Source organism: Puntigrus tetrazona, chromosome 5, assembly GCF_018831695.1.
Source record: "Puntigrus tetrazona isolate hp1 chromosome 5, ASM1883169v1, whole genome shotgun sequence".
Taxonomy (NCBI): Eukaryota; Metazoa; Chordata; class Actinopteri; order Cypriniformes; family Cyprinidae; genus Puntigrus; species Puntigrus tetrazona.
Window position 1 is genome coordinate 13,809,250 of NC_056703.1, and position 104,394 is coordinate 13,913,643.

Here is a 104,394-nt window from a genome sequence, read left to right on the forward strand (position 1 = left end):
TGAAAACAATGTAAAAAATATTCTGGTTCTTTGTGCGTCATGATAAAAAAAAAGCGTCCCCTACAGTGTTCAAGACACTTAGCTACGGTATTGGTTTGAAGCCAGTTTGTCTCCTAGCCTGTCCAAGCTGACAAGAAGTGCCCAACATCTCAAGCAGCTGGGAGTACAGGCCTTTTCAGCAGAGCTGTTAAAGTGATTTTTGAATCATATGTAGGAAATTGCTCTAATAAACACACTAGAAATGAATTAGTGTTGCTTATTCAAAAGTTATGGCCCAGGGCATCTGACTGTTGTGTTTGTGTTGACTGACCGTGACAGCAGCGGAAAATCGCGCGCAGCGTCATCGGTGGCTTGACGACTTCGAAATGAGGGGAAAAGAAGGTGACGAGGAAAAGCACCGACATCAAAACCTCTGTGAGCCCCGCTCCTGTACTACTCTGGCCCTTCGCCAGCTCGACTGCCCGTGGATTGGCTCTCGCTTTGCCTCTCCTCCTCCTAAACTTTCCCAAACTGCGATACGCACACACGCCATCCACGCAGCGACTGAAAGTAAGGAGAACTGCTTTAAGGAATGAGGAGGTTTTCACCTTATTCCACTGCCAGGTTGCCTTTTAAAACATGTAAGAATTTTAAAGCGCCTTTTAAAAATGTCGCAAACGACCTCGACGCGGATGATCTGTATTTTTTACCGGCGGTAATTTTTCAAGTTTCTTGCTCGAAACGGGACAGGAAGGCATCGGGGAAACTTTCTGCGCGAGGGCTTCCATAGCCAGCGCTGCCTGGGGAAGAGAGCGCGTGCTTGCGTACTTTTTCCAAACGGGGCTCCAGCAAAACGTTTTCTGCGGTCCTGCGCCGAGGGACCGCCTGATCCGCTCAGGCTTTTCTGAGATATATTGTGGGTGGTAGCGTGAATGCCCTGTGTCGGCATTGAGGGATGCCAGCATGCCCTCGCTGATTCTCTCCCATCTGCTCCTCATCTGGCTCGCGCTCCAGCGGCTGGCTCTGTGCGGCGAGCGCGCGTCCACTCGCGAGCGCTTCAAAGTGGTTATCGCGCCACTCATCTGCAAACGGACGTGTCTGAAGGGCCAGTGTCAGGACACCTGCGAGCAGGGCAACAACACGACCCTCATCGGGGAAAACGGACAGTCGGCGGACACACTGACCGGGCCGGGCTTCAGAGTCGGTAAGTCAATACAGACAAGTTTAGAATGATTATGAGTCGGTTTGGTCTGTTGACAGGACTGCTCACGAACTCTCTTTTTAATGTTTTTGCCACACTTGGAAGAAGAAGGACCCAAAAATAAACATTTCACACTGAATGACTTGACTTAGCCCACTTATTTACTTATCCACATGTTGTTCCAAAACTGTTATGGCTTTAAATCTGAAGTAAAATATTAGTGACTAAAACCGTCGGATTGCATCGTGGTGACTGACTGGGCCTATCATTCTGCCTAACTTTTCTTTTTATGTTTCAGAAAGTCATGCATATGTGGACATGTGACTCAATTATGAACAGTTTTTTTAATATACAGACTTTATAGTTGAATATGTGGCACGTGAGTCCGTGAGTGGAAATGCAGTAATAACTGCCTCACTTTTTCTCCTTCTATTTCTCTCTCGCTCTTGGTAATGGTTTCTGCATATTGTCTGGTTGGCAGGGTAGCTCTCGCTCTGAGCTGTATCAGATTGGATGTGGTAAGGCATGGTGCCATAAAGTCTACGCAGCAAGATCTGTACTCCTTACACACATATTCGCTTCTCTTAAACACACATACTGTACATTCACATTCTCTTTGTCCACATAAACAAACACTCGCTAGTCGACAGACTACTAAAATAGTTTGTGTGTGTATGTTAGTAGGAGAAACCCCCCACTGCAAGGACTGGTGTACCAGTTTGTTATTTCAAGTAAAGAATGCCAGGAGCTGATATGGTTAGAGAGTATAAGTATGTGTGGGTAAGTTTAGCTCAACATATTTGTCTGGGATTTTCATCAGTATTGTGATGAAAGTGATGGTTATTTTAGTTTCACCTCTCAGCAGGTTCATTTGGTGTGTTGTCTTTTTTTCTCCTTGCTCTCTCTAATTTTGTCTGGAGGATGCTTGTGTGCTTTTGAATGTGTTGAGCCCAAAAATAAATAAATGTGGTAAAAATAAAGGAGGAAGCTGAGTCACTGCTGAGTGAAAGCTACATTTATGGAAGTCTGAAGACATTCACACACATCAAGCTCTAAGGCTCTGACCAAGAGCATCTGTGGTTGGTGGTGTGTGTAAGGATGTGGGACAGCTTTCTGAATAACAAACATCATATCTGACCCATATTCTTTGACTTGTTAGAATCTAGTTCTAAAACCAGCACGGCTTTATAATTAGACACAGGTAACCTAATGTTAATTGTTTTAGTTTAGAAGTTAAAATAAACTTAACTATAACTGAACTTAGCACAAATATATAATGGCATAAACAACAACAATAATTAGAGTAATATTTCTTAGTAAATTATCTATAATATATACATTTGTATTAAATTGTAATATCGGTTAATGTGTCTTTACCGAATATTCTCTCTCTCTCTCTCTTTCTCTTTTGACATATATATCAAAATCATTTCATAACAAATTTACAATATTTCCAAAAAACATTTTTATTGGAATCAAATCTGTGATTTAATTTGATAAAAGATAACTGAAAGTCATTTGTACTTATTAGGTAAATAATGAATGATACCCTCTAACCCTAAACCTAACTGTCACAGACATTTTTGGATGAATTTCTCAACACATTCTCAAACTCTTATTCTTTCACACAAGTCGTTTTGTTTGCCTGACAATCTGAGAATTTGTCTGTCTACAGGATTATGAGAACAAACAAGAAGCACCCACATGCTCTTTCAAAATGCTATCCAACAGACAAATACTACCCAGAGTTGGGTGAAATATGGACAACCCTAGCTATTGGGTTGTTTTGACTCAGCAAGTGTATGTTTTTTGTTGTTGTTCTCTTATTTATTTAATTTCATCAGACTTGGAGCTTTTTTCTGAAACACTTTTATTTATAGTTTTATTAAGTCAGTTAGGGAATAATACTCTTCTCACAAGGTCTTTAAGTTGCTAGCTTAGTCCAGAGTCCAGAGTTCATGGTGTTAAGTGGAACTAAGCACTGCAACTACAATCAAACTGTTTTAAAGCTGCATAATCATAACCATTAAAACAACCTTTATTTTAATGCCGGCAAAAATGGCATTAACATTTGTCATTAGGTTTTTTTTTACATTTTGCTTAAAGCCTGACTCAGCTGTCAAGATGATACATATTACTTTTTTCTCTGACTTAGTCTTTGTGGTTTCCGTCATGGAATGCACACACACTGTCTGGAGGATCAGACACCTAAAGACATACTCAAATGTCCACTCATCTTATTTGATATATAGAGTCTCAACCTTTTCTTTTCATGAAAGTAATAGTCACCCAAAAAGAATTTGCTGAAAATCTGCTCACCCTCCGATCATTCAAGATGTTTCTTCATCTTACCAGTGGATCCTCTGCAGTGAATGGGTGCCATCAATATGAGAGTTCAAACAGCTGAGGAAAACATCACAGTAATCAACAAGTAACCACATAACTCACACAAACACGCAGCTTTTCACTTTATAATATGTTAATTGATGGATTGGAAGTTGTGATGTAGCTGCTTATACTGTTATTCTGAAGGCACCCATTTCCTGCAGATGAACCACTGGTAGACAAATTATGAAATGGCAGATTTCTTCAAGTCTACATCTTTCTTCAAACAAACTCATCTACATTTCAATTGGCTTGAAGGGGAGTGAATTTTCAGCAACTTGTAATTTTTTAGGTAAACTATTTATTAAATATGTGCTTATTCACTATCACTATGTGAAGTGCTGAGAAAGCAGCCTCTTTTTCTCTTTTTGTGTTCCTCCGTCTGTCTGTCAATGCCAGGATCTGGGTTTTGTGGCGAGAGGTGTGTAAACCCCAAACCATCCTCCACTTCTGCAGAGTGCCACAGAGTGCCCAGAACGATGCCAGCATGCCACAGAAGCGCTACCCAATGCCTATTTCAGTCTTCATTCACACTCACATACACACTGCCTCTCTTTCACGTGCAGACGTCACATATTTTCTTGTATTTTGGTGACTTCTGCACATTTCTTTATTTAACTGGGTTCTGCTTACAGCACAGTCTGTGATCCCTCTTTATTTAACTACTGTGGAGTGCAGTGCTCAGTGTATGCTGTGATTAGAGTGCGCACAACAGTAAGAGCCAGATTTATTACATAACTAGATACATGAAGTCTTTGGGTCTAATCAGGCTTTATTCCTCCCCTGCTCTCATTTTGCTCCTATGCATGGAAAATCCATGCAGCAAGCCACAAAGGAGCAGTTTGAGAGTGGAAAATGTGTCAGAAATCCAGTTGAACATTCCAGAAGCATGCCAAACCTTGTGTGTTTGTGAGTGTGTGAGTCAGTGGTCATCTACCATTTGTTTGTATGAAGTGCAGTCGTTGTTAGTTTCTGTGTCATCAACCTCTGGTTTCTCAGTCCTTTCCCCCCTCACCGTCCTTTTTATCTAACCGTAGCTTTTTGTGGATCGTATTTCTCATTCTTTCTTGTAGAGATTCCCATGCATTTCTTATGCAGAAGATTGAAGAGCAGAGTGAGATGCAATTGGAATAATCGGTCTTGCCAGTCTAAGACTTTGAAACCCCAATTAGAGGTTGTGTTGGAAAGTGATAAGAGAACACTGTGTATAAGTGAGTGTCTGTGTTTGAGGGAGAGGTGGCAGCTGTGGGCTTTTTTAAAGGGCAATATTGAAACTCGGGCCCTTAAACAAGCATTCTGGTTTACTCTGAGTAAACTCGCTGCTTTTCACTGTGAGAATGAGGCCAGTTATTTAAAGCAGAGCAGAGGAATGTCTGTATATGTATGTGTATTTGTTATTGGCACCATACCCTGTAGTCTTTCAGAAGTGAAAACATCTTTTAATTCGAAAAAATTATTTTATTCGCTTCATTGACACTTTTAACATTATAGACTTCCCCTCCATGGTCCTTTTGTGACGTTTAGTATTTAAAGGCGTAGTCCAGCTAAATGTCTCCATGCAACAAAAGTCAATAATATCCCCGAAAAGTAGTTTTTGATAATTGACTTATATTATATAGACAAAACAGTTATGTCTTCTTTTGTTTCTCTTTTGGGGTGAACTATCTCCCTTAGTCCTGACAGGATGAAAACGTGGCTTTGAGAGGTAGACCACAGTCTTTACAAAGGTACATACTTTATAAAAGTACTAATCACATCATTTTTTTAGTTTTATGAAGTTTGAAAATTTCTTTAAAAAGATGTTTTGTCAGCTGAACAATTGACAAATGTTGTTAACAACACTGTAGTTCATTAAACAGACTGTGTGCTTCTATCCCTCACAGCCTTGCTTTCATTCCTGTCAATAATTAAACATGGCACTCTCCTGACTAAGGAAGGTCCAAGGCGTTTAAATATTACTGGATAATAATATCACAGACTAATTTCACAGACTAAGCACGAGACAGTGATGTCAACCGTTATGTTTGGACCGCCGTTTTTATTTAATCTGCCATTGCAGGGACCCCCTCTATTCGGGGGGGGCCTGGGACATAATTTCTGATTTTCTCTTTCATTAGTGCCCAGGCAAACAGAGACAGCAAAACATCAATATTTTCTCAGTCAGACTAAACCTCACAAGTTCAGTTAAACACGGAGAGATAAAGCGCTGCGTCGAGACTCTTTCAGTCTCTTTCAGTCTTTCAGTCAGAATCATTGTGTATTCACAGTAGCACAGTCAGTAGCACACAGTAGCAAAGGTTCAAATAGCTTCCAAATACATTTAAACTTAACAACTCTCTAAAAAGAAGTTTCCAATAAGTAATTTTATCTTGGTCTTAGTGTATTGTATAAAAGTTAGCGTTTGCGGTGTCTGGCCTATTTTCCCCTCCGCACATGAAATTTCCCGTAATATTCCATTCTAAATGTCCCCTTTCCTCTTCCTTTCTCTCCATAAATACACAAATACCTGTCAAGCGCTGATGATGACATCACAGTCACCGTCTCATGTCGGCATTCCATCCGTCCATGCTCACATCTGTTCGGCTTTCAAAACCTGGAACCTCTGCTGTTGCCAAGGTTACGACACGTTCTGGCGCCCATGCCACTATGAAGCTTACTAAGAAGCTTGCAGGACGCTGTTTCATGGCTTGAAAGTGTAAACACTGAGATGAAAGAAAAGGGTTGCCCGGCATTAGTTTGATGTTTTATGTGATGTGTTTGTTTTTTGTGAGATTTGCGGATGAAAGTTATTTAAAAAAAATATATATTTTTAGCTCAGGTCAGAAGTGACAAAGGTGGAAGTTCTTTAAAGTAAGTTTGCTGTTTTAGAGAGTTGATTCGTGCTTTTTGGAAGTCAAACGGCGTTTAATGCTACAGTTTATGTCTAGGAAAATGTTTGAAAGAAAATGCCTCTGTATTCACGAGAAAAAGGCATCCATACATGCTAGAATGTTAATATTTGTGTTTGTGTGGTATTTGTATGTGGGTATGTTTATGTATGTTGATATACAGTACAGCACATGCACATTCCCTTTCAGTAAACACTCTTCTTTTTTCTAGACTCTAGGTGAGTGTTTTTTAAAGTGTCTCTGATGTTTTTATGACTGTCAAGTTTAACACACTGCTGATAGTGATTATATATAGTTAGTATATTTTTGGGAAACTTGGGTTCAGCATTATAATGGGCGTGTGCTTGTTGTTTTTGTTATTTGCTGCCCACAGAAATAAACAGTCCCAGGCTTTTGTCAAGAAACTGAATTAGATTGACTATTGTTTTGCCCCACCTTCTGTTTTGACACTAATGGCCACTTTTATATTTTCCGTATGTTTGTGTTTAGAGCACTAAATTATAGTTGCTAACATACAATTTAATGGGAGGGGTTGTTGGTGTTTTTGTTAGTAACTGTGTTAGCAGATAAGTTAGTTGGTATTGATGTGGTAGTGGGTGAGTGAAGTGCTATGTTTTCCAGATGATAATTGAAGAAATGTGTTAAAGTGGGGCAGTGTAATGAATTTCACACAATATTTTAAGCAGTATCATGTGAACTTTCAGTCAATAAGATGTCAGATCTCTGGACTTTTGTTGTTGTTTTTTTTGTCTCGAGCCATGTGCTGTCTGTGCCCTGCCTTCCCTTGGTGTTTAATTGTTTAAGTTTTTTGTACTTTCGAGTCTCGAGTCTTTCCCGCGAAAACGTGACAGGATAATCCGACCATAAAAGTAAAGCGGCGTTTTTTCCCCTTTTTGTTTTTGGGTTTGTTTTTCATGGATTCCCCCTACAACGACCCAAATTTCCTCATCCTCCTGCTGGAGCAGGAGGATCGCTCTCTCGAGGGCTATACTAAGGACTTCCTCGCCCTCGCGAACTACTCGCGCTTCCCGGACGGCTTTTTGTGCTCGATTCACTTCCGCGGACTGAACACCACCACACGAGCAAAGCTGTCCGGGGACGGCCCTCGAGAGAGCGTCGCCGCGTACATCGAGTGGGTGCTGGTGTCCTGCAACTCGCCGATAACGGTTGCGCTGGAGGACAACGACACCAGCCCCACTCCAGATCCAGAACCCAGCCCATCATCTCCCCGCGTCGCAGAGGCCAGGCCTGTGCCCACGGAGGGCGCAATCGCTGAGTCTGGGACGACCACGGAACCATCGCTGAGGAGAGCGACAGAGCCGTGGAGCGCCACCGGACCCGAGCCGATTGCGACAGACCAGGTGCGTGGCGGGCATCAGAGCTTGTGCGCGGTGGAGACAGCCGACAACGAGAGCGCGGAGTGGAGCTCCGCCCACTGCAGATCGGCTGAGGATGAGCTGATCATCCAACTGGGGCTGCTGGATCTACAAGAGGAACTGGATGATGTGGACTTAGACTGGGCACCTCCCGTGTATCCTGAGTCGCTGGTCCCGCCCAGCCGTCCTGTTAGCCCGCTGGTCCCGCCCAGCCGTCCTGTTAGCCCGCTGGTCCCGCCCAGCCGTCCTGTTAGCCCGCTGGTCCCCCGCCCAGCCGTCCTGTTAGTACCCTAGAGACTGTTCCTGTGCGCTCCCGAGTCCCAGTGCCCCGCGCCCGAGCGCTCTCCCGAGTCCCAGTGCCCGCGCCCCGAGCGCTCTCCCGAGTCCCAGTGCCCGCGCCCCGAGCGCTCTCCCGAGTCCCAGTGCCCCAGCCACGAGCGCTCTCCCGAGTCCCAGTGCCCCAGCCACGAGCGCTCTCCCGAGTCCCAGTGCCCCAGCCACGAGCGCTCCCGAGTCCCAGTGCCCCAGCCACCAGCGCTCTCCCGAGTTCCAGTGCCCGCGCCACGAGCGCTTCCAGTTTTCCCACCCTCCCACCCTAGTCACACCATGACGATGGATCCCAGCAGCCCCTGCGCTCATCCTCAGCTCACCATCCAGAGCTCGCCACGGGTCTGCCGGTCCCCATCGCCGTCGAGGGTGGACGATCCCTCGCCTCACCGTCCCGCCTCCGAGTCCCGGACTCCTCCTCGCCTCGTAGACCCGTCGGCCCCTGGGCTTCTAGCTCCCTCCTCTCCACCGTGGTCCGTCAGTCCACCAGCTCCACCAGGCTCCATCGTCCCTCCGGCTCCGCCTTGGTCTGTCGTCGACCATCCGTCGCCTCGGGATTCTCTCCTCCGGCCGCCTCGTCCCTCCATCCCACCGGCTCTGTCAGGCTCCTCCTTCCCTCCGGCTCCACCTCAGTCCTCAGTCGCTCTGGCTCCGCGCCCTTCCTGTCCCCGTCTCCGTGTCGTCGCCGCCGGCGGGCGGCGCCTCGACCTCCAGCGCCTCGGCGTCACCTTGGCTCTTCGGCTCTCGCCCGGCCTCAGTCTTCTGCACCACCTGCTCCGCCGTCGGTCGGACCCATGGAGTCGATGGCCGCTCCTCCTCCATGGCTCCTCCTCCTTCGGGCGCCACCATGGACCATCATGGCTGGGCTCTGGATCTCCTCCTGCTCCGGACTCCTCCTGTGTCCTCCCTGGCTCCTCCCTCCTTCTGTGCCCCCCTGGACTCCTGTCTGCTTGCCCCCTCCCGGGGGCCGTCCTCCTCCGGAACCTCCTCCCAAGATCCGGTATCCCCAGTTCCGAGTTGTTTTTTTTGTTACTTTTAGGTGCGAGGACGCACCTTCCGGGAGGGGCATTCTGTCAGATCTCTGGACTTTTGTTGTTGTTTTTTTGTCTCGAGCCATGTGCTGTCTGTGCCCTGCCTTCCCTTGGTGTTTAATTGTTTAAGTTTTTTGTACTTTCGAGTCTCGAGTCTTTCCCGCGAAAACGTGACAGGATAATGGGGACGATCCCTCGCCTCACCGTCCCGCCTCCGAGTCCCGGACTCCTCCTCGCCTCGTAGACCCGTCGGCTCCCCCTGGGCTTCTAGCTCCCTCCTCTCCACCGTGGTCCGTCAGTCCACCAGCTCCACCAGGCTCCATCGTCCCTCCGGCTCCGCCTTGGTCTGTCGTCGACCATCCGTCGCCTCGGGATTCCTCTCCTCCGGCTTCGCCTCGTCCCTCCATCCCACCGGCTCTGTCAGGCTCCTCCTTCCCTCCGGCTCCACCTCAGTCCTCAGTCGCTCTGGCTCCGCAGCGTCCTTCCTGTCCCCCGTCTCCGTGTCAGTCGCGCGGGCGGCGCGGCGCCGCCGGACCTCCAGCGCCTCGACGTCACCTTGGCTCTTCGGCTCTCCGCTCCGGCCTCAGTCTTCTGCACCACCTGCTCCGCCGTCGGTCGGACCCATGGAGTCGATGGCCGCTCCTCCTCCATGGCTCCTCCTCCTTCGGCGCCACCATGGACCATCATGGCTGGGCTCTGGATCTCCTCCTGCTCCGGACTCCTCCTGTGTCCTCCCTGGCTCCTCCCTCCTTCTGTGCCCCCCTGGACTCCTGTCTGCTTGCCCCCTCCCGGGGGCCGTCCTCCTCCGGAACCTCCTCCCAAGATCCGGTATCCCCAGTTCCGAGTTGTTTTTTTGTTGTTACTTTAGGTGCGAGGACGCACCTTCCGGGAGGGGGGCATTCTGTCAGATCTCTGGACTTTTGTTGTTGTTTTTTTTGTCTCGAGCCATGTGCTGTCTGTGCCCTGCCTTCCCTTGGTGTTTAATTGTTTAAGTTTTTTGTACTTTCGAGTCTCGAGTCTTTCCCGCGAAAACGTGACAGGATACAAAGTTACTAAGTTTCAACGTTACTACGTCTCAATGTTCAATGTTACTCTATGTTTTGTTCCCGAGCTCTTTTTCGTGGTTTTTGTTCTGCCTACCTGCCTTTTGTATTTATTTTGCCAGTTTTTGAATTAAATCTGTTAAGTTTATTTCGAGTCTCGAGCGTTCTCTCCCGAGAAACCACGGAAACGTGACATAAGATTTTGGATTTGAGGATACAGTAGACTGAGCAATCATGACAGGAAAGACGTTTAGAATTTAGCATTTATAAATATTTCTATTTATTTCAGATAAATGCAGACTCACAGAGGTTTTTTTTTTAATAGTGCATGATATAGGTAGTGTTTTACTGATGTTTTGCCACTTACTGCTTGTGTGTTTATTCAGTCCAGTGCCAAAATAACCTGCTGGCCAATTTATCTGCTTGGTTGTTGAGTCACTGCAATTTTTTCCTGTATATTTTAAATGCTTATTTTTAAGCAATACATTTTTGTTCCACATCTGATCACTCCCCTTCCTTTTGTCATGTTTAAAGGGATCATGAGCTGAAAAATCTAAATTCCTTTAATCTTAAACTTGTTTTTTTTAGGTCATTCTGTAAGTTTCAGAACTTAACTTAACTTTCTTCTTAGTCTAAAAACAGCTTCTTTTAAATCCAAAGTATCCAAATAACAAGCTGTGGAATTCGCCACTTTATGAAGTAATAGTGTGTTTAAACACCACCTCCCCTAAAGAAGATCAACATCTTCTTCTACATCGCTGCCTCATTTTATTGTGAATTTGTTTACTAACAAGGCACAAAGTGATTTTCAGATTTTCAAATGAAGCGTTCCAATTAGAAAATAGTGTGTTATTTCAAAATTCTGATGTCTTCTGATGTAAAAATCTTGATAGCGTTTATCCATTTAAATGGGTCAGTCATTAACCACTCTTGCATATAGGTTTTGAAGCTTATCTGAACTGAATAACCCTGCAGCCGAAGCATGACTAGTGTTGACTGGTGCTAAAGTGATTCATCTGAGAGAGAAGGTGGTTGGGGATAAAAGCACTTGTGTTTTATTAATGAAAGAGCTACTCTCTTTCTTTTTTCTCTCGTACTGTCTCTCTGTATACGTGTATATGTAGGCCCTCGTATATAGAAAAAAGAGACTTAGTGTGTAATATGTCTGTTATAATAATTAATAAAAGCACGAGTGGATTTGGGTTAAGTCATGTGTCTTTCTGCCAGGGAGAGCCAATGCTCTGTGTGTATGTGTCTGAGCTTGCTGGCCTTTGCGCCAGGGTATCTGAGGAATGTGAACATTTCTTTGCTTCTATACACCACTGTACCAATGTTACTGTACCACAACACTCATGGGTGTCTTTCTTCCTCCCGCACACACACCTAAGGGTTTAGTTCTTGCTCTTCCGTGGGTGCAGTAAAGGAAAACAGCTTACATTTCTTTGTGTAATTATTTTAAATAGTTAAACATTTTTTTTTCCTTTTCCACTATCTGTAATTTACTCATTCCTCCCACTCACTCATTTTTTTTAATTTTCTCTCGTTCCTTCTAAACCAATTATACCTAGTTATTTCTTTTGTTTTGGAAAAATAGTTTATGGTAAGTGGTTTGCAGTATAACTGTTTAAAAGCTGTTTAAAAGTGTGTGCGCGCGTTTAGAGAGAAGTCAAAGCACATCACTTTTTTCATACCTCTGCTTGTGAAAGGTAATTGTTTTTTATGTTAAGCACATTTATTAAACACAAGATGAGATAAACAGACAGAATGCGGTTCTATACTGAAAACAGAGATACAGAGCTAACGACAACGTTGTGTTAACAGGTTTTGATGGAGAGTGCTAAAGTTTGCCTTCTTTGATTTTATTTATTTACGTACACTCACTGCCATTCCTTGTTTGGGTACAGAAAGTTGAAAGGAAAAAAAGAATGCACGTTAACTTGATCAAAAAAAGGAAAAAAGTTTTTTCAAATAATGCTAAAAAAGTGTTTATTAAAAACTAAATCAGCATATTAGAATTTAGCATAATTAGAATAGCATTTAGGGTCATGTGATACTGAAGACTGAAGAAATGGCTGCTGAGAATCAAAGAAGTGCTTTCAAAAATATTAAAAAAACCAAACCTTAACAACCCCAAATATTTGAATGGAGACTTTTACATATAGTTTGCAGTGTGCTCACCAGGTGTTGCTCCTCTGTCACAGAATCACATAGAGACTGCAGTTTTATTCCTCAGACGTTGCTCTTTAATATCATATGAGACTGGGTATGAATCATTTGCTTTAATTTAGAATCTGCCATGATTTCTTAATGAATCTTATGACTTGATGGCAGACTTTGATATCTTGGTAAAACTCAGCATAGTCTGAGCTATTATTAAGTTATTATTGAGATGGAGAGAACAAAAACCTGTTTACGATACCTAGATGGGTAATTTAAAGCAAAATTCTGAGTTTGCTCTCTAATCGCTCGGCAGCAAGTGATGACATATTAAAGACGTCTCATGTGTAATTTTGTCTTGGCACGAGATACTTTTGTAAATAAGCTTTTAGCTGGCATTTGACTGAAGCTAAGTTTGCTCGCTCTTATGTGATTTACATTGAGCAGTTTGACCTACCCCACAATATATTACATTACATCAACTAGAATAAGCTATTATGGTGGCCAGAACAAAAATAAAAATATTTTAAATATTTATCTGGTGAGCAAAGACATTTGAAGAACACAATCTGTATTATTTTCCTTGTGCGTCTCAGATTAAAGCCATTTAAGGACCTGATTTGAACCCTGCTATAGCAAAGCTGATTTATCCACTGCTGTGGCAGGTTTATGGATTCAGCTGCCTGCTTTTTATACTGAGGTGTGAGAAAGCTGATATGAAGCTTTCAGCTTCTTACTGTAAATACATAGTGATTTTCAGACAGCCAGTGGATTAGATGAGCGCAGCAGACACACCCCCAACTAACCCGCAGAAAATCATCACACGGTCTGTCCTATCATATATACCCCACCCATCAACACACACACACACACACACACACACACACACACATGCACACTTACGGGGTCTGTTAAATCCATTAACATGCTCTTTAGCTTAGACGAAGAGTAAGAAAGTATTTGACATTCCTCAGAAATAATAAGCACACAGTATGTTGTAAGATTTCTAGAGGTTTTGTCAGTGTTCTGAAAGTAAATATTTTATAAAGAAAACAATGCTAGCCGAAGCAGATTTAGACAACTGAACTAAAACTTTATGCATAAGAGGGCAAGAAATACTCCAAAAACCACAATCCCTGTGAACTAAATGCTGCTGGGAAAAGTCACATGTATGTGTGTGAGTTAGTGGTGTAGTGAAGTCTAAAGCTGTATTTTCGAAACCTCTGTCTGTCTGGACTACTGCAATTAACTCAGCAAGCACAGACACACTGAGGCATTCCCACACACACAGAAACAGCTTCACACACACACAAATCTACACACAGTTATGAATATATCTGCACATCATAGACAAAAACAAAAAGCTTCCACACAGAAAATCACTCACAGCCATATATACACACCCTACACCCCCACATAGACATTAAAGCTTCACGGTACACATGCACTCACTGACAGAATAGCACTTTACCTCCAGTATGTCTCTGCTATGATTACTGGGCATTTAGAAATGTAGGAAGAAAGCAATAAGGCAAGAAAGAAGTCTTTTTACTTTTTACTGTTCTACTCACGTGGTTGTTTGTTTTGGTTTTTGCTAGAAACTACTGTAGATTGTTTGTTTGTGTCTGTATTTGCTTGGTTTTGCTTCAAGTGTTTCCCTCTCTCTGTCGCTCGATCTCTCTCATAAGCACATTTAAATAAAGTCATCCTATTTTTACGTTAAGTAAGAATGCTGGTGGTGTGGGAGCTTGAATCAGTGTGAGCGTGTGTGGGTGGTAGTCACAAGCACGCAGACAGACTCCGGCCAGCTGTAATTGTTTCCGTGTGTTGTCCTCATCAAACTACAGGCGAGCCACAGTTTGCTACTGCCAGCCTGATCATATGCCTTTGTGCTCTTCAAAATGTCCTCTGGTTGTCCCATCTGGAATTTCTGTATTGTTTTACACATCTGCTGTCAAGATCTATGCAGCGCTGCGCTAACTTCATGGTCAATGGCTTAATCGCGGATCGTTTTTTTTCTTTCTAAAATGCTTTAAATGCTTTAAAAAAAAATAGTTTTTGCTGACAACATTTTCTTAAACATTAAGTCTAAAACTAGGAGCTTAATGTTATAATAAATATGTTTAAATAAAATGTATTGCTAATTATAAGCTTAAAGTCTACATTTGCATGTGTGATTTACGTGTGGTTCCTGTTCATCTGTGTTGGATTACCTTTCTTTGGATTATTAAATACTATAAACTGTTATTATTCATCTTCACGCCTTTCATTCCCGCACCGCACCTTGACACCTACCTTTCATTCAGGTGTCATTAAATATGCTCTTAAATAATTTATAGAGTAGCTCTTCACAGAGTAAAACACTAACAGAAAGACACTGTATTTTTCCCTCTGAAACCACCATGAGCTGGTATTAAATAATGATGCCAGTGTTCCAGAATAATCTGGTTAAGCCTGGCTTGATATTTCAGCCCACATAAGAGCGCTCTAACCAGACCACAGTCTGACATGACACAATATAAAGCGGGTATTCACATTCAGAGTCCACATTTAAACCAGGTCTTGTGCTTTTGTGACATTGAAAAATAAAGCGCAGTCTGCCTTCATAAATAATTACCATGTTTCATCCAAAATAATATCTAAATATTGTCAAACCCGATGTGTCGTGTATAATCAGTGCTCTGCCTGTGTTTGCAGTGGTGTGTCCTCTCACATGTATGAATGGAGGAGTATGCAGTACCCGCACACACTGTCTCTGTCCACCAGGCTTTACTGGACGCCTTTGCCAATACCCACTTCGGACGCAAGCATCTCGAGGCAATAAGCAGCCCGTCTATAGCATACAGGTGAGAGTCTCCTTCACACTGTTTTCCAAAGACTTAATGACATAAATATTTTTTATCTTGATGACAAACTGATGGTGCAAAACCAGTTGTGACAGAAAGAGTGTATTGAATGTGTCTTGTGTCTCTGATTTTTTCGATTAATAATTAACTGATAATAATTGAACCTCTCCAGGTGATGCCTGAGTCCCAGAGTCTGTCTGAGTCAGGTGGCACAGGTGGGCGGCAGCAGATGACACAGACACACTCTGTGATCACACTGCAAGGCACTGGACATCACTCCTCTGAAGGTAATTGGACATTTTCATTTTTAATTCAACTGAAATATGGTCTCATTCACATACATGTGTACACATGTAAAACTGATGTGACGTGAGAATCTTTCCATGCAGAAAACTAAAGTGACTAAAGCTCATTGTATAACATTTTGTGCATCTATAGCTCAGTCTGGGATGATGGCTTTAAAACATGATCATGATCATTTTACAGTGTTGTTAATGTATACTAAAAGATTATCTAAAAATCACTTTAAAAATAAATAAAAATAAAATGTAATTAAAATATTGATAAATACTATTACAATATATAAATAATACTAAAATGAGACTTCTTGTATATTCATGCTTAATTATTGTTTAAAAATAATACGCATTTCATTGTTTTTGGACTCCATCTTTCTAGTGCAGGTCAATGTTCGTGTTGTTCACACACCAGACACTGCAGTTGTCATTCATCCTCTCGACCAATCAGAGAACAAGCCTCACAGTACCAAGACTGTGACCCGCCTCCCTCCACAGACGCACAAGCCAAAGGGGAGGTGCTTCCAGGAAACCACACCCAAACAGGCTGTGAGTTACACAAGTAGATTTGCCTATGAATTTCTTTTTTAATATATATTTAACAACACTCTAATTATTTACTCTCTCTCTTTTTACAGTGTAGTAGTAACCCTCTCCCTGGTTTGACCAATCAGGAAGACTGCTGTGGCAGTGTGGGTAACTCCTGGGGCCAAAATAAATGTTACAAATGCCCATTACTACCTTGTAAGTTCAAATAATTTCTGTTATATAATTTAACTTTTCTTTGGGAGTTGCATTTTATTGTTTCTGTCCGAGATCAAAGTGTCTGTCCAGCCAAAAACAACCCCTTATCATTACTAATTCTTTAAAAATAACAGTTAATCTCACTCAACTCTGTTTTTCTTTATAAATTCACCCTGTCATAACTTGACAGGTGGGAATGTGTCATTGCAGTCTTGGAGTTAAGTTTCAGTATGAGCCAGAAGAAAAATGCTTTTTTCCACTCCCGTTTTCTCTCTGTAACTCATTTGATGTCTCAGAGCTCAGTCAGACGGTGATCCTGGCCTGGTGAACGCTTCTGTGTGTGAGTGAACGTGTGTTTGCGTTCGAGTGTGTGTGAATGTCTGCGAGTGTCTTCGTGCCTCAGCAACATCACCATATTTTCCAATGACACACCCTTTGCAGTAAAAGGAGACAAAAGTGAAGGCTGGAAAAAGGGATGAAAAAATGTTGGCTTTGGCAAAAGCCTTTCTGGAAAGCCACTCTGTCTCTGTTCTCGCATGTTCTTATACAGAAGAGAAAATATCAGCTTTAGAGAAATGCTCCCACTGCGGCCCTTTTCTTGCTTTCTCACACACACAGAAGTGAAGCACGTCACACACAGCACACCATGCTACCAGTTTCTCTTGGATTAAATCCCTTCACAGACACTTCTTTCATCAATTTTCTCAACATCTTCCACCACTTTCATTTGTATTTAGCTTTGTTTTACTTTCTCTTCATTGGTGTGATGTTTCATAATTTCATGTTCTGGCTTAGTCAAACAACCAATGCAGCTAGTACAGATGTTTTTTTTTTTTTTTTTTTTTGTAATTTCTCTCATTTAGATGCTGGAAAACACCAGACTATAGTAGAAGACTTTGGCTCCACGTGCCCTCAGGGATACAAGAGACTCAACAGCACTCACTGCCAAGGTAATGTGTGTGTACATGCTGGATTGTGTGTGTTGTATAGGTTTTACAAATTGTAGTTCTGTTGGTTGTCATAAAATGTACACATCCATGAGCATTAAATGAACACAAACAAGACATCTGCCAAAATATTTTCTATCATGCGGTTTAGGGGAAATACTGCATCCAGTCACAGACAGAAAAATTGTTTATCCTTCTGTTTGCTACATGGCCAGACCAGTGGTTTAATTTTGTCAAGATCATTGAGGATGAAACTCATGTGTAGTAGGGTGAATTTATGATAACTACCATTTGGGCTGTTTAAAAATCTAAATTATCATACTAGATAAAACTTTAAAGCTACTTAGTCATGTTATCTAGTTATCATAGTATTAATATAAAAATAATATAATGATTGTTACAACATGAATTCAGTCATGCATCTCTCGGCATAGATTGTAAAGTCATTGTAAAGACAATGAAAAAAACCCCAAAAAACAGCTATATGAATCAAATACATTTATTATAACATTCACACATAGTTTTAAATTTAGATATAATATTGTAATATTTTTCCTGCATGATTCAAGAAGGGGGTCTAAAATGTATTATTTCACTAACTTTGTTGATATAATGTCTGCTTAAAATTGTTTTTTTTTTACTTTTTGTTTTTGAAAAACAAGGAAAAACAGTAACAAGTACAGTCTGCTTATGTAATTTCTGCAATGGTGAAAAAATTGTGGCAAAATACATGGGGAAAAAAATGCTAAAAACCATGTTCAGTGTTTGACCTTGAGTTTCAGCTTTGGCAAAGAATGATCTTTTATTGCATCCCTAATGTATATAAAATGATCATAGCTTTGGTCTCACAGCTGCTGTAGGGCAAGGAGACTTGCTTCTGCTAAAACCTTGGATCATAAAATTAAAGCATGGCATTCATTGATTATGTCCTGGTTGAATAGGCAGTCAGTAATGAGTATGTAAAACTATTCACAAAATTCAGACTATTAAACTCCCAGTGGGGCCCTTTATGGTTGAGACGTTGTGACAGAATTTTCTAAAATCGTACAGAAATCTGCAGTTATCCCTGTAAAGTTAAAGCTGCATTAAAAAGGATTTTATCTTAGAAATGCAAGTAATAGTAGAGCAGTCTCAATATCCAGTCCAGATACGGAAGTCAGGGACTTTCTGCCAGTTAGGAGACAGTTTGGATTACTGTGGTATATAGACCTGCATAGTTTCAGATTTAGAATAATAGCAGAAGAGAACATAAAAATATCAGATAATTCAGCGATAAGCTCCATTTATGATCCCATTGAGGGAGACGCTTGGTTGGGACGAGGAAAGTGAATAAATTGTACACTAACAAAATGACTAACAACATCTGTCAGGTTTTAGTGCGAGCAGATGCTTCAGAACTATGATATACTGTAGGTGCCCTCTTAAATGAAAACATTTCTCAGATTTAGCAGAAATCAGAAGAAATGAAAGGCGAACAATGTGATCAAAACAAAATGAAGAATTTAAGCATATGATGATCTAAACAATGAACATACTGCATACTGTTGCATACAAGCCTTTGGTTGAATGTAACATATGAAAATATCCATTGAATATGAGAATTGATACTATTCAGCTTCAGTGTAATTCAGATAAACAGAGAGCTACACAGTTTAGCTGCCAGACTGGATGCATGAGAACACTGTATATAATGTTCTGATCCAAATGAAAATCAAATGAATTTGTGACATCAATGGCAACATTAAACCCTGGTTAATGTTTTGACCTTGAGCCTATCATCTTTTTGATGCAGAAACCTACATTTATATTTTCATTGCCACCAATGTACAATAGAATGCTAACTCTTGCTTCTCAGTGGGGAGAAGTTACAAAAATGGAAAATAAACATTTTCTGGCATCTCTATTTTCATTGTTAGTAATTCAGCTTCAGTAATTCTTAGGTGCTGGAAAACCCATAAGCACAATCTCTGAATGCAATAGAATTACTTACGAGCCCTGTATTTGTAAGAGGAAAATTTATTTCACAGCTCTGATCTGATGAAAGTGGCCAGTTAATAGTTACAAATGTGTAAAATGACAAATACATAAAGAAAACGACACACATAAATATGTCAGACATATTTACTTTTAGCAGTTTACAAGTTCGCTTTTGTAAATGCAGACGTGAGAGAGCGGAGCTGGGGGCATGTTACATGCTAATATTATCTTTCTGGCCACCTATTGCCTCTAATTCGCCTTGTTTTCTGTATTTTAATCTTAAATACTACACTAATTGTTACATAAATAGTAAGCATATTAGAAAATGTTATATTTTAAATGGTCATTCATCGATCATAATTATTACTCATACTATTTAGTATCTCTTTAAGTTGACTAAATAGAACTGAGCTAAAATGTAGTACAGTTTTTTATTAGTTAAAAGTTACATGTATGACAGTGCAGATTTGTTTGGAACTAATGAGAGCTGCATGAACCACGTGACTGCATGTCGGCGAGATCAAAACATGATCAAGAATGACACAATAAATGTAGTGTCTTCAAATCTTGCAAAAGCTAAGGATTTTTAATAAAAACAGTTTGCAGTGTTTTACAAATAACTGATACATATGCGTTAAAAAACATTTTTCTTTCTGCACGGCAAATCGCGATGGCTGGCAATGTTAATTGGTCAGACATCGGCCAATAAAATATCTGTATTCACACAAGTAAAGTGCAAAAGTAAATATATCATACACATCAATACTCTTTTTCTTTCGGTGAATGTCATTTTACATATTTTACACATGTAAATTTAACTTTCAAATACACATTTTTATAGGACAGTTTCTCACATTCAGATCAATAAGCTCTCAAGTTTTGCTACTGATTTACCTTCTTAGAAAATCTGTTACAAAACTGTATCATTGAAAAGAAGAAGAGACTTGAGAGCTTTCTATTTGACTTGAATTGTTTTATTTGGTTTAGCTTGATTTAACTGAATATGATTTCTTTGAAGGATAGTCTTTTAACCATCGTAGGCAATGTTAGACTGTCTTTAATTTGATCTAAAACATTCATTTTCATAGGAGTATGACAAGTACTAATACTTTTTTCTTGTACATTTTTTTGTTTTCTCTGCCTTAGACATAAATGAATGTATGATGCAGGGGCTGTGTCAGAATGGAGAATGTTTAAACACACAGGGAAGTTTCCGTTGCACCTGCAAACCTGGTTATGTACTGACAGAAAGGACACGCTGTGTAGGTAAGACATAAATATGCGCGCAAAACCTGCATATAACACTATGTACAGAATGGCCAACAAACCATCATAAAGATCTTTTTGCTTTCTTGGTATCAGCAGCAACGATTGACCAGGGGCTCTGTTATCGTATGGTTACGGAAGCAGGGAAATGTGAGCATGCTCTTCCAACACGCCTTTCCCAGGAGATGTGCTGCTGCACTGTGGGTAAAGCATGGGGCAGCAACTGTGAGAGATGCCCTCAGGATGGGACAGGTAAGTGTGCTTTTTGAGTGGGTGCGCACCATTCAGAATCGATTAGAGAATACTTTTTAGAGAATTCTGTTTATCATTTTTAATTCAATTCGAAGGTAGCAAACAGGAGGCAGAATTACAATTTAAATTTGAATTAAATTAAATTAAATTAACTTTAAAATTTGAATACAAGTCATTTTAAACTCAAAAAATGCAAAAGCCTTATTTGGAGGTTTTTGAAAAAATTACTTTTGTAAACCTCAGCTTCTGTTCAAAGTGGTCATATGATGCTATTTTAAAGATCGTTATTTGGTGTGAAAAGTATGCTGACATGTTTTAATGTTCAAAAAACACATTATTTTTCAAATACTGTACATTATTATTACTCCTCTATTTCCCGCCTCTCTTAAACACGTCGTTTTCTACAAAGACCCTCCTTCTGACATAGTCTGTTCTGATTGGCCAGCTGATACAGTGCATTGTGATTTGACGAACCCCACAAGCAGAAATGTAATGCCCCTTACCATAATCACGAGTTCAGCTTTCAAAATAAATGTAAAGGCAGTTAATATTCTTAGTAGTTTTACCATCAGCTCAAGCCCAAAAGAGGAACAGAATCATGTGACAGACAGCGCTCGTTTGTATTTGCAGTACACAAGCTGCGATGTACCCGAACACACACACTCTCTCTCTCTCTCTCTCTCTCTCTCTCCATTGTTCTCTCTCTCATACACACACAGTGGCGTAACTACAGACAGTGTAGTTATATGGTGGGGGTGCCTGCAGCGCGGGCCTGCCCTTGGTTACTTTTTTTATAAATATATGTAGAAATATTAATAGTACAATATAATTAATACCGATAGTGTTCATAGTAGACTAAATAGTTTAGCGGTAGAACTTTTACCAAGCATTCTAAGGGTTTGGGTTCTAATCCACTCTTGTATAGGATTTTTTCCCTCATTTAAACCAAAGCAGTGTTCTTAATTTTGATTGTATATCAAGAGCAAGGACATGTTTGTGTGCAGTTGTGCTTGTGTGCAGTTTTTATGCTTTTACGAGAACAAAGAGCCCATTGTTTGTGTGAAGACGCGCATTATGCATCAACAGAGAACTGATAACAGTGGCAACGAGCGCTTATTGTTACACATTCTAGCGTTTGACACTTTATGGATTGTGTCTTTGTACTAACGGCTCGTAACACCCCAAAGAGAAAGGAAAATTTTTAATTGCATGATATGACCCCTTTATACGTTATTTGAAGATTTACTTTTTGCAGTTTCATTTTACATTTAGGTACTGAGTAATATTAATGAACTGCTTACTATGTGATTAGAGTTAGGATTGGGGTTTGGCTTAGGGTTACTTGCATGTAATTATGCCTAATTTATTGTTATTATCGTAGTTACAAGTTACATTACAAGTACTTGTAATGTGTAACAAGGACACCTTAAAATAAAGTTTTACCCAACTTCTTTTTTGCCAACTAAATAAACATTTTATTTCATGAATTGAAATGGTCTTGGAATGGTTCTTGAATCCTGTAGTGAAAGTGTCTGTATCTTTAAAGAAGGTTTTGACTCTTTAACTAAATCATCTTTGGACTTTCTCTCTCTAATTCTTCTTTCTCTCACTTTGTCTTTAGCTTCCTTTAATAAGATCTGTCCAGCGGGAAAGGGGATGTCTTTCCTGACCTATCATGGCACTCTTTCCATTCAGCCCTGGCTGACCAGTATTGAACACTTTAATCCAGACACTGGTACAGACATTTGAATCAGTTGTGAGATAAAGATTCTTTAAGATTGATTGCTGTATTTTTTTATTGACTGATTATTTATTGTGTCTTTGTGTTTGTGTTTCAGAGGTCAAGCTTCCGGTAAGATTCTGGTTCTATGCCTAAACTACCAATCAAGCCTCCAAAAGTCATCTTTAACAGAAATCTCTAAGTCACAATGTTAATAAAAAGAATTATGGTAGATCAGATGTAAACAGTTCACTTTACTGATTTTGCTCTCATGCCAACAGGAAATCCCAATTCAGACGACCACGCCCATGCAGCTCTCACCAATCAGCACACATGGGCCTCGCCACCCAGGTACACTTAAGAAAATGTAGCGAATCAAAATGTGCTCCGTCACACCTCGCACGGTAGCTCAAATATCAAATATGTATCCATAGCATTAATTATCTGCATTCATTTTTTCATTTGCTTATAATATTTTCAATGTGTCTTTTTTTCTGTCCCTTTAGTCATTGTGGCCAGACCAACAACTCCTCCCATAGTCCATGTACCTCCAGAGAGCGATTCACATGAAGTGGCCCAGACGCAGGTCTCGCGTGAGTTCCGTGAAAGCTTATGAGTTAAAACTGCAGGATCGGTCCATGCAAAGTTCTATTAGGTAATGTCGTAAGAAAATTGATTTTTGTTTTTTACAATTATGGATTTTGGTGGGGGGTTTGGTATCACAGCAATGGATGACTGCAAGCTGAACAGGAATATATGTGGCCATGGGGAGTGTGTGAACACACAAAATGGTTTCATGTGCCACTGTTACCCTGGATATCGACCACATGCAGAGAGAAAGAGTTGTGTAGGTGAGTAATACACACACATAATGTACAAACAAGTTAAATCACAGATGAATGTACTATGCCTGAATTTGTAGTGCATAAAATACTACACACTACCATTCAAAAGTTTGGGGTTGGTAAGAATAGAAAATGTTTTTAGAAAATGTATTTTATGCTCAGTAAGGGTTACATTTATTTGATACAGTAAAAACAGTAATATTGAAAAATATTCTTAAAGTTGAAAAAATTTTTATTTCAATTTATTATTTCAATTAAACTTTTATTTATTATATAAAAATGTATTTAATTGCACAGCTGAATTTTCCACTGCCTTTACTTTAAGTGTCACATTATCCATATTATTCATCAACAATATAAACTAAATTGTGCTGTATAATATTTTTTTATTCTTTAATCAATATATTAGAAATTATGGTATAGTAATTGAACGGTAGTGTATATTGTTTGATAAAAGTATTATATAAAAAGCTATATTACACAATAAAGATAACATAAAAATATATACAATGTTCTCACTTTTTCTGTAGATGAAAATGAATGTGACTCAGATCCATGTGGTAGAGGCACCTGCATTAACAACGTGGGTTCCTACAGATGCAACTGTCACAGTGGCTTCAAACTTGTGATGCATCATGGGAAACGCAGATGTGTTGGTGAGTGAACAGCATTGTCTTTTTAAAGGCAGTGGACAGCTACTATATATATATATATATATATATATATATATATATATATATATATATATATATATATGTGTGTGTGTGTGTGTGTGTGTGTGTGTGTATATCAATACAGATGGCCAACACTTGCTTATTTGCTTGTTTTCAGATATAAACGAGTGCTCGAAGCCTGAAACTTGCGGAGTTGGAGGGCATTGCACAAATTTTCATGGCTCTTACAAGTGCGAGTGTCTACCGGGCTTCCGGAGCAAATCACGCAGACAACCTCTCTGTGAAGGTCTAGACACAAAACACTTCATTGATGTTAATTGTAGACACCTATAAACAATTCATGTTCATCCAATATGGTTTATTGAGTTTTATTTGATCGGAATTGCATTTAAATGTCAGTAAATGTTTGTGAGAATCTCATTGTCTATGCTGTTGCTGTCTTTTAAATGCAGACATTAATGAATGTTCGGACCCAAGTATCTGTCCTAACGAACAGTGTGAGAATACTGTTGGATCCTATGAGTGTATACCCTGCCAACCTGGATACCAAGCACAGGGAGGAGTGTGTTACGGTCTGAATACTTACACACATACAGAGACTCAAATGTGTAACCATTCAAACAGTTTAGCTCACATTTTTACAGGCATTTCATTACTAAACCAAAACAACTCTTTTTTCATTCTTTTTGTGCATGCTGTCATTGTTTATCCATCAGACATGCTGCTCTCTAGATATTGATCATGCAAAAACCACCTACAGTACTATTCAGTAATTACAAATCTCTTTGCAATAATATTGGAATATTTCATAATATTACTGTATTATTACTTTTTTTTGATACAATAAATGCAACCTTGTTCAGTATAAAATACTTCTTTAAAAGGCATAAAAAATCATTCAAACTGATTTTTTCACACCAGATGAGAAGCACAGTAGCACATTGTGATGTGATATGATGCAATGCTTTGCTCTTTCTCTGGTGTGTGTGTATCCTTAAAGTCCATTTGAAATCAAAATGTACTGTATTTATTTTGTTAGCTCACATTGCTATTTTTGTGGTGAACAATTCATCCGTGCAAGTCAATCCACACAAAAAAAAATGTTTGCCTTCGTAATCTTTAATCCAAATCTGGAAATGCTCCTCTCCTCTCTCCTAATCAACAAGCCTTCTCTGATGATTGTGCATGAGTGTAACATCCTTAAACACGCCCCTCTAACTGCCAGTGTTCATTTCTGATTGAAACACCTACTTTACTACTTCCAATCAATTCAAAGTAGAAAAAACAAGCTATGCCATCTGTTTTCCTCATTCAATATTCAGTTTCTCTCGCAAGTATGTCACAATACAGAAGTAAAATCAGTAGCAAATCTGTGGTTCGCGCAGACTTTAAGTCATCCACTATGTGAACTGTACCTGATTGTAAAAAAAAAATACAAAGAGTAAGAAAATATATTTCATTCGTTGTGATTATCTGCATCCATTAAATATTACATTAAAATTTAATATCTATGATACAAATAAACCCCGATAAAAATCTTTTTAAAAATTACTGATATTTTATAGAAGCATCGTGTTTGTTTGTCTTGTATATAAGCAGTAGACTATTTTAAAAAAGAACACTAAAAAGATGAAAAAAAAGAGAATCAATAAAAAAATTATAATTTATTACTACTGTGTGAATAATTATCATTGAAAAAGTAACTATAGTCTGATTCTGAGCATTTCAAAATGTTATTTAATTAAAACTTAACTTTTAATATGTGATTACATGTAATAAGTAATGTAATAAGTAAAGGTTATGAATATGGGGTGTTTTGGTAAATAGTTGACAAAATTGCGTAATCTTACAAGATATGTCTGTCTGTCTCTCTCTCTCTCTCTATTAGATATCAATGAGTGTCAGAAGCGTGGTGTTTGTCTAAACGGCCGTTGTGAGAACTTGGCAGGATCGTATCGATGTCTGTGTAATGAGGGCTTCCTGCCTGAGACTGACAGCAAAGGCTGCAGAGGTCAGTGGTGCACAGCCAGTAAAACTAAACAACATGTTATTTAATGGAAACTTAATCTTGCCATTCAGCATAGTTTTAAATTCAACTTCATTACCTTCTGCAAAAGTTCATTCTAAAGAGAATAAATACACTGCGCGAACAACAACTTTTCAACGTTTACATAAGCTGAATTGAGCGCATGTGTATGTGTTTTCAAAGTTGTGTCTGTTCGTCTCTCCACAGACATCAATGAGTGCCAGGATAACCGTTTGTGTGCTAACGGTCTCTGCGTTAACACTCAGGGATCATTCCACTGCCAGTGTTACCTTGGTTTCCAGCCTACACAAGAGGGAAGCCACTGCGAAGGTCAGCTAGTAATTACTAACCCAACCCAACACTTAATACTGCACATCATACTGCAGCATCTGTATATTACAGGACAGATTGTATAGAGACTACAAAGCACTACAGATTTTCTGCACTCTTCAATTTTAGTCTGCAGGTCTTGGATAGATGAAATTCTCACAGAAAACCATGTAGTGTATAATTCCATCCAGTTAAAGTAATATGAAGCATTTTTGATGTTTTGAGCCAACCGAACAGTACATATTGTTTTCATTTGTCATACATTTCTTAGGCACTTGTTTCTGCAGGAGATTATTCTGATTATTCTATGCTCTGTGACTTGAAAGTATGTGATCTGGTGGTGCGATCCTTGTTTAGTATATAATGCCCTGTTTTTATTTTACCATTTAAAAATTCGGTCATTGTATGATGCCAAGTATTTTAAAATCTCTTCAGATATATAAAAAAACTTGTGGTGTATTCAAGTGTTTAGCATGGCCTCAACACAGTACTGAGCACTCTGCATTCAGGACCAAAAATTTCCTTCTTTATAACAAACATTTACAATAGTTTAACATTTATGTCTCTAAAATATGCAATAAAGCCAAAAATTCCTGAATGTAAAAAGTCTGAATGAAGTGCCTTATGTGAAGAATGCATTTATTTAAACAAGTAAAACAGTATATTTTGGAAATATTATTACAATTTAAAGTAACTGTTTACAGTTTAAATATACTTTAAAATATGTTGGCACTAAGAGCCTTGTGGACAGCACGCCAGCATAAAAGGCTGTTGTGCTTTGGGCATCCCAGACTTTTTCAGATCCTGTTCTCCTCTCTCTCTCCTGGTTTACTATATATATATATAATATATAATTTATTCCTGTAATGTAAAAGGTGAGTTACTACTCCATTCTCTATTTTCACTTGCTAATATGCTGATTTGGAGCCATTTCTTCGTAGTATCAACTGAAACGCTAATAAAGATATTTTGACAAATTTTGAAGAACCAAATATTTTCTGGTGCCTATTGACTTCTCCATTGATTTTAGGGAAAGCAATACTTTGGAAGTCAATGGGTAAACATCAACATCAACAGGTTCAGAACAAAATGAGAGAGTAAAGGAGACCACAATTGAAAATTTTGGTGAACTATCCCTTTAACAATACACATGTCAGCTTTTAATGCGTCCTTCCTCAATAAACTGATTTATTTTATTTGGGAAAGAAAAACTTTTTAATGATAATGATCGTTTATCTTCTGTAACCCTTCTAATTCAGCCGAAACAATTCACTAATGCACACCGTATGTGAATAAGTACGAATATTTTTGATCTTTTTAGATATTAATGAGTGTGAGCGCCCTTCCAACTGTCAGCGAGGACGCTGTATCAATACGATGGGCTCTTACCTCTGCGAGTGCCAGAAAGGATACATGCTCGTCAGTGGACGCCGATGCCAGGGTATGGGATTTCACACTTTTTACATCACCCAATTCCTTATCTTGGTCTCGGTCCTCTCGTTCTCCATTTTACACTCTCTCTCTCTCTCTCTCTCTCAGATATAGATGAGTGCGCTGTGGAAAGGAGCCTGTGTCAGCCTCACGGCATATGTGAAAACAGACAGGGAGGATATGTGTGTGTGTGCAATGATGGTTTCAGACTGTCTGAAGACAAACACAGCTGTGAAGGTGAGAGATGATTTAGTGTGTTTGGTCAAGAGGTTTTGCTTTTTTTCTTTTTTTTTTTTTGCAAAGTTCAGGTTATATATTTCTTTTTCCAGAGGTTGAGATATTGCGGAACGATAAGAAGGAGTGCTACCTAAATCTAGATGACACCGTGTTCTGTGACAGCGTCCTGGCAACCAACGTTACTAAGCAGGAGTGCTGCTGCTCTATCGGTGTGGGATGGGGAGACCACTGCGAGATCTACCCCTGTCCCGTCTACCACTCGGGTTAATATACAGATAAATACATATAATTATCAAGGGATGAAACCTAAATCAGTCCACAAGTGTTTGATTGATCTTTTTTTTTTCCCCCTAGCGGAGTATCTGTCTCTGTGTCCAATTGGCAGAGGATTTTACCATGAGGAGGGAAAGGTGGAATATGGATTGGCTATGCACAGAGGTATATGTGCACGCATATGTGTGCTCACAAACATAAACACACTCCCTAATAATAGTGAATTAAATCCTCTGACCTTTATGCTATCTTTGTAGATATTGATGAGTGTGTATTGTTCTCTAACGAGATCTGTAAGGAGGGACGTTGTATGAACACACAGCCTGGCTTTGAATGCTACTGCCAGCAGGGATTTTACTATGACAGCAATCTACTGGAATGTATTGGTAAATTCACACACAAATACACACATTTTACTGTCTATGTACAAACATACATGGACATATATACTCTACAGCGTTAACTTTTTCACTGTTACATTGTAATGAACTTAAATCAGTCATTTGACAGTGAAAGCAGCCATGGACTTCAGCTTTGCCGTCACAGGAAAAAAAACTATATTTTAAAATATGTTCAAGTAGAGAAGAGATATTTGAAAGGAAATTGCAATATATCACAGTATTACTGTTTTATTGTGTAGATGCTGCTTTGTTGTGTTTAAGAGATTTAGAGATTTAGATAAATAAAGAGTTTGTTTGCAAAAACAGATCAAAGATCATTGTGCGTTAACTGTAAAGAAACTGCAGTGAGGCTATTTTGATTATTAACTGCTAAAATACAAAACGAATCACAATGAAAACCTGATACAGTAAAAACATGATTTTCGAAAATGTGAAAAATTTACATTTACAGTATTAGATATTTAAATAAACTATTCAAATAATTGTAGATTTATTGAATTGCGTAATTGTTTTTTTTTAAACCACCAAAAATAAAAATAAAACTTCAGAAAACCAATATTGATACTGATACTGAAGAGGAAAGATTTTTGTGCTGTTGTACTGCCCTCTTGTGGCAGAAAAAAGGCAGGAAGATTTTTTGTGTCAGCCACTAGGGAGCAGTAGAATAATGCAGGTACTGCACCCCTGTTTTGACACACCAACACATCCCTAAACCTTCATCTTTCGTATTTATCAAAGTCAAGCGCATTGTAAAACTCCTTGAGTGTTTTGTCTGTGTTTCCCGCTGTAGATGTGGATGAATGTCACGACGAGTCCCTGTGTACCAACGGACACTGTGTGAACACTCGAGGGTCCTTCTACTGCACCTGCAGTCCACCCTGGGTCCCTGACGCCTTCAACAAGAAGTGTGTCTTTCCCACAATTACAGGTACGTGCCTATAATCAAGGGTGTCACATTTGGTAGCAGTACAACGAATTAAAAAGCGTCTGCCCCGTGTGAGGCTCGAACTCACGACCTTCAGATTATGAGACTGACGCGCTGCCTACTGCGCCAACGAGGCTGTGACTTAGACCCGCACAGAAAGACAAGAAAAAACAAAACAGACTGTTGGCAAACAGTAATACAATAAAAAAAGGACAGAAAAAGTATACAAATTAAATAAATAATTTAGTATACTAAAACAAATAGCCTACAGTACAGAAAATGAATACAATAAACACATGTAAATAAAACGCTGCATAGCAATCACTATATTAATTAAATATAAACTGTAATATAAAGTTACAAATGTAGAGCGCTGAACGATTCACTTGTTTTCTTTTTATAGCACTGACATATATTTGTGTGTATTTGTTCATTTAAGCCAACCTCTGAAGCTCAAAGTAGCCCAGTTGTTTGTGTTTTGTTCTGCCTCAGAATACGCATCTGAGAAACAATGACTCTTAGCTTTTAGTATGTGGTAGAAGACTATATATTACATCAGTCATGTAACATTATGTTGACATGTCAACGGCTCACTGCTTTAAAGGAAGGTGTTTTCATAAACGTTACAAGCCCAAATTTGAGGAGAACTAAAATTCTGTGAGAGCAAGGGGGTGCCCTATGCAACTTAAATACTTTGCATATAGGGATAACTGTCACTGTCTGTCATCAGTCGAAACAATTTGCCTGCAATATATATTTGTATAGAATTTAAGTGACAGTAGGAGAATAGTTTTTTTATTAAACAGTTTAACATTTTCTTTACTGTTTTTTCTTTCCTCCTAAATGTAATATGTAAAATTTAACAAGGCTCGGTGAGCAAAAGAAGACCCCAAACCTTTGAACGGTAGCCACTAGACAACATGTTTTTATTTAGATTTAGGTTTGAAATAAAATGTAAATGTAATATAAATTATTGTGACTGTTTCATTCTTGTAAACTCAAGTGTCCTAACATAACATTGTTTGCTTCAGGTGTGGATGAATGTCAGGACACTGCTAACTGCAAAAATGGCCACTGTGTAAACACCCAAGATTCCTATTATTGTATCTGCACTCCTCCTTGGATTCTGGCAACTGACCGCAACAGCTGCGTCACACCTGAGGAGCAGGCAGGTGAGTATAGTTTTACAGGAACATCACAGTCCTAATTAAAAAATGGCACGAGTTCTTATAATGCAATGTACAGAAGATCTGTTTTATTGTGCCACAAATTGCATTGGGCTATTCATTTCCTAAGAAATTCGACTGCTCTTCCTGGTACAGTAAAGATGCAATAACTCCAGGCATTTATTGAAGTTCTCACCCGAGACTGTGTGCTTCTGATGTCTCTCTCCTTGTCTTCCTCCCTCCTGCTTTTTTCTCTCTATCTGTCCTTCTCTCTGTATATCTCTTTAGTAACGGGTGTGTCTGTGGTGCACCTTTCAGATGTGAATGAGTGTGAAGATCCCTCCTACTGTAGGAACGGGAGATGTGTCAACACTCCCGGCTCCTTCCACTGCATTTGCAAGCAGCCACACACCTTCAGTGCAGCCCTGAAGCAATGCGTCTATGATGGTGGGTATCACAAGTAATCTGCATGCAGACTTGTGATTTGGTGGAAACTGTTTGTTTTTTCTTTTTGAATGGCCTTCATGTGGTTTGGTGGTTCACTAGTAATTGCTCTGAACCTCGGTTTTCCACATGACTGCTGAGCATGTTCTGAGATGGCTTTGTTTGCCATTTCTTCTGTGAAACCTCTGTATTTTGTCTTTTTTTTCATGTCTCCCATTATCTGCTTATCTTTGTCTTTCTCAGACCGCACTGCAGCACATAAAGACATATGTTTCCAGGAGGTTGACGAGGATCTTATGTGCACTATGCCACGAAATGAGCTAACGGTGACATACTCTGAGTGCTGCTGTCATTACGGTCGAGGCTGGGGTCCTGAGTGCCGGACCTGCCCAAATAGAAATTCAGGTATCGCAAAAAAGGCTCTTTTTTTCCTTACAAAGGCTGCATATATTTGATCAAAAATACAGTCAAAATAGTAAAATTGTGAAATTTTCTTAATGTTTTTTTTTTTATTAATTACATTTAAAAAAAGAATTCCTGTGTCTTCAATGTCCCATGATCCTTGCTGCTTTAAAAGACATTTCTATTCTATTCTATTTCTATTTCATAGTAGCCTAATTGATGTGGGAAACATTTTGTTTTTCTTTAATATTTGTGATGAATAGAAAATTTAAAAAACACAAATACAAAATACAATTATTTGACATTTTAGATTTTTTTGGTCAAAATTATTTGGAATCTTTAAAATTTAAAATTTATTCGAATTTTTTGAAAGTCTTTACTGTTACGTTTGAACAATTGAATGCATCCTTGCTTGATAAAAGTATTAAATGTATCAAAAATAAAAACCTTTTATATAAACATAATAGAAAAACATTTGTCAGGTGTTGAATTTTCTTTTTGCCATTAGCAAAGCGGATATATAAAAGGATGAAATTGTGATGCAGTAAGATGAAATGAAACATCAAACATAACTTTCCTGTTTCGGCGTGCGCGCAGTGCTTTTTAACAGGTTGTGTGAGATGCATTTGGAGACCGAGTCTGACGGAGAGGGGGACTTCCTGGCAGCTTTCTCCAATTACAACCCAGGTGAGCTTACCAGTGTCATTCACCCTGAGCCAAACCGATCGACTCCGAACTGGCGAGTTATTCGTGACTCTTTCCGTCGCTCTCACGTGTTCAGAGGGAGACAGTTCGGAGGAAGACTCAGACGAGTGCAGCTGTGCTAACGGACGGTGCGTGCGCTCCTATCTGGGTACGATGTGCGAGTGCAATACTGGATTTGTACTGGACCACTCTCGAACACGCTGTATAGGTGAGTGCGAATGCAGATCCTCCAATACATAATCGCATAATCTGTAAGGTCATGTTCCTAAAGTCTGCATATTTCATCGTTTGTATATGCATGGACAGTTTATTACGAGGCTTCTTCTGTCTTTCTTCCTCTAGATATCGACGAGTGTGCGGGCCGAGGGACAGGGCAGAGCCCCTGCAAGAATGCACGCTGCATTAACACCCTCGGTTCATTCAAATGTCACTGCAAAGTCGGATTTGTAGCGGCACGCCGACCGAACGTGTGCATACGCGCCAGGGCTCAGTAACAGCGCTGTGGCTCATCCACACAGTTCACGCTTCTACAGCCCACACTCTCTCTCATGTACATAAAGAAATATCCATATGCCGCCACTAATACACATCATCAAATCTAGTATAACTGCAATTATGAACATTTACCCATAAACACACACGCTAAACATTTCACATTCTCATTTCCTGTTAATCATCTGCTTATGTTGGGAATTAATCATTAAAGGAATAGTTCACCCAAAAATGTTACATTTTATACAAACCCCAAGCCGTCCCAGGTGTATATAACTTTGTTCTTTTACCTCGCAGTACTTGCAGATATATTCGAAATAATGCTCACTAACCACGAGCATTACCAAGCTTGAAAGAGCCTGGATAAATAAAAAAAACAACAACTCCTGACTGTGTTCATCTGAAGGAAGAAAGTCATATACACCTAGGATGGCTTCGGGGTGAATTTTCATTTCTGGGCGAACTATTCCTGTAATTCTGAAATATTAAGGTGTTATGTTGCTTTTATTGTATGCTTTTATTTCATATCTGTTTGAAAATGTGTTTGTTGCTGGATGAGGGATTGTCATTGGATGAAATGTGTCTTCTAACTTAAGTGGGTTGATTTTTTTTGTAATTATGTTGCTGCTCGGCACGTTTTGGTTAACTTTATTATAACTCACTTTTTGTTAAATATTGTATTTTTTCTTTTTCTTTAACATTTAAATTTGTAAGACTCTCAAGTCATTTTTTTCTCATTCGTTTTTGCCCTTTTTCAGTTCGATATCAACGATCATTTGCTTTTTGTGATATTCCTTTGTTTGTATTGATGTCTGTTTGTTGTTCACCATCGATAGTGTTTTGTTCTGTTCATTTGTACATTGTTTTCTTTATCTGATTATGCAACCGTTGTCATCTTTCTTTGGTTGCACTGAGAACCTTTACGTTTTTATATGAAGTTAGTCATTGACGAAGATGCCAGTGATGATTTTGGTTTTCTCAACCATTTAAATTGTGCAAAAATGTTCTACTGAAACAGAATGAAAAAAAAAAAAAAAAATCAGTTTCTTAAATACTTTTTGCTTTCTTAATGAGACAGAACTGTGAGGTTATTTTTCACAGAATAAAATAGACCCAATAACTACACAAGTGCATATACCAAAGAAATGAAGATAAATTAATAAACAAGAAAAAAGAAGTCAAACTCAGTGCTCAGTGCTGCTGACTGTCCTTTTTATTTTATTAATTATAATTAGGCTGTAACAGGGTGTTTTGGTGTTGGATTTAGGGCCAATTGTAAGAAAATGGCAGCGGCTTTACAGTGAGGGAAATTTTGTCAGCTTTTTCATCTTTCTATAAATATTATCCCTAGTTGAACACAAAATATTGGGTTGATTTTCAATCATATGTAACACTCGATTCCAAAAAAAAAGGTCTATTTTTGCATTGAGTAATAACTGCTGCTTTGATTGAATTGCATCATTACACTCGTTTAACTACCAGCTGTAGTATCATCTGCTCTACACTTCTAAAAGAGATCGAACAAATCAAGTAACTACAACGGTAATAGAGCTACTATAACACCTCACATTATGTGTTAAGATGAATAAAATGATCGGCTCTTAGATTTGTTACCTAAAGGTGTGATTGGTTTACAGGCTGTCAATAACTTGTGTGCAGAGATAAAAAAAAAATAAATACTTAACCATTGCTGACATTCAAATATATTGAAGGAAGTTGTTTAAAAAAATAAAATACAAGCACCTTTGTTTTTGTGTCAGTTTACAATCTTCCTTACATTACACACAAAATTTCACAGAAACCGCCCAAGGTTCTTAAGAGCCATTTTTAACTTAATAAAACATAATAATGCCGACTAGATAAATCAGAGCAAATAAAAAGAATCACCAAATATGAAGTATGCAAGCAGACTGTCATTCATCGATGCATACTGCATGATAATCCGACAAAATACATAAATAACATAAACAATAATGTAAGTAAGTCTATCTAATTTGTATGTGTGAAACCCGCCAAAATTCTCCCAAAGCAGCGGACATTTTGTTCACCCGTCCAAACCAATATTTACCTGCACAATCAAATTCAAAACCGCCAGATCTGGCAACACTGTCCTTCAAGGCAAGGCAAGTTTATTTATATAGCACATTTCATACACAATGGTAATTCAAAGTGCTTTACAAAAGAGGAAATAAAATAATTACAAGATTTAAATAACAATAAAAGAAATTAAAATAAAATAAAAACACTGATTTAAGATAAATTGAATTTAAAGCAAAAAGAGATTGATTTAAAACAGTTTAAAAGACTTCAGAGAGTCAGTGAAAGTTGTTGGTGTTGTGTCTCCGCCTAGTGGCAAAACCACGAACAATCGCTTGTTGTTTCTGGCACTAGGGGTCAGTAGAAGAACACACATATAACATTGCGTTTCTTTTTGAACCAACACATCCCCTAAGAGGCATTTATAAAACGCTTACATCCCAAACGGTTTTTATATAAAAACCAGCATTTCCGGTTTCTGTCTGCAACGTTAGATCGGTTTTCCTCAGATCTGGGCCTCGAGATCCATTGTCCTGCAGAGCTCTAACCCTAATCAAACAAACCTGAGCGTGCTAATCGGTGTATCCGGGAGCATTAGAAAATAACAGGTAGGTGAGTTTTATCAGGGTTGGAGCTAAAGTCTTCAGTGCATTGGGTGAGATTTAAGGAACCCTGCGTTAAGTGAAAGTAATCAAGTGGGTCTATCTGCAAGACCTCACCCTATATATGTGATGCTGCCAACAACAGTGCATTTTTATTCACACATGAACGCTCATAAAATGAATGGATTCTTGCTCGCCATTTAAAAATCTTCTGCCCCGTGTGAGGCTCGAACTCACGACCTTCAGATTATGAGACTGACGCGCTGCCTACTGCGCCAACGAGGCCATGTAAAACTGCTGTGCATAGCCACGTGATCTATTCCTGTCCGTAAGGTTTTCCCAATCGTTTTCCAAATTTTGACTGCACTAGTAACGTGTGAGATTAGACTATTGTCACACGTTAGATCACACGCTGTTTACATTTCAAACTATATTTCACCCGTGCATCGTGAAAATTGCTGCAGTCAAGGACCATAATTAGTTCAAGATTTAACACAATCACGTGCACTGACTGATCCGTTACAAGGTATATACATTTAATATAAATGTCCTTAATACATGTACTTAATATAATAATATCTTTCTCAGCTAAGTCTGGTCAAATTTAACAGTTGAAACTACAAAATATGCGTTGTACAGATTGTATCTACAAACGGACAGTTCAACAAAAATATAAATCTTGACATTATTTTATTAACTTTTTGTGGAAAACAAACAAAAATGTTTTTTTCAAGACTGTAGTCAAACAGTTTTGATTACAACGGATTTCTGTTACATGGACAAAACAAAGTTGAAACTGGTTCCACAGAAGAAAGAAATTCATACAGATTCGGAATGCCATGAGGGTGAGTAAATGTTTTTTTTTTATGTTGACCAAAGTGCTTTCCAGAAAAAGTAAGTATAAAACAAATAGCCCAAAATTAAAATAGAGTGAGACCAAGACCATCTGAATATGCAGAGTATCTTACTCAGACACAATAAAATCCTTTATAAACACAACAAGAGCTAGAAGGCCACATACAACCAAGATGCTACCCATAGTGATGGCAGAATAAAAAGTTTTTTTGGACAGGGTCTTCTTGTCATGACCTGTAGCATTCCTAGTAGTAGGTTTTGTCTCACATTTACCTGCACATGGAGAATTAGACTTGTGACAGAGTTGTCAACTTTCGAACACTTCAAAAGTCTGTGTCTCTTGTGAAATGGTGTTTAAATCATTTACAGTGGGTTTAATTGTTGTTATTGTCACGCCTTTACCAGTTTGTTTTCCCACTGTTTTTGCTTGTTTTCCGGCAGCAGCTTCGATCATAGTTATGAGACTTAAACCAGTAGGGCTATTCATTGTTGGACCGTTTGATGCTTTTACAGCTTGAGAAGATATTATTGGTCTAACTGTGGTTCTTTCGCTTGTTTCAACTTTCAGTGGCCCCGTTCCCGCTGTTCTTGCTCTTTTTGTGATGGCGGTGTTCGGTGCTTGTTTTTCTTCAGATAAATCTGCTTTTGTTCCAGTCATAACCTCCTCTGTCCTAAATGTATTGCCTTTCGTGTGTAAAAATGCAGTTTTGGTTGTTGCTTTAATTTCGGGTGTGATTTTTGAAGTTTTGCGTTTATTGGGAATGAAATTTGTTGCTCTTACTGTCACTGGTATCGGAGTAACACTCCGGAATTGTGGAGTTGTGCTTATCCCTGATTTCTGTGTGGGCGCGATGCTTATTTCTGTTTTAATTGTATGTGTTTGTGCGATATCACCTTCACTCATTCTATCAGATCCAGGCGTCTTTTGAGCTGTATTTGTCAATGTTTCCTCGTTGGCACTTTCTTGTATTTGCGTACACGCCGTGGCTGTTGTTTCCGCCGTTTCCTGTATTTCGTCCTTTTTTGTTCCAGGTAAAGTGTGTATCTCAACTTTCTCAGACGAGACGATTGTTTCCCCAGCTGTAGATCTCCCTGCCCCAGCTGCACTCACTGCTGCTGTCTCAGCTGTTGTTTGCAGAGAGGGTTCAGCGATAGCAACGGATGAAGCTCTTGATATCGCAGATGATCCAGGCATCACATTCACCGATGCGCTTCCAGGAATGTTTGTGATTATTTGTGCCTCCGGCGTGCTCGACGCACCTTCGGCCGCATCTGATGCGCTTGCTAATGTTGTCGTCTCTGTTTGAGCTGCATCTGAGCTGACTGTGAATGAATTTATTGAAGATTTCATTCTAATGTCAGAGTGTTGAAAACTAGACATGAATAAAAACAAAAAATCCTATAATTATTAAGAATTCTCACTAGACTGTCACATGTTTTTTAAAGGACTATAAAAATTCAAACCTCATTATCCAAGTTGCCAGCATTCCAGTCACATTGATCACCACTAAACAAAGAAAGCAAAGAGGATATAAAATGGCACAGGTACTGATGGATCTGTATTTATGTATCTATATTTTGATATCTTTAAATGTTTTTTGTTTTTGATCGATTTGGCAGGAGATCGTTGTTCTCCTTCTCAGGTCTACAGAATGTACAGGTTAGAAAAATATGTGATGCGTTTGGTAATATTTGGAATTTCTCATTTTAATCAATCATTGCTATTCTGTAGCTGCTGGTTATTTCCCTGTGACTCTGTGATGTTTCATTATACAAAGTCTTTAGATAGGAAAGAAAAGGCATACAGTGACTCCCCAGCCCAAACCCAGGTGAAAGAAGCGCTATTGGTTCCCTGGTCATGACTTGGTATACATTGTAACGGCTTTGCTGTAATTATGAATTTATTGTGATCTGACGTGCAGCTACCGACCTGCAGACACGAGCAGCACGCAGATAGATCTGGCAGCCATCGTCTCTGTCTGTCTCTCTTTGTGGCCTGTGTGGAACAAGAAAACAACACACAATTTTAATTGATTTATTTAACAACAGTGGTTTCATCAGACTTACATGATATCTCATGCTTTTGATATGGGGGTTTATAAAGCAATTTGCGTCAATATAATTTCTACATAATATACATTTATTTTACACATAATTTACATTAATCATGGGTATTGTGCATTAATTTAATTATACTGAATATAACTAAATTTGATATGTCTTAACATGTTTACACATCACATCAAAAACATTACCTCATAATGAAAGTAAACAGTACAAATCATGTTTCCTTTATATATATAATAGTCTGTTGTTCCATTATAGATCATCTACCATATGTTAAATCCCCAGTATCACAAAGCATCCTTCAAACATTTTAATACTTCTCAAATCAAAACTGCAGACTGTATTTTAAAATCACACAGTTACAGTGCTATTCATATTCATCAAAATAATTAACAAACGTATTTACCGGTTGGACTTTGCCAGGAAGATCAATAGTACTGTGTCTGCAGAGGTCTCCTGTGACACTAAACGTTGAGACTCACGCGTCTCATTCGATTTGCATGTTAAATAGTAGTATCAAGGCACCTTGTCCTCCAGGAACGGGGAATATGCACACGTCTATCAAGTCCTTCGTATCCATATTTAGATGTAAAACTGTAGACAGTGGTCTTAATGTAAAGTAGCCCAGCAGACTAATTACAGAGACAGTACGTGTGGAACACCTGGGATTCGGTGCCTTGCTCAAGGACACAGTGATGACAAAGCAAGATTCTCATCTCTGTATTTTCAATTCATGATGAGGGTGGAGATATAAAAAACCACGGGGTGGTGTTACAGCCACTTGGTGAAAATTGTTCATTTGGACTCGGAGGCTGGGTTCAGTAAACAAGGTCATTATGTTCTACCGCTCGAAATCAGTTTAGTCGCTCGGGGGAGCCATCGCCAACCATTACAAAGAGCTACACTGGGATGTTATTGTTGGGGAAGATGATGATAGTGATAAAAATTATATATTTAAATATAATTAAGTTATTAGTTTCTTTTTTTATTTATCCTTGCATTCATCAGCCTCCGCATCCCACTTGTCATCTGTCTCTTTTTCTAATCCGTGAACATAGCATGTGTTTAGGTCTACTGTGAGTCATTTCCCAGCTCAGAAATACTTTCTCTTTGTCTCATTGTGCAGTATGACTCACGGTCCTTAATCGAGTATGTAGAAAGGAGCCTCAGTTTGACAATCTGTTTATCTGCTCGGATGAACTCTACCTGTATCTCTTCTGATTGATTGTAGGCATTTGCTGTCATTCAGTGGCACTGTGGTCATTAGTTTTGGAATTATTCTATATGCACTGTATATGATGATTTGCAAAGGCTGACATTGAGTAATGTTGTTTTTAAAGTATTTCACAATCTTTTTAGGCACTCTTTCACAGATTGGACAGTCTTAGCCCATCTTTACTTCTGAGAGACTGTCTCTATAAGACATCCCTTTTTTCCATCTTTTTCCTGGCTTAAAAATGGGCGTCGCCATTTGTAGATTCTATGGCTCTGGCTTCCGGTATCATCCAGCTTTTTTCAGCTGTACAAAATGGTTAGTTTTGCTGCCTGATATTGAAAATAGGTGTGTATTATCATGTTATTTTAATGTGTAGTCCTCATTATGAACACACTGGTTTGTAGTGCACCATACCATTCTACCATTTACTGCACATTGTTGTTCTCCTCGAAAGCTTCATCCATAGGCTTACTACCATGTTGAGGTGGATAGCTAATCATGTTACAGACCTGATGTCAATTAACTTAATTAGTTGCTAGATGTTCTCCCAGTTTATTCTTTTCAAAATGTCTTTTTTGCCCCCGTGCCAACTTTTTTGAGACCTGTAGCAGGCATCAAATTTGAAATGGGCACATTTAGTAGATAAAAGTGTTACATTTCACTGTTTAAACGTTTATGTTCTCTATATTCTATTGTGAATAAAATATTTTCTAATTTAATTTGAAAGTATTTTATTTTTTGATTTAATTCAGATTTAAAAAAAACATTCTGACATTTAATATAAATGTAAAATGTTTTCATTGGATGCACGCTCAACATTTTTGGCGCAAGTAGTAAACCACCCAGATTTGATTTTCCAAATGCCATCAAAATAAATAACATGCTTACTCAAAACTCAATGAAATGCACAATATGAATTATTCTCCAATTACAATTCTATTCAAATCATTTTCCTAGAGATGGACCACAGCATAGCAGTCTATCTACAGAATCTTGTCTGCCATTTATTTAAGGATCCTCACATGCATTACCTCACTGTGCCACTGATGCAGATGGATCTGCTTTGAATGGTTGTGTAGTGCCATACACAGTGCAGAATAACCCACGATCCCATATTTCTAGTTGCATAGCAACAAGAAACATCTCATGTTCTCTCATTCCAGTTGCAGAGAGAGAGAGAGAGAAAGGAAGAGAACGAGGTGGGGCAAATGATATTTTAACATACAGAAAGGCATAACTTGGTTATGTAAGCTGCACAGCCTGTTGTACGGTGTTACATATTTTCAAATGAATAATGTGTTATTTAATTATATTACATTCATATTAATTTGCCTGTGTGTACAGCTCATCCTCATGAGATAATGTTTGGCTTTGCAGGCTTCGGCCCTGTTAAGTCTTAAATTAGCATAATTAGAAAGGCGCTCATGAATAGGTCAGCAAGTCCCTTGGTACCAAACCCAGAGGTGGCTAAAATATAGGACACACGTTAATGCTCTTAGTGACTTAAACACACATGAAGATGTAGAGTAGAACGATTTGACATGCAGCTGTATAACCGGCATTTATACATGAAATAAAGTTTTTCAGGACAAATGATGTTTTGTGACAGGGAGATCCCAGTTGGTTTGATTCTGGAGCACGTGAATGTTTCACCCAGAACAGAACAAACCTCACGCCTCATCTTGCTAAATCTCAGTTGACCTGATTCGCACACAGCACAGCCTCAAAACTCAAATTGTTTCTCTTCCTTGCTCTCTCTATGTTGTTTAATTCTCTTTCTCTTTATCCCTCTGCTGTTTTCTCTCTCTCTCTCTCTCTCTCTCTCTCTCTCTCTCTCTCTCTCTCTCTCTCTCTCTCTCTCTCTCTTTCTAATGAGGTCAGAGATTGAGTTTGTATCAAAGTCACAGTTATTCAGTGAGTGAATCACGCAGCGTGTGTCTCCAGGCTCATAGTATTAATGATAATAGCGTCAATGTCACTCTACCTACATTGTACAGAAATTCAGAATGGGATGGTGCAATGAGCTTGAGAGAGGGAGGAAGGGAGGGAGGGACTGAATGTAAGTTTTTGCGCCCTGGTTTAAGATGGCTATTTTAGGTCAGTGATTGATTTAAATAGTTGTGAGCTAAAGTTTGAGGGCAGAACTTTTTTTGGGATATCTGGGTTATTCGTGTAACTCCATTTAAACTGTTAATGTGAGTGTGTATTCAGGGAATAATACCACCCTGTACACACAGTGTGAGAATGTGTCCTCTTTCTCATCACTTCCTCTTTTCATCTGTTCATCATTTTTTTATTCTTTGTGTAGTTTCATCCAATGTCAAGTGTCTGTGTTAAGTTAGTGTGCTGGTGAGTTATAGCATTATGCAATGTAACCTATTGTAGTGTTTCTATTGTTTTTATACTAAGCTAATGATATTATTTTCTAATTCACCATTTTTATGTGATCAGGAGAAAAGTTATTTAGTATATTTATAAAGCTGGTTTCCTTGTGGGATGCAATGGCTACTTTCTGTTCTTCATAATGTAGGTGATATCAGGTTTTATTATCCTTTGAGGGGACATTTGGTTCTCACAACGTAGGCAGAACTTGCCTCACACACACACACTTGCGCAGCCATCTGTAGCATCTTGTAAGGGCTATATCATTTGCCACTGTCCGCACAATGCATTCTGGGAAATAGCCGGAGATAAACATACCAAAGAAATAACCTATTTGTCATCTTCCTGCTGTTTCCATCGCATTTCCTGTTCTTCTATTTTCCTTTCTGTTCTCTTGCCAATTATGTCACACTTTTCTCGTTCCTTATTTATTTAGCCTATGATTTGGATTCCAAGCCATCAAAACAGATATTCCAGTAAGACACTTTATAATAGCGCGTCACCTTCACAAGAAACTACAGTGCACTGTGTACCTATGCAAAGATCAAAATTTGAATAAGCAAGTTGATGTAATGTAAGAATATTTTTACTTAGTCTATATGGAGTTGGATCAGTCTTCTGCAGCCTGCCGCTTTAATCATGTTGCTGTTTATGTTTGTTTGTTTATGGGTAATTCTGAGGAATTACTGTTTTTAGAACTGAGTGTAACCTGGTTTCTTTAGTGATGTAAGCCACATATTTTTTCTTGCCTCAAATGTCATCACCTAAATTACAGTGCAGTCTCTTTGGTTTCATCCTGATCCCTTTTTCCCTTCACTCTGCCTCTATATCTCCTACATCTACGTCCTATTTTTATGGCAACAATTTTTGCGGTCTAAACTGGAACAGCTAGGTGACCTTCAAAAACTTGTTTCTGGAGGATAGGTAGAACTTGGTGGTGTGAGAATGAGAAAGAGAGAAAGAACAGGAATAGTTTGCTTGTCCCAATGAGATGACTCGAGGAGGTTGTGAGAGGAATATAAATATCTTTTAGTAGGTCGGAGAGAGAGAGAGAGAGAGAGAGAGAGAGAGAGAGAGAGAGAGAGAGAGAGAGAGAGGGAGGATGAGATAAAGATACAGGGGATAAGAAAGGGAGAAAAAAGGAAAAAGAGGGTCATCATAGTGTGTATTTGCGTTTAATCATATGGTTCCTCTTGGGCACAGTTGTGACTTCAGCATGAGGGAACCTCATCAGTCAATGGTATCAAGAAACAAGAACTACACAGTCATCCATTTGATCTACACAGCATCAGTGCGGTGTGAGTGTGGTGCACAGCAACAGACTTGAAAGTCTCCATCTATCTTAGCACAGTCTCCCTGGTGGTCAGAGCCAACAGATTTGGAGATCCAAAACTGGACACATGCACTGAGCCTGAGGCAAAAATAATTGCTTTGCACACAAAACACACAAACAATCGCAGAATGAACTGTGCGCTCATAATTCGACATTGCAAATGGATTTATATCTATTTTTTTTTGATGATGATGATAAAATACAAATATATACTGTATATACACATAGTTCTTTAAAGAATTGTTAAATAATATAATGTACACAAATAAATTTCTTTTCCCCAAAACCTATCCAACCTTAACCTTTACACACCCACACTGCCACGTCTTTTATATAAGGACAGTAGGACACATTTACAGTGAAATCGTAGACAGAGAGAAACAGACATTACATTAAAAGATAAAACTGAAAAAGAGTGAGAGACAGAGTGAGAGACTGAATGTGCTGTGATGAGCAGAAAGCAGTTCTATGTAAGCAGAGCTTCAGCCAGTTTGTCCCAGCTCGAGAGGGCCCCAGTACCCACAGATACACAGTGCTGCCCACTCAGCTCTTTTCCTTTGTCTCCCACACAATTGTGTGCTCTTTCAAAAGAGGGGACCAGGTAGGGATGGGGACCATTGTAGGTGGGAGGGGTGGAGGTTTAGATAGAAAGAGAGAGAGTCAGACAGACATTAGTAAGAGACATCTATCACTGCATAAAAAGTCAATTCAACCCCTGAGTCAGGAAGAAACTTGATCTGTAATCTATGATCAGCAATCAGGTTTCATCTGATTAAACAAATATCAGTATCAGAAGAATACTTGTGCATAAACCTGAGATGCTTGTGTGTCTTGAAGAGCCCATTGTGTGCATCTAGAACTGTGTGTTGGTTCAGACCGAGCAAAATTGTTGTTCTCTTCAAACTATTTTTGCATCAGAGAACACAGATAACGAGCATCGGCTAAAAAGGTCTCTAGGATATGTAAATCTAAAAGTGAATGACATGTGAGAATTAGATAAGGGTATGAACATGGTCAGTTGGCATATATAAAGGATATGTTTGAATACCTATCTGCTGCTATGTAAATGTCAATGACTGTGTCCATTATATGCTCCATTAGCATTAGTATTTTGTGGGAAGGTTCTAGGCTGTTTAGTATTCTCCACTAGGACTGGTACAGAACTGCTTGAATGTGTTAACCCAATGTGCTTTTGGTGTTAGATGCTTCATCACCTGCAAGGTAATACATTCGTTTATGTCAAGGTATAACCACCCACCATCAGATCTGGCATGAGATGGATGTAGCAAATTTATGTCCCGATGTATTGTTTATGTTCTGGGTCTGTGATTATGACCAGTATGTGGGACGCATGCCCAGAGGCCCCAAGCAGTCTGGCCCCTCCACCCCAAATGAATCAAAGACCCCATCCCCCGAGTCACCTCTCTGGAAAAACACAAGGGTCCCTGTTTCTTTCATGTATCTTCAGGGGCCCCATTTTTAAGCCCCAGTCAAGAGCAAAGTTGCCTTGACGCTTTTATTATTTCATGATACGAATCAATCAGAGGCATCCCTTAAATAAATATTATAATAATATTATGCTTTTATCACTACTGCCAGCAAAAAGCTACAGAAGCCCCACTGTGCAGCACAAGAGGCCCTTTGCGATTGTGGACGGGCTGAATATGATCATGAACGGACAGAGGGGGACCTGCTCCATATCTTGCACTAGGAAACCACTGTTGTTAAAAGGATGGTTCACCCAAAAATGAAAATTCTGTCATTAATTACTCACCTTCAAGTCGTTCCAAACTTGTAAGACCTACGTTCATCCTCAGAAGACAAATTAAGAAATTTTTTATTAAATCTAAGATTCTCTGAACCTCCATAGACAAAAATGTCCCCAGACTTCAAAACATAGTAGGGACATTGGTTTCAACTGTAATTTTATAAAGCTGCAATAATATTATTTGTATGCAAAAAAACCCCACAAAAATTACTGTTGCAAATCATGTCTACCATAAACATTGCATGAATGTGAAGCTGTTGACGTACAACATGCATGTGCTGAGCCTTTTTTACTTGCAGAGAAAAGCAATGCGTATGTGTCGTGGTATTCTCCATAATGGCAGAATATGTGATTTGGAGAAGAACTGTTGAATAAAATTGTTTTCTTTGCACCCAAAAGCATTTTTCACAGCTTCATAAAGTGACAGTTGCACCACTGCTGTTACAAGGACTATTTTATCGATGTCCTTACCTTTCTGAGCTTGGGTACACTTCAGTTGCATTGCTGCCTATGCAGTGAGAGATGTCAGATTTCATCAAAAATATTCTAATTTGTGTTTTGAAGATTGTCTACACAGTAAATTTCTTTTTTTTTTCTTTTTTTTTTTTTAAATAACTCCTGTAAATGTCAGTGGTGGTGACCCTGCAAATGGGCTGTTTTCTTTGGATCCCGCCTTATTTGGCTGGATGCTGCTACAGGTAAACATAAAGTATAACTAAACAGATTAGACTAATAATATTACTATATTAACTATAGAAGCAACCCAAAATGCAGTCACACGTGGTTGGCTTATAGCAACTTTGCTTTTCTCATTATTTAATTTGCACCATGGTGGTAAATATCCATCCGCAGGCAAGACAAGCAAGTAGTCTACTCCGTTTCTTCTTATGTTCACCGGCGCAACTGTTGTTTTAAAGCCCCCACAAGATTTACGAACCCTGTCTTTACTAGAAAAAGGACAGCGAAATTAATTCGCACGTTGTTGTGCATCCGTGGGCGCGAAATGCGTTTAACATACTAATCAGATGTGGCCCTCTCGCGCTGCTGTGTGTAGGCGCGCGCTCTCTCGCGCTGTATGTATGAGCGCGATGATGCGACTGAGCCCCCGCAACCCCCCCGCGATCATTCATTCTTTCGTCTATCAGTCGGTCTAAAGAAAGACCAGAGCGACACGCCGGAGGTCGCGTGGACACAAGGCTGTATGACAATTAGGAAGGAATTCAAATATTCGACGAGAACTGAAATAACGGTTTGAAATCTGCGTGGCTACCTGAGCTCACCGTCACGCGAGGGATTCGCTTTATGTTTCATAACCGCCCGCGCCGCTCGGGCTGAGAAAGAAAAATCCCACACACAAGGATGCGGATTTAAGGGGGGAAAACTATCGAAAGCTATCTGGCTTTTTAAAACGGGAAGAAAACAGAAACACCTATGTGAGCTGGACGAAACCATTCAGCTTTGTCTTCGCTCGAGAGAAACGTTGAGATTCGTTGGATTTGAAAACAGCCACGCCATCGGTAAGTCTGCGTAGCTGTTAACGGCTGTTCGTTTAAATATCAAGCTTTAGCCCTGGCGAATTATTAATGGCCACCGCGCATTACGCGGTGGTCAAAATTGTAAGGTAATGTAACGTTCTGTTATCTCACACGGGTCGCGCGTGTGTGTGACTGACTGTGAATGACCATGCTGCTCGTCTTTTGTTTCGGCGTGTGTCTGTGCGTCCACCGCGCGCATTCACTCCTGCCCAGACTATCATGTGAGCTTTTCACCCAAACATTACGGTTCAACACACTAACGCGATGGATATTTTCGCGAGCGAAGGGTAGCTGGCGGTTCAAATGCAATGCAATGCAATGTGATTTAGCTCGCATCTTGGGTTCCTTGCATGCCATCTGCTGTGTTATTTTGATTTGTCATAGGCGGCGGAGGGGGGATGCATGGCCTCACTAGCTGTTGCGCTGTCTGAATCCAAGACTGGAAAAAGCATCACTACAATATTGCCAAATTGCCGTGAAAGGGGAGGACAGGTAGATAAGCAAACCCAGTGCATTAACCGTATTGCACAACAACGTATAATGCCAGTGTCGTGGACGGCTATCTTTGGCAGATTAGAGCGTTTAACGATTGAATTAAATCGGACATGGCAGTGTCTGCTATTGCATGCTGTATAAATGGAGTGATAGGGCGAGAACACGGGATTTGATGACATTAACGCAGCATGCGGCGGAGGATGGAGGGGGATTACGGCCGGATCTGCGGTCAGCGCTCGTGCTGCTGTTGACCGTCAGTGTCTTATTCAGTTGGACAGGCTGAACTCTCTCTAGTCTCGTCTGGATGGGGATTTCGAGGCGCTGCATAGCGTGCGTTCTGTATTGAGCCCTTAGTTTGAGTACATCTGATTTATTTTTAGTCTCTCTACTGGTCTTGATTCATTTTTCAGGTAACATGACAATATTCTTCTATTTGAACAGCAGGTGAATGTTGTTGAACTTTCTGTTTGTTCATTCCTTCACGGTCAGGTATGAGGTGTACTGTCTGCATGTGCTGTCTAAAGAGTTAATATAGGAAATGTTGGGATCTGATCCTTATGTAATCACTCTCAGTGGGCCTTTAGATAAAAGGGAAGAATTGTTTTTGCCTGTCTCTCAGTCAAGATATCGGTTTGGTCCCATTTCATAGGATAGTCAAGCATAAATTTTCAGATGGTCCTTAAGTTGCATTTCTCTCTCTCTTTCACATGCTGACCTTTTTCAGCATGATACATGAAAATGAATATAAACCTTTAAAGGAAAAATCACCCAAAAATAAGAATACTGTTTACTCAACCTCACGTTTTTCCAAACCTGCATGCCATATTATTTTTACGGTATTTCAAAAACGTTTGGTAACCAAATGTTTTGGTTAAAAATGAATTCCATTCCAGTATGGATAAAAACACTAAGACATTTCTCAGAGCATCTGCTTCTTTGATCTACACAAGAAAGTCATACAGATGTCTTAAAGGATGATAGAATTCATTCATTTTTGTTTCATTTTCTTGTCTCTTTAACATGAAAGAAGATTGCTGTGAAAATAAAACAAAGAATTAAAAGCACATTGAAACGGGAGTCTCAGGTTGAACAGAGTGTGCAAAAATTACAAACTAGCAAGTTTGCTTATATGCAGCTGCCAACAGGAAGTTCTTTTAAAAGAAAAGAACTAGGATGGGTTTTATTTGAGCCAAAAGTGAAGATATTGAATAGAATTTAGTTATGCATTCTGTTTGTATCTATACAGATCTCTTTTTTTACCTATTTGTTAGTCATATCTAGTCATATCAAATAATATAAAGTTACAATCATTAATAGTAATATCAATAATATTAGAAATATTTAAAGTAATTTTTTCACTTTTTATGCTCGCTTAGCCCTCAAACCTTTATTTTGGTGTGATCCATTGATGGATCAATAATTTTTAATTCCAAATCAGCAGAAACAACTCCAACATTTCTCAGTATTTTATCTTGTGTGTATATAAAACCAACCCACATATTTGGAGTTATGCAAATATTTATTTCCTGCCATGCCAGTACCTTTTGAACTCTTAGATTAATTTTAGCTGCTCTAGAAATTTCTGAGACTTGAACTCCATAGATGGGTCTGGATGGACAGATTGAACTAAAGATAATTGGAATGATGCTAGCTGACAGATGGACAGAAAGATCTGTTCAGATGTACTGATGAATCATTGGCTGGAAGTGGCTGTGTTTGCTGCTTGATGAATGGATGAAGAGATAAATTGATGGATGCATCAGTGTAGTGGTAGCAATGAGAGGAATGCGACGTTGGCCCCCCAGAGTGCTGACGGGCTAAATCCCCCCCGTACTCTCCTCTCTGTATGTTGTTGTGGGTGAGACCACTATTGTCCCAATGCACAGGGTGCTGTGTTTCCCTAAGCCAAGTCATCATTACTACTGCCGGTGCTTTTGTTTTCGCTAACTCCCCTACATTCCTGCCCACCGCCACACTAGGGCACAGGGAGCAGATGGGTATGATGATAATATGGTCTGTATCAGCATTTAGGGTTAGTGTGACTGGTCAGCTGGACGATCAGCCAACACTAAGCAAACCAGAATCAGTTCCAGAATCTCAGCTATATCGCCACCTTGAAATTCATGCCACTCAAAAGGTTCATGATATGTTTAATATATATATATTGATATGGTGTTGGGTATCTTTTGTCAGAGCTTTTATCCAATGTAAAATAAGTTGGACAGCTGTCCAAATGTCTCTTAGTTGCTTGGAAGGAATGTTTTTACCTGCCACAAAACCTGATGTCTGGGTCAAAAATATTTCAGTCAATGTAGTTTATCTGACAAGTATTTCAACTCCATTAGCAGTTTTTCAGAGCCAAAATCTGTCATTTTAAGTCCAGTGTAAATGCAGTAAATATGATGCTTTAGTCTCCCTAAGTTGTTGGATTAATGCCAACATTAAGAATAACAAGGGCGCTGACAAAAACGTCTTCCCTGCCATTGGTTGCACCTTTTACTCTTGTCTTCCTTCTTGCATCTGTCTACAAATAAGAGAGAGTTAATAGTGGGGCCACTGAATGCTTCATGGTTAAGCCTATGAATACTGTGCTACAGCTAAACAGCTTGGGGAAATGTAAGTATTTGGCTTCAATAATTTACATATTAAAAATGTGTAATAGCATAACTTCTCATAATTCGTCATCAGTTATTTTTTGATGACTAAATCATAACAATTCATCATGTAATGCACATTAATTCATTAATCTAAAAAAGCACACGGTATATAATGTAAATAATTTAAATGTCTTCATAGCTCCATTGTTAAGTTGTTAAGACCACCACAAATATTTTAATGAAACCATAACAATAATGTTCTATTGAAATTTTTGTCATGCATAAAACATTTAATTTTATCTTTTAATCAAATGAGAGTTGAACTGTTTTTGGCAAACAAAGGGGTTTACTATTACAATTAAAACAGAAGAAATAGTGTATTGTGTGATTATTCTTTTATACAAGCGTTATGATAATTATAATAGCAACAGTAGCTAAACTGAACTTTTATTTTATGCATATGATATGGCGATAATTTTACTCAAATGAAATGGTGAAATTCCCATAAAGTGACTCTCAGAGCAGATATGTCCTGGCAGATGGTGAAAACACTGATAGTGTCGTGTATCAGCGACAGTCAGAAATATTGATGATACCAGATGTCCTTGTCGATAGTAAATACGATATTAGGCTCCTTCTTCATTTAATTTATAAAACTATTATTATTATTGTTATTATTATTATTATTATTATTATTATTAGTCGGCCTATTATTGGGCAATTATTATCGAATTGCCCCGCTATTTCACCTCAGCACCGTGCACACACGCAAATGAGGCTATATTGAAAACAAATTCTAAAACTAAGCCTGCAACAAAATTGTAGGGTGATAAACCTTTATTCATTTCACTAATTATGCCAAGAGTGCTAAAAGAGAGTTAGTGAGTCTAAAACAGGGTGTGTTTAGTCACTATTTAGTGTGAAAATTTTCCACAATATTTAAATATTGGCAAAACCGTGTGTCTGCGCCAGTTTTTAACATGCAAAATTAATATTTTAATGGGTGCCCCCTAACATAATGGCATTGTAAACACTGAATACTGTTGTCTACATTTAGCAGATTAGAGATGGGTGATGGTATATTTTATATTTGACAACAGTGTAAACAAGCAGTTACAATTTGCTACAAAGTATATTTTGCTTTATTTTAAAGAAACATCTCAGGAGGTTCTTGTGAGATCATTAGTATGCGTTACACTTTCATTTGACATTTGAATGATTCCAAATATGTGGTAGAACACATAGTTATAAAAAAATGTACAGCATTGAGGTTATTGCTACATTTTCATGTGCAGTGTTTGCTGCCAAACATTTGAAGTTGCACAATCCTCTTTTTTTTTCTTTCTATTTTTAGAATTTAAAATAAAAAAAAGACAACTGGGTTCTTTCACTTAAATGGTCTGTGTACAGATATTTGTATTTTTTTCCTCATAAAGATGGTTTATTCCACAAAGTTAATAGTAGTTTTGACTCTTGCAGAGAATCAGTGGCTTAGAAAATGCTGTTTTGTTGCCTTCACAACATGAAATGCTTCTTTCACACTAACATTGTCCATGACATGCAGACAACTGTCAGTTTAAAGAAAACTGGGAAATATAAGATCCAGTAAATTGTAAACATAAATGACTGAAGCACCTCTACCAGTGATCTTCCCCTTCAGCGCTAAACTGGACTAAGCCAATGGTCAGTGTTAATTAAATGACTGGTCTCTTGTGTACAATTTGTTTTCAGTAAGCAGGAATAATTGAAAAGCAGACTGTCTGACTGATTATTTGCATGCTCATAAATACACTTGTGAAGTCATACAGTAAGCAGAACAGATGTAATTTATTCAATGAAAACTAGTCATTACATTGGCAGGTATTATTTTGATGTTAACGGATTAACAGTAGCATTTAAACATGTTGCATCTACCGTTGCAGATACTTCTGTGTCACTAGCAGAAAATGGCAAAAGCACATTACAGCACGTCTGTGTCCACAGTGTCCTCTCAGTAGAGATAGACAGGTCTTTTTTAGCCCAGTCCCCTGGACTATTTGAGAAGGCTATATTTAGAACTTCACCTCTCTTCTACCTGGTCGGGAGTTCATAGATCTGCATGTTCTCTCTGGAGAAAAACACTCAACACCCCTGAGATTCCGGAATCACATCTAGCAGAGTTGTGCATGTTTTTTTAATTATTATAATTATTTTATAATTTTTTTACTTATAAAGAAAAATAAGAAAAGAAAGTATTAAAAAAGAGATGCGCAAGTAAATTAATTACTTCTGCAGATTTAGAAAATATGCATATATTGTGCAGTGTTGGCTATTCTTTATGTAATACAGTCTCAATTATATAATATATCTTCCTTCATTGAGAATTCTTAATCCTTTATTAAAAAATTATATTTTGAAAGTGTTCTTTTCTTCTTTTGTGCTCTGCAGAAGAAAGGAAGTACTTATTTTATACTTGATATTACTATATTACAAGATATACTTTTATATAGATAATAATATATAAAAATATATGTAGATGTTAGGGCTGGGTGATAAAATGATAAAAATGTTTGCAATATAGTTTTTCTCTATAACAGGTGTTCAATAAATGTTTGATTTAATGTTTAATGCATCAAAAGTAGAACAGAAAAGCACTTGTACCATTTATCTGCTTGCCTCAAAGATCAAACAACAGATGCAGAAATCTGATTGTCTAGTAAACAGAACTGTAGGGCTGGCAAAATGGCTGAAAAAACTCGAAATAAATTTGAATATTGTACTTTTATATTTTTTTTACATTCAAATTCTATTTTATTTTAGCATCATTTCAGCTAGGGGGGAAAAGCTTCTCTCCTCAGGCCATGAGAGGGCAAATTGGGCAAATATGATCCACGTTTCAAATAAAGTTGTTTAAAAAATTAAACACAAAACAGCATCATGCATGCATGTACAGTTTAAGACAAAGGACCAAAAACCTATCACAAAGAGTTCATTTCTTGAGATCATTTAAAAACACCATGAAGTCTTGAGACATGTTTTTTTAAGTTGGACTTGCATTAATTTTACATTTATTTTCTAAACACGTGCATCTCCTGTGCGAAAATGCAACGGTGATAGATGTCCATCTAGAAAGTGTGATAATTATGCATTCTGTGTGCACAACTTGGGTTCGGTTTTGACATAAACATCTTCCCCGCAGTGATGTTCTCTTTTTCCATAATATTTTGAATGAACAATGTAGCAGGGTTGCATCTAGTGGGTTCAAATGGATAGGCTAAGAAAAACATTAAAATGACCCTTGCATCGTCACATTTCTGTCTAATCTGAAATTTAAATTCAACGTTTTTGCTATATTTTTATGACATATATGGAGCACAAACAAGACTTATGACAGATAAAATGTTACTAAATAAGTACATGATTGTAAAAGGCAATGAGAAGCTTATGTTTTTTTTAAGTGGCTGTATTTACCATGTTTACTATGGTAACGTTAATGGCTAGAGTCTTGTATCGTTATCATTAGGGATGCATATTTCGGCCACCAAAAATTATCTCAAGAAAATAAATACAAATAAACATCCATATTTCAAACATGATGAAGACTTTTTTTTCTAACTCACAATCCATTTAATAATCCATAATATTAAAAGTAAGAAAATTTAAGTTAAAGACTATGATTAATACTGAATAAACAGCCTATAAGTTAAGGCTATTAATTAATTATCAGTCCCAAACTAGTTTTTGTTATTAAGATGGTTTGAAACACCAGTCTTTTAAGCATACAAAATGACACAGTTAAAATAATAAGATTAAATAAAATGCTAATTTTGGTTTATGGAAACAACACTTACCATGGTGAATAGGATACAATAATAACATAAACTGTTAATGAAACAATAAAACTGCTCCTGAAGAGAATGAATATTATACCTTTATGCAAATCCTTCCCAGCTTACAAATCCAGTACCATTTATGTGATTTATTGGTATTGTACATTTGTTTCACAAGTTGCATGCTGATAGATTCTGTGCTTCTAGTAAAGTTAAGTGTACAGCGCTGCACTGTGTTTGTTCAGTGGACGCTACGAACATGGTAGCATCTGGCTGGACAGAATAGTTTGTTGATCTCAGGTGAGGAACATTTTATAACAATTTACAAAAATAACAGTGAAATATTGGCACTGACATTAAGCTTGTCAACATCTTATCTGACCGCAGATACAGAATCGAGACAGCTTTTTCTAAGGCAGTAAACTGCATCTAAAAGAAGTGCCAAGCGCTTTAATGCACCTCTTTTAAAATAAAAGTCTCACATCGGAAAAAAAACGTACAAATTATGTTTTTTGTTGTTCATTTCTTTGATTGTCTCCCACCAGTTCAGAAACGCTGCTTTAAATGGTTCCTGAATGTCTGTGGGCGTGCTGTATATAGCTGAGACTAGATGAAATTTGTTCAGTGACCACTATAGCCTTGACTAAAGCAAAAAAAAAAAAAGCATTCTGCAATAATCAAATTCTCATTATGGCTATCCCCATGGCTTTAAATAGACCTCATTTTATCATAAAGATATCTCTGTAAACCCTATTGGATCCTGGTAGCTTAGTGGGTACGAATCTAGGTTTTGAGGGTGCTGGTTTCAATTTAGGTAGGGGCAGACCTTATTATATATTCTTGGCTGTTCCAGGTTGTAGTAGTGCAAGTACATCACAGCATACCATTTGACAGAGGCTGAGTAACAGTCCATATAAGCTCTCAAGGCTCTCACAGTTCAAATCGTTATCTAATTTAAGTTGCTCTAAAAAGGATCACTAATGTTCAGAGGGGGCTGAAATGTTGCTGATAGTGTGTGAGATTTAGCACAGTGCTCTGATCAGATGTTGGCACAGACATCAGCAGGATGAAAGCTTCTCATCTGCTCTTGATTTACCTGCTCAGGCAGCAGGAGGAATTTGCCTGTGTCTAGTGTGTTGTGTGTTAATACTCTTGTTCTAACAGGGTCAGTGTGTGTTAGTGAGCGCGAGGCAGACTAATCTTATTACAGCACATCTAAGTGTGCATATACTTGTTGTTTTGTGTTATGCTGGCTCTCTCCTTACTAACTCTTGTGACTGCATGGTCAAAAAACGGAGAAAGAGGTGAGAGATGTCTTATTGAGGCAGATGGAATAATTTAATAGATGGAACAAAAAGTTGCTTTAGAATCTTACTCACCATACCTTTCTGTGTAATTATTTTGTTTTTATTTTGTTGCTCTGTCTGAATACACATGTATTAACATCTGTATGTTCATGCATCATGAATGCCATGTAAAATATATTACAATTTTAAAACCTTTCTTTGGATATTTTTGCATTCTTTTTGCTCTCTAGTATGAACAGCTTCTTGTTTTTTTTTTGTGCTGCCTCTTTTCACTAGGTGTGGCTTTGGCATGCAGCTGTAGGACTGGGCTGTCAGTAGAAATCAACTAAATCATTGAAGAAGTCTGGCATATGATGGGAGCAGTTTTTTCTTAGCAAGATTGTGACAGTTACAACATTTTGACTAAAATAAGGTCATAATTGAAAAAAATAGTTAACATATGTATGGATAAATGCGCATACTAACAGTGCTAATCTTAGCATTCCAAATAATTTACATCTGTTATAAAATATGCACACATGTTACTCAAAAACGAAATAAAAATAAATGGAATTTGTGTTTTAGGATTTCTGCTTCATGCCATTGTGATTTTTAGTTTTAATACAATTTCAGTGCAATATTATAATTGCTATCCTAAATTTGACAGACAAACAGTAATAATGACCTTGAGAGTTTCCCTGGAACATTCCATATTTATTTGCTGTTGATCTGGAAAGAAAAATGTATTATCCACAACATAAGACAATGTTTGTCAGTTTTGGTTTCACACTGAAATGCTATGTTTTATGTGGTGGTGTTGTGTGGATTGTGTAATTGGGGTGTTAACTGATCAGTTTTATTGATCAACTCACATCACACATTAGACTACTGACAAACTAAAACCAGAATTACATAACGGTCTGCAGAACATGTTTCTACGAAACTAAAAATGTTTCTTTTGCCTTATGATGGAAATGACTTCCTGAATAGTGTGTATGCATGTGATGGTGGTGTGCTGGAGTGTGGGTGGGTGGAGGAAGGAATTGAAGGGGTGCATGTGAGTAGGAGTGAAACAAATGATGTTTTTTTTTTCTCCTCTCACATACATTCAGTCAGTGTAAAGATGATGTACTCTAGCTGTACTCTAATCAATTACGAGAGATAGAGGACTGAAACAGGAATAAACTAGAGGCCATTTGTGTGGCAGTAGGGTGCCAATATGAAAGACTATCAAGAGGAGAACAACAAAAAACAACACACACACACACACACACACACACACACACACACACACACAATGCCCAGGAGGCATGTGGTCTCTTATTCGATCTCTTTTATTAAAAGGGTGCAGCTGAAAACAGATCAGCCAGCTGAGACCCAGTGAAAGGAAAGTTAGAGTAATGAGGGTAAGGCTATGAAGAAATGATTTTCCAAGGAAAAATAAAGGCCGTAGCATGAGGTGATGTTGGTGCTCTTAGGTCCAGCTGTGATTTTAAAAGAAAAATGAATAATAAAGTTTAATTAGAATATTGTAATAACACATCATTGCAAGCTGTTATGAAATCACACAATTAAATTATCTCATCTGCACAGAGCTCTGGACTAAAATGGCCACAGTTGCAACAAAAAAAATCTTGTAGCCATTGGCAACAGACAAGAAAACTTCATCAGATTTCATCTGGTGAGTGGGCGTTAGTTAATTATATCTTTAGAGAAGAGCAAGAGTTTCCTGCACCTCTATTCACAAGCTGTCTATTGCATTGCCCTCTCTGCACAACAATGAACATCTGATTCGCTATTGATTCATTGAGTCAGGAGTCATTCGATCTCAAACTCAGGAGTAGTCAATTCTAATTTGAATGTAATTTAAGTGAGCTGCATTTTTACGCTGGGTAAAAGCACAAATAAAAGGCAGAAATGGTAGAATGAGAACAAGTCCTGACAACATCCCTGATTATTTAACCACATTAAAAAACTGTGACAAATAGCTATATTTCTTTTGTTTTTAATTCAGCTTAAAACAATTATATAAAATACTCTGCATGGACTTGATAATGTTGGTATGGGCATTTGCATCTCTTTATTTTGCCCGTTATTTCCCTATATTGCTGCCAGTCATATTCTACAGGGCTCTTTTGGTAATATTTTCCAATATACAGTCCATGGCAAAAATGAGGACAGCACAGAAGAATAGGTGTTACATTTTCCTCTTCTCTTACCCATGATGCTAGTAAAATCCAGCTATAGCCACATCATTGGTCGTTATGAGTGTGAATGCTTTTCATAGTGGCAAATGCTCATCTGAAAAGATTGATGCTCAGACAAAGGCCTAAGTGTGTGTGTTGTGTGTAGTCTGGACCCTGCAGGCATACTCTGTGCAGGAGGAACAGTCACAGACACACACACATACACACAGGCCTACTTGCCCCTAAAACTTTATTGATTTCCTCTCCTTCTTTTGTCGTCTTGTCTGTAGTAGCAGGAATCTAATAACCAATTAGAATGACCATGCCTGAACATCTGTGTGTCTCTGAGAGTTTGTGTCAGCATTTTTTTTCTTAGTTTTTTATGTCTGGAAATGAAATGACCATTAAAATGAAATAGTTACCAGACACATAATTTAAAAGAATAAAATGCCAGAGTTGCAAGCTACTGGAGACAAACAGTTTTTAGAAATATAATTAGCTCTGTACACATTATCTGTCTAAATTTAGTTGTGGTCTATTGTCAGGATATCAATATCATATTGATGACTTTGCATGTAGTTCTCAGCTATTCTGATCTGAGATTTGCTACAATAAACTGCACTTCTTGCCAAAAAAGCAGCAAAGAAGTTTAAATGACTAAAAGTTACTAAAAGGGCAGAATCCTCTGTAGCCTAGACTGAAGGCATAAACGCATTTCTCTTCTGAGCTGTAATGTTGCTGAGTTAATTTCTTAATTTTTCAGTGATCCAATTAAAGAGGCCATTTTTGTCAGTTGTAGGATTTTGTGATTTAAACTTTATTTGATGATTGACAACAAATATTATTTTGTGCTTTCTCTTTTGTGCTTATTTGATTGGCATGCAGACACGCTATATGAAGTTATGTTTAGTGATGTTAATTGTCTATATACAGCATTAAGACCCAAATGATCGATAATTAAAGGTTGTTAGTAATGTTTCAGGAAATACATTTGTTTGCAGTGATTGGCCGAATGTGCCCATGTGCTCTCAAACTCACTTATAGTGTCATCAACATGTAAAAAGCATACAATGCTGGACTGGGGTGGTTTGTCGGCTGGTTAGTTAGTGTCTTTTTTCACTATTGCAGACCTGCTTATTCCCTCCTTTTCTTTACAGACATATACAGTGTCATGGGCTGGAGGTGTGTCTGATCCTCCCCCACCCAACCAGATTGGGATTATTGTGAGTGATTTTAACACTCCTCAGCATGCTTCAGGCAGCTTTTTGAAGATGAACACTAGAGCAGGTTAAAGAGATTTGGGAGGAGGACGCTGTTTTGTCTGGAGTGGCTGCACCTGAGTCCCTGTTCTCAGGGGAGTTTTTGTGTGTGTGTGTTTGGGTCTATGTTTGCACAGAATATGTTCATTAATCATAGTACAAACACATGGTTGACTGACCCACCCTTTCAGTCCTGGGACTGAGTACTTTAACCTTATACAAGGATCTTTTTTGGGTCTCGGCAGTATAAATTACCTTAATTTTTCATTGTATGGAAATGCAGCTTGGACATTCTGCCCAAAGCCTAATTATTTGCTTCATAGAAGGAGTAAAACTATACAGGTTTGAAATGGTATGAAAATGTTAATTTGTGACTTAAGTAGCAATTGCTTAAATTTCCAGTTACATGAGAATGAAGGCTTCAATGAATATGAGCTACAGCGAGACAACATTGAAAAGGATTTGTTGTACTATGTCTGAAAAAGGTTATGCATAAATTAGCTCAAATCAGAATACTGAAACATCTCAGTATATATATTTTTTTTGTTGTCAGTCAGGGTTCCATTCTTAAGTGGGACTAGCTGTAAATTCTCAACAACCTGAAACAGAACAATGTATGAAACCCAGTTTCATTGAAGCACATTGATATAAAGCACCCGTCACTAGTGTGACAAATCAAAGTGTTGATTTTTGTCAACATGTGTGATAGATATTTGTCAAAGGAGATGTGTGTATGTTGTGTCAGTTACAGAGGCGCTAGAGGAGTGTGTGGGTGTAATCCAGGATAACTGCTCCATGTCCAGTATCTATTTTCAGCACTTCCTTAATCTACACACTAATGGGATTGGAAACAGCCCTCCTTCTCCCTTTGTTTAGGATGAGATCTCTCCAAAATACGGGTTTATCTCTCTCTGTGTGCCTTGTGCACACAAACTAGCACTCACTCACTCACACACACACATTCATTCTGCTATATCACAGAAATACATTTGTTTCTATATATCGTTCTGTCCTTGCTTATTTATTACTCATTTTAACCTTTGAGTCTGGGGTTTTGTCGGCTTGTTATTTCCTTGTGTATATACCGTATTAAAAATATCTTGACTGTGGTTAAAACCGTTTAAATTGTCCCACATACAGTATGTATTCAGTATTCCTAAATCTATAGTGTGTAGTTTCTTTGCCATTAGCTGTACTTGCAGGTTTGTTGGACACTCCACCATCAACATACATAAATAAAAAAATCTCAATTAAACACTTTAAATCTCTGTCACTTATAAGGTCCTCAGTGAATCTGAATTTGACCATCATGGGCACCTGGGGTTCTTTTGTTTGTGTGTCCCTGAAAGACACTCTATCCTCTAGAGTCCAGTCCCCCACTCTCCCTTTATGACTGATGGAACTGTCTGTGAGATGATGTTCAGGGTGAGGCGAGTGGATTAAAGCTGGACCCTGCTGAGAAAGATCGGACGCATAGACACATGCTTGCTCATGCTGATATTAGATCTACACAAGCTGTTCTCTACCACATGAATAAAAACACATTCTCATATGCCTCCCTTGATTTAGGCCACCAGACCGATAACTATATAGTAGGGCTGTATCTCGCGGAATGAAATGTGTACCGTGAAAAGATTTTTTTTTATTCCGTGAAATGTAAATAAGTGGGCGTGGCCAACATACGCGCGCAGCAGCTGGAGGCTGAGACCGGTCAAACCGCTGAATGCAAGACTGAAGGATACGCTGGGAGGTTGTGAAACATGGAAAAGGAGAAACGAACAGAGAACTCGTCATTGTGCAACGTCTGTTGTGTGGACTTGTTCGGGTTTGCAAAATCTGATAACGAGCAGAAAAACGTGATTTCTAACTGTGTCATGCTAATGTACTGTAGCACAAGCAATCTGTTTTACCACCTTAAAAAAACACCCACCACAAAGCTAAAAGATGCAAGCAAGCGCCCGTAAGCCAAAAAGAAAAATTTACCTCAGGTTTAAACCACTTTGTCTTTTACCAAAGCCGTGCCGTATGGAAAAAGCTCAAAACGATGGAAAGAAATAACCCATGCAATTACGATGCTTATTTGCAAAGACATGTCCACCAGTTTACACTGTGGAAAAGAAGGGTTTTCGAGACCTAATCAAAACCCTTGATCCGCGCTATGTAATGCCGAGCCGCAAGCACTTTAGCAAAGTTGCGACATACAGAGAATGCCGACTGAGAATTGAACAGGAGCTCAGTAATGTTGAATACTTTTATTACTTTTAATGTTGAATACTTTTACAATTTTTTTACTTCATATTTTCAACAAGAAGTGATCACTTTCAATTTTTTTTCATAAAAGAATTGTAATTGTTTATATTTTGTATTTTTGAAGGAAAAAACTTTGATATTTCCTTAAAGTGTTTACATATTTATATTTTCATATTTAAGTTTTCTTTTCCTGTTATTTACTTGAGATATATTTTATATCTGAGATGTTACTTTAGAAAAATTTGTCCACATCATATTTTGTTTACTATATTTATAAGGTTAAAAATAAAATACAAAATAATCAAATAAGATCAAGTCCTTTTCTTTTCTTAAATATTCAAACTTATTTATTATATAAGGCCCTTTTGTACATTTTTTGGAATAACTACCCATTTAAAAAACTATATCGTGAAAGATATCGTTACCGTGAAATAAAATTTCTCATACCGTGAAATAAAATTTTGGTCATACCGCCCAGCCCTACTATATAGACCTCAATGTTCTCTGAGGCATGCACACAGTGGTTCCCTTTCAGAAACTATTATCTTGCCTTCCTTTCTGAAACCTTAAAAGGAACTGATTTAAAAATGTTTTTGATAGCAAAGACATCATACAAAAGCACATTTACGTGAACAGGATACTGTATCTTAGTTGTTAGGAATTGGTGTTAGCACAATGTAAGAGCCTGCATGTTTTTGTCTCTCTTATCCCGTCAAAATGATAGGGTTTAGAAATATTCTGGCTGGACTGGGTGTTTCATGGTTTTATATTGTGTGCAACTTTAGGTGGTGTCCAGTGTCCTTTTAGTGCAGCTATACGTTTCAGTCTGAAAGAGAGAAACGAGAAAGAAGAACGCTGTGTAAGGGATGCACATTTTACCTGATCTCTGTTTCTTTATTCTGGCCCTGGAGGTTTATAAAGCTGTGAAATATTTATGGGATAAACTTTGTCCTACAGGCAATTCTCTTTTTCTTCCAGAATCTGGTGGGATTAGCACCAAGGATTGCTCAGCCTGAAGAAAGGCATCAGGGATTTTATTTAATCTGTATTTTTGTTTAAATTTGAATTAATCTATATCTTATCTGCATGTTAACTGTTTCTTTATATTTTGTAACACTTGAAAAGACCTTAAAGGCAAAATGTGTAGATGGATATTCAGAACTAACCTTTTGCTGTGTCTGCCAAAGATGAGTCAATTAAGAAAATGTATAGACCACAAATGCTTGTAATAATACTTAACGCTTCTAAAATATCATATGTATTGCTACATAGATCAAATTTTGGTGAATTCAGTAGGTTTAGCTGTACATTTTACAATTTTAGCGTCACTTATATTAGGGAGGGCTAGAATGTCATTCATTATATGTCATATACCAATTTAAATAATAAATAATGTCATTTCCTCATAAGTTACTGAACAGCTGGTCGGAAAAGAAGCTCTTTCTTATTTCCATTTAGCACTTGGCACTTGTTAATTTTTGCCCATGTTCTGATGTTATTGTGGTAAATGTTCAGAATACTGAATGCGTGCAGATTACAGGACAGCTAATGGGCCTGATCTGTACCACACCTGGTTATACTAACCTCATCTGCTTACAGTCTGTTACTGACTAATTGTTTGATTGAATGTTTGGAGTTATGTAGGGCCCTATGAAATTCATTTTATTTTTTACCAAATCAATAATTTATTTTCTAAATTCTGTATTATCCAATAAAATTTTTTTGGATTCCGTTTTTTTTTTCAGTTAAATTTTTCTGGACTCCATTTTAATGATCAAATTACATTTAATGAAAAAGCATGTCTAATTAATTCAACTCATGAAACTTTTACAATTGAACATTCATTTATTAAACAAAAATGACATGTTTTGCGCTGTGTATTTAAGTTTTACTGGTTATCAGATGAATGTGGAAAAAATATTGATTTAATTTATCTTTTAGTTAATGAAAATTAAACTAATTTTGGCAAATAAAAGGGATTTACTATTAAAATAAAAACATGGAAGAAATATTTTGTGATAAAAAATTATAATTTTTCAACAGTAGCTTATATTTACAGATGCAGGTCCATATTTTGATTTAATTTAAGTGTCATAACCTATTTTTGATTAATTCATCTAAACTTTGACAATTCCATGACATTCAGCTTTAAACTGTAAATTCTGTTTTTATGGCTAAATTCCGTGATTCTGTCTGCGTTTTTTGCATTGTGGAAATCATAGGGCCCTACTTATAGCGGTATAAAAGTCAAAGGTGTAGCGGATATGATCAATGTCCTATCCTCCACCTTTCATTGGTAACAATGGTAATGGTAATTGGTAATTTTATGTCTAATAAAGCTTGTTTGTTGTCCTCTCACACTCTCTGATTTCCAGGGCAGCTGTTGAGCTTCCAGCTGTGACCATGAGCACCATCTCACCGACTGATTTTGATAGCGTTGAGATCCAGCAGCAGTACAACGACATCAACAACCGCTGGGACATCGCAGCTGAAACAGAGTGGGACAATGAAAACAGTTCTGCACGTCTGTTTGAGCGTTCACGCATTAAAGCTCTTGCAGGTCAGTTTCATCTTATTATAGTGTGTGCGATTATAGTCAAAGTTTGGTTTAATGCACCAATGGGCTTCCGGTTTGTGTTGAACTGCCTGTGTTTGTTGGCATTCTTGCTTTATCAGCTAGATTTCAACAGGTTGCATTGCATGATTGTGTCCAGTAGGGGGTGGCATAAGGCAACGTGTGAAAAATAAACAAAAAAACAAACACTCAAACCACCATAAGGCAAAAACCCTTCACATGCTCCTGCAATAATTTTGGAGAACTGTATGCATGATAACATAGTTATTATAATAAAGTGGCTTCAGGTATGCTTATTGAGTATGAAACCTGGTTTTGCATTGGTTTAAAGACATTTTTTTATAGACGTCAGTGCGTAACAGCAGTTGATGTGGGTGTTGTTGAAGTGTAGTCAGATACCATCTTCTGACAAGCAGTGACTTGATATCCACATTTTTCTACTGCTGTTATTCACCTTGTGACTCTCTCACACGCTCTCATCTCCAGGGCTTCCCTAATGTCAAATTTATGACCCGCTGGATCTCTTTTTGTTTTTCTTTCTGCTGCCATTGAATGCTTTAAAACCAGTCGCAGTCTTGTTTTTTTTACGTTTGTTAGGCATATCAAAATTTGAAGCACACAATGGAACATTTAAAACAGCAAATTTAAACGTCACTGTACTAGAGAAATCAAGCTTGACCAAATGTCAAAATACAACCAAATACAATAATAAAACTAAATTTAGGTTATTTTTTAACATCTGAGTATTATTGATTTTTTTACTATACATAATTTTCATAAGTCTATATAGTATTAGGTCAGATATAGAAATATACATATTTTATGCATTTAAAATGCACTATGATGAATGAAATTTTCCCAGAGTAATGATTTTTATATTGTAATAAAATATAGAAACTGCTATAAATGCATTTTTTGCATGAGTATTGAATAGATATTGAATGAAAGTGATTCAAGTTTATGTAAAAGATGGCTTGTTCCAAAGCCAAACGCCCACACAGATTTCTGAGGCAAAAGAGATGGCAAAAGGACACACATCCTTTACTCAAGTAAAAGTACAGATACTGGGGTTTAAAAATACTCCTAGTAGAAGCAGGAGTACTGACTACACGTTTTTACTCAAATTAAGATAAATGTGTTCTGACATGTACCCATTACTACTATCTGTTTTTTGCTAATTTTCTTTCTACCTGTCACATTTCCCATCAGCCATACTATTATGAACAGAACTGTTTCCATCTTGTTGCAAAACAACCACCTCATTGAATTTCGTTTGCTTTGTTCACTTTAAAGTATCACATTATGACCATGTGTTGTTGTTCTATTTTATAAAGAATTAAACACCATATAGACTTAAAACTATACTTTCTAAATTGCCTAAAAATCAAAATTGGTACAACAATAATTACGTCATGACAATAGAATTTAAAGAAAAATCTTAATACTGTGTATGTTATTGCATCATCATGAGTCATAGTTTTCTCGTACCAAAATTAACCTATGATTAGTGTAGCATAACCATGGTTAATTTGTTGTTACCATGGTTTAACAAGTAGTGTTTTTGGTTTGAATTTTTGTAAGGATTGTTGTTTTTTGCCCTAACTCCCTCTAAACATATTCTAAAAGAATGTTTTAAAACGCTTATCTGTTAAATTACTACTGTAACTTTATACAGTAGATAATGATGTCCTTTATCATACAGTTTTTTGGGTGATGATAGTAATTTAATTTAGTTTACAGTAGACTATTAATCATCATCCGGCTACTATTGCTAGCTGTTTAATTCTTAACTAAGTAAACAAAAAAAAACACAGTACATTTAAAGATGAAATTAACCTGCACTTGAAGTCCTGAACAATTGCCTCATTGCTCTACTCTATTCTTGAGTCTCTTGCTTTTATTACTCTGATAGAAACGTAAAGAAATCTTTTTGCGGAGATGTGGAGCCGAATCGCATTGCCAGACAAGACTAAACGATTCATGATTTATTATAGATTTGTTATCGAATGGTGATGAAAATGTCTGAAGTAGAGAGCCTTGTTTAAAAAAGTAAGAAGTAGAGATACTTGTGTAAAAATGTAAGGAGTAAAAGTAAAAATTTGTCAGAAAAATAAATAGTAAAGTATAGTAGAGATACCAGAAAAATCTACGTACAGTAACAAAGTATTTGTACTTTGTTACTTCCCAGCTCTGAGTGGGACTGAGAAGAGCCTGACCATATTATCAGGGCTCTGTATATTTGGGATAAAATGGTCCCCTGGAGTTAGTTAAATCTGACAAAACCTCCCTTCAGGGATATCCAAGGAAATACTCAAAAGTTAGAAGGTTTTATAAATAAAATAATTAATGGCTGGAAAAAGACATTAGTCACATTGAAGCTTAATGGAGTTAATAGCAGCACCTACTGGTCTATATAGAGTTTAATTCTCTCTGTTGTCTTTTATGCCTCAAACTCAGCATTTGAAAACCACCGTATCAATCACAATAAACTTAAGGCAAAAGGTTTATTCCTGGAAGTGCTAGCAGGGGAATGCAAACTGAGAATACAGAGTTAGAATATCTTTTGAAACTTGTGAAGGACAGAGGAGAGGAGGGTCTCAGAGGCCCAGTTCTCATGTCTCTCACACCCATACAGAGTTATCTTTAGCTGTTCTCAGACATTTCTGTCCTCCTCTTTATGTCTCATGCTTTTGTTTTTTTTCATTACGTAAACACATGTATAATAAAAACATATTAAAGTTAAATGCAAGTCTCACTATACAATAGCGCAGTGAACTGTTTTTTTGTTTTTCCATTTAGTATCTGTTTTTTCTGTCTTATCTTTCCATTTTGTGTGAGTTTAGAGTTTGCTGTGATAAAATGTTTTCTTTCAGTGACACGCTGGCTAACTGTTGGCCTAGTGCTTCTAGCCATGATTTGACCTGTGACATCTGCTCTTTGATGGTCACTGTTGGTGACATTTGCTAATCAACACAACCTGCCACTGGACTGGTCTTCATTACACCACTTCCTCTTGTAAAATCTGCACACATAAGAAATGCAAATGAAAAAGTGTGTGCGCTGCAGTTGTATTTGTGCAAGCTTAAAATGATCTAAGGATTTTCTTGATGTGTCTGCACTTACATAATAGATTCTGTTTTTTGATTCATTTGGAGGCATTACAAGATGAGTTTTCTGTCACTGCCGATGATGCCAGTTCATGGGTGTGAGGTGGTGCACACACATTTGCACAGGAAGAAAGACAGTGCTCGCTTGTTGAGTCTTTCTCAAGTACTTCCTTCCTGTCTTAACGTCTTATTTTATCTGTGCACGTGCTTAAGAAGGCGACAGAGGGACTTTTTGACATGATTCATTGAAGTAAAGGTCTAACAATTGCTTAACACCCACAAAAAACATTAAAACATAACGTTATCTGACATTTAAAATCCAAGCAGACCTAAAATAAGCTCAAACTCATGATTTCTGCTGTCTATCTGATCACCTCCAGGGACTGGTCTCACACGCCCATCGCTCCTTTGAAACCATCTATCTCTTCAACTCTACTCCACCCCCTGTCCACCTTCAGAAATGGTTCAGCCCTCACCTCCTCACCCTCCCTCTGTCTGTCATTCTCGCTTGCTCAGCCTGGGATTTGCTCCTCCCACACACACCTTATGCAAATGCCAAAGCTCAGAAACCGAGAGAGAGAAAGAGAGAAAGAGTAGGAGGCTTTGTTTACTTAGGAAGCTGAGCACAGCTAGTTCTGTGAGCTTACTCAAACAAGGTGTGTGTGTGTGTGCGCGTGCACACAGACACACTCAGTCTGATCTGAGTGGCTGAGAGAGAGCAAGAAGAATTTTGCACTGAGAGAAGATTGTGTTTGAAGAAGAAAAGGACGGAGGAAAGAAGTTTTATGTTTTTACTGTACCTTACTCTCACGTCGTCTGCATGTGGGTTCCTTTTTTGACAGATAAGGAAAGAAAGAAAGAGTGAGTAAATTGTAGGAAGAGTTTTTTTTTTTTTTTCAAACGGATGAAGCAGAATGGCGCGGTTTAGCATGCACTGATGAAACGCTCGGATACACACATTCACCTGGATAGTTTCTGTTTCTAAATTCAGGTTTTTTTTGGACCTTTCAAGAAAGTTAAACATCTGGCTGTTTGGTTTCATGGTCTGCTGTTTTTTTGGAGGTTTTTTTCAACCTTGCATTTTACATGCCACGCTCATGACTCCTGGCTTTATACTTGTGGAGTGATTAATTTGTTTTGGATGAAAGTTGAAAGTCAGGGTTGGAGGGACGGTTCACAGTGAAAGCAGAAGAAAGAGAGAGTGTTACAGTGAAAGAGAAGAGACATGGATTTTGATCCGCGCGAACATGAGCCATGTCTCTCGCCAGCTGCCTTTGTAAACCAGGTGCAATATTCCAACATCCTGGAGGGCCGTTTCAAACAGCTGCAAGGTAAGACTGTTTGTTCTTGGCGACCTCATTCTCTCTCTTTTTTTTTTCTTTCTCAGGTGTATCTGTAGGAGTAGCTCAGCCTCTCAGCTAACCTTTAAACTATGTCAAATTACTTGTCTTTTGTTTTTGAACCACTTTTGAAATCCCCTAAAACAGTCAACAACCTTGAATGTCACACATGTGTCCAGATCTAATTGGAAGTCGCATTTCCCCTGACAGACTGAACCCCATCATCATGGGCGTCACTTATTTTAAAAAAGTTGGTGGTGCACAGATGTGGTGGTTGTGAAATCACTAATTGATGGTGGGTTAAGTAGTGAATAATGTGTATATATAATGTATATGTTATAATGTAGATAAGAAAAGTATTGGCTTTGTAAAAAGCCTAGGACATTTTCAACCTCAAATCTGACCTTCTCAGAAGTTAATGAATTTAGTTGCAGAAATAATCAGTGTTCCTCTTCTTTTCTTCTCTCTCTCTCTCTCTCTCTCTCTCTCTCTCTCTCTCTCTCTCTCTCTGCACCAAAGATAGTGCAGATGAGAAAATAGGCCTACAATGATTTATTTTTATGCCTGTGCATGAGAGAGAGAGACACAGAGACCTGTGCTGGTCTCCTGGAGAGTGGCCTTATTTCAGGTACCGCAGGGCTTTTGCCCCAGATCCAAATTACACCGTGTTAAAATAGGAGTGAGAGAAGAGGACGAAAAGGAAGTTTAGAACGGAAAGGTGTAGAAGAGGGACGATAAGAGGGGAGAGGAGAGGATAAGAGGTGGGAAAGGAGTGGAGAGGAACAGACGGGGAGTGAAGAGGATAAGAAGGGGAGAGCAGAGGATAATAGGACTGGAAAGGAGAGGATAAAAACTCCTTTGTGTGTATTAATATAGAGTTAATTCTGAAGAACATTCAAGATGTTTGTTTTCCGTGGGTGTATCATTCAGTCAGTGTTTTCTTTTCCTCTTTGAAACCACACTTTTTAGACAAGGCGCCACATAGCATGTGTGAACTCTGCTAATCCCCCCCCCCCACACGACGCGAGATCTGATCTTCTGTGTTTGTGTGTGTGCTTGAGGTCATGGGGAGTGTTTCTCAGTTAACAGGGAGATAATGACTCGAGCATTGTACTTTTCAGGGCTATTATCCATTGTATAGGAAGAATGACATCTGCAAAACAGGCCTTGAATATGAGCACACACCTCTAGAGTGCCATCAAATAAATACCTAAAATTAACCGTGAATCCTCTAGTAGTCCAGTTATGTGTTTTGACACGATTTCAAATGTTTAGATGGGATTTCTGTTTAGTCTATTCTTTCAAAACAGTGGTTCACAACCTTTTTGACTCCATGGCCCTCCATTGTTCACGACAGTATTACCATGTGATTTTTCAAGTCTTTCATGAATTACTGGAGAGGGATTATGGATTTTTACCCAATTAAATATGTTAGAGGCTGTTCCTTTAGTATTCCTTTTTATATTCTTAAATGTCTATGGAGTTATAAGAGTTTACTTATGTACATTATTTCTTGTATACCTAAGATCATGGGAAGTTCTTGAAGTTCGTGAATTTTAGTAATAAATAATACAGATTTTTAGTTGTTCTTTAATTGTTTATTGTAATTAAATGCTTTTTTTTTCACAATTTTAAGTAAACTTTAAGCCCTGACTCTGGTTGGATGGCACTCATTTAGATAGACTAAGCAGAAGGATGTCAACATATAAAACACATGATGGTGTTCTCATTGGAAAAACTATGTAGAAGAGATTCAAAGTAAGAGAGAGAAAAGCATTTCATGTATGTGTTAATGATTACTGTAGTTTCATCATTGCTTCCCTTTGAAATCTGGCACATACCAGCATTTTTAAAGCACGTTCACAGACACACTCACACACATATACAGTGTCTCATTTATCTTTTCTGCTCAAGCGACCTGTGATCCTCCTCTTTTCTCATGTCCTCACACACTGGTAATTCCGGTCAGGTTACCCTTAGGCTGAGTTTTTTTGAACCATTTTAAAGAATTACAGGTGCGTCGTATCAGGGGGCTTGCTCAGACACGGTCTTCATGCTTGGTCAGGCTGGTTCTTCTTCTGATTTTGATGCAACACCAGTTTCTCTGTTGTGGTTGTAAATATCTTAATTCAAATGAATCCCTTCTGCAAGGTAATATTGTATGTGTGCATGCAGATGCTTGTTTGTGCTGCAGTGAATAGGACAGGATAAGTGTCACTTCTTACAAGGTTGTTGTTGCCATTCCTAAAGAACTTAAATGTGTCACTGTCATTGCAAAACAGTTCAGATAAATCAGTGTTTCAGTTCTCTAAAATAAATTTTTTTGTTTCCACATCTCTTTTTAAACTCAGCGTATAATTTAAAATGCCACAAAGTGTGTTTACATGCAAAATATAATGCAGATAAATCCAGCTTATGAAAGCTAGATGAACAAGAAACCCCCATTTATATAAGATTTTATAACTGTCAGTTTTCTCCAGTTTTGATTTCAAAATGCAAACAGATGTGTTCAAGGTTTTGACATGCAGTGTGAATTAGGGTAATGGCTAAATCTTCATATACTGTAAATTAATGCTGGATGTTACATATTTATATGCAATACATATTTTTTTTTTTTTTTTTTCGTTTTTAACATAATTGCAACTGTATATGGAAAAAAACTTAGATTCCATGATATATTTTCAGCAATAACTGCAAGTGAGAAAGTTGCACTTTTCTTAAATAATAGCCTAATCTTAAATATTTTCCAAAGTCTGCTTAATTGGCTGTGGTTGTGTGATACCAGTCAAAGCTCCAAGCAGCAGAAGCAGGCGGAAATGGTGACCTAGAGCAGGAGTGTGGTGACCTAGGAGTATGAAGCTGGAGAATATCAGCAAGGATAAAAAATTCATTTAGAAATCTCAGTGAAATTCTGCTGATAAGCAGTGTGTGTTTGTGAGAGTGCTTAGGTTTAAAAGGTTTTCTACCCCAGTGTCAGTCACCCTGAAGAGGTAAACATGTACTCCTCCCTCCTAGTCGTTACAGAGATGCACAGAAATTCTTCACACACAGACACAAACACAGATTTACTTGGATCCCAAGAATGTAAGGCCACCTTGCTGGATAAAAAGTCAGTATATTTAAACAATAGGGCCTGTTAATATGCATGTTAACAGCCATGAGATAGAGATAGAGATAAAGATTTACTTTTATCAGCATATGAGATAATAAAGATTTGAATACCATCAATTGTGATCTATATCTCTGTCTTCTATTACATATGAATGTAACTGTATTTTTTGTTTTTGTCCTCTTTTTTTTTCTCCACCCAGATATAGAGTGAAAGAAAAATGTCAATATTAACAATCGTATATTCTGTATATTTCTTCCATGGAACATTTAAAGATATTTTGTCCATGCAATGAAAGTCAGTGTGGTTTCTCTGTTTTATACTTAATTGACTTCATTGCAGGAACAAAAAAAGTTGAAATATTCCTAAAAATATATTCCATTCTGCATACAAAAGAAAGTCAAGTTGAGTAAACAATGACAGAATATTAGTTTTTGGGATAAAGTGTCTCGAATGCAGTCCACAGACTCTCACACTCTCCCTGTTATCGCTGTTGATGTTACTGACATCTTATTTTCCTCTCTGTACTTATTTACTGTTCTGCTCTTCGGATAGTGATTTGTTCTAAGAAAAAAAGCCTCCCTTCTTACTGTTCTGCTATCCAGATGTTCTTACTCTGATGTGTGTGCATATAAATGGCAGAGTATATGAATAAGTACATTAAAAATATATGGACTTCACATATGCAGTCAGGTTTTGTTTTCCTTTTAAACAAATAGTTCACCCAAAAATTAAAATTCTGTCACCATTTACATAGCCTCAAGTTTCTTTTTCTGCCGCTCACAAAGGTTTGAAATCACCATAGTGTTTTTTTTTCCCACAATGGAAGCCATTGGTGACCCAAAACAGCCTGATTACAAACTTTCCTCAAAATATTTTCCTTTGTGTTCGGCAGAACAAAGAAATTCATACAGATTTGGAACTACTCAAGAGTAAGTAAATGATGACAGAATTTTCATTTTTGGATGAACTATTTCTTTAAATTATCTCTTTAGACAATAGCGATTACAGAGTACTTGATAGTAAGACCAGTGAAAGCTTGTTTTATTGTGTTAAGAAACTTTAACAACTTAAGTTAAGCACACGTTCACAAAGCCTAATAAAAACAAGAGTTATTTACTTGGGTTTAGATTAGGCATTTTAATGTAGACTGGAGGAAGTGTGTGTAATGTGGTTTGGCAAGACACCTGATCTTAAATATGTGAAAAATGTCAAAGCATACAGTAAGTAATACAACATGTCTAAAAAAAAGGCTTTATACACAATCTTCTGCTTCTTTTAAACCCATGAGAATCTCTGCTGAATTCTTTCTGTGTAGTAGCACACACTCTGATGTAAGAAAGTTTGGCTCCAGTCAGTACAGCTGTACTTTAGTGAAGTGTTCTTGCCCACAGCACAAGCTAGTGGCTCTTCAGCATTTGTCAGAAATGCTACTGAGATGTTTTGGGCTAGTTCATGCATGTTCAGTTTTACGCAAGTCAACTTAATTTTCAAACCTCTCAGCTTTTGATACTCAGAAAAAACAAACGGTGTAATATGACTTCATGGTTCATTTACAGTATCAGAAAGCATTTGAAAACATCACACTATTAGTTCAACTCCAACTGAAAAAGTATAATTGCTGAACAGTCATGCCCCAAATGTATCTTCTCCAAACAACTAATCTACTAATCATTATTTACTCACCCTCATGTTGTTTCGTTTTTATAACGTAAAAAAGATAAGAATGCTGATAACCAAACTGTTTTGGCATCATTAATTTTCATTGTAGGGACTAAAAACACAAAGTCATTTCTCAACTGTATTCGTTCATCTCTTAGAGAAGTTTTCAAACAATTTTGGGAAACTTGAAGACAGCAAGTTTCTATTTAAGATGCCTTCATGTGTGGAAAATCCCTCTTAGTTATAGCCATTAGAGGTGCGTGTCTTCTTTCTTTCTCTGTCATTCTGTGTGTGTGTAATAAGTACTTTGTTCTCCTCTGTAACAACAGGTGTTTTTTTGTCTTGTAATTGGTGCCATGCACACAATCATTTTGTGCCAGTTTTATTAGAAACTGCTATTTTTTTTATATGCAGTTTAAAAAATGTTAGTCAAATAAAGAATAGATATTAGGTAGTGTTTTAAAAGTTAAATTAAATGTTTGTCAAAAAATGGCTAAGTTCTATTTCTAGGTGGTTTCATTTCAACTGACCTGCAGTGAGTTTCTGCACACATATGAACATGTGAAAAGCCGAAACTTGTTGTCTTAAGGATGTAGTCACTGCGGGAGGATGTTTCGCACATTTCTGCACTTGCAAATCGGGTGATTACAGGACACACCTCCATGATTTAGAATTAAATGAACAGTTCATCTGAAAATGACAGTTGTGTCATCATATACTTAACGTATGGTGTACCAAACCTGTATGACTTTTCACGGTGCCAAAATCTCTGTATTCAGTACCATACCATTGAAAACCCAGTTCTCTGTACCAGTTTTGCTACCAAAGCAAAACACAAAACCATATAATTGTTTTAAGTTTTTCTACAAGTAATAAAAATAATATTGTTAAATAAATATTCTGTGATTTATTTCTTAAAAAATAGTTTTTTAATTTTTTAAAACAGTAGTGGTAGTAGTAGCCTACTATTATTCTAAATAATAGTAATATATTTCGGGCACAATGTCTAAACCAAACTTTTATTTTGACAGGTTGCTGTGAATATGTTTACATTTCTGTTTTTATATAATATGACATAGGTTTTACTCAAGTGAAATGGTAAAATGCACTTAAAATGACATGCAGAGCAGTTCCAGAGATGTTGTTTATGTATTTATGTCCTCGTTGAGTTGGCAGATGCTGAAATCGCAGCGAGCTTCAATAGCTTCAGTTTACGTAGTAAACAAAACCGCGCTCCTCTGCCATCCATTTATTTATCCATTTATTTACTTGTGGAATGTACAGGATTCATATTTGAATCATGCTTAATATGTACAGATGCATTTCTTTTTTAAACTCGATTCCGTATGTATAAAAAAACTGGTACTGTGACGTTTTCATTTTTTTTGTAGCGACATGGTACCGGGGCTTTTGACAACACTACCATGAGGCATAATGTTTAGTAATGAAAAACAAAGCACCATAAATGTTGTCTGTATGGCATATATGCAGTATTTTAGATATTCTGATGTCATACAATATCTTAGAGAAACAGGACGATTGTTTCTAATCACTGAAAGTGTTAGCATTTGGAAATGTTAAAAGGCTGAAAAAATTGTGACTTGTGTCTTTCATTTTGAGTGACATTTCCCTTTAAAACTGGTTTGTGTCACATGCAAAAACTTTAAAATACACAAGCAGACATCACACATTGTAATTAAGTTTAAAAACAAGCTTACACTAAATATTTCTGTAGTTGCTTTATAGTTCAGGAATGGGCTGTCAGACTGTCACGGGACTCAATTACCCACATTCCTTCAGTGACAAAGGGTGGGGCGACCCTTTTCAGCTCTAGGCTATTACTATGACAACAACGAAGGTCGGTACTATGAGGTTTAGGGATCAGAGATGTAAATGTGGGCAGAAACGTGAGCAAAAAGGGCCGGAAGATGTAGGGGTTAACGATAATGACAGGAGAGAGATGAAAGAGTAGAATATATGGCTCCCCACAGCACGCCCAAACAGCAGCTAGACAGCAGCAATTACACCACTGCTACCAGATGTGTGTGTGTGTAATATGTTTTGGTTGTTAACATTCAGTATGTAAGTTATGAGTTTAAGCATCTGTTATTGCACAGTTTGGTGTGTTCTCTGAATTCCTCTAATTCTCATTGTTTGTAGTTTCTCTTCCTAATCTAATATGCTCACACTCTTGTGCTCTGGTTTTGGTCATTTTAATTAATCTCTTCTTTTCTCATTGGCACCAAATAATAGATATCGTCTGATGTTGCCTATATACAGTATGTCTTTGAAAGAAAGATATACTTGTATTTAGTAAGGATGCATTTTATCAAAAGTGATAGCAAAAGCTTTTACAAAACTGCAAAAAAAAAAAAAAAAAAAGGATCATGACATCTGAAAATTCTGATTTTCCATCAATGGAATGATGTTTGTTTTTTTTCTGTTCAAACAAATAGTTTGCCTGGGTGAGCTCATGAAACTTCTTATAAAAACTATTTTAAAGATGACAAAATTTATATATAAGCTCAAGCTGGAAAATCAGGTGTATAACAAACAGAAGTCAGCTACCATACACCTCATTATGCATACCTGCAAACTAGTCGCTTTTTTGCACTAGTCATTTATGTGAATCAAGTTTATTTTATTTATTTTATTTTTTAGGCAGAGAGAGAGAGAAATAGCAAGCTAGTAGTACATGAGCAATCTACCGATGATTTTTTTTTTTTTTTTTTTTTTTTTTTTTTTGTTTGACATTTGAAATTATGTGGTGTAATTTAATTTATGGCATCTCAGTTTATTAAACAGTTTGTGTAAATACATCTTGTGCCACTTCAAATGCAGCTTCTGTTTCCTCTGCAGTGAAAAGATAGTTTGTTGATAGTATGCAGACTCTAATGTGAACATTAAAATTTGCAAAAATAAATTACTCCACTGCCTAAAAGTAGTTTTTTTACTTGAAGCACGTGTTGTCTTTTTCCTTGAATTTGTTGTCAGAGTGCACCAGAACACTTCATTTACATGTCAAATTCTCAAAAGATTAGAAGATTAGTAAATGCTGCGAGTTGACCTTAGATGTCTGTGAAATATTACAGTGAAATGCTGCTTGCATCCAGCTGGTTGTGCACATACAATGTGAGATGACATCTCAGAATGAAAACAGGCAGATATTTTAGAGTTTATCTTTAGGACATCAGAGCTAATGCATTCCAGTTATTGTTTGCCCAGTGATCTTGCAAGATCTCTGGTATTGTTTTCTGGAAACATGACTATATTGCCCAGCAAACAGGGTGTAGAGATCTGCATATGTGTATGTATTTGCAGATAAACATGTTGTGTACACTGTTTAATACCTCTGTCAGTGTGCTGTCAACATTGCACTAGCCAAGGCGGAAAAACTCAGCTTTCAGACATACCTGAGCTGCTTATAGTATTGTGATGCACAACAGTTTGTGCTAACCTATTACTAGAACACAGACACGCTCAAAACAAATATCATTTACCACAAGATTTGTATCACAAGACAGAAGTATCACAAGTGTACAACAGCAGCAGTATATCAGGACATTACCATGTGATGATGATAGAGGAAGAGTGCAAGAGGAGAATTAGAGTAGTTACATGGTTTACATTTGACACCAATTCAGCATTCGAGGTTTTTCAATTTTGAGCTCCATGTCAACAGACATGTGGCTGCGCTGTCTCTCCCTATTGCCCTGTCTCACACTCCTGAACATCACCTCGGGAAAGCAACTCTGTCACAACACGACCAATCTACTGTGGAATTTGCTCACACTCACAGATTCCCATAAATACATGGAAAGTTCAGGTGCCCCCCAAGACAGAAAACTGTCTGTTAGGTTTCTTTGCAAATTCCCAGCATTTCAGTGTATTGCAGTTTGTGCTTTTAGGCAAGAGAGAGTTGCACCAGGAAACATTAGCAAGAAAAAATGACTTCAAGCAAGTCAGAAAACTAAATGAATCAGAGTTTGGATTGTTTTGGTGATGTAAACACTAAGTGAACGAGTATGAATTTGAAAAGGTGATCTGGTGCACGTCAGATATGATTTCTAGTATAAGCATGACTGTGCTAAATTGCAGAAGTAAAATGCTGCTGCTTATAAATTCATTTAATAAAACTCTTAACTGTATTGTCACTTATTTTCCTGACAAGCCTGACTGATACACTGCCTTTTTTCAGCTGTGTATGTGGTTATTAAACAATTGGCATTTGAAGAGTTTCTGCTTTGATGTAAATGTACTATGGTTTAAAATTTAAAAATAAAGAAAAATAAAGCTTGAACACAATCCAAAAGGTTTTGTGTATAATATTGTGTGTGTGTGTGTTATACATTATATAAATGTGTACTTACAGACCGAAGTTCCGGATTCTAAATATTGTGTGCATGCAGCAGAAATTCATTTCGTCCTTCTATCACCTTATATGCTTAATATGTTAAATGATTCACTTAATGTTTTCTCATCATTTTCCTCAACGTTTATTCAGGCAGTGTCTCAATCATGTTTGAGCAGCAGCAGTCATAAATTCTCTCTCTGTCTCTCTCTTGTGTACATAATTGATAACTAGCTAGACATTAACCTTCAAAAGACGCTCTTAATGTCCATAGACCTTTGTTTCCATTATTGAAGTGACCTTTGTGTTTCTATGGCAACTCTTTCTCTATACTGGAAATATTGCTCTGAAAGTTAATGAACATGAGATCATTGTGTTCATTAGTAATGGAATTTAAGTACAGACCCATGGGACATTTTTATGTTAGAAATGTTTGTCTGAGATTGACATCAGCACCAGTGACATCAATGGAGTAATGAGGTCAGAGCTGTTTGTCTGTACAAAAGTGATGTTTTAAGTATATGTATCTGTGCTGTGATCTGGTTAAAAGCCGTTTAATGTGGTTCAGATCAGAAACGGACACCTCAATTTGCTACATGTCGAGATGTGGTGGTGGTGGTGATGACTGTATACTGACGATTCACACAGATGTCATTCACATTACCTTGCATGCTTATACGCCTCCTTTACATCAAGGTTATTTTTAGCTCTCTTTGTGGGTGTAGGAAGCGCCATTTTCTAGACTGAGTTTGTTTATTCTGAAGGCTTGGTAAATGTATGCAAAGCTTGTGTGGAGTGAATCTGCTGATTGGTCGATGGGTTTCCTGTCTGCCAATAATCTCATTTGTGGTTCTTTTTTTCATTTACTGACTGAAAGCTCATAAAGATGCAGCTTTAGCTTTCTGTGTGTGTGTGTGTGTGTGTGTGTGTGTGTGTGTGTGTGTGTGTGTTTTCAGGTTAATCTGTAATTGATGGATTAGTCAGCAGTGAAGATCAGCTGTTGACATTTACAAGGAACATTTGCACTAAAAACACTTTAAAATAATATTTTGCTTGTTTTACATACAAATATATGAAAAAAATTATTGTATAACAGTATACTAGTATCGGTCCTAGTATATCAGGAATAAATTGTCCTTTCAGAATTAATTGCTACTTGTTTTACATTAACATCAATTTGTCCCTTGAAGTCTCAAAAAAATCTCAGTCTAGATTTACAGTTAACACAGGCTGAAGGAGAAGGTTGCAATGTATTGAGAACAGCCATGAACTGTCAGATCACTTCTCATTGCCTCCTCCTAATATAAATCAGAGATTGTACATTGTGTAACATAGGTCATATGTGTACACTATGAGGTCTATTAGTGTTGAAGGGAGGGGAACAGACAGATGCATGTATGTGAATCAATTTGAATACCAACTGTGTACTGATTATCTATGTACTATTCTTACCTACTGTCCATCTTAATGGTCAAATGACTGCTGTAACCTCCCATTCCTATTTGCATTGTAAAGCAGGTCAGAGTCCTCTGACTCCCTTCTGCTTCCTGTGTGTGTGTGTGTGTGTGTGTGTGTGTGTGTGTGTGTGTGTCATCCTCCTCCTCCTCGATGTGGAATGCTCAAGGTCTCCTCATTTCTAAACAGATCAAGGCTGAAGTACCAGAACACCACAACTTTGATAACACAGACACACACACACACACTGACCCCTCACCGCAGTTGGAGCCTGTATGGTTAACACACAAATTCCATTTGGTAGAAGCTAAATGTTTATTCTCTTAATCCACAATGCCCTTAGACACCTCATGTAGTGTGTGGGTGTGCGTTACTACTGATATTCCGAAATGGCATTCCAATATTTGATCACACACATCGTTGGCATTTGAATATATTTTCATATGTAATTAAAACATTATTCAATACTGTGCACTATATCCACAGCTGCACATGGTGTTTTTCTTATTACTCTTCATCAGCCAGCAATTCCCAACAAGGAATAACTCAAGAAAATGCTGAAATTTGAACTGCTTACTTTTGCAGATTAATATATGTTTTAACAAACTGGCCAGAGGGTGAAATTGTCTAGAAGTCTAATCAAATTCACCCCCACTCCAGCCCTGCTCACGCTAATTCAGGTCTCTGCAATCGAAACCAATAAAGCAGAGCATTTTCTAGAGTCATGTGCATATAAGAGTGTTTGTGTGCTTGACAAGGCTGTCCCTCCTCTTAGTGACGGTGACAGGCAGAACAGGTTTCCTCCGCTGGTGTGTGGAGCATTTCCCTAAACGAATTTGTAAGCGATTGAGATTATATCAGTGGAAGCAAAAGGACCAAGCCCTGTTCTCTATTCTAAATTCTTTTGACTGTAGGTCAAGATTGCTATAGGCTCATGTAATGCAACTAATATAATTCTATCCTGTAATCTGTCTGGATTTGCAAAATCTATCATATTATTTTTATCATTTTATACAACAAATAATGCCCCAAATATAGCCTAATAATACGCATTTATGCATAAATTCATGACAAAGCTGGTTATTCATAATGGGGGTAAGTGTGGTATGTATTTATTGTGTATATAAAGTGAACCACAATTCATATTGTGACTCTAAAATTGTATATATTATTATTTTTAACAAAATGCTGCATCACAAGATATACAGACACATAGCTATGAAAAGTACCAGATGTAACTAGTGTGTAATGTAGTCTGAGCTGACACTGAATAGTTTTCTTCATGATTGATGTGGATGAGGGAATGTCACTCAGCATGTCCATGTTGGCCTCCTATATGATCTTGTACTCATAGCTTGTTTATCCTCCGAACCTAGTGATTCTCACTAGTTGATTAAAGCTAGATTACACTCTCGGCTTCCTTCTAACCTATTTGTCAAATAATTTTCTTAGAGCTCTTTACATGCATTATTTGGCAGCTTTTCTTTTAATATCTGGTCCCGCTTTTCTATATCAAAGTATGTTGTATAGTATTATTTATAATTTAAAAGAAATATATGAGATTGTAGTTTTGACAAGAAATCTTTGTTGATTTAATTAATATTTATTTACAGAACAAATTTTTTAAAGTAATTTGTGACCTCCATGATCTTGTGAGTTTCACTCATTTGCATGTGACCACTGTCTGACCTTTATCAGTCCTCTACAGACACACAAACACACTTTTTAGACCATTTGTCCGTTTACTTTTTGTGCTTTGCAGTCGTAGATGTACAGGCGTTTCAGTTTGGTACTGTTTGATCCAATTCCCTGTGAAATAACAAGCTCAGCCCTAATGGAAGGCTGTGTGTGTGTGTGTGTGTGTGTGCATGTGCGTGAGAGAAGATCTGTGACCAGATGGCTCTGAGGCTGACCTTGTGTTGCCGCTCGCTGCTATTGTGTGTCATTTTGTGTGCTTGTTTTCACATTTACGATTAGCATGTTTGTTTAATGACCGAGGTGTTTTGTGCCCATGACATTTTTCTTATCAGCAATTAAATTACCATGCTTCATTTAAACTTGTTACAGGAATTATCTTCTCATATTAATGCATGTGACACAGCATTCAGCTCTCACTCAAGTCTTTGAATATAGGTTGTAGTGAGGGGCAGCATGTAGTAGTGTTTGTGATAACAGCTTGCTCTTCCTCAATAAAGGTCAGTCAGATGACAGCAGTGGGTTGAGCCTCTTACTGACCAGCCCCATATGCTTTCACATGAGTTCCTGCGATGCTAATACTGTGCTGTTCTTTACTCAGTAGACACTTATCTATCTGCAGTCATATCAAGCGTTCCTATTCTTTTCCTCCCTGTCATTGGGTCTTCATGGATTCATTGATCAATTTTAATGAGCAGATATGCTTTTGTTTTTTTTAAATAGTATGCTTATAACGTCACACTGTGCTTTTTGCCGGGGAGTCCTGCCCCTTCCTTCATGTAATTGGCTGGCTGCGAGTGAGGTCTGTGCTAAATAATGTGGGCAGCCATCAGTCAAACCGTCCGTGCACTGCAGTAATTGAGTTGCTTTAATAGAGTTTAGAGTTACAGTCAGCCCTCGGTTACTGCATGTCATTCATGACTGTTCATTTTATGCAGAGTTGTAAAATACAGGTCCTGACATGGTGTGTAGACCTAATGGTTTTTACATGTGCAATTTTAGATAATGTTTGAGATGCATTAACAGGCTATTGCGGTTTATGAATGTTGATATTTGTTCAAATTGGTGTTTGTGCTTAGGCTTCAGCGACCCCATAGGTGAATGTTACAGATTTGTGTTGTTTAACCTTTAAACATACTTTTACTTTTTGCTTCCAGATGAGAGAGAAGCAGTGCAGAAGAAGACCTTCACAAAATGGGTGAACTCTCACCTGGGCCGTGTGACCTGCAGGATCGGTGACCTCTACACTGATCTCCGTGATGGACGTATGCTTATCCGACTTCTGGAGGTCCTATCTGGGGAGCAGCTGGTTAGCAATCTATCCATTCATCGTTTTTTGTATCCATATATGTATCAGTTCATCTATGTGTACATCCATCTCTAATAAACCTTTTTTATATCGTCTTGTTCCTCTGGGCTTGTGTAAATCAAATGATGGGTTGCTGTGATAATCACTACACTTCATTTATAACATTCTCTTTCTTTTGTTTAGCCAAAACCCACCAAGGGTCGCATGCGCATCCACTGTCTGGAGAACGTTGACAAGGCTCTGCAGTTCCTGAAGGAACAAAAGGTTCATCTGGAGAATATGGGTTCTCATGACATTGTCGATGGAAACCACCGCCTCACACTTGGACTCATTTGGACCATAATCCTCCGGTTCCAGGTATGAGAGCGTGGCTTTGACTAGAGTTGTCATGTTATGCCAGTTTACTGATTTATTGGTGCAATGGTTGTAGTTGTGTCCTGCAGTCAACAGTGTTATTTATATATTTATATACAGTACAGACCAAAAGTTTGGACACACCTTCTCATTCAAAGAGTTTTCTTTATTTTCATGACTATGAAAATTGTAGATTCACACTGAAGGCATCAAAACTATGAATTAACACATGTGGAATTGTATACATAACAAAAAAGTGTGAAACATCTGAAAATATGTCTATATTCTAGGTTCTTCAAAGTAGCCACCTTTTGCTTTGATTACTGCTTTGCACGCTCTTGGCATTCTCTTGATGAGCTTCAAGAGGTAGTCACCTGAAATGGTCTTCCAACAGTCTTGAAGGAGTTCCCAGAGATGCATAGCACTTGTTGGCCCATTTGCCTTCACTCTGCGGTCCAGCTCACCCCAAACCATCTCGATTGGGTTCAGGTCTGGTGACTATGATTCAAATTTGATCAAAAGATCTCAAATTTGGACTCATCAGACCAAAGCACAGATTTCCACTGGTCTAATGTCCATTCCTTGTGTTCTTTAGCCCAAACAAGTCTCTTCTGCTTGTTGCCTGTCCTTAGCAGTGGTTTCCTAGCAGATATTCTTCCATGAAGGCCTGATTCACACAGTCTCCTCTTAACAGTTGTTCTAGAGATGTGTCTGCTGCTAGAACTCTGTGTGGCATTGACCTGGTCTCTAATCTGAGCTGCTGTTAACCTGCGATTTCTGAGGCTGGTGACTCAGATGAACTTATCCTCCGCAGCAGAGGTGACTCTTAGTCTTCCTTTCCTGGGGCGGTCCGCATGTGAGCCAGTTTCTTTGTAGCGCTTGATGGTTTTGTGACTGCACTTGGGGACACTTTCAAAGTTTTCCCAATTTTTCGGACTGACTGACCTTCATTTCTTAAAGTAATGATGGCCACTCATTTTTCTTTACTTAGCTGCTTTTTTCTTGCCATAATACAAATTCTAACAGTCTATTCAGTGGGACTATCAGCTGTGTATCCACCTGACTTCTGCACAACACAACTGATGGTCCCAACCCCATTTATAAGGCAAGAAATCCCACTTATTAAACCTGACAGGGCACACCTGTGAAGTGAAGACCATTTCAGGTGACTACCTCTTGAAGCTCATCAAGAGAATGCCAAGAGCGTGCAAAGCAGTAATCAAAGCAAAAGGTGGCTACTTTGAAGAACCTAGAATGTGACATATTTTCAGTTGTTTCACACTTTTTTGTTATGTATACAATTCCACATGTGTTAATTCATAGTTTTGATGCCTTCAGTGTGAATCTACAATTTTCATAGTCATGAAAATAAAGAAAATTATTTGAATGAGAAGGTGTGTCCAAACTTTTGGTCTGTGCTGTACATATAAAAACTCTTACTTTAGAGTTTGATTCATAGAAATGCAGTTTCAGCCCAAAATAATATTTTAGGCAGAGTGCGATTATGTGTCATTGTTGTGATCTTTTGTCTATTTATTAAACCAGTTTTGTTCTCTTTGTTTGTCCTTGGCTCTATCAGTCTGTCATCTATTCACAATGAAGTGTAATTAGCATATTTTTGTCTGCCGCCTCGTTGCCATTTTGATTGGCCATTTTTTTTTTTTTATCAGCTCAAAATTCCTACTGTTGAAACATGCTAATTATCAAAGCACAGTGATCCAGACTGCTCACTGTGTTTCATCACTGCTGCTGATTAGTTTGTAAAGATGTTGCTGATTTGTGATTTATTATATTGCTGCAATGACATAATTACAGAAGATTGAACATTTCTTTTTTCATTCTTTGCTGAAGTCCCAGCAGATTATAAATTATTATGGGGATATAGTCTGAAATGGATCAAGATGACTTTATAAACAGACTTAATGAAGCTTGGCAGTGTTATGTTCTGTGTTAGTTTACATATTTGTTGATGTTTTAGTCTGGTTTGAGCTATCTCTCAGCAAGAGTTCTGTTGGGCTCTAATATAGATCTATAGATTTTAGAGCTGCACACTTTTAGCATGAAGGTGCATAAAAGCTTAATTTGTATGTTTTAATCACTTATTGCACATATAAATTTGTATTTCCACAACTTAATTTACGCAGCTTACATTTTTAAAAGAAATGTAACATTTATTCATCAAGGATCAAAAATTGGTCAAAAGTGACAGTAAATGTATTATTATAAAATTATATTTAAAGAAAGCTTTCACAGTTTAAACTAAAATATTAACCAGCACATCTTTTTTCAATATTGTTCATAATAGATGTGTTTTTGAGCATCAAATCAATTTTGCATTACAGGAATAAATATATAAAATATTCTAAAAAAAAAGTAGAATTTAGAAATGAAAATATTTGACACAAAATTCTTATTATTGTTTACAGTGCATTTAAACAAATAAATGCAGCTTTGGTGAGCATTCTTTTAAAAATCTTGTGAACCCCCAAATTTTTGCTACTTTCAACTATTGTATAAAAGATATGTAGAAGATGTGATTCGCAGCAAACATTTCATTGTTTTGTATGGTTTATATGTTAAATCACTTAAAGGTTATGAATCATGTATAGTACACACACTGTTTAGTTATTTATAGGAGTGACAACTGTATTCTACAAATCAAATTGCTGCCAGAAATTCAGGTAGTGGTTACAGTGTTTGTTAAATTCTCAGTATTGCCTACAAAATTGGACTCAACAGTTTATACAACATAATCAAAGATAGCATCTATGTTGACAGGTGTCTAGTAAAAATAGTTGAAAACTGTCTAATCCTCCAAACTTAGAATCTAAACTACAAGGAAAAGATCTGCAGTTTATATAGTGACATGTTTTGCATATCAGATCCAAGACATCAGCGTTGAGACAGAGGACAACAAGGAGAAGAAATCAGCCAAAGATGCTCTGCTATTGTGGTGTCAGATGAAGACTGCAGGGTAAGAGTGGAAGAGAAATAAATTAACTAAATGAGCGAATGTATAATGCTTTATGCAATATGCTAGTTCTACTTCTGTACTAATGAATGCTACTCTCTTTTCAGGTACCCAAATGTCAATGTCCACAACTTCACCACCAGCTGGAGAGATGGTCTAGCGTTCAATGCCATAGTGCACAAACACAGGTATCGATCTGAGCTCACAAACACACACATACACACTGACTTACAAGTACAAGGCCTTTGTTCTCAAACACATGACAAGCTTTGGTATGACTACAATTTCCACATAGTACCATGTGCTCACGCACTCTGTGCCTCTTCATTCTTCAGCATGTTCCCACACATACAGTGAGGCCTGCAGGGGCTTCAACCACCAGCGGCATTCTGGAATTTTAACTTTGTTCTCCAAAAGTGAATATAAATGCAGAAGCTGAAAGAATCATTCTAAATTTGCAAGTTCTGATACTATTGTGTAAATGCTTGTCTATATTTTTTGCACAACATTATACATTTACAGTAAAAAACTTTTTTTTTTAATTCAAGCTTTCACTTTTTGTATGCTTCTAATTTGTTTAATTAAACTTTTTTATTTAATGTAAAGTATTCATTATGTTCCTCTTCCTAAGAAATCATTTCATTATACATTAATTGGACCCAATAGGATATTCTGCTTTTCTCATCTTCAACAGTCCCACTAGCTCCTCATTTTTGCTCTTTTCTGTTGCCCAGCAGCTTTGTTCTTTCCTTAATTTTTTCATGCAGAGGAACAGAAAAAAAGTTGAATTAAGTTGACCTAAATAAAGACAGAAAAATCTTTCATTTTCTCTTTGCAGTGCTGGAGTGCTTCCCTCTTTTGTCAGAAAAGTGTATTGCAGGGTTTTTACAAACTGAAATGACCTCTTCGAGTTTTACAACCCCAAAATTACTGTTGTTAATTTCTTCTTTCTCTCTTTCTCATTTTTAGGCCAGACTTGATTGACTTCGATAATCTTAAGCGCTCTAATGCCCACTATAACCTGCAGAATGCTTTTAATGTGGCAGAGAAGGAGCTGGGCCTTACAAAGCTACTGGATCCAGAAGGTAAGATAAATATTTGAGCTTAAATAGCAAATACATGCATAATTTTTAAGCAGACAATAAAGACAGTGCTACCGTCAAGCACTCTATAAAAACAATACATTCTGATAACTACAGAGTCTTTATCTCGAAAGACTAGATTTGACAAATAAAAAGAATGAACATGTCACTTATTATTAATTAGCTGATGTCTTGTTCTTTAGATGTGAATGTTGATCAGCCTGATGAGAAATCCATCATCACATATGTGGCCACATACTACCACTACTTCAGCAAGATGAAGGCGCTTGCCGTAGAGGGCAAGAGAATCGGCAAGGTACATGGAGAGTGAGAGAGAATTACAGTCTGCCGTTATGTTTACATAGCCATTTCCTGAAGCATTTCTATTTCTGTAAGTGTGGTTTATTATTCTGTGAAGTGAATAAGAGTGTATTTGTTTCTTGTAGGTGCTGGACTATGCTATCGAAGCAGATCAGCTGATAGAAAAATATGAGACTCTGGCATCAGAGCTGCTGCAGTGGATTGAACAAACCATTGTTACCCTTAATGACCGCCAGCTTGCTAACTCACTCAATGGCGTTCAGAACCAGCTACAGGCCTTTAATACATACCGCACCGTGGAGAAACCACCTAAGTGAGTAATGTCCACAAGGATAAAATATACTGATTGACCCTGTTTATTTTTAATGCCTAACTGTTTAGTTATTTTGCTTCTCAATTGAATATGTCTTGATTGAAGAATTCCTCAAAACTTCGGTTAGAAAACGATTGAAAAATACAGAGTAAGAAAATCCTTGTATGTGTTTGACAGATTCACCGAAAAGGGAAATTTGGAGGTTTTACTCTTCACCATTCAAAGTAAAATGAGAGCAAACAATCAGAAAGTCTACATGCCACGAGAAGGAAAACTCATCTCTGACATCAACAAGGTACATATACATCAAATTGTCCTCTACACAAGCATAACTTGAGTTTTGAGTGATGCTCATGGCTAGTTGTGTTTGATGCTTGTCTGGAAAGGCATGGGAGAGGCTGGAGAAAGCAGAACACGAGAGGGAGTTGGCACTGAGAAATGAGCTGATCCGTCAAGAGAAGCTGGAGATGTTGGCCGCACGTTTTGACCGCAAGGCAGCCATGAGAGAAACCTGGCTCAGCGAAAACCAGCGGCTGGTCTCACAGGTGACGTAGATTAACACTGACAAAAATATTTATTGTTTAATGTGAGATGATGATTAAAATAATTTGTTGCGACCTTTAGGACAATTTTGGTATTGATCTGGGTGCTGTGGAAGCAGCCACTCGCAAACACGAGGCCATCGAGACAGACATCCAGGCGTATGGTGAGCGTGTAGCAGCTGTAGAAGCTGTTGCTCGAGAACTGGAGGCGGAGGGATACCATGAAGTGCGGCGCATACTGGCACGAAGGGATAATGTCCTTAGACTGTGGGAGTATCTGAAGGAACTACTTGCAGCACGCAGAGAGAGGCTGTTTGCACACAGAGACCTGCAGCGCCTCCTACAGGAGATGAGCTACATCATGGACTGGATGGAAGACATGAAGGTGCTGACTTATTCAGACCAACATTTTATTTTACACTGTTACGAAATAGCGGTTTAAACTGTAAATAATACACTTTTATCAAATATTATGAACATTTCTAAAACCTTCGGAACTGTAATATAATAATAACTGTAATATGTGAACAATCCTCATTATTATCCTGTGTGTTTTGTGTCATGTGGGGTTTTATTTATTTATTTTTTTTCTTTCTGAACTTTTTGTACTTATCTCCTAGCACTCCCCTGCAGCTCCCTGTATGTTGTAATGTTTGTATTGTCTTGCAGATCTGTCCTTGGAAATCACAGTTTTTTGCATCCACAGCTAATTGCGTATTTTTGTTTGTGTGTTTAGAGTCGCCTGCAATCTCAGGACAGTGGAAAACACCTTCATGATGTGGAGGATTTGCTGCAGAAACACACACTTGTGGAAGCTGATATATCTGCACAGGCTGAGCGAGTCAAAGCTGTGCAGGCTGCTGCCAAGAGATTTACTTCAAATGAACAGAGTGAGAATATACCCTGTATTTACACAAACTTGGTGGTTGTAAGCTCAAAATTGAAACACAATTGGTTCTTTCTTTTTAGGTTATAAGCCATGTGACCCCTCTCTGGTTGAAGAAAAGGTGGATCTTCTGGGCCGAGCATACGGAGAACTTGGGCAGCTGGCAGCGGATCGACGAGCTCGACTGGATGACTCACGAAGGCTGTGGCAGTTCCTGTGGGAACTGGGAGAGGAGGCTGCCTGGATCCGAGAGCAGGAGCAGATCCTGTCCGGAGGAGACTACGGAAAGGACTTAAGCTCCGCTCTTCACCTTTTGTCTAAACACGAGGCCTTCAGGGATGAGATGGCAGCCCGGTATGGCCCTCTAGGGAACAGCATTGCTGGTGGAGAGGCCCTGGTGAAGGAAGGCCACTTTGGAGCACCTGAAGTGACAGAGCGAATCAAGGATGTGAGAGCACAGTGGTCACACCTGGAAGAGGTACAGGATCAGACTTTAAACTTTAACATGTCTCTTTCCACAGCATCACATTCTTATACCATATTTTACACTTTCTTTTTCTACAGGCCTCACAGTTGCGTGAGCAGGGACTAAAAGAGTCTGTAGCTTTCCATCAGTTCCAGACAGACGCCAATGACATGGAGGCCTGGATACTGGAAACACTAAGACAGGTAAAACAAACACACGAACATGTTTGCCTGTTTGTATAGCTATATTTCAGAAGAATTTATCATGGTGTAGCTGTGTTACTGAGTTGGGTTGTCTTATTCTGTGTGTTTTGTTTGCAGGTGTCAAGTCAAGAAGTTGGCCATGATGAGTTTTCTACACAAACTCTAGCCAGAAAGCAGAGAGAGGTGGAGGAGGAAATTCAGAGTCACCGATCACTCATCGACTCACTTCATGAACAGGCCTCAACACTACCTGAAGCATATTCACAGTCTCCACAGGTGCACAAACATACATTAGAAATTAAGTATTAACTTAGCATTAACTACAAATTAATAAGCAATATTAAACACTTATTTATATACTTGATTTTGAAGTACTGTTCTAATGACTGGGATCCATACAATTCTTTTTTTCTAAAAGACATTTATAATGTTAAACAGCATTATAAAAATTTCTCTTTCTCCAAACCCATATTACATATCTCTCTCGTTCTTTATCAGGTGGAGGGCCGTCTACCAGCGATAGAGCAGCGTTATGAAGAGTTAGAGGGTCTGTCGTCATCGTGGCGACAGACCTTAGATGGAGCGCTTGCTTTGTATCGCATGTTTAGTGAAGCAAGTGCCTGCCAGCTGTGGGTTGGAGAAAAAGAACAGTGGCTACACAACATGGAGATTCCCACCAAACTGGAGGATCTGGAGGTGGTCCAGCAGAGGTGAGAACAGATAGATTGACGCCTGCATAAAACTCATCGATATGGCATGTTTTGGTGTAATATGGTTTTTGTTTTGACTGAAGGTTTGAAACTCTGGAGCCAGAGATGAACACCCTGGGTGCTCGCATTACTGATGTCAATCAGGTGGCTCAACAGCTTCTTGGATCAGACAACCGCAACAAAGAGCAGATCGACCAGACACAGAACCAGCTCAATAAGAGGTAGAGTCACCAACTCAAAGAGCAGATCAACTACACCCAGTATCATTGCACAGAACAAAACCACAACAAACAAGAGATTAACAAAAAAAGACCCATCTTAAAACAAAAACACACACAGAATGCTCATAAAGTCGAATAATCAGATTCACACAGAAATGGCCTCATACTTCTCCTTTATTTTCCTTCTCTGCAGGTGGTCTGATTTCCAGAGTCTGGCCAACCAGCGCAAACAAGCTCTGGAATCAGCACTGAATATCCAGAACTATCATCTTGAGTGCAATGAGATCAAGAGCTGGATGAAGGAGAAGACCAAGGTTATTGAGTCCACACAGAGCCTTGGAAATGACCTTGCTGGGGTCATGGCCCTGCAGCGTAAGCTCACTGGTATGGAGAGAGATCTGGAGGCTATACAGGTAAAAGAAAGGCATCATTATGTTTAATAGTCGTTTTAGCTTTTTCCTTTCTCTTACTCATTCTCTTCTTCTTCCTTGTTCACAGGGTAAGCTGGATGACCTACGTTCTGAGGCTGAAAAGTTGGCATCTGAGCATCCTGAGCAGGAGGAGGAGATCAAGGGTCGACTGGCTGAAATCCAGGAGGTGTGGGAGGAGCTCCGAGCCACCATGAAACGGCGTGAGGAGTCACTCGGCGAAGCCTCTAAGCTTCAGGGCTTCCTTAGAGATCTTGATGACTTCCAGGCCTGGCTGTCTCGTACACAAACCACCGTGGCATCCGAGGACACACCTACATCTCTGGCGGAAGCAGAGCGACTGCTGGCGCAGCATGAGGCAATAAAGAATGAAGTAGATAATTACAGGGAGGATTATGAGAAGATGAGAGCTACTGGAGCTGAGGTCAGTTAGTGTAAACTTTAAAGTTTGCTACTGTTCAAAAGTTTGTGTTTGTCAGTAATATGAAAAGCAGTCTTGTATGATCACAAATAACATTTATCTGAAATATAAATATTTTGTATTGCCATCCTTGCTGAATAATTAACTATTTATATCTTACTGATTCCAATCTTTTAAACGACAATTTATGTTATTGACAAATAGTTGTTGAAACGGCTTGTTGAAATTTCTTAATGGGCTTTGTGTGTTTAGGTGACTCAGGGGCAGACTGATGCCCAGTATATGTTCCTGGCTCAACGTTTGCAAGCATTGGACACTGGCTGGCATGAGCTGAGGAGAATGTGGGAGAGCCGCCACTGTGTCCTCGCTCAGGCGTTTGATTTCCAAACCCTGCTACGAGATGCAAAACAGGCAGAGGGCTTCCTCAACAGCCAGGTGTGTGATGGCAATATTGCTTGTTTTACCAGGTTACTATGCAACTAGATGCTAAATGTTCAATAGTAGACTAACACATTCCATATCTTTCTGCCTTTTGGGGAAGGGCCCGATTTCAGTTAAATAAACTGCAAGTAGTGACTTTGAATAAACAGCTTCCTTTTACTTTGCCTGCAGGAGTATGTTCTGTCACACACAGAGATGCCCTCTAGCCTACAGGGGGCTGTGGAGGCCATCAAGAAACATGAAGACTTCCTCACCACCATGGAGGCCAATGAAGAAAAGATCAATGGCGTTGTTGAGTCTGGACGGAGATTAATATCAGATGGTAACACGTATGCAGACAAGATCCAGGAGAAGACAGACTCTATTCAGGAGAGGTGAGCAGGAACAGAAGAAATGCAAAAGTGGTGCGCACTTATGGGGATCATGTGACACAAAGAGTAATGGCTGAAAAATCAGCTTGCTGTCATAGTAATAAAGGACATTTTAAAATCTAAAAAAAATAAAATAGAAAATTACATTTTAAAATATAAAATATATAAAATAATTATTCAAATATGTAATTAATATTTCACAGTATTACTGCTTTTGCCGTATTTGTAAGTAAAAGCAGTAGCGATGCACTAATTAACTAGTTTTGTGATTAACCACACTTTAAAATGTCATGGTTAATTAATCATAAAGGTTCCGCTAAACTGAATGGTTCTGTTACATGGAACAAAATTGTTGCAACTTGCAAACTTGCAACGCAAAATGAAAAGAAAGTTACACTACAGTGCAGCAGTTTAAAAAGATATGCTTAGAGACACGGACTACCGAGGCTACTATACACATTATGAACTGTGAACAAACAGTGAACCCTCATTTCCACCAGAGAAATGCCTGTCGATAATGTGGGACACAGAGAAGGTGTCATTTAAATATTGTTTAATATCGTTTAAACTGTGGCTAAAGACAGAATACATAAGGGATAACGCACGGCTAGCTGCACATTTGAATGATTTTTATGCACGTGAAGGCAAGAACCAGCTCAGCATTCTGCCTGCTTCAGATAAAAAAAAGAGATAAGTCACATTTACTCAAATTTTCTATTGGATTAATTATTTGATCGAGAGAGAGAGGTGATAGTTGCCTGTGTGAATTAGTCTGCTTGCATCTGTGCCTCTCTCCAGTAGGCTATTTTATTAATGAGAATGCTGCCACATTGTATACAAGCGCAGTGCGGTCTTCCATCTCACAAACCAAAATATTAGACATAATTTTCTCAGGCCACATGTAAAATAAATAAATTATTATTAACATTATTAAAAATGAATACACTACACAGGCCTATTGATGACAGTTGATTTCTAATAACATTTTAGCTTATTTCCATCATTAGTAACATTTTCCCCTGTGGCATAAAAAAAGGTAATATTAGTCGTATATTAATAATACTTCATTAACTTTATTTACTATCCCTTTTGTAGTATTATTCATAAGAAAAAAACACAGCTAACCAATTTTTCATCATGTTTCCAAACTCTCTACCCCAGGACTTGTTTGTCTTTTGTTTAATTTTTTTCTGTACTGTTAGTTAATGTTATTTCACGCAAAAGCCAGCTATAAATAACACTTTAATATATAAATAGTTATTTTAGATATTTCTATATTTTATATATTAGTATGGTTGTAAAATGAAAAAAATGCATAATAATTATTCTTCAGACAATAATCGTACCAACGAAATCTATAATCATTGCATTCCTAAAATGCAGACTCAATTGAGCATAAGAGTCTTTATATATAAACATCTGCACTATATTGAAAACTCATTAAACCCAAACTCATTAAATACATTACAGGTAACATCATGTTTTTCATCTCATGCTCATTGATTTCCTTCAGGCACCAGAAGAACAAAGAAGCTGCCAATGAGCTGCTAACTAAACTGAAGGACAACAGAGAGCTGCAGCACTTCCTACAGGATGGACAAGAGGTAATAAAGTACAGAGCAATCAAGATTAAATATATCCATTATACTGCATAATGAGACAACGTCCTTCTGACTTACATTATAAAAGATAATGCTCTCTCACATGACACCAGTAAACCACAGCACCACCTACAGGATAAAGCCAGCAGTGATACATTCAGGATTTTGTGTGATTTTAATAAGTCTTCTTTTCCTTGCCCATCTCTTTAGCTAACGTTGTGGATAAATGAGAAAATGTTGACGGCTCAGGACATGTCTTATGATGAGGCTAGAAACCTCCACAGCAAGTGGCAGAAGCACCAGGCCTTCATGGCTGAGCTAGCCTCCAATAAGGATTGGCTTGACAAGATTGACAAGGTAAATTCCCATGCACATCTCTTCCAGTAGTTTTTTATATCTGATGTACCAATAAAGGTTTTGAAATTGTGAATGACATGGAAATTTTGTAAATCTAGAGGATTCATAGCTTAATCAGGGCCATACTAAATAAACAAATGTGATCTTGTAAACAGAACGGCATAAATCAAAACTACTACAGTGACTTTGTCTCTCTTATTCTTGTTCTTGTAGGAAGGTCAGGTGTTAGTAAAGGAGAAGCCTGAGCTGGAGCAGACGGTATCTGAGACTATGAGCAGCCTGCAGAAGCAGTGGGAGGAGTTGGAGAGCACCACTCAAGCCAAAGCTCAGTGTCTATTTGACGCTAACAGAGCTGAACTTTTCACACAAAGCTGCTCAGCACTGGACTCCTGGCTTCAGAACATCTCCTCCCAACTCCAAAGCGATGACTTTGGAAAAGATCTCACTAGTGTCAACATTCTGCTCAAGAAACACCAGGTAAATCAGAGGACATATAGAAAGATCACTCACAGATCACTTTAGTGTGAGAGTCCCAGGAAAAGATGTGTACTATGTTTTATTCTGTGCAAGCAGACAACTTAAACTTTTTTTAAAGTTTTAAACTTAATGACCCCCTATATGACCCTGAACCTGTGTGTGTCTCAGATGCTGGAGCATCAGATGGAGGTGCGTGAGAAAGAGGTTCAGTCTCTGCAGTCACAGGCTCTGGCCTTGGCCCAAGAGGATTCTGGGATAGTGGAGGTGGATGGGCAGCAGAGAAGGGTGACAGACAGCTTCTCCGAACTGCAGGACCCTCTAAAGCAGAGGAGGCAGCGTCTTCTTGCTTCAAAAGAGGCTCATCAGTTCAACAGAGATCTTGAGGATGAAATTGTGAGTTACATGCAAAAGCTGCTACCCTGTACATTTTATTTATTTTCAAAATTATTATATGAGATTGGATTACATGTTAGAGAGAAAATACTTTCTCACTCTTTGTACTTGATGACTATTTGTGGAAATTACTAGCATTTTATGAGTGAAAGTTGTTTCATATTAATATCTTACACTTGTTTTTTTTTTTATTGTAATCATGTATTCATTTTGAAAAATGACTAAAGTTTGGAGAGTAATAATGTTTTTGTCAAAAGTTATGGGTGAAGGAAAGGATGCCTCTCGCTACGTCCACAGACCACGGTAAAGATCTTCCCAGTGTCCAGCTCCTCATCAAAAAGAATCAGGTAATCAGTCGCTCAATAAATGTTACTGAAATCTTTACTTATCATCTCAATAAACTTTTTGATTTTTCATCTTTCCCAGACTCTGCAGAAAGAGATTCAGGGTCATCAGCCACGTATCGATGACATCCAGGCTCATGGTAGGAACATGTCCCCTGAGAAGGAGTCGGAGATGGACAGGGAGAGGAGAGCTGCTCTTGAAGGGCGTCTCGCTGAGCTGAGAGAATTGTGGGCACTTCTGATTTCTGAAACGGAGAAGAGAAACTTGAGGCTAGAAGAGGCTAACCGAGCACAACAGTTTTACGCAGATGCTGCAGAGGCTGAGGCCTGGATGGGAGAACAAGAGCTTCATATGATGTCAGAGGAAAAGGCGAAGGTCAGTAAAATTGTACTTTGTGTTTGTAGCAACCATTCAGAAAACAAGTTCATGTTACAGTTCAGCTTGTATGTTTACATATTCATAGTTTAAAGTTATTAATGATGGTTGTTCTAGGATGAGCAGAGTGCTTTGGTGATGGTGAAGAAACACCAGATTCTGGAGCAGGCTCTAGAGGACTATGCTCAAACCATCCACCAGCTGGCCAATAGCAGCAGACTTATGGTGAATAGTGAACACCCAGAGAGGTGAGGGGCATAGTAGGATCTCTGTGCTGTCAGATAAAGCATTTGACATGAAGTATTGCTATAAAAAATATAATCCCTTTGATTTCTCCCTTTTACAGTGAAAGAATCACTCTGAGGCAGGCCCAGGTGGATAAGCTGTATGCAGGGTTGAAGGATCTAGCAGAAGAGAGGAGGGGCAAACTACAGGAGAGACTGAGACTTACCCAGCTGAAGAGAGAGGTGGATGATTTAGAACAGTGGATCGCTGAAAGAGAGGTTGTTGCTGGGTCTCATGAACTCGGACAGGACTATGAACATGTGACGGTATGAAATCCACTTTTCCCAGTCGCTTCCTGCTTCTTCACTACTGGAGTTAAAAAGATCATACTTCTGTGAATACTGCTTCTTCCTTTCTTTAAAGATTATGCCTTGCAGTTTATAATTTAGTTTTCTCTCAACTCTTTAGATGTTGCGTGATAAGTTCCGGGAGTTTGCACGGGACACCAGCACAATTGGCCAGGAGCGTGTGGATGCAGTGAATGCTCAAGCAGATGAACTTATTGAGTCTGGTCATCCTGAAAACGCCAGTGTGGCTGAGTGGAAGGACGGGCTCAATGAGGCCTGGGCTGACCTGCTCGAGCTAATTGACACGCGCACACAGATGCTTGCCGCCTCGTACGAGCTGCACCGCTTCCATCAGGATGCCCGGGAAGCTCTGGGGCTCATACGGGAGAAGAAGGAGACACTAGAAGGGGCCGAACTCGGACGGGATTTGAACACTGTCCAACATTTGCTTAGACAGCACACGGCATATGAGCATGATGTACAGGCACTGAGTGGCCAGGTAAGGGTCTTTCTCATGGCTTGATTATGATGGTTTGATCATGTATCAAAAGGTTGAATTTCATCCTTGGACTCTTCACTGCAGGTCACACAGGTTCAGGATGATGCTGCACGTCTACAGAAAGCGTACGCCGGAGAGAAAGCTGATGATATCCATCGCCACGAACGTGCTGTCACAGAGGCCTGGGAGGGGCTTCAATCTGCCACTCAAGCCAGACGGCTACTCCTATTGGACACAGTGGAGAAGTTCAGATTCTTTAATATGGTCAGAGACCTAATGCTGTGGATGGAGGGAATCAACTTACAGATCCAGTCACATGACAGCCCAAGGTACATACAATCACTTATTGTGAAGTCAAAATCATACACTATCATTTAAAAGTTTAGGTTTGTTAAGCTATCTTAATTTTTTAGAAAGTCTGTTATGTTCACCAAGACTGCATTTTATTAGCCATACAGTAAAAACAGTAATATTGTGATTACTGAAGTTATACACAAAAATAAAAAATGCCTCAGAACTGTACAATTTATTAGGTATTATATACATAAGTAAACAACTGATGAGATTCATATATGCCCTGTTTTGTTATAGGGATGTCTCCTCAGCTGGTCTGGTCATCGCCAACCATCAGGATATTAAGTCTGAGATAGAGACCAGAGCAGACAGCTTTACTGCATGCAGTGAAATGGGACGCACCCTCATCAACAACAACCACTATGCTTCAGATGAGGTCTGTCCACACAAATGAACATGCACATATCTGCTCTGTGCAGCATAGCACATACACACAAAGGAAACCTACATGCACCCACTCACACACTTTGAGGTAATTGGATGTCTGTGATTTTTAGATTCAAGAGAAATTGGATCAGCTTCAGGCCAAACGTACTGAAATTAATCAGAAGTGGCAAGAGAAAATGGACCACTTACAGATCGGTGAGTATGTGGGAGGAATCTTGTTTCTGTGGCTGGTGGCATGCTAATGAGATTTACATCAAAGGTGGCAGTTTTAATATAAATGTTATGTACTTTATGAAATTGTTCGACCATGTGACATCTTTGCATTTATGTGATTGCTCATGCTTTGTATTGCTCTGTTTCTATGCGTGTATGTTAGTTCTGGAGGTGTTACAGTTCAGCAGGGATGCGTCTATGGCCGAATCGTGGCTGGCAGGACAGGAGCCACTGGTCAGGGCAGCAGAATTGGGCTCTAACGTTGACGAGGTTGAGAGTCTTATCAAACGGCATGAAGCCTTTGAGAAACTGGCAGCAGGCTGGGAAGATCGCTTCACGCAGCTAGAGAAGCTCACAACGGTTTGTTAAATATACACCCGCATTACTAAAGTGACGGGTTTGTAAAATAATGGTAGCATCATTTATAGCACCGTTTATAGCCATTTTAAAACTTATTTTCATGTTGTTCTATGTCAGCTGGAAGAACAGGAAATTCAAAGAAGAAGGGAAGAGGAAGAGAGGGCCAGACGACCACCTACACCTCCCCCTGTGGAGGAGGTAGAACAGTCTGCGATAAACGATTCTGCTGCAAGGTAAAGAAAACACACTGTACTATTGTAAATTGCATCTTACTTAGATTGCAAAATAATAAATAAAAATAATATATAAAATATTCAACAACAGGTTTTTTAAATTGTAATAATATTTGCACAATATTAATGCTATAATTGTGAGTTTGATCAAGTAAAGCCTTCAAAAACGTTTTCAAAAATTACAGATCCGCAAATTTCAAATAATAGTTGTAATTGTAATTGCTATTTTATTAGGAAATGCATTAAATCAGGAATTAATCAGAAGTAGATTTATTTAATACATTAAATAAATGCTATTGCTAGGCATGGTAAAAAGATGTTTGTTTATACTTTTTTGTATTTAATGATGCATTTACACATTTACATTGTTTTCTCTTAAGGACGAGTCTAGACCAGACTACATTGAACCAGTCAGTATCTGTCAATGGTGTCTACAGTGACCAGGACACATCACAGGTCAGATACGCTCCTCGCTGCGCTTATATTCAATTTTCTATTCATGATAGATCCAATTATGCATTCACTTTCATGCACATGTTTACATTATATGTCAGTATATTGACAGTTTTCAAATTCATGTCAAGACACACGTCACAGTCCTGGTCTCAACTGTACAGTCTTGTTGTGTGTTCAGTGTCTCTTTCCTTGTTCCTCCCAATTATTTATGTTGATTTTAATGTTCTGCTGTGTGAACTCTCTTGTCTGAAGTCTTTTTGAGTGTGGGAGATATTGTCACAACAAATCGAGTGTTTAATGCATTTTCATACTGTGTGGATGTCTTTTGATTGTCAGAAGAATCACACACAAGTGCCAGTTCTAACGCACTCACATGTTAATACACATTCTTGTGACGTCTCTTATCTGCAGTCATTATCGGTCTCTGTATCTGAACTCAAGAAACCTGAACCTAAACCAGAGAGTAAACCTCAGTCTAACCCAGTTTCTAAGCCTGTGCCTAAAGCCCACAAGGCACAGGAGCGTGTGAGTACTAACCCTTTAGCGCCAGCCTGTAGCCGTAGTGTAGCATCGCTGCCTCATAGCTGCTTGCGCTTAACAACCCAGCAGCCTCGCAGCATGTCGGCAGCTATACCACACCTGCTAGAGGGCAAAGTCACAGCTCTGCTGCTTCCTATTGCTTTCAGTGGATCAGTCTTGTGCTTTTCTTTCTATGTATTTGGCTACTGTAATGTTGAACGTGTAATATTGTTTTTCTTTCGTAGGCCTGAGCTTTAACATCAGTGTTTGTGATGCACTTTATCATATACAGATTTCTACTTCATGATGTTAAAAGACATCTTTGTTCTGTGTAGTGCTGTTGCTTTGCTGTTTGTTGTCAGGGAAGCTTAACTTACATTATCTGTGTATAGTGTTTGGGTGCATCACAACAACTGAACTAATTCCTACTAATCCAACTCACATGAGATGTTTTTTTTTCCTTCAGTTTCATTGGATTTTACTTTATGCCAAGGCAACTATTTTTTTAACATTTGTATTTACTTATTTGGCTTAGGATATAAAATTAGTCTGAGTACCTGTTTTAGGCAGATATGTCCTAGTGTCTTTGTGGCAGTGTTATTTCATTATTACACCCACATTCCCCAGGCTTGTCCATACTGCCCCGTGTTTGTCCTTGGTGAAACATTTCTTGATTGTGTGTGTTTTTTTTTTTTTTTTTTTACTTGTGTGCCTTCGCTTTCCTTTATGTGCATGTACATATTGTGCTTACTGAGTTTGAATATCTTGTTTCAGATTATTGTTTATTAATATGATTAAAATATCAGCAAAACAATTGTTTGTGATTAAGAATTATACTTAAATTAATTACAGAAAAAATAGGTGTAAATAGTTATCTTATGAGAATACTGAAAAAGAACATATATGCGGTCATATATATATATATATATTACAGTTCATTAAACTGTAAACACTTTCACTTTGTTAAAAATTTGTATTTCAAATAAATGCCGTTTTATTAACTCATATATTCATCCTGAAAAAGAAATATCAGTTTACACAAAATCATAAGCAAAATCAGACCTGATTTTTAAATGTATATTCAAATAAAAATTTTATTTTAAATTATTTCACGATTTTATTGTAATTTTGATAGAGACTTTACCATCCCCAAACTTTGAAACAGTAATAAATGTTAGCGAATTTCTTTTTAATGAATAGTTTAAAGAGTTTTTGTTAGCTATCAAGATAAAATATAACTGTAAAAGTTACAAATATCCTTTAAAGAATAATAGTAGTATAGACCAATACAGTAGTTACCTTATCAGTATTTAATAGTTGATAGAAGCAATGCATTATTGTGAAGTCTCCTAACTGCAGCATGTTTTGGTAAACCAGGGATCAGAATCAGAATCCGTAAACGGTCCGGGCCGTGACAGCGGTCTAGACTCAGCATCACGACAAGATCCTTCAGCAACACTGCCAGGACGAGGAGGCGCAGAGGCTGCCACAGAAACCATGGAGGGCATCCTTTGCAGAAAACAGGAAATGGAATCACACAACAAAAAAGCAGCCACCAGGTGACAAAGGAAGCAGATAAATTGTACAAAAAAGTTTGACTGAGAGAACCTAATTAGGTTAACTGTGTAAATGGTATGTGTTTCTCTCTGTGCTTTTGTAGATCGTGGCAGAATGTATATTGCGTATTGCGTAAAGGCAGTCTGGGCTTCTATAAGGATAACAAGAGTGCCTCAAATGGAATCCCCTACCATGGAGAAGTTCCCATCAGCCTTAGTGAGGCTGTCTGTGAGGTCGCCCATGACTACAAGAAAAGAAAACATGTATTTAAACTTAGGTGAGAAAGAGATTTGAAATGATCGGTATTCAAATTTGATCCATATTCATGAAACTGCAAATACCCAAGAAAATAGATGAAGTTCTTAGTATGTGATATTATTTTGTTAAAGGCTTGGGGATGGAAAAGAGTTCTTGTTCCAAGCAAAGGATGAGGTAAGTTTTGCAAAGGATGTTTTCTATGACAAGTTTTAGAAAAAGTGTAGTAGTCAGATTACGACACAATCTTTCTCTCCTTCAGGCTGAGATGAGTTCTTGGATTCGAGCAATCCAGTTATCCTTGCCGTCCACCGAGCGCTCGCCGGGTGGCACGCGAGGTCTGAGTCGGGCGATGACCATGCCACCTATATCTCCGAGCTCGGGCGATGCAGGAGGTGTAACCATGCGCAACAAAGATGGCAAAGAGAGAGACCGCGAGAAGCGCTTCAGTTTCTTTGGCAAGAAGAAATAACAGCCTAAACATGCCACAGATCTAAACAGTGAGCCAAGAAAGAGATGGAAGTTTGTCAACACTCAAAAAACTGATAAAGTTAGAAAAGGCGAAGAAAACTCACATTGTGATACATTTTTTTTTTTTTGCCCTTTCTTTTCTTCCACTCATTATTTTTCTTCAATTTGTCATATTTCACACATGGATCTTGTTCAGTCTTGCCTCCTAGACTGAACGCCACTTTTGGTGACCGTAAGCTCTGAGCCAAGGGAGCGCTCCCAGACCAAGAGCCATCCTGAAAGTTCAGCTCACACCTTTCAATTAGACTAGTTTTCCCCTAAAAATTATTTTGTCTTTGGCTTAGATGGCGTTTCCATACTGTAATGACCAAGAGTGCTATTTTGTGTTTTCCCCTGATGATTTCCTTTATCTGTCCCGATTTCAACCTCTCTCTTTCTTTGTGAAGGACCGCAATCCTTTTCTTTTTGTTTTGTTTTTTGGTATTATTATACTTATAACAAAAGATTTAATTGTTATTGCTATTATTAATATTGTTCATTTGCTGTTGCGTTTTTTAGTCAATTTAAAGTTGAATATTTAAAGAAATTGTAAGTATAGTTGGTATGACCTCAAGTTCAGAGAGGACAAAGCAGAAAGAATCCCATGAGTCAGAGGTGGGAGATTATGCTGGTCTTTTTTTTTCCTTTCATCTACATGCTCTTCTGACTGAAAGAATATTTTTCTTTCTGTCCTATTCATTTTTCTAGATATGGCTGTGTTGAATGCTTTTCTTTTTTTAAAGTAGTGTCCTTTCAGCTTGCAAGTTCAAGAAAGAGTTAAAAAACCCACTATTTATGATGGTTTTATTTTTTTATTTTATCTTTCTATTCTCTTTCATCCCCATTAAGAGGTTCTTGGAGTATGCATTCTTATTGTGTGGTTTTGTTTTGTTTTTTAGTTCATCATGTTCCTTTTAACCACTTTATCCTGTTCTCTTCTTAGACCAGAAAAGTATGTGTTGTGAAGATTGAATTGAGGTGTGATGCTGTGATTTGGACTTTGGTTTTACAATTGCTCGAAAGCAAACAGACACAACACAAGTATCACTTGCACAAGCCAACATTAAACTTGCGTCAAACAAAGAATTTGAGGACGGGCGATTTTTTTTTTCTCCTTTGATTTTCAAGTTTCCTATCGGAATGTATTCTCAGGCGTCAGTTTTACCATTCACACAGCGGCGGACACATGCACATGACCCTACACTTTAAATATTTTACAGGGATGAACCTCTCTGACAGCTGAAGTTGGGTTAGTGTCAGTGATGCTCTTGAGGTTGATGCTGTATTTTTAGGTGTGTTTGTGAGCGAGTGTGTGTGTGTGTGTGTGTGTGCTCAGAAGAGGTTGCTTTCAGGTATATCGGTTGTGAATGTGCTTCAACTCTGAATGAGAAACAAAATTACTGAGGTATTCTTAATGCGGACCAAATTGACAATTCCCCCCTTCCCAATTCATGGTGATTGAGATGATCTGTTCCCTTTATTTGTACATCACAAGTTACTATCAATTATCTTCCTTGGAGGAATGTGAAATTTTTACCACATACTTATATAATTGTAGGTTTTATACTTGCGGTCAGCAGGAGTCTCTCTTGTCCCGTGAGTCGCGTTACACAGGCAGAATCAATAGCAACCTAGAAGACAGGATTTCAGATATACTTTTGCAGTTAAACGCATGATGTATTGGTAACAAGTGTACCCACTGTGGCATGAAATCAGTATTTTTGTAGGATAAAGATTTTTCAGCCTCATGATTGTGAGAAAGCTTGCCTTGGTGTGTTAATATTAGCGTGAGTTCTTGACGTCATACAATGAAGCCCCTTCCTCTGAGGTGTGTGGAGTATTGAGCCATGTCCACTCTTATGTCATTCATCTTGACATTTCCTTTGGAGACGCATTTCAGGGGTCAACACGAAGATGGAAGCTGAATTTGTTGTTTTTTGTTTTGTTTTTTTCTTTGCTGTGAAGTTTGATGTGAAGGAAAATGATGCAGACTCTCTGCTGAACCTTGTCCAGTTTTCAAAAACAGCCTCTTTCCAGTTTTCAGTGACTGGACAGTGTCACTGAAACACGTTTTCTGCTCCGTTCGGGGATGTGAAACGAGGAGCTTGGAGTCTACGTTACGAAACATTATTCTCTGGATTGGTCTGATGTTCTCCATCCTAAAAGGATTTAAAAAAAAAACAAACACTGCGGTAGAATGATTTAGTTGTAGACCAGTGCTTTTGTTCACACAGAATACTGTCATTGATCTGTAAGATGATTCATTTAGTCTGAGCCTGCACATACAGTTTGGGACTGTGTGCTAAATTGCTTCCTGAAATACGTCAATGTGTTGCATCGGATTAGTCTCATTTGTGCTGTTGATTTTTTTTTTAAATAATTTTTATGAGTTACTTTATCTGAACACTGCTATTCTTTCTCTCACATTATACACTATCTAGTATGGTTGGTTTTAACCCAGTTTGCTTAGATGGTCAGTCACATTATGGCACATAAGAGAGTCTGTTTGTGTAAATTTCAATAGACCATTGTGGAAAATTGTTGGGAAAATGAAATACTGCAATACAGTGAATTCAATGGCATGAAGCTCCTCTCTCAGTAAAAGTGAGTGTGGCCTCAAAGTACTGAGCATTAGATTTGATAAAATCTGGGATTTTTTTTAAATGACATTTTTTTCCCTTTATCTAATAGTATTATATTTTCCAACATTTTAATGCGTCTTCAAAAATAATTCCACCGAAACCATTAAAAATACCATTTATTAAAGAATGTTGATTCCATTCTTAATTTTAAATTGATTTTTAAGTTGTTAATATCACTACTATTATCTGTTGTTATTATTGTTATTATTATTATTATAAAAGTCATTATTAATATTACTATTAATACTACTACTGTTGCAACTGCACCTCTTGTAAAACTGCAGCCTATTCGTGCTGAGTTTCTCGTCTGTAATACCAAACCCCGCCACTTGGGGGCAAGTGTGCTGTGGAGCATTTTTCATTACTGATCTAAACAAGAAAAAGACTTGTTTGTTGACTTGTGTATCTACATCTAATATTAGGAATAAAAACATGATTTGAAAAGAAAAAAAAATGTGTGGTGTTTTCTTCAAAAAATTGTATAGGCGTAAAATACAAAAAGTATACTGATGTATGCCCACAACTTTCAAAATCTTTCTGAGAGTCAGTCATTGTTCGTTATGTGGGTATGACTATGCTTATCCTTGGCTTTTTAATATGTTCTGTTCCCATACATGTCTAAGCACAATGCAGACCTCTTTCTCAGACTGCTCCGCCATCCAAGTCTTCAAAGGGTCATGAACTTTGACCTTAACCCATCCAAAATCTATGAAGTTTAAGGTCTTACCAAGAATCAGCTTGAATGCAAATCTCTCCTCCTCCCTCATGTTCCTCCGCTAGACACAACAGTATCTGACTTCAGATTCTTGTCCTCGCGGCGGTGTTGTAGTTAAATATGTAGTTTATTTTCTGCGATAATAAGAAGAAATAAATACGACAAGGGAATACAGCAAATTATAAGATGAGAATGAGATGCATTTTCATTCCCTTAACCGCTTCTGCACCATGCAGAGAATAGTTAGTTCTGAATCTGCCCTTTAAACTCAACCAGAAAGCTTTCAACTGCCCACAGACTTGCAAACAATGACTGTATGAAATGCTCCTGTAAGTTAGGCCTTTCAACAGGTCCTTTTATATATTTGCTCAGCATGCAAATCCCCGTTTAGTTTGTGTTATACTGACTAACGGTCGTTTCTCCTCCTGTGCCTATTATGTTTTAAACTATCTCGCCTCATGAGTGTCATCTATCAAGTCTAACAAGTGTTCAGAATCGCTTGGCAACGCAGCACCACTATGTTAAGGCCGATTTAAAAGCGCGACGGCGGCCTCACCTCCAGCCCTCCCGGGCCCCCGCTTTGTGTTCAGGCACAATGGCGCGTTACCCGGCGACCGTTAAAACCGGCTGAGTGCAGCGCGAGGGGCTGGACCCTCACTAAAGTGTCACCGATGCTTTAAACGGTTGCCAAACTGTCCCTGAGCCCCAAAAGGATTGATATAAAATGTAAAAAAATATTTTATATATATATATATATCGTTAGTGGGTCACAAAATTT

General features: G+C 38.1%; 3 protein-coding genes and 2 non-coding genes across 11 annotated transcripts; 2 read left to right on the top strand and 3 right to left on the bottom strand.

The window, feature by feature from the left end:
- The first annotated feature begins 463 nt into the window (after positions 1-463).
- Positions 464-34,534, top strand: ltbp3 (latent transforming growth factor beta binding protein 3). Of its 4 annotated transcripts, none has more exons than XM_043240096.1 (30): positions 464-1,183; positions 15,085-15,233; positions 15,406-15,520; positions 15,912-16,078; positions 16,168-16,273; positions 17,137-17,223; positions 20,344-20,463; positions 20,536-20,715; positions 22,337-22,450; positions 22,554-22,567; positions 22,717-22,786; positions 22,942-23,028; positions 23,161-23,286; positions 23,811-23,936; positions 24,112-24,240; positions 24,407-24,526; positions 25,843-25,965; positions 26,188-26,310; positions 27,632-27,751; positions 27,850-27,978; positions 28,071-28,241; positions 28,333-28,416; positions 28,509-28,637; positions 29,443-29,580; positions 30,609-30,749; positions 31,062-31,190; positions 31,431-31,592; positions 32,187-32,276; positions 32,371-32,502; positions 32,637-34,534. In XM_043240096.1, exons 1-30 carry the CDS (start codon positions 943-945, stop codon positions 32,786-32,788), a joined length of 3,774 nt encoding a protein of 1,257 aa, XP_043096031.1. In that variant the 5' UTR covers positions 464-942; the 3' UTR covers positions 32,789-34,534. The 4 variants fall into 4 exon arrangements, with proteins under 4 accessions (XP_043096031.1, XP_043096028.1, XP_043096030.1 ...); XM_043240093.1 differs by having other exon boundaries at positions 466-1,183; positions 31,032-31,190; XM_043240095.1 differs by having other exon boundaries at positions 467-1,183; positions 20,563-20,715; positions 31,032-31,190.
- On the bottom strand, positions 29,641-29,713 carry trnam-cau. Its single transcript has one exon. It is a non-coding gene; the product is annotated as a tRNA-Met (tRNA).
- A 1,103-nt stretch (positions 34,535-35,637) lies between the features above and the next one.
- On the bottom strand, positions 35,638-35,710 carry trnam-cau. Its single transcript has one exon. It is a non-coding gene; the product is annotated as a tRNA-Met (tRNA).
- A 443-nt stretch (positions 35,711-36,153) lies between these two features.
- Positions 36,154-38,821, bottom strand: LOC122345901 (flocculation protein FLO11-like). The gene is made up of 4 exons (XM_043240423.1): positions 38,754-38,821; positions 38,211-38,276; positions 37,745-37,787; positions 36,154-37,653 (listed from the first exon to the last, which is right to left on the bottom strand). Exons 2-4 carry the CDS (start codon positions 38,248-38,250, stop codon positions 36,588-36,590), a joined length of 1,149 nt encoding a protein of 382 aa, XP_043096358.1. The 5' UTR covers positions 38,251-38,276; positions 38,754-38,821; the 3' UTR covers positions 36,154-36,587.
- A 7,352-nt stretch (positions 38,822-46,173) lies between these two features.
- LOC122346121 (spectrin beta chain, non-erythrocytic 1) lies at positions 46,174-103,355 on the top strand. 4 transcript variants are annotated; one of them, XM_043240801.1, is made up of 42 exons: positions 46,174-46,563; positions 62,839-63,023; positions 80,915-81,066; positions 81,250-81,423; positions 84,303-84,394; positions 84,499-84,579; positions 85,361-85,476; positions 85,677-85,789; positions 85,920-86,107; positions 86,285-86,402; positions 86,494-86,652; positions 86,732-87,034; positions 87,386-87,539; positions 87,619-88,013; positions 88,100-88,204; positions 88,322-88,480; positions 88,703-88,914; positions 88,998-89,135; positions 89,329-89,548; positions 89,634-89,987; positions 90,237-90,419; positions 90,597-90,799; positions 92,310-92,400; positions 92,608-92,754; positions 92,968-93,231; positions 93,400-93,624; positions 93,882-93,971; positions 94,051-94,344; positions 94,462-94,592; positions 94,691-94,895; positions 95,038-95,415; positions 95,500-95,744; positions 96,007-96,145; positions 96,267-96,351; positions 96,533-96,729; positions 96,847-96,962; positions 97,343-97,418; positions 97,830-97,943; positions 99,315-99,496; positions 99,598-99,771; positions 99,884-99,926; positions 100,012-103,355. In XM_043240801.1, exons 2-42 carry the CDS (start codon positions 62,867-62,869, stop codon positions 100,219-100,221), a joined length of 7,182 nt encoding a protein of 2,393 aa, XP_043096736.1. In that variant the 5' UTR covers positions 46,174-46,563; positions 62,839-62,866; the 3' UTR covers positions 100,222-103,355. The 4 variants fall into 4 exon arrangements, with proteins under 4 accessions (XP_043096736.1, XP_043096738.1, XP_043096737.1 ...); XM_043240803.1 differs by lacking the exon at positions 97,830-97,943 and having other exon boundaries at positions 46,175-46,563; XM_043240802.1 differs by lacking the exons at positions 46,174-46,563; positions 62,839-63,023 and adding an exon at positions 66,752-67,476.
- The last annotated feature ends 1,039 nt before the right edge of the window (positions 103,356-104,394 follow it).

What these genes read in the sequence shown, in the direction of transcription:
- ltbp3 (XM_043240093.1), top strand. Translation starts at nt 943, where the DNA reads ATGCCCTCGCTGATTCTCTCCCATCTGCTCCTCATCTGGCTCGCGCTC. An exon ending in TGGACATCACTCCTCTGAAG is followed by an intron (nt 15,521 to 15,911) that starts GTAATTGGACAT and finishes CCATCTTTCTAG; the next exon opens with TGCAGGTCAATGTTCGTGTT. An exon ending in AGACAAACACAGCTGTGAAG is followed by an intron (nt 27,979 to 28,070) that starts GTGAGAGATGAT and finishes TTCTTTTTCCAG; the next exon opens with AGGTTGAGATATTGCGGAAC.
- LOC122345901 (XM_043240423.1), bottom strand. Translation starts at nt 38,250, where the DNA reads ATGGCTGCCAGATCTATCTGCGTGCTGCTCGTGTCTGCAG. An exon ending in CGTGCTGCTCGTGTCTGCAG is followed by an intron (nt 37,788 to 38,210) that starts GTCGGTAGCTGC and finishes TTCTTTGTTTAG; the next exon opens with TGGTGATCAATGTGACTGGA. An exon ending in CTGGCAACTTGGATAATGAG is followed by an intron (nt 37,654 to 37,744) that starts GTTTGAATTTTT and finishes ATTCATGTCTAG; the next exon opens with TTTTCAACACTCTGACATTA.
- LOC122346121 (XM_043240801.1), top strand. Translation starts at nt 62,867, where the DNA reads ATGAGCACCATCTCACCGACTGATTTTGATAGCGTTGAGATCCAGCAG. An exon ending in CATATTCACAGTCTCCACAG is followed by an intron (nt 88,481 to 88,702) that starts GTGCACAAACAT and finishes GTTCTTTATCAG; the next exon opens with GTGGAGGGCCGTCTACCAGC. An exon ending in AACAAAAAAGCAGCCACCAG is followed by an intron (nt 99,497 to 99,597) that starts GTGACAAAGGAA and finishes GTGCTTTTGTAG; the next exon opens with ATCGTGGCAGAATGTATATT.